At 43.4% G+C, this 126,409-nt stretch overlaps 8 protein-coding genes and 1 pseudogene across 14 annotated transcripts; 8 read left to right on the top strand and 1 right to left on the bottom strand.

Moving 5' to 3' along the window:
* Positions 1-7,906: 7,906 nt before the first annotated feature.
* Positions 7,907-32,166, top strand: LOC115171109 (zinc finger protein 385C; the record flags this gene model as incomplete). The annotated part of the gene is given in 7 exon segments (XM_029727618.1): positions 7,907-8,017; positions 13,748-13,979; positions 20,352-20,732; positions 22,647-22,840; positions 27,729-27,827; positions 28,511-28,600; positions 29,060-32,166. Coding segments are annotated over 7 exon segments (1,335 nt in total), but the record flags the coding sequence as incomplete, so codon positions are not given.
* Positions 32,167-37,349: 5,183 nt separating this feature from the next.
* Positions 37,350-41,378, bottom strand: LOC115171108 (NF-kappa-B inhibitor-interacting Ras-like protein 2). Of its 2 annotated transcripts, none has more exons than XM_029727617.1 (4): positions 41,254-41,378; positions 39,410-39,528; positions 39,052-39,293; positions 37,350-38,705 (listed from the first exon to the last, which is right to left on the bottom strand). In XM_029727617.1, exons 2-4 carry the CDS (start codon positions 39,501-39,503, stop codon positions 38,463-38,465), a joined length of 579 nt encoding a protein of 192 aa, XP_029583477.1. In that variant the 5' UTR covers positions 39,504-39,528; positions 41,254-41,378; the 3' UTR covers positions 37,350-38,462. The 2 variants fall into 2 exon arrangements, with proteins under 2 accessions (XP_029583477.1, XP_029583476.1); XM_029727616.1 differs by lacking the exon at positions 41,254-41,378 and adding an exon at positions 39,801-39,907.
* Positions 40,545-54,714, top strand: LOC115171106 (dnaJ homolog subfamily C member 7-like). Of its 2 annotated transcripts, none has more exons than XM_029727614.1 (14): positions 40,545-40,653; positions 48,355-48,443; positions 48,559-48,683; positions 48,907-49,020; positions 49,233-49,307; positions 49,428-49,546; positions 49,666-49,819; positions 50,034-50,198; positions 51,582-51,673; positions 51,802-51,875; positions 52,114-52,260; positions 52,426-52,578; positions 52,968-53,045; positions 53,170-54,714. In XM_029727614.1, the coding sequence occupies exons 1-14, from the start codon at positions 40,580-40,582 to the stop codon at positions 53,205-53,207; spliced, it is 1,497 nt and encodes a 498-aa protein (XP_029583474.1). In that variant the 5' UTR covers positions 40,545-40,579; the 3' UTR covers positions 53,208-54,714. The 2 variants fall into 2 exon arrangements, with proteins under 2 accessions (XP_029583474.1, XP_029583472.1); XM_029727612.1 differs by having other exon boundaries at positions 52,965-53,045.
* A 6,138-nt stretch (positions 54,715-60,852) lies between these two features.
* On the top strand, positions 60,853-64,302 carry LOC115171105 (heat shock 70 kDa protein-like). The gene is made up of 2 exons (XM_029727611.1): positions 60,853-61,067; positions 62,058-64,302. Exon 2 carries the CDS (start codon positions 62,081-62,083, stop codon positions 64,013-64,015), a length of 1,935 nt encoding a protein of 644 aa, XP_029583471.1. The 5' UTR covers positions 60,853-61,067; positions 62,058-62,080; the 3' UTR covers positions 64,016-64,302.
* Positions 64,303-65,206: 904 nt separating this feature from the next.
* Positions 65,207-86,147, top strand: odad4 (outer dynein arm docking complex subunit 4). The gene is made up of 13 exons (XM_029727615.1): positions 65,207-65,239; positions 65,629-65,706; positions 65,831-67,878; positions 81,799-81,930; positions 82,225-82,378; positions 82,492-82,553; positions 82,667-82,823; positions 83,076-83,300; positions 83,398-83,605; positions 84,404-84,490; positions 84,652-84,848; positions 85,506-85,606; positions 85,699-86,147. Exons 3-13 carry the CDS (start codon positions 67,762-67,764, stop codon positions 85,726-85,728), a joined length of 1,470 nt encoding a protein of 489 aa, XP_029583475.1. The 5' UTR covers positions 65,207-65,239; positions 65,629-65,706; positions 65,831-67,761; the 3' UTR covers positions 85,729-86,147.
* LOC115171104 (heat shock 70 kDa protein-like) lies at positions 73,277-76,857 on the top strand. Its single transcript, XM_029727610.1, has 2 exons — positions 73,277-73,622; positions 74,613-76,857. The coding sequence occupies exon 2, from the start codon at positions 74,636-74,638 to the stop codon at positions 76,568-76,570; it is 1,935 nt and encodes a 644-aa protein (XP_029583470.1). The 5' UTR covers positions 73,277-73,622; positions 74,613-74,635; the 3' UTR covers positions 76,571-76,857.
* Positions 86,148-87,017: 870 nt separating the features above from the next.
* Positions 87,018-92,894, top strand: LOC115171102 (2',3'-cyclic-nucleotide 3'-phosphodiesterase). Of its 4 annotated transcripts, XM_029727609.1 has the most exons (5): positions 87,018-87,224; positions 88,657-89,417; positions 89,460-90,330; positions 90,441-90,568; positions 91,373-92,894. In XM_029727609.1, exons 2-5 carry the CDS (start codon positions 88,677-88,679, stop codon positions 91,835-91,837), a joined length of 2,205 nt encoding a protein of 734 aa, XP_029583469.1. In that variant the 5' UTR covers positions 87,018-87,224; positions 88,657-88,676; the 3' UTR covers positions 91,838-92,894. The 4 variants fall into 4 exon arrangements, with proteins under 4 accessions (XP_029583469.1, XP_029583466.1, XP_029583467.1 ...); XM_029727606.1 differs by having other exon boundaries at positions 88,657-90,330; XM_029727607.1 differs by having other exon boundaries at positions 87,069-87,224; positions 88,644-90,330.
* Positions 92,895-96,667: 3,773 nt separating this feature from the next.
* LOC115171101 (ATP-citrate synthase) lies at positions 96,668-124,465 on the top strand. 2 transcript variants are annotated; one of them, XM_029727604.1, is made up of 28 exons: positions 96,668-96,971; positions 103,018-103,197; positions 107,192-107,314; positions 109,634-109,696; positions 110,088-110,278; positions 111,478-111,557; positions 112,397-112,527; positions 113,853-113,971; positions 114,556-114,754; positions 114,864-114,981; positions 115,153-115,307; positions 116,665-116,758; positions 117,255-117,284; positions 118,005-118,146; positions 118,343-118,511; positions 118,609-118,713; positions 118,821-119,017; positions 119,109-119,190; positions 119,426-119,536; positions 121,151-121,278; positions 121,410-121,503; positions 121,725-121,879; positions 122,027-122,177; positions 122,339-122,482; positions 122,568-122,681; positions 122,775-122,857; positions 123,013-123,089; positions 123,230-124,465. In XM_029727604.1, the coding sequence occupies exons 2-28, from the start codon at positions 103,039-103,041 to the stop codon at positions 123,322-123,324; spliced, it is 3,309 nt and encodes a 1,102-aa protein (XP_029583464.1). In that variant the 5' UTR covers positions 96,668-96,971; positions 103,018-103,038; the 3' UTR covers positions 123,325-124,465. The 2 variants fall into 2 exon arrangements, with proteins under 2 accessions (XP_029583464.1, XP_029583465.1); XM_029727605.1 differs by lacking the exon at positions 117,255-117,284.
* A 554-nt stretch (positions 124,466-125,019) lies between these two features.
* Positions 125,020-126,409, top strand: part of LOC115171097 (kelch-like protein 11) — a 5,247-nt pseudogene continuing 3,857 nt past the window's right edge.

Raw genomic sequence — 126,409 nt, 5'->3', positions numbered from 1 at the left:
GTAAAATATTCTGTTATTTTCATGAGCTTAAGATGTCTGAAAAAAATAGGCTACTCAAGGTGCCTGATGCCATTACCTTAAATTCCAATATATCTGTTAGTATTATAGAGCCACGCCCACCTACACTACCGTTCAAAAGTTTGGGGTCACTTAGAAATGTCCTTGTTTTTGAAAGAAAAGCACATTTTTTTTGTCCGATAAAATAACATCAAATTGATCAGAAATACAGTGTAGACATTGTTAATGTTGTAAATGACTATTGCAGCTGGAAACAGCAGATTTTTAATGGAATATCTACATAGGTGTAAAGAGGCCCATTATCAGCAACCACCACTCCTGTGTTCCAATGGCACATTGTGTTAGCTAATCCAAGTTATCATTTTAAAAGGCTAATTGATCATTAGAAAACCCTTTTGTAATTATGCTAGCACAGCTGAAAACTGATGTTCTGATTAAAGAGGCGACTCCGGGATGCTGGCCTTCTAGGCAGAGTTCCTCTGTCCAGTGTCTGTGTTCTTTTGTCTATCTTATTCTTTTATTTTTATTGGCCAGTCTGAGATGTCTTTTTCTTTGCAACTCTGCCTAGAAGGCCAGCATCCCGGGGTCGCCTCTTCACTGTTGACGTTGAGACTTGTGTTTTGTGGGTACTATTTAATGAAGCTGCCAGTTGAAGACTTGTGAGGTGTATGTTTCTCAAACTAGACACTCTAATGTACTTGTCCTCTTCCTCAGTTGTGCACCACGGCCTCCCACTCCTCTTTCTATTCTGGTTAGAGCCAGTTTGCGCTGTTCTGTGAAGGCAGTAGTACACAGCGTTGTACGAGAGCTGCAGTTTCTTGGCAATTTCTTGCATGGAATAGCCTTCATTTTTCAGAACAAAAATAGACTAACGAGTTTCAGAAGAAAGGTCTTTGTTTCTGGCCATTTTGAGCCTGTAATCGAACCCACAAACGCTGATGCTCCAGATACTCAACTAGTCTGAAGAAGGCCAGTTGTATTGCTTATTTAATCAGCTCAACAGTTTTCAGCTGTGCTAACATAATTGCAAAAGGGATTTCTAATAATCAATTAAAATGATAAACTTGGATTAGCTAACACAACGTGCCATTGGAACACAGGAGTGATGGTTGCTGATAATGGGCCTCTTTACACCTATGTACATATTCCATAGAAAATCAGCTGTCTCCAGCTACAATAGTCATTTACAACATTAACAATGTCTACACTGTATTTCTGATCAATTTGATGTTATTTTAATGGACAATTTCTTTTTGCTTTTCTTTCAAAAACAAGGACATTTCTAAGTGACCCCAAACTTTTGAATGGTAGTGAATGTGTGGACATTTTCAAAGGCTCCACCCACTAGATAGGTATGGAAACAAGGTGACCAGAAGAATTCAGTATCAGTTTCTTGAGGGATTTAAGAGAAGGGAAGTAAGAGTGAAATTGTTAAGAGATCTGTAAATGAAAATATAGTTCATGTATTTTAACTGTACTCTAAATTAAATGTACTCTAAATAGAAATAAGGACATATAATAATTTGAGAGGGTGGGAAGGGGAGTATGGAGGGGGTGGGAAAGGGATATATATATTGGCAATGTATGAAATTTAAATATGCTTGAATATCTACCATGGAAAAATTATACAAACAAATTGTGGAAAAAATTTCATTTAAAAATAACCGTAAAAAAAAGAGTAATTAGTTGAGTGGAATACAATGACATTATTTTCTTATTTGCATATTATTTGCATATTCTACTTTTGAAAGACCTCAACATCGCTGTTTTGTATATATGTTGTTGTTGTTGACTGTGTTGTTTTGAAAATGCTCATTACGGCCTGTAGTTGTCACGCTCGATATAAGAATTGTCGGACCAAAGTGCAGCGTGGTATGGTTCCATCATCTTTATTTTGAGAAGTGAAATACACAGAAAACAATAAAGCACCAAAAATCCGAAACGTGAAGCTACGTAGTGCTCGCAGGCAACTACACATAGATAGATCCCACAATCACAGGTGGGAAAAGGGCTGCCTAAGTAAGATCCCCAATCAGAGACAACGATAGACAGCTGCCTCTGATTGGGGACCATACCCGGCCAAACAAAGAAATAAGAAAACTAGATTGCCCACCCAAATCACACCCTGACCTGACCAAATAGAGAAATAGAAAGGCTCTCTATGGTCAGGGCGTGACAGTAGTAGTTGGAACTTTTCATTTGTCCTGGGCTTTGAGGTATAATCATTATTCCTAGAGTGTTTTCCCCCTCAGCATCATGGAATATTTAATACCAGCATCCCAGAGATAAGTCCACATATCTTTGTTGTCGAACACACCTATAAGCCACACAGCTTTACACACCTGCAGTCTGCTGGTTACATTGCTTCAGATGCTTCTGTATCTAGAATTAAGAAATTGTGAGTCTTTGATCCTTCTCTTACAGACAGTATGGCTCTGTCTCTCTCTCTCTCTCTCTCTCTGTGTGTGTGTGTGTGTGTGTGTGTGTGTGTGTGTGTGTGTGAGAGTATGTGGACATCTGCTTGTCATACATCTCATTCCAAAGTGTGTGTGTGAGAGAGAGAGTATGTGGACATCTGCTTGTCATACATCTCATTCCAAAGTCATGGGCATTAATATGGAGTTGGTCCCCCCTTTGCTGCTATAACAGCCTCCACTCTTCTGGGAAGGCTTTCCACAAGATGTTGGAACATTGCTTGCTTCCATTCAGCCACAAGAGCAGTAGTGAGGTCGGGCACTGATATTGGGTGATTAGACCTGGCTCGCAGTTGGTGTTCCAATTCATTTCAAAGGTGTTTGATGGGGTTGAGGTCAGGGCTCTGTGCAGTCAAGTTCTGTGCTAGTCTGTGCTAGTCAAGTTCTTTCACACCGATCTCTACAAATCATTTCTGTATGGACCTCGCTAGGTGACCCCAAACTTTTGAACGGTAGTGTATATAAATATAGGACAAACACACATCACAACAAGAGAGACAACACTACATAAAGAGAGACCTAAGACAACAACATAGCAAGGCAGCAACACATGACAACACAGCATGGTAGCAACAACATGACAACAACATGGTAGCAGCACAACATGGTAGCAGCACAAAACATGGTACAAACATTATTGGGCTTAGACAACAGTACAAAGGGCAAGAAGGTAGAGACAACAATACATCACTCAAAGCAGCCACATATGTCAGTAAGAGTGTCCATGATTGAGTATTTGAATGAAGAGATTGAGATAAAATTGTACAGTTTCAGTGTTTGTAGCAGCTCGTTCCAGTCGCTAGCTGCAGTGAACTGAAAAGAGGAGCGACACAGGGATGTGTGTGCTTTGGGGACCTTTAACAGAATGTGACTGGATGAGGGCTGCAGTAGATATCTCAGATAGGGGGGAGTGAGGCCTAAGAGGGTTTTATAAATAAGCATCAACCAGGGGGTCTTGCGACAGGTATACAGAGATGACCGTGCAGTGATGTGTCCTATAAGGAGCATTGGTGGCAAATCTGATGGCCGAATGGTAAAGAAAGGGTGACAGTGCCACATTGTAAGTCACTGAGCTCTTCAGTACAGGCCATTCTACTGCCAATGTTTGTCTATGTAGATTGTATGACTGTGTGCTCGATTTTATACCCCTGTCAGTAACGGGTGTGGCTGAAATAGCTAAATCCACTCATTTGAAGGGGTGTCCACATACTTTTGGCCATGTAGTGTATCTGACTGGCCATTCATACTGACAACGTACTGTCTACATCCATGCCCAATTAGCCTGTATAGTGTACAGTTGAAGTCGGAAGTTTACATACACCTTAGCCAAATACATTTAAACTCAGTTTTCACAATTCCTGACATTTAATCCTAGGAAAAATTCCCTGTCTTAAGTCAGTTAGGATCACCACTTTATTTTAAGAATGTGAAATGTCAGAATAATAGTAGAGAGAAGGATTTATTTCAGCTTTTATTTCTTTCATCACATTCCCAGTGGATCAGAAGTGTACATACACTCAATTAGTATTTGGTAGCATTGCCTTTAAATTGTTTAACTTGGGTCAAATGTTTCGGGTAGCCTTCCACAAGCTTCCCACAATATGTTGGGTGAAGTCTGGTCCATTCCTCCTGACAGAGCTGGTGTAACTGAGTCAGGTTTGTAGGCCTCCTTGCTCGCACACGCTTTTTCAGTTCTGCCCACACATTTTCTATAGGGTTGAGGTCAGGGCTTTGTGGCCACTCCAATACCTTGACTTTGTTGTCCTTAAGCCATTTTGCCACAACTTTGGAAGTATGCTTGGGGTCATTGTCTATTTGGAAGACACATTTGCGACCAAGCTTTAACTTCCTGACTGATGTCTTGAGATGTTGCTTTAATATATCCACATAATTTTCCTCCTCATGATGCCATCTATTTTGTGAAGTGCACCAGTCCCTCCTGCAGCAAAGCACCCCCCCAACATGATGCTGCCACCCCCGTGTTTCACGGTTGGGATGGTGTTCTTCAGCTTGCAAGGCTCCCCATTTTTCCTCTAAACATAATGATGTATCAGATGGTGGTCTGGGAGCGTGCACATGTCCTGTATCAGATGGTGGTCTGGGAGCGTGCACATGTCCTGTATCAGATGGTGGTCTGGGAGCGTGCACATGTCCTGTATCAGATGGTGGTCTGGGAGCGTGCACATGTCCTGTATCAGATGGTGGTCTGGGAGCGTGCACATGTCCTGTATCAGATGGTGGTCTGGGAGCGTGCACATGTCCTGTATCGGATGGTGGTCTAAGAGCGTGCATGTGTCCTGTATCAGATGGTGGTCTGGGAGCGTGCACATGTCCTGTATCGGATGGTGGTCTGGGAGCGTGCATGTGTCCTGTATCGGATGGTGGTCTGGGAGCGTGCACATGTCCTGTATCAGATGGTGGTCTGGGAGCGTGCACATGTCCTGTATCGGATGGTGGTCTGGGAGCGTGCACATGTCCTGTATCGGATGGTGGTCTGGGAGCGTGCACATGTCCTGTATCGGATGGTGGTCTGGGAGCGTGCACATGTCCTGTATCGGATGGTGGTCTGGGAGCGTGCACATGTCCTGTATCAGATGGTGGTATGGGAGCGTGCACATGTCTTGTATCGGATGGTGGTCTGGGTGCGTGCACATGTCCTGTATCGGATGGTGGTCTGGGAGCGTGCACATGTCCTGTATCGGATGGTGGTCTGGGAGCGTGCACGTGTCCTGTATCGGATGGTGGTCTGGGAGCGTGCACGTGTCCTGTATCGGATGGTGGTCTGGGAGCGTGCACATGTCCTGTATCGGATGGTGGTCTGGGAGCGTGCACGTGTCCTGTATCGGATGGTGGTCTGGGAGCGTGCACGTGTCCTGTATCAGATGGTGGTCTGGGAGCGTGCACGTGTCCTGTATCAGATGGTGGTCTGGGAGCGTGCACGTGTCCTGTATCGGATGGTGGTCTGGGAGCGTGCACGTGTCCTGTATCGGATGGTGGTCTGGGAGCGTGCACGTGTCCTGTATCGGATGGTGGTCTGGGAGCGCGCACTTGTCCTGTATCGGATGGTGGTCTGGGAGCGCGCACGTGTCCTGTATCGGATGGTGGTCTGGGAGCGTGCACATGTCCTGTATCGGATGGTGGTCTGGGAGCGTGCACGTGTCCTGTATCGGATGGTGGTCTGGGAGCGTGCACCTGTCCTGTATCGGATGGTGGTCTGGGAGCGTGCACGTGTCCTGTATCGGATGGTGGTCTGGGAGCGTGCATGTGTCCTGTATCGGATGGTGGTCTGGGAGCGTGCACGTGTCCTGTATCGGATGGTGGTCTGGGAGCGTGCACATGTCCTGTATCAGATGGTGGTCTGGGAGCGTGCACATGTCCTGTATCAGATGGTGGTCTGGGAGCGTGCACATGTCCTGTATCAGATGGTGGTCTGGGAGCGTGCACGTGTCCTGTATTGGATGGTGGTCTGGGAGCGTGCACATGTCCTGTATCAGATGGTGGTCTGGGAGCGTGCACGTGTCCTGTATCGGATGGTGGTCTGGGAGCGTGCACGTGTCCTGTATCGGATGGTGGTCTGGGAGCGTGCACGTGTCTAACCCTGCCTAGCCAATCACAAAGCCAGGGAGTAAACTAGCCAACCAGTCAGAGCAGTAGTTATTCATACAACCTGCCTTCCAGCACAGAGAAAAACACACCACAAGAAAACGACAGTATCACCAGACTATGAAGTCATCTGTGAACCACTACTTCTCTAGCATTCAGCTAGCAGATGTGCTACATAGCCTTTCGCTTGCCACCAACTCCCTAGAATTCAACCAGCCTTCAAGAGTTAATAACAGCAAATAACACCCACCTCAGACTTCTGGCACAGAATAATTAGCCTATAGCGGCTATGTGACCTAGCTAATATAACACACAGCAGACCAATACAGCTATGGCATTAATCACTAGGACCCTTCGCCCTCTTCCAGTCTCACCTTTCCTCTTTCCTAGGCTGTGTCCTAAATGGCACCCTATTCCCAGTTTAGTGCACTACCGGCCCTGGTCAAAAGTAGTGCACGACATAGTGAATAGGGTGGCATTTGGGACTCAGACCCAGTCTCAATGGTGACATTCATGTTCTCTGGGGCCCGTTGAGGCAGAGGCACACTTTGTTCGGGGCGTGTGCAGGGGGAAGATGAATGCACCTGTCTCACGAGCTAAATAGACCTCAGTCTCCCCCTGCACCTCCCCTGCACTTCAATCATCGTTTCAGCTGCGGCCCGCCGTGAGATAGCTCCTGTCTGCGGAGGGGGAGGGGGGAGAGAGGAAGAGGGCCGGACAATAGGTGCATTTATACCGGCATGTTCAGGATGGCTGCAGGCGAACAACGGCCACATTCTCTCAGCTCCCTAAAACAAATAGTTGTGTGCGGCGTACCCTGTGAAGGTGGCCAGAGGGCACAGTCTAGAGGAGCTCTGTTTCCATGACACAGTTTTGGCTTCGGAAGGGAAAGGTTAGTTACTCCCCGAGGTAGCAGCACTGCACCGCGTTGTTTAAGGAGCCAGAATAGAGGGGCGTAGGGTTACTCTTGAGGGAACAGCAGGCAGGCAGTGTTGCACAGGACGGGGTTTGGAAGACAGGTGTGTTTAAGGTTGTTTCTATTCCACACCCCACCACACCTGGCCTTTGAAAACAGATTACTTACAGTCAACACAGAAACAGAGCTTTTTTCTGTGTGTGTGTGTGTGTGTGTGTGTGTGCACGCACGCACGTGCGTGTGTGTATTGAGGGGCAGCCATTGTTTAGTGTTGTGTATCAGACAATAGCCAGTGCCATCCACACACTCAGTGATGCCAGGGAAGACATATGTCTGGTTACACTGAGTGTAACATGACTTGCCCAGCACATTGTTCCAACCCAGCCCTCCACAGCCACCCTCCACCTCCCTCTCTGTCTCTGAGGAGAGGGCAGTGCGGTTCGAGCCAGACGCCAGGCTGGGGAAGAATCCAGGGTGATGGTTATATTTGATACTGTGCTGATGAGGGCCACACTGAAATCAGCTGTCATCGTGCAATCCAGCCATTCTAATCAAGCCCTGTCTCTGGCCTCACACCCTCTATCAGCTGTGATGGGGAGAGAATATCTTCCCTTCCTCAGGAATCTCTGAAGCCTTTAGGCACGTAGACAGTAAAACTCATGTGACATATCGTATATATTGTCTGCCCAAAGTCCGTTTCTCTAACTACTTCCCACTATACTGCCCTGCATCAGAGCTCGCATGTCATTGTATCCTCAGGCTGATTTTAGTTGTATCTCCAATTCTCCATGCAGTTTTGTTGTAGTCAAACCCAGTGGATTTATAGGGGTTTCAGGGGTCAGAGGTCACGGATGGACTGATAGATTTAACCCCTGGTCTCCTGTCTGTCCTGCAGATGGACCCGGTGCAGAAGGCGGTGATCAACCACACGTTTGGCGTACCTCAGCCACTCAAGAAGAAACAGATCATCTCCTGCAACATCTGTCACCTGCGCTTCAACTCCACGGTAAGAGAGTGCTTTGTGTGTGTGTGTGTGTGTGTGTGTGTGTGTGCGTGTGTGCGTGTGTGCGTGCGTGCGTGCGCGCGTGCGTGCGTGTCTGCGAGAGGGAGAGAGAGAAAAGAGAGAGCAAGTAAGGGAGAAGGAAAGTGAGTTGCAGACTGTAGTTGGTAGATTTGACAGTTAGAATAAATACAGATTTATTTGTTCCTTCCTTCTATCTTCTTTAATGTTTTAAGAAAATAAAGCCGTTCCAAATTACCTGAGCTCTTATCATCCTCACTGACTCACAGCAGCTTATCTGTGGTGGCTGATAGGGAGTCCAGTCGGGCTCGGAGCGCGCATGCGTGTGTTTGTGTGTGTGTATCCACGCGCTCGTGAGTGTGTGCATGTGTGTTCCTCTGTGTGAAATGTTCTTATTATTAATCGTAAGGTATTCATCTGCTTTTCTGTATTTCTGGATATCTGGTGTGTGTGTGTGTGTGTGTGTGTGTGTGTGTGTGTGTACTGCGGTAGGTTGTTTTGGTGCGAGGGATTAGACAGCAGGGAAAGCTTCCATTTATCAGCAAAGAGCAGAAACAATCACGAGCCCAGGCAGGAGCCCACATTCTCATCTCCTCTTTTGATTTCTCCCATTCCTGCCACCTCAAACACACACACACACACACACACACAGTCACGACACACAGTCACATAAACAAACAACCAATAAAATGAAATGTCTTAGGAAACACACAAACACCTAAGAGTTGGGCAAAGGCTGATTTAAAATAAAATAAAAAACTCTGTCTTTCTCCCTGTCCCTCTCTCTCACACATACACACAGAGGAACACACAAACACTGTTTCACACACACATCCTCTTGAGGCTTGATCTTCAAAGAGGAGCAGAGACACAGAAGAGGGTGAGCTGAGGCTGAGGGGGAAAGGAAAGCAGAGCAGGCAGTGGCAGGCGTTCTCTCCAGGCTTCACACGGTAGAGCAAATCCCATTCCCATCCTCCCTCCGCACAGCGCCAGCTACAGTCGGAGAGAGGTGTCAGGTCTGGGGGTTTGAGGGGGGATGAGAAGACAGGGGACACTGAGCTTTAAACAGCCTATTAAAGGGAGGAGGAAAACTTCCTCAGCCAAACTGTAAATAAACTTCAAATGGGAAAATGAGGAGATCTCTATATAAGGATTTATTTACAGTATATTGTATACTGTTTATTATTAGATATTGTTTATTAGCTCCACACTCTGTCATGTTTATTTGAAATAGAAAGAATATTTGTTGTTAACGTACATTCGATGTAGCACATGGAATAGTCAGACGGTGATCTAGAAAGAGGCCTTATTTAGAGAACGTAATAAGAATTTAATCAACTTCTATAGCGCTTTTCATTACAGTCTCAAAGCCTGCATTCATGTCTGGTAGTGTGGCGTGACAGTCAGTGCCTTTAAAATGCTAAGTGCTCATGCTAATGTTCATTTCACACTCCCTGTGTCTCCCTGTCTCTCCGTGTGTCTCGTACTGTATGGCTCGGAGTTGGACTGGAGAACGGAGAACGGAGAACGTACGGAGGCTGAAAGAGAGCAGAGCTGATTTGTCACAGCACAATAATCTCATAAGCATTTTCACGACCGATCAGTCAGACGACATGGTGAAGTATTATAGTCCAAGTAGTGTTTATAGAAGTGTTGATGGTGGCTGGTGGTTTATTTATAGCCAGAGCTCCTGACACAGAACAGTAGGTACATCATTTGGTTTGTTAATAATGTACACAGTGGACATATTCAACTGCATATAGCCAAGGACCATGGTTCTGATGGATCTGATCTGCCTTGGTCTTTACTTTTACCCACATTGCTTTGTTGTCATATGAGACGTGCCTGCGTGCGTGTGTGTGTGGTGTGCGTGCCTGCGTGCGTGCGTGCCTGCGTGTGTGCCTGCGTGCGTGCGTGTCTGCCTGCGTGCCTGCATGCGTGCCTGCCTGCGTGCGTGTGTGTGGTGTGCCTGCGTGCATGCGTGCCTGCGTGCCTGCGTGCGTGTCTGCCTGCGTGCCTGCGTGCGTGCCTGCGTGAGTGCGTGCCTGCCTGCGTGCGTGTCTGCCTGCGTGCCTGCGTGCGTGCCTGCCTGCGTGAGTGCGTGCCTGCGTGAGTGCGTGCCTGCGTGCGTGCGTGCCTGCGTGCGGTACCATGGCTATTAAGGTTTTTATGGAGGCTGAGGCAGTTGAGAGAAGATACAAAACCAAAAGGAGCATCAGTGTGTTGTATTCATTCTAATGAGAAGCTCTCATTGTGTGAGAGAAGCCTAATTGAACAGGGTGAGTCACTTCCACACTTCTCTCTAACACTTAGGATTCCTTCATTGGCTTGCCCATCAAAGTAGAACCCACTCTTTCTCTTCTTTCTAATTTCTGCCCCACTATTTATTTCAGGTCTATTTGCGGCTTGGGTTATTTTCGGACTTATTTGCATTTATATGGCGAGATAGGAAATTCTTCGAATTCTGAAGAGGAGCTGGATAGAGAGACGACTGTGAGGTCATCATTATGAGATCATGACAGAACAGAACACACAGACAGCCAGAGTGAGGAATGCATTTACTTGATCAATTCTGAGCTAGCAAGGCTACTGCTGTTTGTGCAGTAGCCTTGATATTTCACAGTCACCATGGTTTCAGCCAATCAGCCTCCAGGAGCGAAAAGATTTTCTTTTTTTTTTTTTTGGTGCAATTTTCACAAGCATGTGGTGCAATTTTCACAAGTATATGGTTAATTTTCATAACTCTTAGAACAAAACTCAAAACAGATCATCAAACAGGCAGTTGTTTCAAACTCACATTTTCAACTGACTAAGTACAACACACCAAATCATACAGTCACTTTGTCACCAATCTTAATCAGTGTTTCATCTAAAAATACATGTTTCACATTTCAATACATCTATATGTAAAATAATTTCACAATGCTTTACTATCATATCATTACTTTTGATATGATTCTCTTCTGTTTTGTAAAAATATATTTTACTATTACTTAATCCGTTTGTTAAACCTATAGATTTTACATTTAAACTGGTTTGTCTACTACAGATTTAGAAAACTATCAATAAAATGTGTGTCTGTAAAGTAGAAACATAAAATGTATATACTCGAATGTACTGCTTTGATGATGACTATTACGTTTTCACTTCACAGTAAGTTGAAAAACAAAATCTGATCCTGTATTGACAAGATCAAGAGAAATACTGTTTGTAACGAATCAAATCAAAGTTTATTGGTCGCGTACACATATAAGCAGATGTTACAGCAGGTGCAGTGAAATGCTTGTGTTTCTAGGTCCTACAGTGCAGTAATCATTTTATCAATACAATACCAATAGGTAAATCATCCAGAAAGTCCAAAACAAGAAAGAAATGCATCCCCAGAATGAAGTTGCTCGGATCTTTTTGACACTGTCTGACACAGTTCTGTAATACCATAATATATACCATTTATCCAAAGTGACAAAAGTCCACTCATTTTGGTATGTGTCCCCAGTGGGAATCGAACCCACAACTCTGGTGTTGCTAGTGCCATGCTCTTACGAACTGAGCCATGTCCAGGAACACTACAATACATGTGTAAAATACAATACTGTAAAGTACAATACACGATTACAATACAGGTGGAAGATGTACGATTGCTATCTCCATAAACATACCACCCTCCTTCAGGGCATCGGTAAGGCATGAAATAACATCAACCCAGACCTATGTCAGGCTTGGATTCACCATACCAAAAGGTTTTTCCCCAGGTGCATGAATAATAAGGATATTTACTGTGATTTCGATGACAACCTATGGCCATATGCTCAAGACAGGCGTGATGCAAAATAGTGCCTGCTAAACATGATGCTTGTCATTTATTTAATTTGTTACATTGGGAAAGATGTCTTTAATGATCACACCTTTGATCACACATGGGATAGAAATTATGGAAATTTGATGTTCAGTCAATTTTAATGGGTAGTACAAGTGTATTGCCTAATGTGAAAACAGTGTAATGTACTGTAATTTACAGTACTGTAGCATCTACATTCAAATAGCAATTTCGAAACATTTATCTTACATTTGTGCTATTGCTAACGGGTTGTTAAAATAACTGCATTGAGAAGATATCATGATGTTGTGTTTTGGTGATTAAACTAATGTACTCATTACGTTCACAGTAAACTTCTATGTTGTATCAATGGTTGTGAGGTGAACGATGTCTCCAAACAAAATGAATGCACAATGAAAGGTTTTGAATGTAAGACTGGCTGTGTTACAAGTGTTACCAGTTGGGAGTTTTGTACCAAGAGTTTTGACAATTCACCACAAACTTGTGAAAATTGTACCAAACTGTATTCTTACAGTAATGAACATTAGTCTAGATGAAAGCTTGAACTACTGACACCACTCCACCCAGAACTAATGCAGTATGTCAAAACAAACATTTGATTTATGGTGAGGTTCTGTTTGAGAGAGAGAGAGAGAGAGAGAGAGAGAGAGAGAGAGAGAGAGAGAGAGAGAGAGAGAGAGAGAGAGAGAGAGAGAGAGAGAGAGAGAGAGAGAGAGAGAGAGAGAGAGAGAGAGAATAAATATATGTGACTGTCTGTGGGGGTATGTATGTATGTGTGTTTGTGGGGGCATGTAATGCCTTGTTAGTCATGTATCCTTCTTTGTAGTCATCCATCACTCCAACAATGCTGAGGTGGTATTAGTCCAATACAGGTCTCAGCTCAAAGCCTGTTTACATTTTAATGAGAGATCTCTTCATCGATTCATCTGCTATTTCTATTTGCTCTGATAGCGGGGGATTTTCTCATGGATTGAGCTGGGTCATGAGAATTATTAAAATGTGAAGGTAAAATGTGCTGCAGAGTGTGTGTATGTCCATTTTTGAGAATGTATGTGTGTGTTTTGAGTGTGTCTGAGAATGTGACAGAATGTGTGTGTTCTCTACTGGGTGTGTGTGCAGTTCATTTGTGTATGCACGTGTGTACAGTACGCTTGGTATGTAGTGTGGGGTGCGTGCGTGCGTGCGTGCGTGCGGTCTTGCAGGGTCTGTCTCAGCGTGCCTATTTAGTATTCTGATTTGGAGATAGAATCCTGTCTCTTTTTGCACATTCCACTTGCAATTATACCTCTGGCCTCCCACTGTGCCAGTGCTCTTATCAGGTAGGAACAGACTCTCTCCTCCACACAGGCAGCAGTGTGTGTTTGTGTGTGTGTGTGTGTGTGTGTGTCAGGCCATGGTTCAAATACGTATTTGAATATTTGTTATTTCAATAATTATTTTCTGTGTATTTGAACATTTTCAAATAATGTTTCCCTATTCAACTACTTCCATTTAAAAGTATTTTCAAATAATGTTCTATTAATACCCTATTACAAATGCCTGGGTTAAATGCATGGGAGTGGATTTGAGACAGTGTATTGGAGTATTTTCAAATACTTTCCAAGATATTTCCAAATACATTCCAATATTCAACTACTTGTCTTTTCAAATAAAAAATATCTAAATATTCACTTCCAAGTGTCTTTGAAAGTAATTGAAATGTCCTAAATAGTATTTGAACCCAGGTCTTGTGTGTAAAGATGAAAATGTCATCTCTATTTTTGCAGAGGTACTGTATATTTGAGGGTTTTAAAAGTGCATGTCTTACAGCAATTTATGGATGAGTGTTACTGCTAACCTTCCTGTGGTGTTTCTGCTCTCTGTGGGGTCCCTTCCAGAACCAGGCAGAAGCACACTATAAGGGGCATAAACATGCCCGGAAGCTGAAAGCCATGGAGACCCAGAAGAACCGTCAGCGTCGACTTGGGGAAGCCACGACCACAGGCAGGGAGAGAGACCGGGAACGAGACCGAGAACGGGACAGGGAGAGGGCTAAGACTGCTGCAACTATTACACTTCCCACTGAGACCCTCCCCGCACTCATGGACACAGGCCCGATGGAGGCAACGAGTAAGTTAAGTGATAGTGAGAGGGAGAAAAGGGAAGAACAGAAACCTATCTATATTCACTCTGTGTAGTTGATCGTTCTTTCAATTTTTCTCTCCTTTTTCTGTTGATGTTTTCTGCTTTTCCCCTTTGCTCACTTATCTTCCCTCATCCCTCTCTTTCCCCCTTTACTCTTCTCTATCCTACCTCTTATCCATCTGCTTTCTTTCCACCCCTAATCCCTCTTTCTTCCTTTCATCTGTCTCCTCTCCTCCCATTTCTCTCCGGTCCTCCCATCTTCCTCCTCCTCTATCCCTCTCCCTTCATCTCATCCCTTTCCCTCCATCACTTTCTCATCTCTTCCGGTACTTTGTCATTATTATTTCTTGATGCTATCATCTCTCTCCCTCTCTATCTCTCTCTCTCTCTCTCTCTCTCTCCATCTCTCTCTCTCTCCCGCTCCCTCTCTCTCTCTCTCTCTCTCCTCCCTCCTCCTCTCCCTCTCCCTCTCCCTCTCCCTCTCTCTCTCCCTCTCTCTCTCTCTCTCTCTCCTCTCTCTCTCTCCTCTCTCTCTCTCTCTCTCTCTCCCTCTCCTCTCTACTGTGTTATTTAATGTCTGCTGTTTAAAGTCTAACAACAGGAGGGCCTGTCCCACACATACACCATGATCAGGAACATGGGTATAAGAGGGTAGGACGGCGGTGCCTCCAAACAATCAATCGTAACCCCCAGTGGTCCCCAGGTCCCTCCCGGCTGGGCCTTATATCCAATCTGTCCCCTGTGGTGAATGGTGGCTCTGAGCCTGGGGGATTGTTTGCTTACCCCCAACTTTCTCAATTTACTTTCCCTGCACCCTTCCCCTCTGTTTGCCATGCTTGTAGAGAAAGGCCTGGTCCCTGTACAGGAGTTCCTAAAGAGTCCTGTGAAGTCAAGGAGGGATCTGACTGCAGCACACTTATATAAGCGGTGTCCCAAATGGCACCCTATTCTCTATGTAGTGCACTATTTTTGACTGGTCAAAAGTAGCACACCACATAGGGAATAGGGTGATATTTGGGACGCAGGCGTACTGTTTGTGACATGAGAGAAACCCCCCACAATGGACCTGACCAGACTGTGGATATATCTCCTGAGTCTGGGACCAATACAATGAAATGTAGCGGTAGTCTTTTGATGAAGTCAGTCGAGAGCATCCATTACATTACATGATTGATCTCATTTAGGTTCAGAAGCCCTGTTTATCCATCTGCAGCGATGGGACTCGAGGATCTGTCTTCTAGACTAGTGTCCTCCTGTATCCTGTATATCCTTCATCCCTCCCTCCCTCCATCTATCCCTCCACCACTCTGGCCTGAAAAATATTACTGTAAGACCTGAATTTCTAATTTATTTCTGATGCTAGAGGGAATATTAGTGAGGAGAGATAGGAAGGTATCAGGGTGAAGTGAGGTGTGTGTTGGGAGAGAGTCTACACTTTCCTTTCCCCCAGCGCTCACTGACTCACTCTCTCTCTCTCTCTGAGAGGAGAAACTGGACAAAGGACTGGGAGCAAGATAACGCTCTCTCTCATCAAATCTAATTTTAATATTCTGTCGTCGTAGAGCAAGGTCTGAAAGGGGGGATGCAGCGGCTGGGACGAAAAGAGTAGAAAATGAGAGATAAGATTAAATGAATGAAAGGTAGAGTGAGAGATGGGGTAGAGGAGAGGGGGAACAAGAGAGGCGGTGGAAAGAGAAAGTAGATAAGCTGTGCCTATTTTTTTATGTTGTAAATCATTTTACAGTTCTGGGGCAATTTTGCAAGGAGGTGCGCTCTTTAATAAGCCACATTGTGTGATTGGCCCGATGTGAAATTGAAATGCAGCAGAGCGAGCCATTGGCGGCGAGCGCTACAATGCCAAACTGTAATTGGAGAACACTCAAAATTAACACTGAAATTATCTCTGTCTGTCATCAAACTCAGCATGGCAGGTGCCAATCGGACCATAATGCCCATGTTGTCGCCCATTGAGAACCAATCAAGGGCTAGATTCCATCATATCCACACTAGTCGACTATTACAGACATTGCCATTGGATGCACTGAGTCGCATTAGTAGAAGTCCCATGCAGCTGTGTTACAAGTTAGAACACTGGCATGTGCCATGTAATCTACACCTCGATTAGGCTGATAAAAAGGATTATTATTATTTTATTGAATGATTTTCCATTTGAGAAGAGAGCGCGAGAGAGAGAGAGAGATCGGCATACTGGTGCCTAGAGACACTGGGCTGGTCGGCATCGTCAATGACAACCATCAATCACCTCAGCGTTTGATTGACTCTTTTGTTGAAGCTGTCTCCAAGGGGAACAGGACTCAGACGCCTCTGTAATTATGAAATATAGTGTGGATTTCCCTTGAGGAAGTTGTCCATTTTCTTTAAGAGTGTCACGGACTAGTGATTCTAGACAAGCTGGTGTGTGTGTGTGTGTGTGTGTATGTGTGTGTGTGTGTGTGTGTGTGTGTGTGTGTGTGTGTGTGGCTTACACACTGCTGGTTTAATGAACATGGTTGTGAGGGCTCACCACTACTCCGCTAGTGTGTGAGCTTGTTTAACAGTCTTCTAATCAGAACATTAATATAGCTACTAGCTCTATGACAACAGTCAGCTCTGTCATGTAGTCAATACTCTCTGACTCTACAGTTTACAGATACAGTATTCAGATACTGCACGGTTTACAGTCTGAGCCCTACACGCTGATTTAATTGGACTGTTCTGCCTTTCCATGGTCAAATAAGCGAATGACTCGCAACAAGGCATCGATCTGAACATCGATTCTTTGCAGGAGAGGGATTTGTAGCCCTCCACTCCTCAGACAGTGTGGGGCTCTTCACTGCCAATACACTGGCCTTAGAGCCAGCGTTGGGGTGACAGTCACGTCAGTCAGTCAGGGAACATTTGGAATGAGTGAGGAGGACACTGACTGACAGAAGGTGTTGCCCAAAGGGAGTCCTTGTGCTTACCCAAAGATGTATCTGTGTCGTGCTACTCTGCAACATCACTGCCATGGTCGTTTTTCTTTTTAAGACATTTAAGGTCTAGGAGGTAAGGGTATTATTTGATTTTGAGTTGTTGGACGTTTCAAAGTCAAGCTGTATCATGTTTTATATCCATTTGTATAATGTGCACCAATGTGGGAGGAATTTACCAGAAGTTCTTACAGAGTTAGTCCTTATACAGTATTTATAGAGCCCCTCAGTGGAGGTGTCGTTATACCCATAAAACGTAGTGGTCAAACAGGGAAATGGTTCCAATCGAAAAACTTAAAATAAGCGCTGTGTTTCGTGTTGGCTTACCCTTGCGTGACGTTTTTATAACCATGTAAATCTCTCACGGACAAGGGGACATATCGCCTTGTATTCAGGACATAAAGTTAATTTCTTTGCCACATGTTTTGCAGTTTTACTTTAGTGCCTTATTGCAAACAGGATGCATGTTTTGGAATATTTTTATTCTGTACAGGCTTCCTTTTTTTCACTCTTGTCACAGTTGTTATAAGGAGCGGACCAAGATGCAGCGTTTTTGTAGTTCCACATATTTATTAAATGTGAAACTGAATGCAACACACTGAAATACTAGAAAATGCAAAACAACAAACCGTGACGCAGAGAGTACAACACACTACTCAAAAGACACTAACCCACAAACAACATGCAGAAACACCCCTACTAAATATGACCTCCAATCAGAGGCAACGAGGACCAGCTGCCTCCAATTGAAGGTCAACCCAATAAACCCCAACCTAGAAATAGACAAACTAGAATTACAACATAGAACTAGAAAACATAGATCAGCCCAAAAACACCCCCTGTCACGCCCTGCCCTACTATAGAACATGACATCTTACTAGGGTCAGGACGTGACAACTCTGTCATTTAGTATTGTGGAGTAACTACAATTTTGTTGATCCATCCTCAGTTTTCTCCGATCACAGCCATTAAACTCTGTAACTGTTTTAATGTCACCACTGGATTCCTGGTGAAATCTCTGAGCCATTTCCTTCCTCTCCGGCAACTGAGTTAGGAAGGATGCCTGCATCTTTGTAGTGACTGGAATGGGACCTTACAGATAATTGTGGGGTACAGAGATGAGGTAGTCATTAAAAAATCATGTTAAAGACTATTATTGCACACAGAGTGAATCCATGCAATTTATTACGTGACTTGTTAAGCACATTTTTACTCCAGAGATTATTTAGGCTTACCATAACAAAGGGGTTGAATACTTATTGACTCAAGACATTTGAACTTTTCATTTTTTATTAATTTGTAAACATATTGAAAATAATTATTCAACTTAGAAACGATGGGGTGTTGTGACACAAAATCTCAATTTAATAAATTTACAATTCAGGCTGTAACACAACAAAATGTGGAAAAAGTCAAGGGGTGTGAATACTTTCTGAAGGCACTTTAAGTGAACACCGATACGATACCTTAAACATTCCTGCTCAGAATAAAACCCTTCATGAGTTTAAGGCATCTGAGGAGGGACTAATTCCCACAATCCTCTGTCCTCTCTGGGCCTCCTGCTAAATCCATTGATCGCTATCCCTCCCCTCCAGAGTCTTCTCAGGTGGCCCGATCTTTGTCTTTCACATAAGCCCAGGATCATACCAATCTCCTGCTGGAGGGGGGACCTGAATCTCCCAGGGGTCAGTCTCGCATCACATTACAGAGAGAAAGTATTGTCTAATCTCAGCCTTCTAGGGTTCCTTCTCCTCCGGAAGGAGAACGATAAGGAAGAGTCCTTATCTCCATGATGAATTTACTCTGGGACTTAGAAGAGAAAATCAATGGGGCCAGTAGGATTGTGGAGGGTGTTTGAGAGGGTGCTTCAGTTCGGCTGGCGCCTATCCGAATTCGGGTAGCCGATCCAAAAACGAGAAATAACGGCAATAGTACTGTTTTTCCATTTTGAGATGCCGTAGCCAGTATACACTTCCTCAAAATAGTCAGAATTAATCTAAGATGACTCAAGAAATCTGTCATTAATGTTGACGTTTTTTCCGAAGAGATCTTAGTCGCGCAATTTTACATCTAACTAAGATGTTGGTGCAGTATTTTTCAATGGAAAATTTGCATGAAAACGAGTCGTCTCTCGTTGAATGACAACAAAGACTTTATTAAAGGATCCCTACTGTTGAACAATCACAGATGAAGGGGCGTAGATTCCGGCTCCGAACTTTGGCTTGCCTCCAGAAAAAATGTTCTGTGCCTGAACAGCCGAAAAACCCCTCACCGAAGTCCAAAACGTCACAAAATGTCGTCATAATATGTGTGTGTGTGTGTGTGTGTGTGTGTGTGTGTGTGTGTGTGTGTGTGTGTGTGTGTGTGTGTGTGTGTGTGTGTGTGTGTGTGTGTGTGCGCGCGCATGCGTAATGGAGCTCCAGTGACTTATGGGCTGGGCCCGCCAGTCAATGCATTTGTTTAAATTGACTGAGCCCTAGGACCTTCAATTGATATTTAGAGAGAGAGAGAGAGAGAGAGAGAGAGAGAGAGAGAGAGAGAGAGAGAGAGAGAGAGAGAGAGAGAGAGAGAGAGAGAGAGAGAGAGAGAGAGAGAGAGAGAGAGAGAGAGAGAGAGAGAGAGAGAGGAGAGAGAGAGAGAGAGAGGAGAGAGAGAGAGAGAGAGAGAGAGAGAGAGAGAGAGAGAGAGAGAGAGAGAGAGAGGAGAGAGAGAGAGAGAGAGAGAGAGGAGAGAGAGAGAGAGAGAGAGAGAGAGAGAGAGAGAGAGAGAGAGAGAGAGAGAGAGAGAGAGAGAGAGGAGAGAGAGAGAGAGAGAGAGAGAGAGAGAGAGAGAGAGAGGAGAGAGAGAGAGAGAGAGAAAATCCACCCTGTGTTAGTCTAGTCTGTCCCTCGGGGTTAATAACAAAGGCTGATAGTATAGATAAAATGCCACAAAGCTAACACATGAAATGCATTGGTAAATGTTAATTCCAATGTTCTGCCTTCAAACTCTTCATGGTCATGTATAGATAAATGACTTAACAGAAATGGGCAAATTCTCCAAGTTAGCCTCAAATGAGAACAACCGTTATTTGATGTCACTTTTCACTCACAAATGTATTTCTTGCAATGCTGCTTTTACAATCTGTTTCCATAATCTATAAACATGTTCTGTAATATGAAGCGTTTGAAGGCAGTACATTGGAATGAGCATTTACCAATGCGTTTCATGTGTTAGCATTTCAGCTATACTATCAGCATTTGTTTTTAACCCCGAGGTACAGACTAGATTAACACAGCATCTGTAGACCTCGGTGGTTTTGTTCAGGCATTAAGCTCTTCACTCTTCCGTAACCACCCAGTGTGATGTTCAGTGACTGACCACTGACTCCTCTCCTTCCCCTCCCCAGATCTGCTGCCTGCTGACCTGGAGCGAGTGGTGAATTGTGAGGCTGTGAAGCTGGGCAAGAGCCCCGGCAGCAGCAGCTCTGTGATGCTGACCCCTGTATCTGAGGTGTCCTCCATGGAGCTGGCCACCCTGTCCCCCGGGCCCCAGGGAGAGGTGTCCCACTCCTCCCAGGCCTCAGAGAGCGGAGCCTCAGACACCAGTGGCCCTGAGCAAGGCCCAGAGGCCCCTGGAACAGCCCTGGAGTCAGGCAGCCAGCCGGACACCTCCAGCACAGAGGGGGGTGAGGATGACAAGGACCCCAAGAGGATCAAGCCACACCTCCACTGTCCCGTGTGCAAGGTCACGGTCAACTCTACATCCCAGCTGGAGGCACACAACAGTGGTACAAACACGACAGTCTCCGGCATAGCACACCCCGCAGCCCCTCAGATAGCATAAGAACACGTCATATACCATGACTTATTTATTTTTATTACAGGCTATTAGCTTTAAAACTGAGAAAAAATAAATCTACAGAAAATGTGTAGAATAGCAGGAAATTAGCTTTAAAATTGCAATTTTCTCTCTCTGCCCCAATGGCAAATATATATACAGTTGAAGTCAGATGTTTACATACACCTTAGCCAAATACATTCAAACTCAGTTTTTCACAATTCCTGACATTTAATCCTAGTAAAAATTCCCTGTCTTAGGTCAGTTAGGATCACCACTTTATTTTAAGAATATGAGATGTCAGAATAATAGTAGAGAGAATGATTTATTTCAGCTTTTATTTCTTTCATCACATTCCCAGTGGGTCAGAAGTTTACATTCACTCAATTAGTGTTAGAATTGTCTTTACATTGTTTAACTTGGGTCAAATGTTTCGGGTAGCCTTCCACAAGCTTCCCACAATAAGTTGGGTGAATTTTGGCCCATTTCTCCTGACAGAGCTGGTGTAACTGAGTCAGGTTTGTAGGCCTCCTTGCTCGCACACGCTTTTTCAGTTCTGCCCACAAATTATCTATGGGATTGAGGTCAGGACTTTTTGATGGCTACTCCAATACCTTGACTTTGTTGTCCTTAAGCCATTTTGCCACAACTTTGGAAGTATGCTTGGGGTCATTGTCCACTTGGAAGACCCATTTGCGACCAAGCTTTAACTTCCTAACTGATGTCTTGAGATGTTGCTTCAATATATCCACATAATTTCCCTTCCTCATGATGCCATCTATTTTGTGAAGTGCACCAGTCCCTCCTGCAGCAAAGCACCCCCACAACATGATGCTGCCACCCTCGTGCTTCATGGTTGGGATGGTGTTCTTCGGCTTGCAAGGCTCCCCATTTTTCCTCCAAACATAACGATGGTCATTATGGCCAAACAGTTCTATTTTTGTTTCATCAGACAAGAGGACATTTCTCCAAAAAGTACGATCTTTGTCCCCATGTGCAGTTTCAAACCGTAGTCTGGCTTTTTTATGGTGGTTTTGGAGCAGTGGCTTCTTCCTTGCTGAGCTGCCTTTCAGGTTATGTCGATATAGGACTCATTTTACTGTGGATATAGATACTTTTGTACTTGTTTCCTCCAGCATCTTCACAAGATCCTTTGCTGTTGTTCTGGGATTGATTTGCACTTTTTGCTCGAAAGTACATTCATCTCCAGGAGACAGAACGCGTCTCCTTCCTGAGCGGTATGACAGTTGTGTGGTTCCATGGTGTTTATACTTGCGTACTATTGTTTGTACAGATGAACGTGGTACCTTCAGGCGTTTGGAAATTGCTCCCAAGTATGAATCAGACTTGTGGAGGTCTACAATTTTTTTTCTGAGGTCTTGGCTGATTTCTTTTGATTTTCCCATTATGTCAAGCGAAGAGGGACTGAGTTTGAAGATAGGCCTTGAAATACATCCACATGTACACCTCCAATTGACACAAATTATGTCAATTAGCCGATCAGAAGCTTCTAAAGCCATGACATCATTTTCACAGTCAACTTAGTGTATGTAAACTTCTGACCCACTGGAATTGTGATACAGTGAATTATAAGTGAAATAATCTGTCTGTAAACAATTGTTGGAAAAATTACTTGCGTCATGCACAAAGTAGATGTCCTAACCGACTTGCCAAAACTATTGTTTGTTAACAAGAAATTTGTGGAGTGGTTGAAAAACGAGTTTTAATGACTCCAACCTAAGTGTATGTAAACTTCCGACTTCAACTGTATATATATATATATATATATATATATATATATATATATACTGTACCTGCTCCAGAGTGTATCTGACATTCTCTTCCTCCCAATCCACTCCTCCAGGTACGAAGCACAAACAAATGCTGGAGGGCCAGAGCATCCAGCCGCGGCGCCGGGGGAAGATGGCGGGGGCTGGGGGGCGCTCGGCCTGCAAGAGCAAGCGCCTGGGCACAAAGGGCAGCGTGGGGGTGCCCAGCAAGAACTTCCACTGCGAGGTGTGTGAGATCTACGTCAACTCGGAGACCCAGCTCAGCCAGGTGAGGAGGCTCGGGGTCGAGGGGAGGGTAGCAGGGGAGGGCTGGGGGTTGCACAGGGTGAGGAGGGTTCAGCAGTGGGGAGAAAAGTGAAACAGCTGAGGTATAATTTCGTATGTTGACTTCCTGAGTGGATCTGAGGTGATTGGACTGGACAATATCTGGTTTCATGTTCTCTCACAGTGAGGCCAGTGTGCCACTAGTCTATGTAGAGATCTGACACACTGGGTCTCTTTCCACCTCCAATAAACGTGTCCTGACAGTGTTCTGAATTGATGGAGCTCAAAATGACCCGAAATAAGCTGGAAAGAGTGGAAAATATTGTGAACGTAGCCATGGGGTATGGGAGATAGACAGGGAGAGATATGACCCTCTTGGCTACTCAGTACTCCTGGCGCTGTTTGCGTGACATGAAAGGTGAGAAGAGGAAAGAGAGGGGGTTTGTAGGTAATTTTGCACACCCTGAGAAGTGCTTGATAGAGAGTGCTAACCGAATAAGACTCTCATTCAAATGCCTCTGGTCCTGCAGTGTTTTGGCTCTGTGTGGGGTTATTAGTTATTTATCCTTTATTTAACCAGAGAAGGTCACATTGAGATTGAAATCTCTTTTTCAAGTGTATCCTGTGACATGACGAATACATTTTGATTTGACACACACAGACAGACAGATGATGTCACTCTACAGTAGATGTTGAAAGGACAGACTATAGAACTACCTCTTCAAACAAAATTAACAGTTGATTTCTTGGTTGGACTAATTATTTTCATGAACTTTTTCCACATTTTGTTACATTACAGCCTTATTTTAAAATTGATTAAATCGTTTTTTAGCAAATGTATAAAATAAAATAAACTGAAATATTACTTTTACGTACAGTTGAAGTCGGAAGTTTACATACACTTAGGTTGGAGTCATTAAAACTTGTTTTTCAACCACTCCACAAATTTATTGTTAAGAAACTATAGTTTTTGCAAGTCGGTTAGGACATCTACTTTGTGCATGACACAAGTAATTTTTACAATAATTGTTTACAGACAGATTATTTCACTTATAATTCACTGTATCACAATTCCAGTGGGTCATTAGTTTACATACACTAAGTTGACTGTGAAAATGATGTCATGGCTTTAGAAGCTTCTGATAGGCTCATTGACATCATTTGTGTCAATTGGAGGTGTACATATGGATGTATTTCAAGGTCTATCTTCAAACTCAGTGTCTCTTTGCTTGACATCATGAGAAAGTGAAAAGAAATCAGCCAAGACCTTGTAGACCTCCACAAGTCTGGTTCATCCTTGGGATCAATTTCCAAACACCTGAAGGTACCACGTTCATCTGTACAAACAATAGTACGCAAGTATAAACACCATGGGACCACGCAGCCGTCATACCGCTCAGGAAGGAGACGCGATCTGGCTCCTAGAGATAAACGTACGTTGGTGTGAAAAGTGCAAATCAATCCCAGAACAACAGCAAAGGACCTTGTGAAGATGCTGGAGGAAACAGGTACAAAAGTATCTATATCCACAGTAAAACGAGTCTTGTATCGACACAACCTGAAAGCCGCTCAGCAAGGAAGAAGCCACTGCTCCAAAACCACCATAAAAAAGCCAGACTACGGTTTGAAACTGCACATGTGGACAAAGATTGTACTTTTTGGAGAAATATCCTCTTGTCTGTTGAAACAAAAATAGAACTGTTTGGCCATAATGACCATTGTTATGTTTGGAGGGAAAAGGGGGAGGCTTGCAAGCCGAAGAACACCATCCCAACCGTGAAGCACGGGGGTGGCAGCATCATGTTGTGGGGCTGCTTTGCTGCAGGAAAGACTGGTGCACTTCACAAAATAGATGGCATCACGAGGAGGAAAATTATGTGGATATATTGAAGCAACATCTCAAGACATCAGTCAGGAAGTTAAAGCTTGGTCGCAAATGGGTCTTCCAAATGGACAATGACCCCAAGCATACTTCCAAAGTTGTGGCAAAATGGCTTAAGGACAACAAAGTCAAGGTGTTGTCACAAAGCCCTGACCTCAATCCTATAGAAAATGTGTGGGCAGAACTGAAAAAGCGTGTGTGAGCAAGGAGGCCTACAAACCTGACTCAGTTACCCCAGCTCTGTCAGAAGGAATGGGCCAAAATTCACCCAGCTTATTGTGGGCAGCTTGTGGAAGGCTACCCAAAACATTTGACCCAAGTTAAACAATTTAAAGGCAATGCTACCAAATACTAATTAAGTATATGTAAACTTCTGACCCACTGGGAATGTGATGAAAGAAATAAAAGCTGAATTAAATTGTTGATCCTAACTGACCTAAGACAGTGATTTTTTTCTAGGAATAAATGTCAGGAATTGTGAAAAACTGAGTTTAAATGTATTTGGCTAAGGTGTATGTAAACTTCTGACTTCAACTGTAAGTATTCAGACCTTTTACTCAATACTTTGTTGAAGCACCTTTAGCGGTGATTACAGTCTTGAGTCTTCTTGGGTATGACGCTACAAGCTTGGAACACCTGTATTTGGGGAGTTTCTCCCATTCTTCTCTGCAGATCCTCTCAAGCTCTGTCAGGTTGGATAGAGAGCGTCGATGCACAGCTATTTTCAGGTCTCTCCAGAGATGTTCGATCGGATTCAAGTCCGGGCTCTGGCTGGGTCACTCAAGGACATTGAGACTTGTTCCGAATCCACTCCTGTGTTTCATCAGACCAGAGAATCTTGTTTCTCATGGTCTGAGAGTCCTTTAGGTACCTTTGGGCAAACTCCAAGCGGGCTGTCATGTGCCTTTTACTGAGGAGTGGATTCCGTCTGGCCACTCTACCATAAAGGCCTGATTGGTGGAGTGCTGCAGAGATGGTTGTCCTTCTGGAAGGTTCTCCCATCTAGACAGAGGAACTCTGGAGCTCTGTCAAAGTGACCATCGGGTTCTTGATCACCTCCCTGACCAAGGCTCTTCTCCCCCATTGCTCAGTTTGGCCGGGTGGCCATATCTAGGAAGAATCTTGGTGGTTCCAAACTTCTTCCATTTAAGAATGATGGAGGCCAAACTGTTCTTGGGGACCTTCAATGTTGCAGACATTTTTTAGTACCCTTCCCCAGATCTGTGCCTCAACATAATCCTGTCGCGGAGCTCTACGGACAATTCCTTTGACCTCATGGCTTGGTTTTTGCTCTGACATGCACTGTCAACTGTGGGACGTCATATAGAAAGGTGTGTGCCTTTCCAAATAAGGTCCAATACGTTTAATTTACTACAGGTGGACTCCAATAAAGTTGTAGAAACATCTCAAGGATGATCAATGGAAACAGGATACACCTGAGCTCAATATGGAGTCTCATAGCAAAGGGTCTGAATACTTATGTAAATAGGGTATTTCTGTTTTTTATTTTTAATAAATTATCAAACATTTCTAAAAAACAGTTTTTGCTTTGTAATTATGTAGATTGATCAGGGGAAAAAAATATTTCATCCATTTTAGAATAAGGCTGTAGCATAACAAAATGTGGAAAGGGGGAAGGGGTCTGAATACTTTATGAATGCACTGTGCCTATGACATCACTACCTCAGCCCTCCCACTTTTAAAGGTAGCACAGGACCCATGATGTAATAACAAACTTATTAAAGACTCTTCACACATGTTACAGTAGAAGGTTTACTATTCCTGAGGTGATGCTAGTAGTGGAAATGTGCGTTTGAATTCACCTGGCACAGTGGCAGCGACAGCATTTTATTACAGTAAAGCCATTCTGAAAAAAGCATTCTCACACTTAGCAGATGTATATTAGATGGTATGGTGATTTACTCAGAACTGTCTATTTGTGCCTGTAAGAGCTGTTAGCAGTATGTTAATGCAGGATATTGACGTGTTTATGGTGTGGTAATCTAGGCATATGGTTTTATTGAACCACTTTTCTAGGCTGTTTCGGGTAATTGCTTCCCTGGTGATGTTTATTCAATCGTACATGTAATCGTATGATGGGATGGTTCTGGAAAGTTTTGCAGCTCTCTCAGACTAGCTGGTCATGGAAAAGATACAGTATATTTGGGCATGTGTAGCAACCTTGCCTACAACAAGCCTTAATAGTGTATTCCAATGGCACTGTTAAAACCTCCTCTGATGAACTAGGATTAGCCAGTTGGTAGTAGAACAGAGGACAGAGAAATAGACGTGCATACTGTAGATAGAGGGAAGTAGTAGTTGTAGGTTTTCTTTGTGGTTTTGTGTCCTCTAAATATTTTCTTCAGATAGTCAACCGTATTGTACACTCAATATACACTGAGTATACAAAACCTTAAGGACACCTGCTCTTTCCATGACGTAGATTGACCAGGTGAATCCAGGTGAAAGCTATGATCCCTTATTGATGTCACTTGTGAAATCCACTTTAATCAGTGTAGGTGAAGGGGAGGAGACAGGTTAAAGAAGGATTTTTAAGCCTTGAGACAGTTGAGACATTGACTGTGTATGTGTGCCATTCAGAGGGTGAATGGGCAAGACAAAATATTTAAGTGCCTTTGAACGGGGTATGGTAGTAGGTGCCAGGCGTACCGGTTTGAGTGTGTCAAGAACTGCAACACTGCTTTGTTTCTCACGCTCAACAGTTTCCTGTGTGTATCAAGAATGGTCCACCACCCAAAGGACATCTAGCCAACTTGACACAACTGTGGGAAGCATGGGCCAACATCCCTGTGGAACGCTTTCGACACCTTGTGAAGTCCATGCACTGACAAATTGAGTCTGTTCTGAGGGCAAAGGGGGGTGCAGCTTAATATTAGAATGGTGTTCCTAATGTTTTGTACACTCAGTGTAGATCAGGCATGGTCTACTAGATAAATCCAACATTATAAACTAGATTAGCAGACTAATGTTTCTCCTCTGATCTCCTCAGCACATGAACAGCAGGAGACACAAGGACCGTCTGGCAGGAAAGCCCCCCAAACCCAAGTTCAGTCCCCACAACAAGAGCCAGCCTACCTCCAGCTTATCGGTGAGAAACGGCACACACACACACACACACACACACACACACACACACACACACACACACACACACACACACACACACACACACACACACACACACACACACACACACACACACACACACACATCCATCACATGAATGTTCATGTAGACACACGCGCAGTCGCACGCCCGGTATGAGGTTAATTCAAGTTTAAGACCCATACATTTGGAAAATCCTCTAAGAAAATAATGGCCAATAATATTCAATCTCTGAATAAAATGTATATTTATCTCCTGAATTGACTGAACTTTAATGGAATTGTCCCCAACCCACACACACACACCTCATTGCTACTACCTAGGGGGATGTCTCTCCAGTGAAGCGGCATGCCTGCCTGTATGCCTGTGCTGTCAGAGAGGTTAAGGACACTGCTTTGTGGTAGTGAATGGGTCCCCTGTACCTGAGACATCAAAGGCTGAAATACCCCCAGCACTACCCCCAGCACTACCCCTACTGACAAAGCACGCAGCCTGAATCAGCACTCTGTATTAATCACTTTTGTGCTCCTGTCACGTGCGCACCTCCCCTCGAACCTCTCCTTGTCCCCACCTCCTCCGCTCCACCCCACCTCCACATCCCTATTTCTCCCTCCTCTGCATCTCCATCTCCTCCCCCTCTTCCCATCCTCCCCCTCCCCCCTGCAGAATGTGAGATGGGCTGGGTATGCAGGCGGGGCCGTGTCTGCCATGAAGAAAATGTTCAGCCAGTACAACCTCACCTCTCTCTCTACTCAGGTGAGTGGCAGGGCCCAGGGCAGGCAGGGACAGGGGAGAAGTGGGCTGTCAGGGCTACAGCAGGCTTAACCACTGGAACTGGCTAGGTGCAGGGGATTGAACAGCACCAGAAACAAATGCTCTGATGTAAACTTTGTAAAGGGTTTTGAGTTTAAGCATGTCTGTGTGTCTGTGGTTCAGTCTTTTGTTCTTTTGTCTTGACTGTGTGAGAGTGTTCATAAGGCAAGTCCACTAGAGGGACGGGTAGTTGTGGTGAGGGAATGGATATTAGTATTGAGAAATGTACGAGCATGTTTGGCCAAGGTAACGATGTGTGCTAAAAGAGCAATGTACCCTGGGAAACGTGTTTGCTGAGCAAATGTGTGCTCTACTTTCAGTAAATGTGTGCGCTTCAAGAAATGACATGCACTCTCCGTCTCTGCTCTCCTCTCTCCTTTGCTCTCTCCTCTTCTCCTTCAGACCAAACTGGCCTTCCAGAAGCAACTGACCAAGAGCCTGACCACTGGCTTCCTGCCCAGCCCCCTTACCCAACCCACCTTGTGCACCATGGCAACCAATCCTCTGGCTCTGCGCCACCCGGTGGGCACCACCTTCTTTCAGACGCCCTTCCTGAGCCCCACCCTGTTCCGGCCTGCCCCGGGGCCCCTGAGGGCCACACACCCCTCCATCATCTTCTCCCCTTATTAATGACACAGTACAGCCCCCCGTCCCTCTGTCCCCCTCTACCAACCCACTTGCCCTGCCTCCAGTACTGTGACCCACATGATGAGGGCCACGCCACGCAAAAACTATGCAGACCACAGGAACCAGGATGGAGAGAACAGAGAGAACGAGGCTAACAACTGCTCCTGTCATGGAGGACACACCCCCAAGGCCAAGGCCCCGCCTCCTCTCCACCACGCCCCATCTGTCTGCTCCTTCTCCTGTGGTTGGTGGCCTGAGGAACAGGACACACCTCCAGGGACAGACTGGTGCAGCCAGGAGGCCTCTCTCTTACACAGCCATTTCATGGGTCGATTTGGTTTGGATTCTTAATATTATTGTGTAATTTATTAGAGAACAAAAATAGATGTATCTGTTTAGTGTGGTTGCCACAAATAAGGTCCCTTTACGTCATGCTACTCCTCAGAACATTGTTTCTATTATTGGTTGGCTTGCTTTTTGTTGTTATGGGTCGATATAGGGGATGCTAGCAGGTGAGCCCAATGCTCTCTGAGCTTGTGACTTTCTTCAGCCATATGTGGAGCTGCAGATCTGCAGTCCTACGGACCCAAGTCTATGAGTGGAATCTGTCAGAACTATATGAACTCATATTTTACCACCAACACCCTTCCACCAAGCCCCTATCTCCCAAACCGTTACTGGGCTCTTGTCATTGGAAGCCAGAGCTCTCAATTGATGTGTAGAATAGATGATTAAGCCCTTTCTCTCTCTCCCTCTCTCTTTCTTTTTCTCTTTCTTTCTCTCCCTCTCTCGCCCTCCCTCTCTCTTTCTTTTTCTCTTTCTCTCTCTCTCTCTATGAGTCACAGCCCAACATGGCCTTTCATAATTCATTTTTTACCCTGCATCCCCAGAATTAAGCACTCATTAAGGTCCTGAAAAGGTCAGCTTGTCAACTTGATTTTGTCTCAAGTTGCAGATCTGCCTCATTAAATATCTTTGCTCCGTAGCAGTGCTGGTGCATTGGTTCTGACTGTCTCTATTTCTCCTGTTGCGGAACAGGCAGCACAAAATCATTTTTAAAAGCCTAGCTGTCTTATATTATAATCTGCCATGGTTCCCTGTATCCCAGTGATTTTATAGTGCTTGATCCCCCAATTGTACTCCCTGAGCCATAGTCCTTCATTTTCTCTTGAGCTATCTCAACAGGAGCTGATGGGTAGCAGTGAATGACAATTTCCCCTTGCTCAAAAAAACCACTAAGGGGTGGAAATTACTTGATGGGTTTACAATCTTCAATTAAAGGTTTCCACTGTGTAGAGAGATGTGTGGGTGATGGGGGGTGTGAGAACACATTTCCCAGATCACTGATTGGCTCATCAGGAATGGAGGGAAAGAAACAAAGCACAGTGCCATGGCAACCACATTAAAAGCACCTTAAACAGATTTACTTACGAAAGCAATGAAAATATGTTCTAGTTTTTTGTTGTTATTCCTGGTGTGATTTTTCATAAACTCATGCCAGTTTGATTTAGCATTTTTCAATCACACAAACAATCAACTTATAACGATTCAATTTTATTGTTGTTATTATCCATGAGACGGGTCTGAATCTAAATCTCAGATCTAGTTACATTTTTAAAGCAATACGTTCAATCAATGTGTCTATGTTTAGAACGGTTATACAGTAAGAGAATATAGGATGTGGGGAGATGGCTCTATCTGATTCTGAACAATGTATCTGTACCTCTACAGAGATGCTCTACGGCCTACCGTACTGTATTTGAAAGGCCAATTCCAAGTGGCCAGTGCTAAGAGTAATTTGAACTGATGGGCTGTTGTGATTCGTTTTTCCTCGATGGTCAATCTCATTGTCATGATGCTTCAGCCCTCTCTCTATGTTGACGTTGCTGGGCTTTCACCTTACAGAGGAGCAGGACACAGCTATTATATGGATTACACAGAACAGCCAGTGTTATTGATGTCGCAAGTGCAGTAGAACACATAATCATATTCCCATACCCCTCTCTCCTAAACAAGTAGACCCACCTTGAAACAAACACTCAATTGCCCCCACCAGACCAGACCCAATACTTGGGTCTCCTGATTTATCCCAACACCAACTCTCTTCGCTGGTTTATTACCAAACCCAACACTTACACCCAACCTGTCTACTTTAGCAACAGCAAAATGGGGGAAATCCTACACAGTTTTGTTGTTCCCTTCAGTTCAGTCAGTGCAATAGTATTTCCATGTGTGTGACGCAGCAGCTCCACCTGCAGTGAAGACCATGTTATTGCCCTTCTAGATCAAACCCAGCACTGTCTCTCCTCCATCTTTTTAAATCTCTTTGATTCTGTACATGTTTCTGAGGCCTTTGTCTTTGGGAATATTAAACCAAGCCATCAGGTCTCTTTGCCATACCAATGTGATTCTCTCCAGTCACAGTAAGTTACTCAGTGAACCAGCCAGCCTATTGATCTCCAGTGTCTGTCTTGTCTGTCTGTCTGTCTGTCTGTCTGTCTGTCTGTCTGTCTGTCTGTCTGTCTGTCTGTCTGTCTGTCTGTCTGTCTGTCTGTCTGTCTGTCTGTCATTACATGGGAACTCTATGGTATTCAGACATTTTAAGGACATTTTTATTAAATAAATACATCTAGAGAAGGCAAATTATCTATGTAGAAAATATAGAGTAAATATAGACATTTTATCAAAGTTGCTATTGTTATCTTTATCTTGCTGAAACGCTATCTTAGCTGAGGGTAGACTGTTGATGTATGCTACAGCAGACACACGCTGTACATGGAGAGGAGAAATACTTTGCTTGTTTTTTCTGTTTGTTTTATTTACATGGTTTTACTGTACTTGTTTTTTAACCTACAAAAGAGACAAATGTTGAATCGAAAAAATGGTCGAGTGATTTTTTTTCTTCTTGTTCAACGTTGAACTGAATTATGGAATTGAATTATTGGCGCCACAACACAATAGATGTGGGTTAAAACAAATGCCTTTCAGATGTAATTATCCAGTATATCCCAAGAGTGTCAACCACTGGTCAGTTTCTGGCCTTCTCTGGGCTTACAGTTTCAGCTACATTAATGCCATACAATCATCCACACAATCAGAGCCTCTCAAACTTCATCGCCGTAGAGATGGGTCATACACTGTAATTGTGGATGAAGTGAAATAATAGCCATACAGAACAGGACTGGAGAAGTTTGGATGTAAGATGTCCAGACACGGAATATGACGATCGTATAAGTGGACATTGTGGTGTGTCCGTGTCTCTCTTTTTCACTCCTCCGTCCCTGTGCACAGCCAAGGGAACCATGGACAGTAGACCAGCCCAGATACAGAGCTCAGTCCTGGGTATATTAAGGGATGTGTCCCATTTATTATAGAAAGAGACACCATGGATAAAACAAAGCATTGTGATCACATTCTCTTCAATTGCAGTGTGGTGAAATGTAAATTATCTATCAGTCTACCAGTGACCCATATCTTTCAGTAAAAGTACATGTGCTGTATGTAATGGCAGGCTATGAAACTACAAGGCAGCAATGTTGACTGAGGCTACTGCCTGTGAGGTGGGAGGAGCTGGCGTTTCTCAGAACTGAGTTTCCTGGTAAAGGATCTGCATATCACTGATTTCAAAGCACAGCTCTCATTTTCCCCTATTTTAGAAGTTAGTCTTCACAGCAGGCATTCAACACTGCAAAGATAAACACATGAAGGTGAATGCAGAAAGGTGTCGGTCCCCATCTGAGTCCTGCCTCATTAGCCCTGTTTATACCTGGTTCCAACCTGCTGCCTTTGTCCTGATATTGTTATCATTCTGATTGTGCCCACATTTTTAGAGAAGTGTAGACAATTAAAAGACGCATTGTGATCTGATTGTGATCAGATCTTATAAGTGTAAACAGACAAGATCAGGTCAAGATCAGGACAAGATCAGGATGAAGGTGGCATGTTAACAGCAGGTATAAACAGGGCTATTGTCACAGAAAGGAGTGGCATGCTGAGGAACAACGGTCTGGATGATAATCTGGATTATCTGCACAGTATTCACACCCAGATGGTTTCAGTGGGCAGAACATCATAACATCATACTCTGGAGCGGCTCCAGATAATGGAGAGAGATTAGGTTCTGAACAATATCATGGAACGGTACTGGATTCTGGACCACCACCACAGCTCAGCTCAGAGCTGTTCTTCACAGCTTTTCTCTGTCCTTCGTGTACAGAGCAGGTCCTGTGTCATGTGCTCTTGTCTGAACTGAAGCCAGAGTCAGTCTCTTGCCATAATGACGCCAATCATCAAAGCCGCATCTGTCTGGAGACTCTTCTGGACTGTAATGAACGGTAACAAGCATACCATAATGAATGGTGAATTTTGTTCAATCAGCTATTGATTTGTTGGCTTCCCATCCATGTCCTTGTTTATTGGAAGGGGAGCCCGTTCTCATAATGTAGTTGGACAGCAATGTTGTTCTCACTACCACTGTAAGGTCCTTATGCCAGCTCTCCCCGTGTGGAAACGTTAGGTAAGCACAAACACACCTCTCCCATTGCCAAAACAAGGGAAAGTCAAGTCAAGTGATCACACCCATGTCTGAAGCCAGTGATGACAGAAGAAGCTAGGAACCTTGCCAGACCTCTCCCCAAACCCCTGCAATGATATATTGATATCATATATGATATCTCTACCTGAATGCTTTGGAGTGACACCTGTTTCTTTTGCTGTGGTTGTCAGTCTGTCAGTCCCTGGGTCCTCCCTCTCTGTATCAACCCCACAGGGACACGGAGTCAGTTCAGTGTGTATGTCAAGTTATACAGTACATGTCAATATTAATTTTTTTAAATTTTTAAATTTTACCTTTATTTAACTAGGCAAGTCAGTAAAGAACAGATTCTTATTTTCAATGATGGCCTAGGAATAGTGGGTTAACTGCCTTGTTCAGGGGCAGAACGACAGATTTTTACCTTGCAACCAAAAGGTTGCAAGTCCAACGCTCTAACCACTAGGCTACCTGCCGCCCCAATATCTGCGACTGCTTAGCTGCATTTAGACAGGCGGCCCAAATCTGATATTCTTTTTCACTAATTGGTCTTTTGACCAATCAGATTAGCTCTGAAAACTTTCTGATGTAAAAATCTGATGTGATTGACCAAAAAAACAATTAATGGGAGAAAAAAAACAGAATTGGGCTGCCTGTGTAAATGCAGCCCTTGTGTTCCATTTAAAGCCAATGGTACATTACAAAACATTACAAAACATGTACTACGATATAGAAGATATTCTATGAGGGGACATGGCCAGTATTTATTGTAACACCTTTGTCACTATGTTCACAGTACATTTGATTACAATGATCTTTATGATGTACAATAGGAATTGTAAGGTGGAATAGAGAGTAAGATATTTTGATAAGCTATTGAGTCTTTGCTTTAAATTTGTTTTTTCCATCTGTATAGATAATGCCAGGTTGGATAGGAATGACAGAGAAATAAATGGGAGAGAGAGAAATAGACAGAGGGAGAAGTTGGATAGGGAAATAAATCGATTAGATCTTTCACTTCCTCAGCATCACTTTGTATTTTATTGACCTTTAAGTGTCCGGCTATTGACTGGAACCAGACGGCTTGTCAACATGTCCCGCTTTCTAATGTCAAAGGTGTTAGATCCTCCACACACACGCACACACACACACACAGCATGTTGCTTTGCAGCATGAGCAAATCATATTTAAAACATTGTTCATTGACATGTTGTGTGTTTACGTTCATTAGGTATTGTCCTACAGCAGATTATGTAAGCTCACCCTCTGTGTATTCAGGTGGAATGAGCTGCACCAACTGCTTTGGGGCCCGGTTAATGTTGATCTGTCACAGAGGATCAAAATCATTATTTCATAAGAACCATTTGACCTTTCTCTTGCCACCAAATCATGGCCATAAATTCATACCTCTCTTGTAAAGAGAAAGAAATCATCTCTTCTGTGACAGTTTTATCTTTGCAGCAGGCCACGGTAGCCGTAGCTTTCTGGAGGGATTTCATATCAAAAAGATCTGGCCTTATAACAGGGAACCTGTTTGGACATACTGACCTTGACTCTGGGTTGTATTGGTCCAGAGGCTGGGGTCAAACAGTTAGAATGGCCACATGGGGCACATCATCATGCCAAATCACGAGTCCATTGTTCAACCTGTGTGCAGGCCTCTCTCTATCCAAACCCTTAAATCACACACTACCTCTTGAAGACATAGTGCTGGGAGGGAAATGATGCGATTAGAAGGTCACTATAGCAACTGCCAGGGTTGAGATAAATAATCTCCATTGTAAAAAGAAAGGGGGAGAAATCCCATTGGTCCTGCATGTCCCTGGGGGAGCCTAGCTAGATGCTCAGCTGCAGCACTGAAGATGAATCTGTTGTTTCTTGCTATGACAGTAAAACAGTATTGGAGTAGAGATAAAAGGACATTGCCTTGGTATTTTTTGTCTTAGTGTCATCCTTGGGGAAATGGTTTTGGCGGTAGTCTAGTTGAAGAGGTGCGTTCATAAATCACAACGGGGACAAGTCACAAGTCTACTGCTCCTCTCGCTCCCGCCGCAGTATTCACAGTGTGTATTTCAAGCCGTGTGGTAAATGTCACATTTAAACAGGAGATCAATATAGAGAGTGAGATGTTTTATTGTTCATTGCCCTCTGTTAAACGTAGATAAGAAAATGTATGAGAGTGTGGCGAGTTATATAGGGTCATGAGGCTGTTTTGTGTTAAAGTTATTGTACCTTATGTACTGTGTAAGAAGACAATAAATGTGGATTGTAATACTATGGTAGTTTATAATGATCCATACATGTGACTCGGTAAATGCACAATTTCTTAGTAAAGAACATCATCAGCACACTGGCTCGTCATTAAAACAACCTGTTTGAAATGTAAAAACAACATTCTGCTTGTGCTCTGAAGGTGAGTATAGTATCAATTCAGAAACGTTCCACTTGAGGTTTTCTCATTAGCTTACATTAACCTTTCCAGTCAGCTGGTCCATGTGGAACTGTTGGCAGCTTCATTTGCTCTACATAAACATGTCTGACCTTGTCTCAGTGTATGTAGGGCAGAATTCTCATCACCACGGGGACCTATCTCTACTACAACACTGTTTCAACATAAAATGGCCACTTAAAATAGGTTTTTTTTGTGCTTGAAATATTTAGATGTATAGTTCCAACGGTATAGAATAGATGTTTCAGCAATCTATTCCACAGAACCAATGCCATTCATTACTGGGGAGAGGAATCATACCGAACCTGACTGTTGTCAAAGTCAGGTTAAATATAGACTACAAAGAATCTCACCTGAAGTATCTTACATCAAAGACAGAGATGAAGCCTTTATAATGGATTTGTACAGATGCACACAGCAATTACCACTAAAGAACAAAAGGCCAATTGCACACAAGGTCCAACCGATATTTGACTTCCGCTTTTAACCCAACCCCTCCAAAAGACACACATACAGGGTTGTTGGAGAGGTGTGGGGGGGCTGACACACTGAGCAACCAGGGAGCTGTTGATGTGGGGGGTTAAGGGTTTTGCTTATGGGCACAACAGAAGGAATCTAGGATTTGATACCAGAAACCCTCTAGTAGCCAGCTCATTTCCCGCCCGATTTTTCCCTGTTGGTCCCAGGATTTGAACTGGCATCCCTTCAGTTGCTGGCTCACCTCTCTAACCACTAGACTACCTGCCCGTCCCCCAGGGAGCTGCTACACAGCAGTGAGAGAAAAGAAGTTGAATCATTGGTCATCCAAGCTGCTTTAAAATGTTGCCCTTTGAAAATGATGAGTTATTCTGTGACACTACTCTGACTCCTCTCTCCTTCTCCAAATTTCTGACATGGAGGCAGAGTTTGGAGGGATTTGAGAAAAGTTTAGATATCCCAGTAGATATTTATCCTAGCTCACAGGGATGATCTGTGGCGATGGCACCGCAATCAGCAATGTAGGAATATTTTAAAAGACATTAAAATGTTTGTATTGTTTAATTACTTCATAAATCATGATAATCAAAGATATACACAGATTCAACTTAGATGCAGAGGGAATCTTTTAATTTGTTTACACAACATGCAAATGATTATCCAGTCTCCAGAACATTTTAAAAGATACATACTGTGCTTTATATTGCATCAGAGTATAAATGCCCCAATATTTATCATGAAAATAATATGCACTTCAATAATACAGACATAAAGACAGAGATGAACAATGTCAAAACATAACACAAATATAACGATCTGTGAATAGTCACAAAGCAAAAAACTACTCCAAACTAGGCCAAGGCATCTTTCTTGTTCAGTGACACACACATGAAATGTTGCACAATAACTATGGACCCTGACATGGCATTAAATGGCTTCAGTCAGTTAAATAATTTGAAAATGAAATACTTTTGCATTTCGTCTGACCAACATAGCTCAGTAACAAAGATCAAGGATACCCCATGGTTTTCAAGGACAGTAAAGAGTTTCTGATGAGGTACAGATAATTCAGCATGCTTAGGCTGTGGTCAAGAGCTCTTCAGGGCCTGTCCAGCAGGCAGGAAGCTCTTCAAACACCCTGTTCACCAAGAGACATCACATAAGACTGCTAGTCTGTCAGCCACAATTAAAATCTTTAGACAATAATGTCATTTTAAAATTCAAAGCGATCTCAAAAGGCAGTAACATTTCTGACATCGCTAAAAGAATAGAGGAATGTTTTTATAATTCTTCAAAATATGGATTTGTTTCATGTACTCTAACTTAAAATAAAATTCAGATCATCCATGCTAAAATAGTTGCCATATTTCATCTGAGTAGATGGCATGCCAGTAGTGTAACAAATCTCCTGATTAACTAACAGTAATATAATCCCTTATGTATCCTCCATGATACAAACAACCCTCTTGATTTTCCATTTGTGTTACTTTTGATGTCAACATTTACTTGTCGTCAAAGATCAGTCTAAATGGTCAAATATGAGTCGAAATATCAGTCGAAATATCCATGAAACCATTGGTTTCTGATTCAGTCAGTGTACATTCGTGCAGACATAAAATTGCCTGTATTTGTGATTGATTTTTAGCCTGTCTATTGCGTTTCTCCTCTCCTTCCCTCCCTTTCTCATTCTTCATCAAACCTCCCTCCCTCCCCCTTCTCCCTCAGCTATCGACATAGCCACTCCCCTTGTTCTTATTGCGGCTGAGGGGGAAGGATGATTTGCTCTGGGGCTGGGTCATCTTGCTGGCCAGGTGGACAAAAGGTTCGATGAGGGTCTTCCGGTCTGCCACAGACACCTCCCACAGACGCACCTTTTCTGTCTTGGCCCAGTGCTGGGCCACTTCCGAGTCCACTCTCCTCTGCTCCTGCATGTCCAGCTTGTTGCCCAGCACCACTATGTTCACCTGTGGACAGATCATCTCATCCGTTTAGCACAGCCTCACATCACCTGGATATCAGCAAGTGGAGTGTGGTGTGTAGATAAGAACTTTAGGACAAGACACACCATAACGAATGTCGCCACGCGTAGTACATAACCTGCTGGCTGTTGACGTGCAGTGGTGATTCAACACGTAGAACCATCAGGAAATTAACAAAAAATAAAGGTGGCTGACGGTCTGCAGTCGGCCGTTCATCAGGACGGCCGTTCATCAGCAGGATCTGTTTTGTCCTGAAGTCTGCGCTGTTATTTAACTAGCCTACACGACACTGTGCTTCACAACTACCATTGAAATTGATGAAAGTCCTTACCTCTTTCTTATCACGGTAGCGGTCAATGTCTTTCTTGAGGGCCTCCATGCGTTTGAAGGACTCCTTACTGTCGATGCTGTAGACCAGGACAAAACCGTCTGCAAAGGAGAAGTAGTGGCGAGGGAACTCCAGACCATCACGAAGACCCCGGGTGTCATAGAAGCGCACTTGCTCTCGAGTGCCACGGTCCGTTTCTATGGAGCCAATATAGATATCCTCCAGGGTCTCCATGGGCTCTGAGCCTAGGGGGGGAAATGAGGAGAGCACTTTGGGATATCAAATGGGACCAGAGGATCTGTGTAGACAAAACATCAACGTTGTCCTTGATCTAGCTAGGTCTTACAAATTAATTGCTTACCCGCAATATGATTGGCATACAGCAGTTGCTCCAGGACAGCAGTCTTGCCAACGGCAGCCAGACCACACACCACCACTTTACAACTCTTGCCCATGATGATGATCAGTCTCTTGGCAACTCTGTAATTGAATAACAAGTCAGATGGCAGATGTCTCTGCAGCTAGCAAAACACACACACGTTTTTCTTACAAGTCATAGAGGTAGGACGCTTTCCCTCACGTAGCAGAACATGATACCGTAGCTAGCTAGCTAACGTTTGCTAGCTAGCTACATGCTAACGTTTGGCATGCATTTAGTTAGCTAACTATTCTATTTAAGTGATATTGTCCGTTGTTATGTTCGTCCAGATAACAACTCAATGCAACATTTAATTTCCTTGCAATCTTTTTACCTTTAAAATGTAAATACAGCGCTCCCGTAAATTCCAGACACCAATACCCCAAAATACTTCCTGTTTACAATGCTTACGTAACGTCTTCCTCACTACTTTTAGTAACTGAGACCTCTAGCGTACGATGGTGGTAAAGACTTGTTTGAGCCACAGCCGCAGAGGATGGAAGACGTTAACATTTTCTATTTTAATAGAGCGAGCTAGTTCAATGTTACTCTATTTTTACTGACAAAATAGCCTGTCATGCATGGTTTTACCCTGGCTGGGGGTCTGTTTCTGCTTTCTTGCCAATGCCAACTCCTGGTGGGACAAAAACTATTGGGGAAAAACCCCTTTTAAAGTGAGACTTTACGGCCGATCTGCGTGCCTAAAAAAAGTGGTTAAATATGTGTGTACATTTTTTTAATAAAAAGTTGCCTGATCTTTCTTATATCTTAAGGGTAGACAATTAAAAACAAACTTAATTTTGGCCTATGTTTTTCCATGTATAAATCTGTTATCCAATGTGTTTCTATGGGCTAATAGCAGTAAGGCCAAATTCGAGGTGTTATCAATTGATATTTTTGATACCTAAATTGGTCCTAAAATTCCAAATCAATATCTAAATGATCCTTGGTATGACCATCTTAAAACAATTAAATATGTTAGCTTAGTAGATGCTGGTTGACCAAAAAGGTTTTGGGACTGCCAGGTTTCAGTTAAAAATACAGGACTAACTTTCAGTGATCGTCTTGTCTAGTTGTCAATCAACCCCCCCCCCTTCTCTCAGTCCCAGCGAAATGGCGACGGTTGATGACTGCGATGTGACCATGGATCCTGAAATGGAAATACTCAGCGACGAGGAATTGGAGAGGTACGTTGCGGAAAATGTACAATAAATGTTACACATTAGATTTGAGTGTTCTCGTGCCATTGTCATGTTATTATAATCTTGGTCTGGCTAGTATTGGTTGGCCTTTGCTTTGTGTCACACGGGAATTAGGCCTTGCTAACCGGTTAACCATTTCTTTTTTTGAAAAATCCATACCAACAAAGATAAAGTTGACTATCTGTTGTGTTAATGTTACCTAACCAACAAAGTTATTCACAGTTTTTGACAAAGTTTGCATCGTCGTGTGTTGTTATGGCTAGCTAACGTTAGCTTGCTATTGTACTAGCTAGTTGGCTAACGTTAGCTAAGTAGCCGTTACCTATGACGGTCGCAAAGCCTATGGTTAATGTTTTTGTTCTATATATTTTTTAACCAAATGTGTTAAGCTAATTAGTTACTTAGCTAGCTAACATAACTGTTAGTATTGCTATGTACCCACGCACGACCCAGAAAAGTCCCCAAAATATTGCCCCACTCTGCCCACTGATTGTCCTCGCTGAGTGACGTTCTTCCAGAACATTCTCAGGTCTTGATGACCTGAACGAGACAGCTATAAATTAGGCTTTGCGTGAGGTAACTTACTATTGACTGACATGGTCTTCTTGGTATGCCTGAAGGGTGATCAATTTTTGTTTTACTGTGATGTTATCCGAGGTTGTCAACTAGGCCTAGCCAGATCCATATATTAATGACGCTGGGCCTAGCTAATATATTCCCACCACTAGTAATTATGTCTCAACTTTCCTCTTGGCAACAGTGGGGGCCACAAGTTAAACAACCAACCAATGTGTTATGACCAGGTGATATAGGGGTAACTGTCCTGTTTCCTCAAGAACATTACAAGGAAAAGGCATTGTCTTGGAAAATTGCCTTTATTTTCAGTTTCGCTTCATTGTCAGCTTTCTTGCTCTGATTGTGATCTTAACTGAAGCATGGTGAAGATGTTGGGGCGGCAGGTAGCCTAGTGGTTAGTGTTGGGCCAGTAACCTAAAATTCGCTGGTTTGAATCCCTGAGCTGACAAGGTAAAAATCTGTCACTCTTGCAAATAAGAATGTGTTCTTAACTGCCTTGTTAAATAAAGATTCCAAGGAAATGGCAGTTGCCCTCTCCCTGGCTTGTCTTGCCATGTGCTCCCTTGTGATCTGCCACTGTATTTCCCACTGAGCTCAGATAGCTGCTCTGTTTGTGAGCTGTGGCCACTACCTCTAATTCCATTGGCTGAGACCCCTCACTGCCTGCTGGTATGGCTCTTTCTATGTTTAGATGATTTTGCGCAGCTCCTTACCCCCGCTCCCACCCGTACACCAAGGTTAACTCTTCCAGCATACATGTTTGGAAACAGTAGAATACACTGCGTGCACAATTATTAGGCAAATTGTGTTCCTCGGGATTAATTTTATTGTTGAACAAACAATGCTCTCAGTCAATCCAAAATGTTATTGAACCTCAAACCTGAATGTTTAACAAAGGAAAAGTGAGTTTTGTCTTTCTCAGGGAAATAAGTGTGCCCAATTATTAGGCAACTAAATTACAAAAATAATTTCTCTCAACTCGTTTATTCTCAATTTTTCAAGTAACACAAAATGACAATTATATAAAATTTTTGGCCTTTCAAAAATATTCAGTGACCAATATAGCCACCCTTATTTTCAATAACTGCCATGAGCCTTCCATCCATGGAGTCTGTCAGTTTCTTGATCTGTTCACGATCAATTTTCGCTGAAGCAGCAACCACAGCCTCCCAAATGCTGTTCAAAAAGGTGTAGTGTCTTCCATCACTGTAAATCTCACGTTTGAGAAGGGCCCACAAGTTCTCAATAGGATTTAAGTCAGGTGAGGAAGGGGGCCAGGTCATTATTCAGGCATCTTTGAGGCCCTTGCTGGCTAGCCAAGCAGTGGAGTACTTGGATGCATGTGATGGAGCATTGTCCTGCATAAAGATCATGGCCTTCTAGAATGCTGAGGACTTCTTCCTGTACCACTGTTTGATGAAAGAATCTTCCAGAAACTGGCAGTAGGTTTGGGAGTTGAGTTTCAGTCCATCTTAAACCCGAAAAGGTCCAACTACCTCATCCTGGCACCTGACTCAAAGTGGTGCCCTGTGTCCATTACTGATCCAGCCACGGGCCCATCCATTTGGTCCATCAAGAGTCACTTTCATTTCATCTGTCCATAAAACCTTTGAAAAATCTGTCTTTAGGTATTTCTTTGCCCAATCTTGACGCTTCAACTTGTGAATCTTATTCAGTGGTGGTCTTGTTTCAGTCTTCTTGACCTTGGCCATGTCTCTGAGCACTTGACACCTTGTACTTCAGAACACTCCAGGTAGGTTGCAGTTCTGGAATACGGTGGCACTGGAGGATAATGGGTTCCTGGTAGTTTGACGTTTAATTCTTCTCAAGTCTTTTGCAGTTAATTTGTGCCTTTCCTTCCCCATGCGTTTTTTGCGCCCCAGTTGACTATTCACAACAAATCGTTTGAATGTCCGGTGGTCACACCTCAATAGTTTAGCTATTTAAAGAGTGTCGCATCCGTCTGAAAGGCATTTTACATTTTTGGCTTTTCAGTGTCTGTTAAATTTGTTTTTTGGCCCATTTTACCTGAGGTAATGAGGCTGCCTAATAATTATGCACACCTTGATTATAAGGTGTTATTCACTTTTGCCACACCCTCCCTCATTACACAAATACATATCACCTGAAAATGATTAAATCCAATAAACATTCAAGTTTATGGTTTGGAGTTCAAAAATGTGAATAGAAACAATGATAAGATCAGAATACTCACTTGCCTAATAATTGTACACGCAGTGTAGTAGTGTTCAGGAAGCAATCTGATAGTCTATCATAAACCTAGATTAGCCCTGGTCTACAACCAGAGTGAATTATGATTTAAAGAACATCTTTCATCCTAGTATTGTCCCTTGTCTGTGTTTTGCTTGTCAGCAGTTACGTATAATATGCAGTATCATGTAATATCCTACCTCCTTGCAGTCTGCGATACGGGCTAGGATGAAGTCATTGATTACTTGCCAATGCACCTCGAGGTTTTCCTCTAAGTCCCTTTTCACATTTACTTGGTCTATTTTGTCTCTGTGGATGATACAGTACGACCTGTTAGGGATGGGCATTTGACCTTTTTTGACCGAGTACTCACATTATTATGTTTTTGAGTACGCTAATCCTAACTGCTAAATTTGATCATTTACTATTCAGTCAATAAAATAGTGGCATTTATGATTTATTTATTGAATCTGTAATACCAACTGGTTATGTTATATCATGGAACCCTATCGATCAAAAGGTAGTAACCTCAGCTGTGTGGCACTTGCATGTAGAAGCCTAAGGCTGTGCAATGGCATAGCCTTGTTGTGTTTAATTTAGAAGACATGACGCTATTATTTCCCAAGCCCTTATCACAGTCAAGACACCTATTTTATAGTTAAAAAAACAAAACAGGATGTAATATAACAGAATAATGCGAAGTGATTTGCATCTCGAGTCTGGAACTGTTATTCTGTGACAATTTGAAACAGGGCTCATTTTTGGCTAGTTGAGAAAATTATTAATGGTTAGAAACCAAAGTATGTGTACTTTTAGTTTATTATGCCTGTTCCTTGGAATTTTCTAAATGATGAACAATTCTACATTGAACACTGCATGTGGATGAATTATGGCCAGGGCATCTGTTTGGTGAGTAGGTGTAATGATTCTGATAAAAAAAATATGCTCTGTCTTAATCAAACTAATGTTTTGGCATATTTTTCAGTGTGGAACCTGTCTATCCACTTCTAATTGCAAAGTAGGGTCATCACTAACATTAGTTGCCACAAAGTCAAACCCTGCCAGTTTCCACAATTTTGCTCTGCAAAATCAGATTTTAAACCTAACCCTTAATCACAGTATTTTTAGGGAGTCGATCAGCTTTAATATGGCATAGATTGTAACTACCATGTAATTGTCTGCATCATTTCCAATCCCCCATATATTTTTGTAAGTATCTTTTTAAAATATGTTTTACTTTATTTTCTCCTAACCATACCACCCCTCCCCTAATTGTAGTAAACTAATGGATAACAACACACCGACTGCGTCGTTGAATTTTGGTACACCAGAATTGCATTAATTTCCAATGAAAAGCTGCGTTTGCCTTGCAGCATTGCGTTGCAGAGGCAGTTGCAGTGTGTTAGGTGTGGTGCATACCTTGGATTTATCTAATGTGGAACAAGCTCCCTCACGACGCCAGGACAGTGGAGTCAATCACCACCTTCTGGAGACACCTGAAACCCCACCTCTTTAAGGAATACCTGGGATAGGATTAAGTAATCCTTCTAACCCTCCCCCCTACCCTCCCCCCAAAAAAGATATAGATGTACTATTGTAAAGTGGTTGTTCCACTGGATATCATAAGGTGAATGCACCAATTTGTAAGTCGCTCTGGATAAGAGCGTCTTCTAAATCACGTTAATGTATGCGTCAAACTGTATGCATAGACAGTTTGACAGAAATGGTAGCAGAAGGTGAACGTTGAACTTTTGTTGCACACATATCCAGATGATGCTGCGTACTATTTAGCGTCTGACACTGTCGGTGTGTTTTTAAAGCGTTAGGCTTCTACTTCCAGCTTACACATACTATATACATTTTACGGACGTGTTATATTTTACAACCGTTATCTTTTGTTTGTTTTTAATCACTTCCTTCAGCTACCTTCAGCTACCCTCAACTCTATCTCTGAAGACCATCCATTGTTTTATTTCTATTTGCCATATATTTTTCAGCTGTGATGTTTCCCAGAAGTTCTGAACCTTTCTATTCTCAGTTTCTACAGATTGTAAGTAAAAAAAATATTAAAAAAAATGCTAAAAGTATTATTGATCGATTGACTGACTTAAGTCACCCGGTAGTGCTATTTGCAGTTACCTCCGGGTAAATGTTGAAATTCTTCAGCCATTCCTGGACCTGAAATTCTTCAGCCATTCCTGGACCTGTGACCAAAAACAATCTGTGTGGACAGTACCAAAACAAATTATCTAATGACTCTGTCTCGTCAACGCGAAATCTGCACAGCTGGGATGGTTGTAACCCCTATGTATGTATGTTGCAATACATTTTAATAAAACAATTCTAAGTTTTGAATCCAACATCTTTTTGTGTATCATTTCATACACCATGTGCCATGGAATCGATACATCAAATCTTTTCTCAACTATTTTGCAATCTTGGGCCAAAAGACAAGTATCTTACTTTCCCCATTCTACTTGCCTCTTCCATTTTTGCGGTAAGGCTGCAATTAGTTGGTTGTAATTTTAGGATGAGCAGACATTTCATTATTTTTGCTAGCTGCATGTGAGACCACTCCTATTTATGATATTATTTATATTTTAAACATTGTTTTGAATATATATATATATATATATATATATACTGCTCAAAAAAATAAAGGGAACACTTAAACAACACCCTAGATCTGAATGAAATAAATAATCTTATTAAATACTTTTTTCTTTACATAGTTGAATGTGCTGACAACAAAATCGCACACAAATAATCAATGGAAATCCAATTTATCAACCCATGGATGTCTGGATTTGGAGTCACACTCAAAATTAAAGTGGAAAACCACACTACAGGCTGATCCAACTTTGATGTAATGTCCTTAAAACAAGTCAAAATGAGGCTCAGTAGTGTGTGTGGCCTCCACGTGCCTGTATGACCTCCCTACAACGCCTGGGCATGCTCCTGATGAGGTGGCGGATGGTCTCCTGAGGGATCTCCTCCCAGACCTGGACTAAAGCATCCGCCAACTGCTGGACAGTCTGTGGTGCAACGTGGCATTGGTGGATGGAGCGAGACATGATGTCCCAGATGTGCTCAATTGGATTCAGGTCTGGGGAATGGGCGGGCCAGTCCATAGCATCAATGCCTTCCTTTTGCAGGAACTGCTGACACACTCCAGCCACATGAGGTCTAGCATTGTCTTGCATTAGGAGGAACCCAGGGCCAACCGCACCAGCATATGGTCTCACAAGGGGTCTGAGGATCTCATCACGGTACCTAATGGCAGTCAGGCTACCTCTGGCGAGCACATGGAGGGCTGTGCGGGCCCCCAAAGAAATGCCACCCCACACCATGACTGACCCACCGCCAAACCGGTCATGCTGGAGGATGTTGCAGGCAGCAGAACGTTCTCCACGGCGTCTCCAGACTCTGTCACGTGCTCAGTGTGAACCTGCTTTCATCTGTGAAGAGCACAGGGCGCCAGTGGCGAATTTGCCAATCTTGGTGTTCTCTGGCAAATGCCAAACGTCCTGCACGGTGTTGGGCTGTAAGCACAACCCCCACCTGTGGATGTCGGGCCCTCATACCACCCTCATGGAGTCTGTTTCTGACCGTTTGAGCAGACACATGCACATTTGTGGCCTGCTGGAGGTCATTTTGCAGGGCTCTGGCAGTGCTCCTCCTGCTCCTCCTTGCACAAAGGAGGAGGTAGCGGTCCTGCTGCTGGGTTGTTGCCCTCCTACGGCCTCCTCCACGTCTCCTGAAGTACTGGCCTGTCTCCTGGTAGCGCCTCCATGCTCTGGACACTACGCTGACAGACACAGCAAACCTTCTTGCCACAGCTCGCATTGATGTGCCATCCTGGATGAGCTGCACTACCTGAGCCACTTGTGTGGGTTGTAGACTCCGTCTCATGCTACCACTAGAGTGAAGGCACCGCCAGCATTCAAAAGTGACCAAAACATCAGCCAGGAAGCATAGGAACTGAGAAGTGGTCAGTGGTCACCACCTGCTGAACCACTCCTTTATTGGGTGTGTCTTGCTTATTGCCTATAATTTACACCTGTTGTCTATTCCATTTGCACAACAGCATGTGAAATTTATTGTCAATCAGTGTTGCTTCCTAAGTGGACAGTTTGATTTCACAGAAGTGTGACTGACTTGGAGTTACATTGTGTTGTTTAAGTGTTCCCTTTATTTTTTTGAGCAGTGTATATTTGAGTTTAACTGTATTTGTTCTGTCTTTTCTGGTGGATTAAACTGAAATTGCGAACAACCTAAGGATTGTTTTTAAAATGGCAATATTTTGGAGTTCATTTAATTTTCAAATAACCAAAAGTGAGAATAAAGGGGAAAAGGCCACACTGTTCACGGTATGCCTAACCTTTAAATTAAGACCAAATAGCTCATTTTTATTTATGAATTTTTACAATATAGCCAATTTTGACTGTGGCTGTAGTAACTTGTTACAACCACAAAGTATCCTAAGTGGAAAATTATGCAATTATTTCAAAACGCGTGTGTAGAGGGAGCGGTCCGAATGCAATTGAGTTAGACACGGAGGGGAAAGGGAATTTAGGGAGCAGAACTGTGTGATGCTTGGCTTGGTTTCTTTTTTGTTGTGTCCCGCAAATGCACGTGTACAAATGGAACACTAGAGTCAAAGCAAATTAATGTTGTCTTCAAGATAAAATTGACCAAATAGTTTTACAGTATTTGAAAAAAAATGTGATCTCTGGTTAAAGATGGAGTTTTGACATCAGTTTGAGTCCTCGATTAGTCATGCCCATCCCTACATCCTGTCATTATGCAGTTTTACTCAGAACTCTCTCTTGGGTAATGTCAACAAATGGCCTCATTCTCAAGCTCTTTCTGTCTTTTATTTCTCTGTGTGTCATCCAGGGAAGCGGAGAGCTTCAAGGAGCAAGGTAATGCCTACTACATCAAGAAGGATTACTCTGAAGCATTCAACTACTACACCAAGGCCATAGGTAAGAATTCTATCAGGGATATCAACTGCAAAGAATATCTTCTTTATAGAGAGGGGGAACATCTATTCTTGTTAATGACGGTGAGTGATAAAAAAAAAATCTGTGTTCTCAACAGACATGTGTCCTAAGAATGCCAGTTACTATGGAAACCGGGCGGCCACGCTGATGATGCTGAGCCGGCACAGAGAGGCGCTGGAGGACTCCCAGCAGGCAGTGCGGCTTGACGACACTTTCATGAAGGTAGGGTTCAAGGCTGCCTAGGAGCTAGCCTTGAATACCCAGCTAGCTCCTAGGCAGACATGTTAGTCAGACTTTCCAGTTTGTCTCATCTCATAATATGTTTGGCAGTTAGATGAGTACAACGGTTAAGGTAATGGAAAGATCTGAGTCATGGTTTGTGGGTGGGTCTCCTCCCTGCCTGTCAGTGTTCCTGCCTGTTAACTGTGAGTCAACTTTCCCACAGGGTCATCTACGGGAGGGGAAGTGCCACTTGTCCCTGGGCAACGCCATGGCAGCCAGCCGCTGTTTCCACAGGGTTCTAGAACTGGAGCCTGACAACAGCCAGGCACAGCAGGAGGTGGGTCAGACAGACAGTCTGTCTGGCAGACTAGGTCATAACAGCAATGCATTGTAAAGAGCTAATTGCTCTACAGTAATTGAAATCCTTTGTTAATTGTTAAAGATATTCCGTGAGTTTTGCTTAGATTGAGGAAAACATCAGGCAGCGTAGAGGATTCCTTATATAAAAGCGTGAGTTTGAATTCTTGTTAAGTTTGGATCTATTTTCAGGTAAAGAATGCAGATTCCGTCCTGGAGTATGAAAAGATGGCTGAAATAGGATTTGAAAAGCATGACTTCAGGATGGTAGGCTCTTGGCTGCATTTTGTCTTTTATCAAGCAAATTGTTAACTTTATTTGGGGGAATAGGCAGATTGGTGCTAGATTTGATAGGACAGTGTTTCTCTCTCTCGCTGGACTGTGCAGGTTGTGTTCTGTATGGACCGTGCCTTGGAGTCGGCCTCAGCCTGCCATCGGTTCAAGGTGCTGAAAGCAGAGTGTCTGGCAATGCTGGGGCGTTACCCAGAGGCCCAGTCGGTAGCCAGGTAAACAAGACATTGTTGGAACCTGGAAAACCATTAAATAAAGGCAATTTCCCTAGCTGATACACACCATTGCAAATGTGTGTTGTTATGTAAGACTTGTTTCTTTGTCGTCCTCTCAGTGATATCCTGCGGATGGACGCTACTAATGGCGATGCCCTGTACGTCCGTGGTCTCTGTCTGTACTATGAGGACTGTATTGACAAGGCCGTCCAGTTCTTTGTCCAGGCCCTGCGCATGGCCCCTGACCATGAGAAGGCTCGCCTGGCCTGCAGAGTGAGTCCTCCATCCACCTGCCACCAGGACTCTAGCCCTGCAATTAGGCTCAACTAACCTGCCTAATAATTATGCTAATGTGGACAAATTGCCTCCATCCTTACCTTTTGTAAGAGGTAGCCACAGAACACTATAACCAATTCTTTCTCCACTACTGGCTTGCTGACACATTAAGTTTGCAGAGGTTGCTAAGTGCTCTCTCTTTTCCACCCAGAATGCCAAAGCACTCAAAGCCAAGAAGGAGGATGGGAACAAGGCCTTCAAGGATGGGAACTATGATGCGGCCTACGAGCTGTACTCTGAGGCCCTGACTATAGACCCCAACAACATCAAAACCAATGCTAAGCTTTTCTGTAACAGGGGCACCGTGGGATCTAAGGTGAGGCTCAAACACACAGCACCAGGAGGAGAACCCCTCTCATCTGCCATACCATGTTGTCTTGTCTTATGCCATACCATGTTGTCTTGTCTTATGCAGCCATGGTGTTTCTGCAATTTTGGTCCCCAGTTCACTTCGGCCTATTATTATTATTATTATTATTTTAGTCTTCATTGAAAGGCTCTCCGTTCGCTTGCAAAGGAGGTATTGCTGTTTTATATTACACCGTGGTTGTTTTGCCTTTTCAGCCAGGCAGCTGATATTTGATACATTTAGGTCCCTATAAAATGTGTGCATTTTTTGTTGTTGCCTGATTCCGTTTAGTGTTTTCCCAAATTCAGTTTTGTTTTTCCAGGGTTTGTTTTTGTTCTTCAGGTTTTCGCTCTCTAAATCACACTTTTTATATAACATCCAAATGTATTTATTATTGTCCACAACCATGCTTAAACCACATCAGGAGACCACTTTTGAGGTCTGTGAAAATCTATGAAATTTTGATTTTTGGGTATACTTACCCTTTAATTCAACTGTGCACAAGCTTGGGACCTCTTTGGTTACAATGTTTCTGTAGCGCTCATGTGATTGCAGAGTTTGTAAAACAAATGGCCGCTGGATTGATAATCCATGATATCGTTCTGCCAGGTAGGCAGGCATAGGCTACTTTGTGTGTTTAATATTTTAATTGTATGTTTTTGGGAAAGCCTTTCCATATACCAGAAGATGGTTGTCATGACATTAGCATCATCACTAACGGCTACACAAAGTTGTAGGCACGCACGCGCACACACACAGGGGCATTCCTGAGCCATTGCCTCTTCAGAAAGTTAAAGGAAAATATGAATCACTGATGCATGTCTTGTAATAATCTTGGACAAATTTAATGCATTTTATAATAAGTTCAATACATTTAGTTGATTTCCTACTAAGTAAAATACATTGAGTTGTTGAATTCTGTTTTAATATCTGGATTCCGTGATTCCATCCGAATTCTTTGCAAAACAGATTTTAAAGGGCCTTATACCTGTATAACTCTGCTCAAAATTTCTCCTGGCAGCATGTGTAGCTTGTTAGATTGTAAATCCTCCAGGAAGTCACTCATATGGACCATTGTAGCACTACAGTACTGGCTGTGAGGTGGGCACCTGCATACTCACTCTCTCGCTCACACGTGGGCACACACTTACATATACGTGCCACAAACCCTCACATACCTCTCATACAGTGAGGCCCCTCTTACTGTGTGTATTTTTAGCGGTGCTCTGCACTTTGCCTCATTTTCTTTATCTAGAACTAGGCCAGCATCTTTTTTCTTCTGCCGCACGCTTCTTTGCACATTTCCCAGTCCTCTTACTCTCTTTTATTTCCGTTTTTTTTTTTCCAAAGCTGAAAAAAATTGACCAGGCCATTGAAGACTGCACAAAGGCAGTTAAGCTGGATGAGACCTACATCAAGGCCTATTTACGGAGAGCACAGTGGTACGTCAATCTACCTTAGTTTCCTAGCAATATGTCCGTAGTGCTTATTATTAGAGTGCATGCAAGAATATGGATATTCATTTGATATGGTTATGATCCCTCAAGCTTGTTTCTATATCTGTGTTCAGTTACATGGACAAGGAGGAGTACGATGAGGCTGTGAGGGATTATGAGAAGGTCTACCAGACAGAGAAAACAAAAGGTATGTCTGTGTCTCATTGGTGTGACTCAACCACCCCTCTCTCCATCCCAGCCACCACGCTACCTCTCTGTCTGGGTCCTGTTGCTTCACACTCCTGTTTCCCCCCACACACCCTGTTATGACGCAATGTCTCTGAGGGGTGGAATTACTGTATAGCTCCTCCTGCTGTTACGGTGCTCTAACTGCTCTTGGTTATTAATACTATCTTTGTCATCTCACTCTTAACTCCTTTCCTTAGAACACAAGCACCTCCTGAAGAATGCACAGTTGGAGCTGAAGAAGAGCAAGCGAAAAGATTACTACAAGGTGCTAGGAGTGGACAAGGACGCCACAGAGGACGAGATCAAGAAGGCTTACCGTAAACGGGCCCTCATGCACCATCCAGGTAGCTAAGAGAGCCCATTTCTCAGTTCAACTATCCAGTCTATTTTACTAATATAAAAAAAGCAATGTGTCAGACATATTTCAATGGAAAGGGGAAATAAAACATTGAACTTATTACCTTCTCTCATTTCCCCTGACTGACGGCCCTGGTTTGTCTCTCTCTCAGACCGTCACAGCTCGGCCAGTGCTGAGATTCAGAAGGAAGAGGAGAAGAAGTTTAAGGAGGTGGGCGAGGCGTTCACTGTGTTGTCTGACCCTAAGAAGAAATCCCGCTACGACAGTGGTCACGATCTGGAGGACGACACAGGCAACATGGGAGGTGAGGGCTGGAGATCAGCAGGGGGGAAAGGGCTGAAACTGCTGTGTCTGTTTGTGAAATTACCCCCAGACATCATTTCACACCTTAGAATAGAATGCACTTTTTTTTTTTTTCTACGGTGCTGGCTGCTCCTCTGCTCTGTTTCGTTAACAAAAACAATAACAAAGGCGCTGGGGTGAAAAGTGGCACTTTCCCCCCCTTTTATGTATTTCAGCTTTAATAGGGACTAAATTACTTGATTTAAACCCCAACTGGGTTCAGCCATTTGTATTTCAGAGCTGTAAACATTTGTTTACCACATTAATTTTACATGGTTAGTTTTGTGAATTTGTGGTGAGATTGTACTGGCTGTGATGTTGATCCTCATAATGTGTTTCTGTCCCCAGCAGATTTTGATGCCAACAACATTTTCAAGGCATTCTTTGGTGGTGGAGGTGGCCAGGGCTATAGTTTCGAAGCTAATCAATGTATGTATACAAACAGCTGTAGGAAACAACAGTACTTTTTTTAATGATTTAACAAATAATAAATTCACAATTCGGCCTATTTCAGATTCTGTTGAATAATTTACACTTTTGTTTTGTGTTGTAGCATCCGGACCAGGAAATTTTTTCTTCCAGTTTGGTTAATTGGAGGATCCTAGTACTTATACAGTAGCTCAATCATGGACTCTATTCAAATGGATTCACCCCCCAACTCCACCCTCAATTTTAATTTGTCTGGCTGTTCCTCAGTTGGACTCTGTCATTACCTGAACGAATAATGCTGTCAAATCACATCATGCAACAAACGAATGACGCAAGGATCCATTGAAGACTAATACTATTTTGATATTTGGTTTAATTTTGTCAAACAATAAAAACATTGAAATTCAAATTTGTATAAAAAGAATGTTGGCCCAAAAAAGTATGAATCATAATGGAACTATTAAACGGGACTGTGCAGATATCTGGCCTTCTGAAGGCTCAGGCCAAGATGTGACTTCAAGATGGGGAAATCTGAGAAGAACCTGGGGACCTACAATCCTCCTACATTTGACCTACTGTCCAAGCAGTATTCAAAGCATGCATATCTTGCCCAGTATTTAATGGTGAAAAATTCCATGGGAAACTGAACAACTTGCATGTTGTGTGGGCAGCTTACTTTATACCCAACAACCAAAAGATGACTTAGCAGCGGTGGATGATTGCTTAATGAAAGAAGTCTCCATTTCATCATGTTATATGAACAGTTAATTATTTTCCATAACAGCCTGGGGTAAATAGAGTTAAATCCATAAACTACTGCTTAAGTACAGTCAGAAGATGGCTGTGCTGGTGTACTATGCCAGGCCTGTTGCCATCTTGTGGTCAGCTTCCTCACCACAGGTTTTATGTTTGATGTTGCCATTCACCGGTTGCTACATTGTACATTTTACTGGAATGTAAAGTGTTTATTTGTGTTGATAGTTTGACTGTTTTCTTATATTTTTTTTAATGTATATTTATTGTAAATTGGCTGTCTCAGAGCCACTACCAGGGGATGAGGATGCTCCTCTATTATGGAAAAGACTGAAAAAGGGCACCAACGAACAACATCCTTTTGGCACAAACTCAGGAAATGAATTTGGTTGTGCTTGCCATTTTATAAGATACTGTGTAGACATCTATATATTTAACTGGCTGTGTACCCTAGAATGCTGAACTTGAGCAACCACTCAGTCAACTAGTACAGTAAGTACCATCTCACTCACAGCACACATAATGCATACAGTCTATGATTGGGGTTATCTAGAACGTGTCTAGGCAAACTGTCAAATGAGTTAACATCTTATTTTGCCCATGCTGTTAAAAGTATACCCTGGTATAATGTATAGGTTGTCTATGGGCTATGACCCTAGCAGTATTTAACTATTCAGGCCTGAGTTCCACTGCCCTGTGTAAATTATGCAGCTAATATAAAAAAGAGCTTATCATACAATTGCTATGACATTATGGATGGTAGAGGTTTTGATCTTATTTTTAAGATCTCGGTGCACTTTTAAGAGGAAGGCATCACCATCCTGGACTTGCTGTCATGAAGCCCTCAACAGTCTTGACTATGGAGTCTTTATCAAACAGCCATGTAAATAAAGTAGGCCTCTTGTTCCCCCCTTCACCCTTCAAATGTCCCTTTTGTCAATGTTTGTATTGCGATTTTATTTTCGAGGTGTACCCAAGCTCAAAGAAAGTGCTAAAAACGTAATATTTTGGGTTGCAAGACACTTTTTTTGTGGCGTTTTGGAGAGATGGCAGGTGGTGAATGAGTATAAAATCCTATGCATATTTAACTGTTCAAGGTTAGGGTTAGACAAAAGATTAACAGTGTGGTTAAGGTTAGGTTTAAAATCACGTTTTAAGAAGATGCATTGTAGAAATAGGCTGGGTTTATGCCTTTGTGGATGTGGTAACTAGTGACGACATAGAATGACCCATCGAGAGACTTGTTAGGCTGGTTGCTAGGATACCACTGGGACTTTGTTGCAAACATGTCTGACAATGAAGGAGACCAAGGACCTAAAAGCACATTTTCTACTTACATGGCCGAGGGGGACCAGTTGTACCACAAAGGAGAGTATGTCAAAGCCATTGAAAGCTACTCTACGGTACGGCTTTAACTTTACTCTGTGTGTTAACTAGCAGCTACAGTACTGTAGCTAGTAAAGTTAGCTAGCTAACGTTAGTGGGAGAGAGGATTGGCAGAAGTAGGAAGAGGGTGGAAGCAGGAATAGGTGCAGGGAGGACTATTGTATTGCTTCGTTCGTAACCAAGTGCTAAATGGGAATTTACCACATACGACTAGAAAAAAATCACTTGAACACCCCTCCAACTGGTAGCTAACAATTATACTAGTGGGAAACTCGTCAATCAGCCTGCCCTCGGCTCTCACGTTACCTATTAAGGAAATATTCGGCGGTTAAATGCTACAACAAGTTATTATTTATAAAATACATGTATTAATATGGTTGTTAAACCATATCATGTTTTTACAAGCATGATCGCTGTACTTTTAGTATGTGGTTTATGCAGGTTGTTGGTCATTAGCCAATCAGCGTTTCTCAACGAGTTCATAGCACGTGATCGCATCCAATGGTATTTACAACTTCGCCATAGAGGACTGCAAACATTAGCCTGGTCTCATAGACTAGACGTAACATAGTAAACGTAAATCCGTGTCACTCAAATTTGATTTTAGGTTCGGTAAGGTTACTTAAGGGAGGGTGGATAGGCTTATAACGCGAACGTCTAGGAACCCGCTGGTTGCATGTTCAAACCTCATCACAGACAACTTGAGCATTTGAGCTAATTATGAACTTCAACTATTCACTACTTTTTAGCTACTTTTTCATCCAGAAGACGAGGTCAGTACAGGTGCATCAAAGCTGGGACCGAGAGACTGAAAAACAGCTTCTATCTCAAGGCCATCAGACTGCTAAACAGCAATCACTAGCACATTAGAGGCTGCAGCCCTATATACATAGACTTGAAATCATTGGCCACTTTAATAATGTAACACTAGTCACTTTAATAATGTTTACATATTTTTCATTACTCATCTCGTGTATATACTGCATTCTATTCTACTGTATCTTAGTCTATGCCGCTCTGACATTTATATATTCTTAATTCCATTCCTTTACTTTAGATTTGTGTGTATTGTGTATATTGTTGTGAAATTGTTAGATGTTACTTGTTAGATATTACTGCACTGTTGGAGCTAGAAACACAAGCATTTTGCTACACCCTCAATAACAGCTGCTAAACACGTGTATGTGTTCAATAAAATTAGATTTGATTTCAACATATATGTTTTGCCAATTCGTAACATATCATACCAAGTCGATGATGGACATCCACAAATTAATACATACCATAAGAAAACGTAACATATCATGAAGTGAAGACCATGAATTGTCTTGGATTTACACCCCCCCATCGGTTCCTGAATGGACATCCCTCCCCTGCTTTACTAGCTGTAGACAGTGTCCTTCGCCCCCAGCAGGCGGGAGCAACATCATGTGCTAGCTAGCTTGCTAGTTAGCTAGCACACGGTGTGGCCCCTGTCTGCCGTGTACTGGAGAAAACCATTCCAGACAGGCGGGGGCCAAAGACACTGTCTACCAGTAGCCCCGCCTCCCACTAGCACAGCTAGCTTGCTAGTTAGGTACACCACATGCTAGCTAGATAGCACACGGTGTCGCCCCCACCTCCCACCTGCTGTGTACGGGACTAGCTTGCTAAAATAACACACAGTGACCTTCGCTCCAGCCTGCCAAACACCTGTCCTCACCGTTGTTAACAGAACTGCGAGAAAACATTGCCCTACAGGCAGTGACGAAGGACACTATCTACTGGTGTATGGCCAGCTAGCCACCGTTGCCGCCCCTTCTTCTGTGGGGTTTATCGGCAGCTGGCATCCAACGGTATTGTGCGTTAACGCAACCTACTGTACTGGTGCACCACCCACCTTCCGTCTCCTAGCTTAAAAGTTGACCAATATAATTATAAAGAGGGGTTTCTGCAGATATAGGAATGTCCACATGCAGGAACGCCCCGAATTGCAGGCCGCAATTATCTTGGTCCCAACAGAGATTGTCTCGCGGAAAACATTTTTTTCATGTAAAAAATTAGCTGCTTCAACTTCAGTGGCCTTCCTCTCCTAGTCGGGCATGCGAGTCCAAGTGCGCCTAGTATATGTGTGGTCTCATTGAAATAGAGTAGGCTGCCTATGCATGGTTTGAAAATCACGTGGCAGTTATCTTTCCAAGGAAATGTACTTAAATTGGATTAGACTATAATTTAATACAGTGTGTGTAAATAAATATTGATAATGGAAAAAAGTGGAGGGCGCTCAACCAATGTGAGTCCAGGTGCAATCAAAATGTTTTATCATCATTGAAAAGCGCATAGGCTACCATGGTGAGTGAGAGTTGTTCTTTCATTTTCAATAAATATTGATTACTGATTTATTTGTCTCTGCCTGCAGATCGTCCTCCTGAAAGGTAGGCTATATCCTATAAGCAAAACGTAGTACAAGAGAAAGTGCAAGTGTCCGCTGTTGTCATTCTTGCTGCTTCAAGTTCAGTAGCCATACATCAGGTGCTCATGTGGTCTCAATTAAACAGAGTAGGCTTTAGCTGCATGGGCAGAGAAGCACAGGGCAGTTATCTATCCAAGGAAATCTACTTCCTAAATGATTAGGTTATAGTTTACTACATTGTCTAGAAATAAATATTGATCACCCATATTAGTCTCCATCAAATTATTATTTTTTTTAATCGTCCCACTCTTAAAAGGTAGGCTATAAAAATAGCTCAAGAGAAAGTGCAAGTCTCTCCAACTCTGCTCTCTTCAAACTACACTGAATAAAAATATAAACGCAACATGTAAAGTGTTGGTCCCATGTTTCATGAGCTGAAATAAAAAATCTCTGAAATGTTCCATACTCACAAAAGCTTATTTATTTCATGTCAACAAGCTGATTAAACAGCATGATCATAACACAGGTGCACCTTGTGCTGGGGACAATAAAAGGCCACTTTAAAATGTGCAGTTTTGTCACACAACACAATGCAACAGATGTATTCAAGTTTTGAGGGAGCGTGCAATTGGCTTGCTGACTGCAGGAATGTCCACCAGAGCTTTTGCCTGAGAATTTAATGTTAATTTCTCTACCATAAGCTGCCTCCAACGTCGATTTAGAGAATTTGGCAGTACGTCCAACCGGCCTCACAACCGCAAACCACATGTAACCACACCAGCCTAGGACCTCCACATCCAGCTAATTCACCTGTAAGATCGCCTGAGGGGGTGTGGGGAGGGTGCTAAGGAGTATTTCTGTCTGTAATAAAGCCCTTTTATGGGGAAAAACTCATTCTGATTGGCTGGACCTGGCTCACCAGTGGGTGGGCCTGGCTGCCAAGTGTGTGGGCCTATGCCCACCCATGGCTGCACCCCTTCCCAGTCATGTAAAATCCATAGATTAGGGTCTAATTTATTTATTTCAATTGACTGATTTCCTTATATGAACTGTAACTCAGTAAAATCTTAAAAATTGTTGCGATAGCGAGTCAGACAGAAAGCCAGCGGGTGCGGGTAGGTGCTGTATGACTCTACTTCATAATTGGTCAATTCCCATCTCCCTCTTGGTTATGAACGCAGCATATATTTGCATCATGTTTCCATGATAGACGGAGGGCTACAAAATATTTTTGAAAGGTTGCAATCACCACCGTCTGAATTTTGTGAGCAGTAAATACGTCTCATACTGATGTATTTATCAATACAACTAGCTACTGCTACATGGGAATTATGTTTACAATACAGTGCATTCGGAAAGTATTCAGACCCCTTGACTTTTTCCACATTTTGTTACGTTACAGCCTTATTCTAAAATTGATTCAATTGTTTTTTCCCCGCATTAATCTACACACAGTACCCCATAATGACAAAGCAAAAAAAAATAATTATTTAAGCAAATTTATAAAGCTCTGTCAGGTTGGATGGGGAGCGTCGCTGCAAAGCTATTTTCAGGTCTCTCCAGAAATGTTCGACCGGGCTCTGACTGGGCCACTCAAGGACATTCAGAGACTTGTCCCGAAGCCACTCCTGCGCTGTCTTGCCTGTGTACTTAGGGTCGTTGTCCTGTTGGAAAGTGAACCGTCACCCCAGTCTGAGGTCCTGAGCGCTCTGGAGCAGGTTTTCATTTAATCTCTGTACTTTGCTCCGTTCGTCTTTCCCTCGATCCTGACTAGTCTCCCATTCCCTGCCGCTGAAAAACATCCCCACAGCATGATGCTGCCACCACCATGCTTCACCGTAGGGATGGTGCCAGGTTTCCTCCAGACGAGACGCTTGGCATTCAGGCAAAATAGTTAAATCTTGGTTTCATCAGACCAGAGAATCTTGTTTCTCATGGTCTGAGAGTCCCTTAGGTGCCTTTTGGCAAACTCCAAGCAGGCTGTAATGTGCCTTTTACAGAGGAGTGGCTTCCATCTGGCCACTACCATAAAGGCCTGATTGGTGGAATGCTGCAGAAATTGTTGTCCTTCTGGAAGGTTCTCCCATTGCCACAGAGGAACTCTGGAGCTCTGTCAGAGTGACCATCAGTTCTTGTCACCTCCTTGACCAAGGCTCTTCCGATTGCTAAGGACAATTCCTTCGACCTCTTGGCTTGGTTTTTGCTCTGTGGGACCTTATAGAGAAAGGTGTGTGCCTTTCCAAACCATGTCTAAACGATTGAGTTTACCACAGGTGGACTCCAAGTTGTAGAAACATCTCAAGGATGATCAATGGAGACAGGATGACCTTGACCTCAATTTCAAAGTCTGATAAGTATGTGGGTCTGAATTGTTCTGTAAATAAGGTATTTCTGTTTTTTATTTTTAATAAATATGTATCAATTTCTAAAAAACGGTTTTCACTGTGTCATTATGAGGTATTGTGTGTTGATTGATTAAAAAATACAATTTTATCAATTTTAGAATAAGGCTGTAACGTAACAAAATGTGGAAAAAGTCAAAGGGTCTGAATACTTTCCAAATGTACTGTGTGTATTAGCAAATACTTTAGCTACCATTTGTGTTTTTTGTAATTAAAATTCACAGGAGAATGTCACAAGCAGTTCACATTTGCTTAGCATAAGCAAGATATCCCAATAATGGGGATATCATGGGGATATCATGTTTGTGGTAAGCAAATGTAAACTGATGGGCCATCAGTACGGAATAGGCTAGACTAGAATGGTATAGAACAGAATAACATTGAATAGAATAGAGAAGGATTAGCCGGTATGTTCATCATTTGTCTTTCATTTAAAAATGAATACTGGATATTTTATATACTCTGGCTTTAATACAAAAAAAGGATCTTCCCTGGAGGCACATTAACTTGTGGTGAGTTGCTTGTATACCACTTGTCCAGTAGGCACTCAACGGTCTTACAATACATATCTATTATTCATTAGTGAGACAAAATTATAGACTGACATCTCGTGAACTGTTGAGCAACTGCAGTGTAGCCGATAGACTGAAATGTCGACTGAATAAGGTTAACCCGCATGCTGTTTCATTTGTGTTGAAATTTGAATCATTAACTGTTTTTTATTATTTTAATCAAGACAAATAATGGTTTCACTATTTGTGTGCTGTGTGTGTGCGTTCTAGACAGGTCTCCGCGCCTCTCGAACACTCTGGAAAGACGAGAACTTTCTTTTCCTGCGCGTGCAATGCATGCGCCTCGCAGGTGCGTCATTACGCAGGAATGCTGCGCTCTCATTGGGCAATGTAGTCAGAGCGTTCGAGAAATGTCTAGAAATCATAAGTAAAAATTTTTAGGCAATGGGGATGGTATATATTCTGGTGAAGTAACGTTACATTCAGATTCAAACATCGACTCAACGAGAATACTAAAGGGAAAAGAAAGCAAGAAAAGAGAAGAACCACGTTCGAAAGACCTCTGCATTCATAAACTGTAAGTAAAGGGAAATTAATTCAATACCCTATTTTCATAATGGCTGTGATAGTTATAAACTTGATAGAAATAGAAAATGAAGCTATGTTGGTTGTGTCGACATAGCCGATTTAGCTATAACATTATGCCAGAATATTTGATTAACTAATAAAGAAATAATATTATAAAGATATAATGGTCATCCATTTATTATGTTATTTCATTGTTCAGACTATGCCTAAATTCTTTTTTGTTGTTGTAGCATATTATAATGAGTTATTTCTTCGTTTTTAAGAACATCTGCTCTAATTCTGTGAAGATAATACAATATTATTCAGGAGTGTTCATGGATAAAAATGTAGGCCTGTTGTGAAAAGAGTTTCTCTGTAGTAGATTAGCAGAAATGATTGTGTCTGCCATTGTCTTTGTTAAACCCCACTGAATATGTGCCTGGCCAGTATTAGTGTATAACACTAATATATAACACAAACATTGACAACAGTGTTGTTATCAGACCTGGGTTCAAATGCATATTATTGTTTTTTAAGGACTTTCAAATACCAGTACATTTTGAAATATAAATAGTTGAATATTGGAATGTGTTTGGAAATACATTTAGAAAGTATTGGCATGTATTTGAAAATACTCAAATACACAGACAAGTGTATTTTAAAATATAAATATTTAAATATTTCATGCATTTGAACCCAGAATTGTTTGTTCCTAGGTGTATTTGAAATGTATTTGAAAATAGTTTCAAATAGTATTTATATGAAATTATTAGAAAATACTTTCAAATACTTTAAATAGAAGTGGCCACATTATCTGAAAATATTCAAATACACAGAAAATAAGAATTACAAATACTTAAGTACGCATGTATTTGAACCCAGGTCTGGTTGTTATTCAAGTATATTTAGGATAACATCTCTGTTGGTGGAGATTGACATTAATTGCATCTAGATTTGAATAGAATAATATCAATTTCTAAAATATTTCATTATTTTGTAGGCAACTAACTCCAAACCATCAAGATGTCATCAGCTAAAGGCCCGTCTATCGGCATTGACCTGGGCACCACCTACTCCTGTGTGGGGGTGTTCCAGCATGGCAAAGTGGAGATCATCGCCAACGACCAGGGCAACAGGACCACGCCCAGCTATGTGGCCTTCACAGACACTGAGAGACTCATCGGAGATGCAGCAAAGAACCAGGTGGCCATGAACCCCAACAACACAGTTTTCGACGCCAAACGCCTGATTGGCCGAAAGTTCAACGATCAGGTCGTGCAAGCTGACATGAAGCACTGGCCCTTCAAGGTGGTCAGCGACGGAGGAAAGCCTAAAGTTCAGGTAGATTACAAAGGTGAGAACAAATCCTTCAACCCTGAAGAGATCTCCTCCATGGTCCTGGTGAAGATGAGGGAGATCGCTGAGGCTTACCTGGGCCAGAAGGTGTCCAATGCAGTCATCACAGTCCCTGCCTACTTCAACGATTCACAGAGACAGGCCACTAAGGACGCTGGAGTGATCGCTGGGCTGAATGTGCTGAGGATCATCAACGAGCCCACGGCGGCAGCAATTGCTTACGGTATGGACAAAGGCAAGTCCAAGGAACGCAACGTCCTGATTTTTGACCTGGGTGGGGGCACCTTCGACGTGTCCATCCTGACCATCGATGATGGGATCTTTGAGGTGAAGGCCACGGCTGGAGACACTCACCTGGGCGGGGAGGACTTTGACAACCGCCTGGTCAGTCACTTTGTAGAGGAGTTCAAGAGGAAACACAAGAAGGACATCAGCCAGAACAAGCGGGCTCTGAGGAGACTGAGGACAGCCTGCGAGAGGGCCAAGAGAACGCTGTCCTCCAGCTCCCAGGCTAGCATTGAGATTGACTCCCTCTTTGAGGGCATCGACTTCTACACCTCCATCACCAGGGCTCGTTTTGAGGAGATGTGTTCTGACCTCTTCAGGGGAACACTGGAGCCTGTGGAGAAAGCCCTCAGGGATGCCAAGATGGACAAGGCCCAAATCCACGATGTCGTCCTGGTCGGAGGCTCCACACGGATCCCCAAGGTCCAGAAGCTCCTGCAGGACTTTTTCAACGGCCGAGAGCTAAACAAGAGCATCAACCCAGACGAGGCGGTGGCCTACGGCGCTGCCATCCAGGCTGCCATCTTATCTGGCGACAAGTCTGAGAACGTCCAGGACCTGCTGCTGCTGGATGTGGCTCCCCTGTCCCTGGGCATCGAAACCGCCGGAGGTGTCATGACCGCCCTGATCAAACGCAACACCACCATCCCATCCAAACAGACCCAGACCTTCACCACTTACTCCGACAACCAGCCCGGGGTCATGATCCAGGTCTACGAGGGAGAGAGAGCCATGACCAAGGACAACAACCTCCTGGGGAAGTTTGAGCTCTCTGGGATCCCCCCTTCCCCACGAGGAGTCCCTCAGATCGAGGTGACCTTTGACATCGACGCCAACGGTATTCTGAACGTATCAGCGGTGGACAAGAGCACGGGCAAAGAGAACAAGATCACCATCACCAACGACAAGGGCCGGCTCAGCAAAGAGGATATTGAGAGGATGGTGCAGGACGCTGACAAATACAAAGCTGAGGATGACGCACAGAGGGAGAAGATGGCAGCCAAGAACTCCCTGGAGTCATACGCCTTCAATATGAAGAGCAGCGTGGAGGACGACAACATGAAAGGCAAGATCAGCGAGGAGGACAAAAAGAAAGTAGTGGACAGGTGCGACCAGACCATTTCCTGGTTGGAGAGCAACCAGCTAGGCGACAAAGAGGAGTATGAGCATCAGTTAAAGGAGCTGGAGAAAGTATGCCAGCCTATCATTACCAAGCTGTACCAGCAGGGAGGGATGCCCACAGGTTGCTGTGGAGATCAGGCACGGACCAGCTCTGGTGTCAGCTCCCAAGGCCCAACCATTGAAGAGATTGACTAAAGTGAGGGACTTGTATAAAGGACTTTTCAAAATGTATAAGTATCACTGCATACAATTTGCTATTCAGGAAATACTTTGTACTTATACTTATTTCTACTGGTTAAAATGTTAATGCATTTTTATGGCTCAGTGCTATTTAGGAAGTGCTTTATATATTAATTGGTTGTACTGTAAAGATGACAATATATAAACATACTGAAAGATTTTTAAAAAACACACTGATGTAAATCTGTTGTTTCATACCATATTTCATTGCTGGACATTGCAAATAAAATGTATTGAAATAAGTTTCTAGGTCTGTTGGCTGTTTCCTTGAATTCCTTCTCATCATAACACATTCAGTATTCACATTTATATAATATTTCTTTCACAATATCATGAAATATTGTAAACAAAACTTTGATAGATGGCTAAACCACCAGAGATAGGAGAACAGGTGAAGACACTTTATTCTCTGATAACATCTGATACAATCACTACGGTTCTTCTTGGAAAAAGAGGCACAAATACATTTCTGGCACACATTTTAAAAAACTATTACAGGTCACAATTTTCTTTACTTTGTGCTTATTGGTGTTAAGCAAAGAGAACCAAATACTGTATAGTTAATTGATTTTGAAGTATTTAAAGTGGAACTGACAGCATTTTAACTACTTTGCAGATATGAAACAAATGGACAATCATAATATTAGTAAAACATCAAATTCCCAGTTTATGCTTCATAACCAACTTTATAAGAGGTTTTAAAAATATGTTCTATTTGTCTCAAAATTCCATGAAGTAAAGTAAGGCATTGTTGGGAGAATAGATGGATGCAGTTCAATGCATGATTAATATAATTCACCAATACATTTCTTGGTAGTCCAAATAATATTGCTATCAGGTTGTAAATTACAGCTGGCCTGGTACATTGTTTGCTGCTACCATTCATTCGGGATGCACTGTTTCAGTTTCAATAACTTAATATTTTGAACAAAAACATACGACTTTAACTGGGAATGTCAATGCAATGAAACTATAAGGTGTTCACCCATAAAATGTATGTTTCATTCAATGAAAAACATGTTTTAAGTTTAAATTTGTTATGTGGCGTGTGTGTTTCTATACAATCATTCAAATTCGTTTCCAGCACCAATTAGCTGTTATGAGCGTTTTGGCTAGCTATTGTCCAATTTAATTTCTCATCAAGGTGTGATCTGGAGGACGACACAGGCAACATGGGAGGTGAGGGCTGGAGATCAGCAGGGGGGAAAGTCCTGAAACTGCTGTGTCTGTTTGTGAAATTACCCCCAGACATCATTTCACACCTTAGAATAGAATGCAAAAATTTTTTTTTACTACGGTGCTGGCTGCTCCTCTGCTCTGTTTCGTTAACAAAAACAATAACAAAGGCGCTGGGGTGAAAAGTGGCACTTTCCCCCCCTTTTATGTATTTCAGCTTTAATAGGGACTAAATTACTTGATTTAAACCCCAACTGGGTTCAGCCATTTGTATTTCAGAGCTGTAAACATTTGTTTACCACATTAATTTTACATGGTTAGTTTTGTGAATTTGTGGTGAGATTGTACTGGCTGTGATGTTGATCCTCATAATGTGTTTCTGTCCCCAGCAGATTTTGATGCCAACAACATTTTCAAGGCATTCTTTGGTGGTGGAGGTGGCCAGGGCTATAGTTTCGAAGCTAATCAATGTATGTATACAAACAGCTGTAGGAAACAACAGTACTTTTTTTAATGATTTAACAAATAATAAATTCACAATTCGGCCTATTTCAGATTCTGTTGAATAATTTACACTTTTGTTTTGTGTTGTAGCATCCGGACCAGGAAATTTTTTCTTCCAGTTTGGTTAATTGGAGGATCCTAGTACTTATACAGTAGCTCAATCATGGACTCTATTCAAATGGATTCACCCCCCAACTCCACCCTCATTTTTAATTTGTCTGGCTGTTCCTCAGTTGGACTCTGTCATTACCTGAACGAATAATGCTGTCAAATCACATCATGCAACAAACGAATGACGCAAGGATCCATTGAAGACTAATACTATTTTGATATTTGGTTTAATTTTGTCAAACAATAAAAACATTGAAATTCAAATTTGTATAAAAAGAATGTTGGCCCAAAAAAGTATGAATCATAATGGAACTATTAAACGGGACTGTGCAGATATCTGGCCTTCTGAAGGCTCAGGCCAAGATGTGACTTCAAGATGGGGAAATCTGAGAAGAACCTGGGGACCTACAAACCTCCTACATTTGACCTACTGTCCAAGCAGTATTCAAAGCATGCATATCTTGCCCAGTATTTAATGGTGAAAAATTCCATGGGAAACTGAACAACTTGCATGTTGTGTGGGCAGCTTACTTTATACCCAACAACCAAAAGATGACTTAGCAGCGGTGGATGATTGCTTAATGAAAGAAGTCTCCATTTCATCATGTTATATGAACAGTTAATTATTTTCCATAACAGCCTGGGGTAAATAGAGTTAAATCCATAAACTACTGCTTAAGTACAGTCAGAAGATGGCTGTGCTGGTGTACTATGCCAGGCCTGTTGCCATCTTGTGGTCAGCTTCCTCACCACAGGTTTTATGTTTGATGTTGCCATTCACCGGTTGCTACATTGTACATTTTACTGGAATGTAAAGTGTTTATTTGTGTTGATAGTTTGACTGTTTTCTTATATTTTTTTTAATGTATATTTATTGTAAATTGGCTGTCTCAGAGCCACTACCAAGGGATGAGGATGCTCCTCTATTATGGAAAAGACTGAAAAAGGGCACCAACGAACAACATCCTTTTGGCACAAACTCAGGAAATGAATTTGGTTGTGCTTGCCATTTTATAAGATACTGTGTAGACATCTATATATTTAACTGGCTGTGTACCCTAGAATGCTGAACTTGAGCAACCACTCAGTCAACTAGTACAGTAAGTACCATCTCACTCACAGCACACATAATGCATACAGTCTATGATTGGGGTTATCTAGAACGTGTCTAGGCAAACTGTCAAATGAGTTAACATCTTATTTTGCCCATTCTGTTAAAAGTATACCCTGGTATAATGTATAGGTTGTCTATGGGCTATGACCCTAGCAGTATTTAACTATTCAGGCCTGAGTTCCACTGCCCTGTGTAAATTATGCAGCTAATATAAAAAAAGAGCTTATCATACAATTGCTATGACATTATGGATGGTAGAGGTTTTGATCTTATTTTTAAGATCTCGGTGCACTTTTAAGAGGAAGGCATCACCATCCTGGACTTGCTCTCATGAAGCCCTCAACAGTCTTGACTATGGAGTCTTTATCAAACAGCCATGTAAATAAAGTAGGCCTCTTGTTCCCCCCTTCACCCTTCAAATGTCCCTTTTGTCAATGTTTGTATTGCGTTTTTATTTTATTTTCGAGGTGTAGCCCAAGCTCAAAGAAAGTGCTAAAAACGTAATATTTTGGGTTGCAAGACACTTTTTTTGTGGCGTTTTGGAGAGATGGCAGGTGGTGAATGAGTATAAAATCCTATGCATATTTAACTGTTCAAGGTTAGGGTTAGACAAAAGATTAACAGTGTGGTTAAGGTTAGGTTTAAAATCACGTTTTAAGAAGATGCATTGTAGAAATAGGCTGGGTTTATGCCTTTGTGGATGTGGTAACTAGTGACGACATAGAATGACCCATCGAGAGACTTGTTAGGCTGGTTGCTAGGATACCACTGGGACTTTGTTGCAAAAATTGCAAACATGTCTGACAATGAAGGAGACCAAGGACCTAAAAGCACATTTTCTACTTACATGGCCGAGGGGGACCAGTTGTACCACAAAGGAGAGTATGTCAAAGCCATTGAAAGCTACTCTACGGTACGGCTTTAACTTTACTCTGTGTGTTAACTAGCAGCTACAGTACTGTAGCTAGTAAAGTTAGCTAGCTAACGTTAGTGGGAGAGAGGATTGGCAGAAGTAGGAAGAGGGTGGAAGCAGGAATAGGTGCAGGGAGGACTATTGTATTGCTTCGTTCGTAACCAAGTGCTAAATGGGAATTTACCACATACGACTAGAAAAAAATCACTTGAACACCCCTCCAACTGGTAGCTAACAATTATACTAGTGGGAAACTCGTCAATCAGCCTGCCCTCGGCTCTCACGTTACCTATTAAGGAAATATTCGGCGGTTAAATGCTACAACAAGTTATTATTTATAAAATACATGTATTAATATGGTTGTTAAACCATATCATGTTTTTACAAGCATGATCGCTGTACTTTTAGTATGTGGTTTATGCAGGTTGTTGGTCATTAGCCAATCAGCGTTTCTCAACGAGTTCATAGCACGTGATCGCATCCAATGGTATTTACAACTTCGCCATAGAGGACTGCAAACATTAGCCTGGTCTCATAGACTAGACGTAACATAGTAAACGTAAATCCGTGTCACTCAAATTTGATTTTAGGTTCGGTAAGGTTACTTAAGGGAGGGTGGATAGGCTTATAACGCGAACGTCTAGGAACCCGCTGGTTGCATGTTCAAACCTCATCACAGACAACTTGAGCATTTGAGCTAATTATGAACTTCAACTATTCACTACTTTTTAGCTACTTTTTCATCCAGAAGACGAGGTCAGTACAGGTGCATCAAAGCTGGGACCGAGAGACTGAAAAACAGCTTCTATCTCAAGGCCATCAGACTGCTAAACAGCAATCACTAGCACATTAGAGGCTGCAGCCCTATATACATAGACTTGAAATCATTGGCCACTTTAATAATGTAACACTAGTCACTTTAATAATGTTTACATATTTTTCATTACTCATCTCGTGTATATACTGCATTCTATTCTACTGTATCTTAGTCTATGCCGCTCTGACATTTATATATTCTTAATTCCATTCCTTTACTTTAGATTTGTGTGTATTGTGTATATTGTTGTGAAATTGTTAGATGTTACTTGTTAGATATTACTGCACTGTTGGAGCTAGAAACACAAGCATTTTGCTACACCCTCAATAACAGCTGCTAAACACGTGTATGTGTTCAATAAAATTAGATTTGATTTCAACATATATGTTTTGCCAATTCGTAACATATCATACCAAGTCGATGATGGACATCCACAAATTAATACATACCATAAGAAAACGTAACATATCATGAAGTGAAGACCATGAATTGTCTTGGATTTACACCCCCCCATCGGTTCCTGAATGGACATCCCTCCCCTGCTTTACTAGCTGTAGACAGTGTCCTTCGCCCCCAGCAGGCGGGAGCAACATCATGTGCTAGCTAGCTTGCTAGTTAGCTAGCACACGGTGTGGCCCCTGTCTGCCGTGTACTGGAGAAAACCATTCCAGACAGGCGGGGGCCAAAGACACTGTCTACCAGTAGCCCCGCCTCCCACTAGCACAGCTAGCTTGCTAGTTAGGTACACCACATGCTAGCTAGATAGCACACGGTGTCGCCCCCACCTCCCACCTGCTGTGTACGGGACTAGCTTGCTAAAATAACACACAGTGACCTTCGCTCCAGCCTGCCAAACACCTGTCCTCACCGTTGTTAACAGAACTGCGAGAAAACATTGCCCTACAGGCAGTGACGAAGGACACTATCTACTGGTGTATGGCCAGCTAGCCACCGTTGCCGCCCCTTCTTCTGTGGGGTTTATCGGCAGCTGGCATCCAACGGTATTGTGCGTTAACGCAACCTACTGTACTGGTGCACCACCCACCTTCCGTCTCCTAGCTTAAAAGGTTTCTGCAGATATAGGAATGTCCACATGCAGGAACGCCCCGAATTGCAGGCCGCAGTTATCTTGGTCCCAACAGAGATTGTCTCGCGGAAAACATTTTTTTCATGTAAAAAATTAGCTGCTTCAACTTCAGTGGCCTTCCTCTCCTAGTCGGGCAGGCGAGTCCAAGTGCGCCTAGTATATGTGTGGTCTCATTGAAATAGAGTAGGCTGCCTATGCATGGTTTGAAAATCACGTGGCAGTTATCTTTCCAAGGAAATGTACTTAAATTGGATTAGACTATAATTTAATACAGTGTGTGTAAATAAATATTGATAATGGAAAAAAGTGGAGGGCGCTCAACCAATGTGAGTCCAGGTGCAATCAAAATGTTTTATCATCATTGAAAAGCGCATAGGCTACCATGGTGAGTGAGAGTTGTTCTTTCATTTTCAATAAATATTGATTACTGATTTATTTGTCTCTGCCTGCAGATCGTCCTCCTGAAAGGTAGGCTATATCCTATAAGCAAAACGTAGTACAAGAGAAAGTGCAAGTGTCCGCTGTTGTCATTCTTGCTGCTTCAAGTTCAGTAGCCATACATCAGGTGCTCATGTGGTCTCAATTAAACAGAGTAGGCTTTAGCTGCATGGGCAGAGAAGCACAGGGCAGTTATCTATCCAAGGAAATCTACTTCCTAAATGATTAGGTTATAGTTTACTACATTGTCTAGAAGTAAATATTGATCACCCATATTAGTCTCCATCAAATTATTTAAAAAAAAAATTGTCCCACTCTTAAAAGGTAGGCTATAAAAATAGCTCAAGAGAAAGTGCAAGTCTCTCCAACTCTGCTCTCTTCAAACTACACTGAATAAAAATATAAACGCAACATGTAAAGTGTTGGTCCCATGTTTCATGAGCTGAAATAAAAAATCTCTGAAATGTTCCATACTCACAAAAGCTTATTTATTTCATATCAACAAGCTGATTAAACAGCATGATCATAACACAGGTGCACCTTGTGCTGGGGACAATAAAAGGCCACTTTAAAATGTGCAGTTTTGTCACACAACACAATGCCACAGATGTATTCAAGTTTTGAGGGAGCGTGCAATTGGCTTGCTGACTGCAGGAATGTCCACCAGAGCTTTTGCCTGAGAATTTAATGTTAATTTCTCTACCATAAGCTGCCTCCAACGTCGATTTAGAGAATTTGGCAGTACGTCCAACCGGCCTCACAACCGCAAACCACATGTAACCACACCAGCCTAGGACCTCCACATCCAGCTAATTCACCTGTAAGATCGCCTGAGGGGGTGTGGGGAGGGTGCTAAGGAGTATTTCTGTCTGTAATAAAGCCCTTTTATGGGGAAAAACTCATTCTGATTGGCTGGACCTGGCTCACCAGTGGGTGGGCCTGGCTGCCAAGTGTGTGGGCCTATGCCCACCCATGGCTGCACCCCTTCCCAGTCATGTAAAATCCATAGATTAGGGTCTAATTTATTTATTTCAATTGACTGATTTCCTTATATGAACTGTAACTCAGTAAAATCTTAAAAATTGTTGCGATAGCGAGTCAGACAGAAAGCCAGCGGGTGCGGGTAGGTGCTGTATTACTCTACTTCATAATTGGTCAATTCCCATCTCCCACTTGGTTATGAACGCAGCATATATTTGCATCATGTTTCCATGATAGACGGAGGGCTACAAAATATTTTTGAAAGGTTGCAATCACCACCGTCTGAATTTTGTGAGCAGTAAATACGTCTCATACTGATGTATTTATCAATACAACTAGCTACTGCTACATGGGAATTATGTTTACAATACAGTGCATTCGGAAAGTATTCAGACCCCTTGACTTTTTCCACATTTTGTTACGTTACAGCCTTATTCTAAAATTGATTCAATTGTTTTTTCCCCTCATTAATCTACACACAGTACCCCATAATGACAAAGCAAAAAAAAAAAATGATTTAAGCAAATTTATAAAGCTCTGTCAGGTTGGATGGGGAGCGTCGCTGCAAAGCTATTTTCAGGTCTCTCCAGAAATGTTCGACCGGGCTCTGACTGGGCCACTCAAGGACATTCAGAGACTTGTCCCGAAGCCACACCTGCGCTGTCTTGCCTGTGTACTTAGGGTCGTTGTCCTGTTGGAAAGTGAACTGTCACCCCAGTCTGAGGTCCTGAGCGCTCTGGAGCAGGTTTTCATTTAATCTCTGTACTTTGCTCCGTTCGTCTTTCCCTCGATCCTGACTAGTCTCCCATTCCCTGCCGCTGAAAAACATGTCCACAGCATGATGCTTCCACCACCATGCTTCACCGTAGGGATGGTGCCAGGTTTCCTCCAGACGAGACGCTTGGCATTCAGGCAAAATAGTTAAATCTTGGTTTCATCAGACCAGAGAATCTTGTTTCTCATGGTCTGAGAGTCCCTTAGGTGCCTTTTGGCAAATTCCAAGCAGGCTGTAATGTGCCTTTTACAGAGGAGTGGCTTCCATCTGGCCACTACCATAAAGGCCTGATTGGTGGAATGCTGCAGAAATTGTTGTCCTTCTGGAAGGTTCTCCCATTGCCACAGAGGAACTCTGGAGCTCTGTCAGAGTGACCATCAGTTCTTGTCACCTCCTTGACCAAGGCTCTTCCGATTGCTAAGGACAATTCCTTCGACCTCTTGGCTTGGTTTTTGCTCTGTGGGACCTTATAGAGAAAGGTGTGTGCCTTTCCAAACCATGTCTAAACGATTGAGTTTACCACAGGTGGACTCCAAGTTGTAGAAACATCTCAAGGATGATCAATGGAAACAGGATGAACTTGAGCTCAATTTCAAAGTCTGATAAGTATGCGGGTCTGAATTGTTCTGTAAATAAGGTATTTTATCAATTTTAGAATAAGGCTGTAAACCGTAACAAAATGTGGAAAAAGTCAAAGGGTCTGAATACTTTCCAAATGTACTGTGTGTATTAGCAAATACTTTAGCTACCATTTGTGTTTTTTGTAATTAAAATTCACAGGAGAATGTCACAAGCAGTTCACATTTGCTTAGCATAAGCAAGATATCCCAATAATGGGGATATCATGGGGATATCATGTTTGTGGTAAGCAAATGTAAACTGATGGGCCATCAGTACGGAATAGGCTAGACTAGAATGGTATAGAACAGAATAACATTGAATAGAATAGAGAAGGATTAGCCGGTATGTTCATCATTTGTCTTTCATTTAAAAATGAATACTGGATATTTTATATACTCTGGCTTTAATACAAAAAAAGGATCTTCCCTGGAGGCACATTAACTTGTGGTGAGTTGCTTGTATACCACTTGTCCAGTAGGCACTCAACGGTCTTACAATACATATCTATTATTCATTAGTGAGACAAAATTATAGACTGACATCTCGTGAACTGTTGAGCAACTGCAGTGTAGCCGATAGACTGAAATGTCGACTGAATAAGGTTAACCCGCATGCTGTTTCATTTGTGTTGAAATTTGAATCATTAACTGTTTTTTATTATTTTAATCAAGACAAATAATGGTTTCACTATTTGTGTGCTGTGTGTGTGCGTTCTAGACAGGTCTCCGCGCCTCTCGAACACTCTGGAAAGACGAGAACTTTCTTTTCCTGCGCGTGCAGTGCATGCGCCTCGCAGGTGCGTCATTACGCAGGAATGCTGCGCTCTCATTGGGCAATGTAGTCAGAGCGTTCGAGAAATGTCTAGAAATCATAAGTAAAAATTTTTTAGGCAATGGGGATGGTATATATTCTGGTGAAGTAACGTTACATTCAGATTCAAACATCGACTCAACGAGAATACTAAAGGGAAAAGAAAGCAAGAAAAGAGAAGAACCACGTTCGAAAGACCTCTGCATTCATAAACTGTAAGTAAAGGGAAATTAATTCAATACCCTATTTTCATAATGGCTGTGATAGTTATAAACTTGATAGAAATAGAAAATGAAGCTATGTTGGTTGTGTCGACATAGCCGATTTAGCTATAACATTATGCCAGAATATTTGATTAACTAATAAAGAAATAATATTATAAAGATATAATGGTCATCCATTTATTATGTTATTTCATTGTTCAGACTATGCCTAAATTCTTTTTTGTTGTTGTAGCATATTATAATGAGTTATTTCTTCGTTTTTAAGAACATCTGCTCTAATTCTGTGAAGATAATACAATATTATTCAGGAGTGTTCATGGATAAAAATGTAGGCCTGTTGTGAAAAGAGTTTCTCTGTAGTAGATTAGCAGAAATGATTGTGTCTGCCATTGTCTTTGTTAAACCCCACTGAATATGTGCCTGGCCAGTATTAGTGTATAACACTAATATATAACACAAACATTGACAACAGTGTTGTTATCAGACCTGGGTTCAAATGCATATTATTGTTTTTTAAGGACTTTCAAATACCAGTACATTTTGAAATATAAATAGTTGAATATTGGAATGTGTTTGGAAATACATTTGGAAAGTATTGGCATGTATTTGAAAATACTCAAATACACAGACAAGTGTATTTTAAAATATAAATATTTAAATATTTCATGCATTTGAACCCAGAATTGTTTGTTCCTAGGTGTATTTGAAATGTATTTGAAAATAGTTTCAAATAGTATTTATATGAAATTATTAGAAAATACTTTCAAATACTTTAAATAGAAGTGGCCACATTATCTGAAAATATTCAAATACACAGAAAATAAGAATTACAAATACTTAAGTACGCATGTATTTGAACCCAGGTCTGGTTGTTATTCAAGTATATTTAGGATAACATCTCTGTTGGTGGAGATTGACATTACTTGCATCTAGATTTTAATAGAATAATATCAATTTCTAAAATATTTCATTATTTTGTAGGCAACTAACTCCAAACCATCAAGATGTCATCAGCTAAAGGCCCGTCTATCGGCATTGACCTGGGCACCACCTACTCCTGTGTGGGGGTGTTCCAGCATGGCAAAGTGGAGATCATCGCCAACGACCAGGGCAACAGGACCACGCCCAGCTATGTGGCCTTCACAGACACTGAGAGACTCATCGGAGATGCAGCAAAGAACCAGGTGGCCATGAACCCCAACAACACAGTTTTCGACGCCAAACGCCTGATTGGCCGAAAGTTCAACGATCAGGTCGTGCAAGCTGACATGAAGCACTGGCCCTTCAAGGTGGTCAGCGACGGAGGAAAGCCTAAAGTTCAGGTAGATTACAAAGGTGAGAACAAATCCTTCAACCCTGAAGAGATCTCCTCCATGGTCCTGGTGAAGATGAGGGAGATCGCTGAGGCTTACCTGGGCCAGAAGGTGTCCAATGCAGTCATCACAGTCCCTGCCTACTTCAACGATTCACAGAGACAGGCCACTAAGGACGCTGGAGTGATCGCTGGGCTGAATGTGCTGAGGATCATCAACGAGCCCACGGCGGCAGCAATTGCTTACGGTATGGACAAAGGCAAGTCCAAGGAACGCAACGTCCTGATTTTTGACCTGGGTGGGGGCACCTTCGACGTGTCCATCCTGACCATCGATGATGGGATCTTTGAGGTGAAGGCCACGGCTGGAGACACTCACCTGGGCGGGGAGGACTTTGACAACCGCCTGGTCAGTCACTTTGTAGAGGAGTTCAAGAGGAAACACAAGAAGGACATCAGCCAGAACAAGCGGGCTCTGAGGAGACTGAGGACAGCCTGCGAGAGGGCCAAGAGAACGCTGTCCTCCAGCTCCCAGGCTAGCATTGAGATTGACTCCCTCTTTGAGGGCATCGACTTCTACACCTCCATCACCAGGGCTCGTTTTGAGGAGATGTGTTCTGACCTCTTCAGGGGAACACTGGAGCCTGTGGAGAAAGCCCTCAGGGATGCCAAGATGGACAAGGCCCAAATCCACGATGTCGTCCTGGTCGGAGGCTCCACACGGATCCCCAAGGTCCAGAAGCTCCTGCAGGACTTTTTCAACGGCCGAGAGCTAAACAAGAGCATCAACCCAGACGAGGCGGTGGCCTACGGCGCTGCCATCCAGGCTGCCATCTTATCTGGCGACAAGTCTGAGAACGTCCAGGACCTGCTGCTGCTGGATGTGGCTCCCCTGTCTCTGGGCATCGAAACCGCCGGAGGTGTCATGACCGCCCTGATCAAACGCAACACCACCATCCCATCCAAACAGACCCAGACCTTCACCACTTACTCCGACAACCAGCCCGGGGTCATGATCCAGGTCTACGAGGGAGAGAGAGCCATGACCAAGGACAACAACCTCCTGGGGAAGTTTGAGCTCTCTGGGATCCCCCCTTCCCCACGAGGAGTCCCTCAGATCGAGGTGACCTTTGACATCGACGCCAACGGTATTCTGAACGTATCAGCGGTGGACAAGAGCACGGGCAAAGAGAACAAGATCACCATCACCAACGACAAGGGCCGGCTCAGCAAAGAGGATATTGAGAGGATGGTGCAGGACGCTGACAAATACAAAGCTGAGGATGACGCACAGAGGGAGAAGATGGCAGCCAAGAACTCCCTGGAGTCATACGCCTTCAATATGAAGAGCAGCGTGGAGGACGACAACATGAAAGGCAAGATCAGCGAGGAGGACAAAAAGAAAGTAGTGGACAGGTGCGACCAGACCATTTCCTGGTTGGAGAGCAACCAGCTAGGCGACAAAGAGGAGTATGAGCATCAGTTAAAGGAGCTGGAGAAAGTATGCCAGCCTATCATTACCAAGCTGTACCAGCAGGGAGGGATGCCCACAGGTTGCTGTGGAGATCAGGCACGGACCAGCTCTGGTGTCAGCTCCCAAGGCCCAACCATTGAAGAGATTGACTAAAGTGAGGGACTTGTATAAAGGACTTTTCAAAATGTATAAGTATCACTGCATACAATTTGCTATTCAGGAAATACTTTGTACTTATACTTATTTCTACTGGTTAAAATGTTAATGCATTTTTATGGCTCAGTGCTATTTAGGAAGGGCTTTATATATTTATTGGTTGTACTGTAAAGATGACAATATATAAACATACTGAAAGATTTTTAAAAAACACACTGATGTAAATCTGTTGTTTCATACCATATTTCATTGCTGGACATTGCAAATAAAATGTATTGAAATAAGTTTCTAGGTCTGTTGGCTGTTTCCTTGAATTCCTTCTCATCATAACACATTCAGTATTCACATTTATATAATATTTCTTTCACAATATCATGAAATATTGTAAACAAAACTTTGATAGATGGCTAAACCACCAGAGATAGGAGAACAGGTGAAGACACTCTTTATTCTCTGATAACATCTGATACAATCACTACGGTTCTTCTTGGAAAAAGAGGCACAAATACATTTCTGGCACACATTTTAAAAAACTATTACAGGTCACAATTTTCTTTACTTTGTGCTTATTGGTGTTAAGCAAAGAGAACCAAATACTGTATAGTTAATTGATTTTGAAGTATTTAAAGTGGAACTGACAGCATTTTAACTACTTTGCAGATATGAAACAAATGGACAATCATAATATTAGTAAAACATCAAATTCCCAGTTTATGCTTCATAACCAACTTTATAAGAGGTTTTAAAAATATGTTCTATTTGTCTCAAAATTCCATGAAGTAAAGTAAGGCATTGTTGGGAGAATAGATGGATGCAGTTCAATGCATGATTAATATAATTCACCAATACATTTCTTGGTAGTCCAAAGAATATTGCTATCAGGTTGTAAATTACAGCTGGCCTGGTACATTGTTTGCTGCTACCATTCATTCGGGATGCACTGTTTCAGTTTCAATAACTTAATATTTTGAACAAAAACATACGACTTTAACTGGGAATGTCAATGCAATGAAACTATAAGGTGTTCACCCATAAAATGTATGTTTCATTCAATGAAAAACATGTTTTAAGTTTAAATTTGTTATGTGGCGTGTGTGTTTCTATACAATCATTCAAATTCGTTTCCAGCACCAATTAGCTGTTATGAGCGTTTTGGCTAGCTATTGTCCAATTTAATTTCTCATCAAGGTGTGAACTGCAACCCACGTCCATTACTACTTTAAGCCCAGTATTCTAAAAATGAAAACACAGCATCTACAGTACTTTTTCATCAACATCTTTGGGTTTTTTTAATAAAATATATTATAATTATATTTTAAAAAGACTTTCAAAATGTATATGTTTATTAGGTTACTGTACAGCAGCTGTTACCAAACTAGGGGTCGGGGCCAAAGCTCCCACTGGATATCTGACACCTAACTTGACATTGTCTGGTAAAGACTCTGCATCAAAACTCAGCAGAACAGACAGTATCTTCTCTGTTTCACCACACTCTCCACCGGGTCTGCGTCACGCCAAGCGGCAGGTGTCACAGACACCGGGAATCTTCCATTTCAATTGGTTCTCAACATTTAACACCACCCCAGTTACCACTCCTTTCAACAGCGCTCAGCTCCGGAGAGCATAGCAAATCAAAGTTCTTGTCCCAAGACGCGGGATGCGTGGAATCTTGAATTTTCCCGCCATGTGGCGTCGACTTAAGAAACTCTTAACAGTCGCCATTACACTTCACCTTCTTCGATATGATGATGGTCCGCAAACAAACGTCTAAAGTGTACCTACTGTGCTGGAATGTACGATCAATCACGATCTGTCCCTATTCTGTACGACCATGAACATAAAATTCAAAACCAAATAAATCCCTAACTTCTACCACACCCTCCACCCTACCCCAAAAAACCTCTCCCCAACCCCATTAAACTTTATCTATATCCTGTTGAAACACTCCACCTTTAGGATTGTTCAGCATGTCAACAACCATTTCAACAGTAACATCTGTTACCTCCAATATCTCTTTTGCCATCTCCACAATAACCTTCAACCTGGCATTTCTGCTTTCCACAACCCGAGTTGTATTGTTAACCTCACCAATAAAAGCTATGAAGTCAACTAAATTCAGTAGGTAGGTCCACTTATGTAGGTCCATAGTAGGTCCACTTAGGTAGTTCCACAGTAGGTCCACTTAACTACAGGTACATCCATGTGAGGTCTATCAGTCCTCACTGTAGTTCTACCAATCTGTTTTACGGCCTCTGCATATGATACATCATGACTGATCCTATATCTCTGAGCCACTCTAGCCTCTCTCTGTACCTGGCATCCACCAAATGCTGCGCTGTGTTCACCCCCACAATTACAGCACTTAACCTTCACATTGCTTCCACATTCACCGTAATCATGTGCCCCTCCACACTTGGCACATCTTTTCTTTCCTTTACACTGAGCAGCTACATGTCCTATTATTTGGCATTTAAAACACCACAGTGCATATGGGACAAATTCTCTAAGATTGAAACTATCTGTACTTTTCCCAGCAAGACTTTGTCAAACCTCAGCATCACTGATAAGCCTCTTTCCTACTGATCAACCTTAAGGCCTAAATCACTCTGCCTCCCTTTGCATTTTCTTTACTTTCATCTGTTGACGTAGATATTGGGACCCCAGTGGTGACTCCCCTCAATCTAGTATAATCACCAGGGACATGGCTTTTAATCTTCTTCCCATTAAGCTTTTTTATTTTCAGAATCTTCTCTTGCTGAGCCTGGCTACCACACAATATTAACAATATACAATTTCCGATGAACCAAGCTAATTTCACTTCAGCTACCTCTTTCTCTACGGCATTAGTTAGTCGGATAGGGTGTAAGTGAGGCCCTGTGGTCTCATCAAACAGTATCACCACTTTCCACTCCAACACATCATTAATCTTGCTTCCTTGGCCCTCTTTATGCTTTTCGTGATCTCTCTTCTTCCTATGTTTTTCCACTAAAGGCCATTCCCATCCTTGACTCTCATCCTCCCACTCCATACCGCCAGAACTGACACCCATATTGTTTGCATTCCAGCACAGCTGTTGCTTCACCAACTTTTTCTCAATTTCCTCCATTTCGTCCACACTACTCGCTGCCATTTCCGACCTCTCGTCCCTTCGTCCAAAATCTTTGCCATGCTTTGCCTGCCCCACCGCCATTACACCTCGCGGCCATCCTCCCCCATTTACATGTTTTATTTGGATGGGCAAGGAGTTATGGTAGGGCGGCCAGGCCCCCTAAGGCCCGCCCATAATGCTGACCCTGGTTTAAAGTTGAGAGATATCATTCACGCAAGGTAATGAGACAGGGTGTGTAAGTATCCCTCCAGGATAATATGCTAAAGTTGGCCTCATGTAAAAAAGACCAAGGACATCCAAAATCCATCAGATTAACTGTTTTTAATGAAGCCAGCAATGCAAATAATTCATCTCAGTGATAGACAGTATACAGGTATTATTGCATGTTGACCTACCAATCGTAGTGAAATTAAATCTACTCATGATCAGTTTCATATATTTCATAGTATATTGTCTTGATAGCGGCATTGACGTTGTTGGTTGGCTAGCAAGCAAAATGTGACGTTAATTTACACACTGTTCCCATTTGGGAAAACTGGTCCACCCACTTGGTAGCTAGCAGCGGAGGCTGGTGGGAGGAGCTATAGGAGGACAGGCTCTGTGTAATGGCTGGATTGGAATAAGTGGAATAGAGTCAAACGTGGTTTCCATATGTTTGATGTGTTTGATACCGTTTCATTTATTCCATTCCAGCCATTACAATGAGCCCATCCTCCTATAGCTCCTCCCACCAGCCTCCACTGGTAGCTAGCTATCGTTAGATCAAATACAGCAAAATGATGTACTGATATGAAAGTGCAATTGTAAACCCAAGGGTTGCACATTTTGTTGTTTGCCCTAGCGCTACATAGCTGATTCAAATAATGAAAGCTTGATGATGAGTTGATTATTTGAATCAGCTGTGTAGTGCTAGGGCAAAAACCAATATGTGCACCCCTTGGGTCCCGAGGGTCGAGTCTGGCTGAAATGTATGAAAGAGGTCCCAGGTGGAGGGTTCTCGGTTGAACGTGGACGCTCATCAGACAGTCTTTGCACTTTGAAACCCACGCCCACCATGATGTATAGCACCGCCCACTGGGAGAAATGGCGTGAAAAGAGTGGGCGTGTTTGAGTGGTAAGGCTAAAGCAACAGACTGGGGAGGTATATCTCACACAGCCAAAAGTCGGACACTAATGTGGTTTTCCAACAGCAAGGCTCAGATCAACATGGCAGTGTTGCCATTGTTTATAAAATGTTTTCATTATAATCTTGAAAAAAAACATGTCTCCTAACCACAAACGGAAATCATACGTGTGTACATTGTACAATCAATTAGTGAGAGAGTGCCTCAAACATCACATTCACATCACGGCACAGTTGGTTCCCGTTTCAGTCATGTCTTTGGTCACGTAAAAAAAACAAATGATTGGTTGGCAATAGAGCCTCCCACAATGCAAGAGATGGATGCAGGATGAAGTTATGAAAAGAAACTTGCAGTTGACTGCAGTCAAAATGTCATGACCTTAGATCACATGATTTTTGTAATGCTGTTGACATGTAGGCGCAAGTCGGACAATTACTATCCCCATAATGCAACACACTTTGAAAAGCTGACAAAAGTTATCCGCTCGAACTTGCCCAGTGTTGCCCCTCTTGGGGACTTTTTACATTTCTCCCAGTGGACTGAACAGCACAGGTTAACAATGCAGTGTGTGCATGCTCGGTTGCTCGTTTATTGACTGAGTGGCGTGACGAAAGTTGCATTACCGCCCCCTGCTGTGGAGTTTGTGTAATGGGTGATCTGATTAAATCTTGGGTGTCCAGGAAGGGACTAGTAGGAAAGATGATATCTGTGGGGTAGCTCTAATGATAGCTAAACAATAAACATTTAATCACTTACAGCTAGCTATTTAGCTATGACCATATAATCAATTTGCTGTGGTTGAATGCATGTATGTGCATTTAGACAATTTCTTCTGTTACTCAGCTGTCAATCGAAAACGTATGTACTGGTTGCCAAGTCGTTTGGGCTGTCTCCTCAGTCAGTGGCTGGTGGCTTTTTTGCTACTCAAGTCTACACTACATGTATGTCAAGTTTGTATTTGTAGCTAATGACAGTTCATACATTTCTTTCAGGCATTGATTCTTCAGCCAGATGACAAAAATTGTCTGGTTGCCAGATCCAAATGTTATGTAAAGATGGGAGATTCTGATAATGCATTGAGGGACGCAGAGGCCTCGCTCAAGGAGGACAAAGAATTCTTCAAGGTGTAACTTAAACATTTGGCATCATTATATAGCCCTGTTCTATTTTCAGCCTTTGGCTTTATTGTGTAGCAGTCATTGTATTATCTCTCAGCCAGTCTATGCCATTATTGAGGGAAGCTTTGTATTGTCTGTTTTGTTTGGAACGGAACAGATGTATCCCCCTGTTGGCCAGCTACTGTACTGAAATTCAAAGCTTTTTTATTTTCAATGACCACTAGGGCTCCCTGTTGTTTCTGATTTGTCATCATTTCCCAAGCAAAATCCATTGATTTATTTGTATTCCTCATTTTCCAGGGTTTGTATCAGAAAGCGGAAGCTTTATACACCATGGGAGACTTTGAGTTTGCCCTGGTGTTTTACCACAGGGGGCACAAACTGCGGCCAGAGCTGCAGGAATTTAGACTGGGAATCCAGAAGGCCCAGGAGGCTATCGACAACTCTGTGGGCAGTAAGTACTGGGTCCAAATATTTTTGTAAAACATCAACAGATTGTTCTCATAATGCAGTTTTTGTAAGTTTTGCATATGGTTTTCTAAATCTCTTATCTTTCCACCACCTCAGGCCCCTCATCTGTGAAACTGGAAAACAAGGGGGACCTGTCCTTCTTCCACAAGGCAGATGAGGTGAGTCAATGGTAAAGCCTTGAGACGATGAGCTGCATCTTTTTCAGAATTCCTCCCACCTCTGCATGCATGTCATCCTCATGATGAGTTCTGTGTGTGGGATTGATTGGCAGGTGAAGAAGGGACGGCCGAAGGGGCTGATTCACCCCCTGAGAAGGGAAATGAGGCAGCAGAACAAGAAGACGCCTAAGAGTGAGAAGACAGCCAAGCAGCTTCTGGGAGAGCTCTACAGCGATAAGGAGTACCTAGAGAAGCTACTGAAAGATGAAGGTAGCGCAGCCAAAAATCTTTTACTTAGCATGTTCCTGTATTTTCACTCTTTCGTTTGAGTTTCAGTACACAATCAATACACTGTGACACTTGGGAAGATGCTCTTTTATCACATACCCAATCTGGAGAATTGGCCACTATGTGTCCTTTGATTTCCCTTACACAATCATTATTATCAGCATGAATTACAGAGCCCACTGTGTGGTAAAGGGCAAATATTCCATTAAAGTCAAAGTCATAAATGGCCTCCAGACTTGGTGAAAGGTAAGATGCGGGGTGGGGAGAGACTGCAGGACCTCATCCTCAACTGCATCACCTATCTGGACACTCGCACTGAGTTCTGGCGCCAGCAGAAGCCCATCTACGCGCGGGAGAGAGACCGCAAGCTCATGCAGCAGAAGTGGAACAAGACCCGGCAGAACCCTCCCTCTGATCCCACCCGTTTTGTACTCAAGAGCCTGGAAGAGATTGATGCAGGTAAGACAGAACAGACCCAAGGATGAATATGGTAGTTTGATGCTTATCAATACATCCTGGTCAATGGTAAACAATTCCCCCCCCCCCCCCCTCTAAGCTTTGACTGCAGGCAATGCAGAGAGCAGCCTGAAGAAAGCTCGGGAGGTCCTGAAGTCAGTTCAATGCTGGTCAGAGGAGGTGGTTCCCAATAAGAAAGAGGTGCTGGGGAACCTTCACAGCTGCATTGGAAATGCCCTGATTGACCTGGGGAAAATGGACAGAGCATTAGACAACCATCAGAAGGACTTGGACCTGGCCAGACAATGGTGAGTGCTGTGGAGTGGACACTTAATTTCAGTCTGAAAGGTACACTCAACTGCGCATTTATTTTGATAGTGAGGCTAAAACGTTTAATTTGGCTCTATACGCCAGGATTTTGGAGATCGAATGCTAACTTCCCCTCTTATTGGTAATGTTGAGAGGTTAGCATGTATTGGGGGCATGATCTTTGTACATCTTTCTCACTCATCTTTATACATGATTATCCTTAATCATGATAGCATCCACATTAATGTAGAAGTGTTCAGAAACGTTGTTCTTATTTACAATCAAAGTGATTCCAAAATGACACAATACATTATTTACCATTCATTTATTTTGCGCACAACATAATCCAAAACACAATCAAAACAAACAGCAAATGCATCCAGCAAGTTTGTAGAGTCACAAACTTGATGTTGTCATTGCGTGCTAGGAATATGGGACCAAATACTAAACTTTTGACTCCATTTAATACACTAAGTGAATTTGTCCAAATACTTGACACCTTCAAATGAAGGGACTAGATACATAAAGTGCATTCATATCTAAAAGGTAAAACAGATATGTATGAAAATAACCTCAAATAAAAGGAGACATTCTGTCTCCTCATATAAAACATTTGATCTCAAGTCCAAAATGCTGGAGTATAGAGCCAAATGAAGAGTTTTAGCTTCACTATCCAAATAAATACATAGGGGAGAGTATATGATTTTCTAATGACCCGCATTTCAAATCAAGTGCTTTTCACACACTGCATCTTATTGTTTTAACAGTGTTGTTTCACTTTCTTTGTTGTCCAACAGCAAACTCCCAGAGGCAAAGTCAAGGGCACTTGATAATGTTGGCCGAGTGTACGCCAGAATAGGAAAGTTCCCACAGGCTATCGATGCGTAAGTTGAAACTCAAAGTATATGGCATCACAGCTGTGTTTTTACATGTTTTGATTGTGTGATGAAGCAAATAGTTTTCTTGAATACAAAGGACTCCTAATGTATGGATTCACTGTGTCATTCTATTCACTGTGTTTGTGTATTTGCTTCTCCATTCTCAGCTGGGAGGAAAAGATCCCCCTGGCCTGTGGCGGTCTGGAGAGGACCTGGCTGTTCCATGAGATAGGCCGCTGCTACCTGGAGCTGAAGCGTCACACCGAGGCCCGGGACTATGGCGTTCGCTCACTCGCTGTAGCCGATGAAATCGCTGATGAGAAGTGGCAACTGAATGCCTGTGTGTTGGTGGCACAGTCAGAGAGTAAGTGCAGGTAGAAGTGTGGAGAAACCCTTCCCTTGTTTGTGATGTGTACAGCAATAGCAATGGCCCCCTTGTCTGTATTTTAAGTTCATCTTTACAGACTCTTAAAGAAAACGCCATTATCTCATGTCTGAGCTTGATCTAATTAATAAAATGTATTTTTTATGTACTGTGGTTCCATTGAGGGGCGGCAGGTAGCCAAGAGGTTAGAGCGTTGGTACAGTGTTGTTCGAATCCCCGAACCGGCATGGTGAAAAAAGTCTGCCATTCTGCCCTTGAGCAAGGCAGTAAACCCCCACAACTGCTCCCCGGGCGTCGATGCCATGGACGTCGATTAAGGCAGCCCCCCCGCACCTCTCTGATTCAGAGCTGGGTTAAATGCGGAAGACACATTTCGGTTGAATGCTTTCAGTTGTGCAACTGACTAGGTATCCGCTTTCCCTTGACGTTTATGGGATTGAATGGGAAATTGTCCGTGCAACTCTGATCAATGCTGATTCTTTTGAATTACAACCTGGGGACACAAGCGTTTATTTCATAGAAACTTTGGACACAAGTGTTGATTTCATGGAAACTGTGATTAGTCTTGGTCTACTTAATCTTGGTCATAGCATTAAACTGGTCCTAACAGTCCTTTCCTTATGTGTCCCCTCCCAGTGAAGCTTGGCAACTTTAAATCCGGTGTTGCCCACTTTGAAAGAGCTTTGGACAGGGCTAAGGTTCTCCAGGATGACCCTGCAAGGGATGCCATCCAGAAGGTTACCTGAAGATCCTTATCAATTCAAGTCACTTCTTTCCTATTGTCAAATCACAATGGCTCACTGATACAATATTTTATGCCCTTATTTAGGCTCTCCGTGAGGCAAGGCAACGTTTATGAGCGCTCATCAGAAGATGACTGAAGAGGAGCCACAGACAGATGTTCAAAGACAATGCAATAACAGTCTTTTAAACATGCTTCTCTGACCTCCACTTGAGTTTTTTGCATTCTTTTATTTTAGTTTTTGATTTACGTATTTAGAAATAGAAAAATTGCACACATACCCCTTACAGAATAAACTTAGGAGATACAGCTGAGGAAAGGGCTTCACTCGGGTGGGAACAAAATTGAATTATCCTATGATGTATTACTTTGAAAATCTATTATTCATCTACACAGGAATTCAATCATTACAGCTATGTAGTATAATTTGATGTCTTCCTTTTCATTTATGTGTTTTCTGTAGTATTGCAATAAATGCATGTTTCCAGTGTAATGTTTTGTAGTGTCTCATTAATAAAGCATTTTGTTAAGCCTTGCCTAGTGTTTTGGAGTCATGTTTGTTTGCAGTGTAACGTGCCACCGACTAATGATCCAGAAAGCAATTACTGTGTGTTGAGTCGTTGGCACTTGGCACACATGGTATTGTTAATCTAATTAAAACTATCTGAGAGACAGAGAGAATGACCCAGAAGCTTTATACAAGGAAATATAGGTTAGAAAGATGGTTAAGAGGTGTTTGGATTGCATTATGAAACTCATGAACTTTTGCTGATCTGGCACATTTTTCAGCAGAGCCTGTTAGCAGGTGTTGGGTAACTTGGGTTTAATTGCCTGTGCCAATGTACATGTAAGCAGGCCATTGGAGACGAAAACAACAGACATGTACTGACTGGCACAATGCACCCAGTCAAAAATAATCGTATTGTTCTTTAGAACTGTGTACACGTTTCCCTGTAGTGTGTTTCTGTCTGATTACAAGGCTAGTTCCCTTTACTTCTGCACTCTGATATCATTGTTTCAGACTGGCATGCTGACAATGCTGTTATTCACTAGGTAGCTGATTCCCTTTATATGGGTATTAAGAAATCCTGCCATGTTATCAGATCAAAAATGGATTAGACTCATCTGATCTCATTAAGTCCCCAAACTGCAAATTTCCATTACAGAACATGCATTTCTGGAAACATTTTTATACAGAGCTTTATTTTTCAAGGAGTTTGTGTTGTGGAAGAGGACCTAAAATCATTAACTGCCAAAATATAAAATTACTCATTGTTGTCACTTATGCCATGAATTATCAGACTTTCTGGCATTATTGCCATGGCTTATGGAATTTCAATTCAACAAAAGTCATATTTAATTTTCTTCTCCAGGTCTACATTGTCATTGCTGGGCCGTTCGCGTTGATAAGAGCGGGGGCGCGCAAACGATAGGAAGCACCCCACCCTCAAGAGCACTAAGCCTTGCGCGTGCTCAAGAGACAGTAGTTTCCGTTTTGTTTCCTGCGTGTTGTGGGCAGATTTCTGCGCGGAGCGCCGACTGTCCACTGCTTGCCAGCTTTGAAAACGCCTAAATTGCAGAGTCAGCGGCATACTCCTGACACAACAGTCACGGTAAGAAACCTCCGTCGGTAATCTCGTCCCATTCATAGCAATATGGTAGTTAGCCTAAATCGCCCGATTAAAAGCTGCTGTCATATAGTACGATTTTATAACTTGACTGAAGTGATCAGAATTTTCAGACATACTCGCATTTCAGACAAGTCTATTTCAAAGCTAAAGAAAGGGTATCGTTATTGTTCAAACGTGGCATCTAAATCTGGACATGACATTGCCACGCTGATTTTTGTTGTATCTGTAGCGTGGTGATTGCATTGCAGCCACTCCCCGTTTCACCATTTCATTGTTACATGGCAGTAGCCGCGTTTACACTGTCGCACTTAAAACATTATTCTCATCTGACCGCCTTTTCCTGAATATTCACTTCCTAGAAATATTGGCCTTTGCGCTGTTTCGAATGTCGTTTGTTTCTTGGGCAACTTTTCTAGCCTGTAACGGGATGACCATGATTTTTTTTTGTCATCTAATTTCACGACTCAATAGGCCATTGTGCTGCTGACCCTCTGCTACTCAAAAATTATAATTTCTACGTACTTTTCTTGGTGTTACTTGCGATTTTTATTCAAGTGCGTTTTAAAGAGGATATACGAGCCCTTGTCCACACAAAAGGTTGGTATAATCAGTCGCAGGTGTTCATTTCTCACCCCGGCCTAGTCGTCGGAGGCTGAGTACGCCTCTACTTTTTATTCGGCAATTTTGCGTAGCCTATATCTGAATCTTTTCCATTAGTCGATCTAATTCAGTACCAAATTGGTTATGCCTATTTTATCGGTTTTATGGATGAATGTTCATGCATTCTAATTGACGTTTTGTTTCTTCCCAAGTTACGTTTTTCCCACCTAACGTTACACGTATAATGCCGACTGGCAGTCGTTCAAGCCGATTATGTGGATGTTTAGCAAATTGAGCCATGAAGGCATACATTACACACATCCTCGTCTCACACACCACTCCAAATATGCCATCTGTGCTTAAACCATTTAGTAATCAGGTCGATAGAGCCAAGCCAACCACCCAATGCCTTTGTCAACCCGGCAGAGGCCTTGCCCACGATGAGCTCTGGGTCCGCAGGACTCCAGAGGGGCGACAGAGAAACCGCTGCAGTACAGTAATTAAATAAGGATTCTGCTCCTCCCTATAACGCTTATTAGAAATACCACTAATATCAGTTGACTCCCTCACTCAGATAAGTGTGGTATCCCAAATATTTGCACAAAAGGGAAGAGTTGTCCAATTTTGTACCTTTTTTTTTTTTTTTTTTTACAGCTTGAAGTTTAAATGAATTCCAGCGCCATTGCATTGTTTGTATGCTGTACAGTTTTATTTTGATCAAGTTCCTGTTTTCCCTAAGTATTGAATTTGTATCATATCATTGCATGTACTTTCATGTTGAAAATCTTTTGTCTAAACCAGTGTTTATCATTAGGTCCATTAAGGAACCCAGATATGGATGCTGAGCAGAACCAGGTGTTGGACACCGTGTCAGAGACTGGAGAGCAACAGGAGACTGGATCGGGAGACTGCCCCCAGCCACAACTCGACTCTCCAATAGAGCCTGCAGAATCACCAGTGACTAGGCAAGAAATGGAGCATTTGCAAGATGTGGTAACAGAATCAGGAAGGTCAGAAGAAATGCAAGAGACGGCGCCTAAAGCAGAAAAATCACCAAAGAAATTGGTTGCATCTCCTGAGAAGGTTCCAGAGACCTCTACAGAAGTTGTGACTAAAGCAGCGACGTACCCAGAAAAACAACCAGAACTAGAGAGCTCAACAGTCTCTGAGCCAGCTACAGCAATGTACGTAGAACGTGAAAACATCCAGACCGCAGAGCCCAAAAAGCAGCCAATGCCAGAGAAAACACCAGAGCCTCTAGCAGAGAATAACATTGAAACTGCGCCAGAGAAAATGGCAGAACCCGTCCCAGAGGCTGTTAAACTGTCTGAGCAGGCAGCACCCAAGCCTGTCACACAGCCAGAATCTGAGGACGTGAAACTGCTCGAACCAGAACAGAAAGAGCCTGAGCAATCTGAGAAGCAGGCAGAATCTTGTATTGTGTTGGAGGTGGCGCCAGAGATGCCAGCGAAGCCTGAAACTGTAAAGGAAGTGGAGGCAGACAAACAGACCGAAGCTGAAATTGTACCGGAACCAGAGCCAAAGAAACCAGTAGCAGCTGAGACTGTGAAGAAAGTGGAAGCAGAGAAACCAGTAGCAGCTGAGACTGTGAAGAAAGTGGAAGCAGAGAAACCAGTAGCAGCTGAGACTGTGAAGAAAGTGGAAGCAGAGAAACCAGTAGCAGCTGAGACTGTGAAGAAAGTGGAAGCAGAGAAACCAGTAGCAGCTGAGACTGTGAAGAAAGTGGAAGCAGAGAAACCAGTAGCAGCTGAGACGGTGAAGAAAGAGAAACTGGTAGAAGCTGAAATGGTAAAAGAAGTAGAGTCAGAGAAACAGGCAGAAGGTGATGCAGTGGAGCGGCAGAAGGCAGAAGTTGATGAGCAGGTCCCTGCTCCTGGCACACTGTCTTTCGCTTTCCTGGAGCATGAGCAGACCAAAGCCACCCTTCGCACCTCTCGCACTCTAATCATCCTCAGAGGTCTTCCTGGCAGCGGCAAGAGCCTCTTGGCACGTGCCATTGCAGATAGCTACCAGGGTCTCTGCACTGTCTGCTGTGCTGATGACCATGGTGTGAAACCGGAGAGTCCAGAAGCATCGGCAGATGGGTACAAGGCTTTTGACGATGCTGTGGTAGCCTGCTGCAGTGTAGGAACATCTGCTCAAGTGATAGTGGTGGATGACACCAACCATACCCATGATCGGCTGGCCCGTCTGGGGGAGGTGGCAGAGCAGCACCGGCTCGTGGCCATGTTTCTGGAGCCCCGCACTGAGTGGAGCAGAGACTTGCCACAGTTGGCCAAGAGAACTCAGCGGGGGCTAGAGGAAGCCCAGATCCAGGCCATGAAAGTTCCACTTGAGGAGACGTCCCTGCCCCTTTTCTTTGGCTGGTTCCTTCTCCCTGGCATCCAGGACAAGGTCAGGTGCACGTCCATGGATTTCCTGAAGACATTGGACACGCTTGAGGCCTTCAAGAAGCACTTGCCTGACTGTGAGTTCAGCACAACTGTCTTGTGATAAACAGAATTATTGTTTAGATCTAAATCAGATTTTAGTCTCTTGAGCTTGACTGTGACAACTGAGCTTGCTTTGTTTTTTCAGTCACTGTTGAGGCTGAGAAAGAGGTGGACCTGGAGCAGTATTTCCAAGCCAATGGAGCTCTTCATTGCACTACCAAATTCTGTGACTATGGCAAGGCTGAGGGATCCAAGGAATATGCAGACAAATCAGTAAGTCTGAAAGAATATTGAACAAAAAATATAAACGCAACAATTTCAACGATGTTACTGAGTTACAGTTCATATAAAGAAATCACTCGATTTAAAAATATTAATTTAAGCCCTAATCTATGGATTTCACATGACTGGGCAGCGGTGGGCCACCCACTTGGGAGCCGGGCCCAGCCAATCAGAATGTTTTCCCCCATAAAAGGGTTTTGTTACAGACAAATACTAATCCGTTTCATCAGCTGTCCAGGTGGCTGGTCTCATACAATCTTGCAGGTGAAGAAGCCGGATGTGGAGGTCCTGGGCTACCCTAGTTACATGTGATCAGCGGTTGTGAGGCCAGTTGGACGTACTGCCAAATTCTCTAAAATGATGTTGGAGGCGGCTTATGCTAGAGAAATTAACATTAAATTCTCTGGCAACAGCTCTGGTGGACATTCCTGTAGTCAACATGCCAATTGCACGCTCCCTCAACTTCTGTGGCATTGTTGTGACACAACTGCAAATTAGTGGCCTTTTGTCTCCAGCACAAGGTGCACCTCTGTAATGATCATGCTGTTTAATCAGCTTCTTGATATGCCACACCTGTCAGATGGATGGATTATCTTGGCAAAGGAGACATGCTCACTAATGGGGATATAATATAAACAAATGTGTGCACAAAAATGCAAAATAAGCCTTTTGTGCGTATGGTTAATTTCTTGATCTCTTTCAACTCATCTCAATCTGATGACCAGTGCATTGTTTAAATGTATTTTCACTTTTCAGGGGACCGTTTTGAAATAACATTTTCTTTTCCCACTCTAGGCTGTTAAAGAGTTGTATGGCTCTGCGTTCGAGCTGTCTCTCAGTGCCCTCTTCGTCACACCTCGCACTGTTGGTGCCCGGGTTTCACTCTCTGAGGATCAGTTAACCCTGTGGCCTGCCGACGCTGAGAAGGAGGCAGTCCCTCTAGTCCCGGCTGCCGCCACCCTGCCCGTTGGCAGCCGTGCCCACATCACCCTGGGCTGTGCGGAGGGCGTTGAGCCACAGCAGACGGGCTTCGACCTGCTGGAGATCCTAGCGCTGCAGCAAGAGGGTCAGGAGGGAGAGCTGGTGGAGGAGATGGAGCTCGGCTCCCTGGCCTACTACGGCAAGGGGAGGTGGCTGCTCAGTCTGAGGGAGCCCGTCTCCGCCCAGGCCTGTTTCTCCAGCCTCTACGGGCCCAAGAAGGCCGACACGACCAAGAAAGACGGGGACAAGAAAAAGAAGCAAAAGTGCACCATACTGTAAAGGAGAGGGGGAAGGTGGTGGTAGTGGATGGCTCGGGATGAGTGGCGTACTAGTGTTCTGATTTGTCTGTGGGGAGGTTTGTGTGTTTGTGCTACTTTTGGGGTTTGGGAGGCGTCGTTGATATCCACCCCAAATCCACAAGCTGTGTGCCTTTCTCTATTGCTTTGCTGCACAACCCAAGAGGCCTTTAAACCACAGTTTAGGTCAAGCTTAGCATCTTGTTCAGTGTCTTGTCATGAGTTTTAGTGCCATAGTTGCAATTGGATAGATTTCTGTAGACAAGGCCTGATTTCATGGCTCAGATGTAGTACTGCTTCACCTAGTACCGCTTCTCCCCCCGTTTGTGACCACTATTTTTTTTCCCTACTCAATTAATGTCTAACACTATATACCCCTTCCACATATGTTAAACATTTAGATGTGTTTTCATGTTTGGTGTGAGTGGCTCAAGTAGTATTTTCATTGCATGCCAGATTTAGCAGATGTAGATCTAGTCATGATTAGCTTGTTTGCAAAAGAAGTTGCACATCTCTTTCAGTGATTTCTCGTGACACTGGTAATTTCCTGTGATTAGTCAGTCAGCCCTGTCATGTGTTTGTGCATTTGTGTGTTTGGTACGAAGGAAAGAGCTGGGTAATTTCATAAGTAGCTCATGGGCCAAAAAGGGTGTCTGTGTGCTTGATCTGATGAACTGTGAATGTCATTCATAGAGGCCATTCCTAATTAACTCTTTTTGCACGATGCAGCAGAAATCAAAGGGAGAGTGCTGATGAATGTGCAGTTTGTTTCATTAGCTGGCACTTACGTGGTACTTATCAAATGCTGTGAAACCAAGGCCACAATTTGCAATATTCTGTAGTATAGGAGACTGCAGCCTGGGATCATCCCTCTTTCTGTTAACCAGTTTTTGCATGTCAACTTGTATGTATCCACTGTCTGTTCATGACTGATGTGTAGGTCTCTTAAGGGCAAAGCCATGCTTGTGTAGTTCTTCCAATGAGTCACTATTTTTGCACATGTTTTGTACACTTAATAAAGGAATTTGTTTTGCGCCAAATATTGTCTAATGCAATTTGTACTGTTACACCCTGTTCAAGACTGTTTCCTTGTCTCTACACCAGTGGTGAATTAAGCATGTAAATCTTGCTGAGGCAAAAATAAGTGGGATGCCAGCAAAGCCACAACACTATACAATACATTAATTGCACTATACCACTCCTACACCTGGCTATCAGCGGAGCCTTGTCTGGCAGCGACACAGTTCATTCGGCCTCATTTACTGCCTTTAATTATTTTTTTCAACAGCTCATATGGCTGACTTGCTTAAGCAAATGTGGTTTCTACTGATAATTGAGATGTACAAACTGGCATAAGGGGACAAGCAGATTATAGGCAATCTGTAATTTCAATTAACACATAAGCAACCTAGGATGGACGTAGTCAAAATAGCTTTGTAAAGCACTTTTGAAATGTACAGTGAACATGGGTTTTTCTTACTGTGGTCTCCCTTGTACCCCAAGTCAGAACAGTAGGATAAATAAAGGTGGCATATAAGCAGACAATGAAAGCTCTTACAATATTTGATTACATTTCTCAAAAACTGGTTATGGGCTACATGTACACCAAGTCAGACACAGTAGGTGAAAATAGACCAAATTAGGGTGAGGCACACGGGCTACTAACATCTTACTACACAACATACACTTAGTATTACTTTCTTAGCTACAGTATACATATCTCCCTGGCATATTACATTTATGCAGAGGCATACAAGACATTTTTGGAATCACCTTGCACTGTGCTCACTTGAAAACGAAGGTAGCACGGCGGTCCTTCTTGGGCAAATTTTGTCATTAAAGTCTGGCATTCTCTGGATTTATGGTGCTTTCAAGCCAACTGGGAACTCCGGGGGGGGGGGGGGGGTTGTATCATGATGACGTCATAGAAAGAGGCCCGAGTTCCCAATTTACAATTCCAAGTTGGATGAAAATTTAAACCGTATTTTCCCAGTCGTAGCTCGTTTTTCCAGAGTTCCCAATATCTTGAACTCACTAAAGTCAGATTTTGCAGTTTTGAGTGCGGCACAAATCATGCTTCATTGACAGCATGGCCAATATTGAATGTTTATCATTTTAAACTGGAAAAGAGACCCATAATCTTAGACTTGGGACCACACAGCCACAGCCACTCCACTGAATAGCAGTCTAAAGATTGCTTTGCAATGCTTGCAGTTAGCCACTGATTCCTTCCAAACCACTCATTGTTGAATTTGCGATTTCCAACTTGTTGTGTAATGTTTATGTCCAATGGCCGATGAGCACCGATACGTTGTATCTATAATTTTTATTCGTTATTTCTCTTCGTATGACAAGGATTAAAAAGGATTTGCCACTAGATTGTTGACTTGATTCACGATGATGACGGCTAGCTAATATTTTGAAAGTATGATGTTGAAATTATCAGTCCAATCAAAGCTACTGTAGATATAACGTGATGTGACATAATTGTATCTGTGGCCAATGAGCTTGAGCCTTCTTGGATGGGCACTTCTAATGTAACTCTATGGCAGCACCCAAGGGGCTAGAATTTTAGAGCTCTACCATTAGACTTGGTGGTGACGTACAGTCCCCATGAGTGACAGAACACTGAGGCAATCATGGCGCAACGCTCCGTATTTTCTGCTGGCACAGAAAGCACTGAGCTAGGCTGAAACAACTGCATTTTGGAGCTGCCTTACTCAAGAAAACAAAAAAGAGACCATGTTTGTATGCAGCTTTATTAACTCAATGAGATATATATTTTTTACATTGTTTGCAAACTGATATGTGACACGTATTAATGCCTAAATAACATGCAAAACAGGCAAGCCCCCCCCCCCAAAAAAAAATCTATATATTTTGGTGCTAAAAATGTGGGGCTGCCCTGAATGACGGGTCGCCACTGCTGCGCACCCATTTGAACAGTTAGGAAGCTATTGACTCTTGACACTGTACAGTGAGACTCAGGCATTTTGTTTGTAGATGGAGAGGTTGACCAGCAGATGGCACTAAGCCTCTGGATACTATAAGTACAATGTATGAAGAGAACATAATCTAAAGTATATTTCTCATCAGGCCAGTCAATGTTTGAATCTACCAAAACTGAAGTGACATTGTTTCATCCACTTTTGAGGAAGTGTATCCTAGGCCACAGGCTCTCGAACACCCACAATCCTACCTTCGTTACATTTTATTCTGGAGAGGCTCTGAGGTGAATGACCCAATTGTCAGACTGTCTAGTGGTGTGCCATCACCTCCCATTGCACCATATTTCGCCACAACTGTGCAAGTTTTGATATTAATCATTTACACACCGGTGTGTATGAGAGAAAGAATTGCAACTCTTACCAAGGTCTGTATTGCCAGCTGCACTAGACTGATGATTACACACACTGACTGTACAGGGCACTTGGCTCATCTGACTAATATGATGCAAAAGAGTCTTGCTCCTACCAAATGAAATTGCTCCACCTTGAAATGGTCTGATTTTATTACACATTTTAATGTATTACCCTGGTTCTGTTCGTCATACCGTAATGAACTATCTATACTAGAAAAAAATATAGCATTGGTTAGACAGCAGGTGTTGACATAATTTTTTGTTAGCGTTATTTTATTTGAAATGTGTTGATTTGTGCACAAGGCAATACAAAACAATGTGATGAAAGGCAAGGCAAGCGATAACTGCATGTGCAGGATAGGTAAAAAATGATTACGATCTGGGATCCTTCAGACTTTCCTACCCTAAACCCTAACCTTAACCCCTTACCCTAACCCTTACCTAACCTTAACCCTTAACCATTTTCAAATTAAACTAAAATCGGGTTTATGTATATACTAGATGATTGATAGGGGCGTTGTGTTGAAGCCACCTTGCCTCCATCTTGGCACTCCCCCACCTTTGTAAAATATATTTTGGAAGCTATAAAATGAATTTATTAATGTCTACACTCGTTTTGCCACATTTATTCTATTAAAGACACCTTAATGCATACTTTTAAATTATATTATATGAGCTAAACATACAAATAAAAAAACATATAAAAACATTTCCTCAAAGTATAATTTTTTTAGATGACTAATGTTACTGTCCCCACTACAACTAAAAAAGTACTTAAATACATGCTATGCTCTTCCTTGAAACATTTAATTGAAATAGAATTCAATGTATTCTTATGGAGTACTGCTCCTACTGGTGAGTGCCAAAATGGCCGACCGGCGGCTTCAAAGCCTTCTCAATAACCAAAGACAGAGCATCAGCAAACCATGGTTTGGTTTAAATGCATCACTGGACGTCTCAATGATCTCAGATTGCACGGAGCCCCAAAAAACCCTGAGGCGCATAAGGCACCTCCCCTTTCAAATATTACTAGAATAAAATAAAATAAAAAACGGTATCCTGTTTAATCAAACAAAGAAACAAATAGTTTGGGAATAAAAATACCAGGGGTAAAAAAGCACAATACTGCAGTTTGTACAATTTACTTCAAGGCCACTAAATGAAAATGCCTTTGGTGAATCATTGGCTACATGTTTATGTATTTATCTATATATGGTCAAGGCCAAGAGCAACGGGAAAATATAAATAGCCTTAATGTAGATCGACTTCAGTTCACTGGTGCCAGAATGTACTCAGATTATTAACTATTAGTATAATTGAAAAAGGGAGACAATTTTACTATCTTTTATACATGATCATGTGATTCCATTCTGATTGGCTACAATACTAAACAGACAATGCCAGCCAATCAGTGTCCTACAGTTGAATAGCGTAGTCGTTTCTTTCAACGAGAGATGGGTGTGAGCGTTATGAAGCAACAGCCATGGGGTGGTGTGACCCAATCGGAGAGCAGGAATATATCAGCCAAGTCTATCGTCAGATAGGAAGAGGAGAGAAAACTGAGGAAAACCCAGAAGTGTAGTCAGTGGTCCACGCCGACAGCCAAACCACAGATAGAAGGAGCAGTTAGCAGTATCTTTGGCCAAACTGTTTCTTTCCTAGAATTGCCGGCTGAAATCGTTTCACATCCGAAACGATCCAAATCTTCTCAACGCAAAACCTGGGAGATCTTTTCCACAACTGTCAAGATATAAAGGTGAGATACATCTATATCTAGATGTATTTCGTTGTTTACAGATTGCAAGGAGTAATTCAAAGCTGACTTGAAAGTTACATAAAGTAGTGTAACATGCGCAGTAAAAAAAAAAATCTAACACACAGAGAGAGAGAGAGAGAGTGTGTGTGTGTGTGTGTGTGTGTGTGTGTGTGTGTGTGTGTGTGTGTGTGTGTGTGTTTACTGAGTAAGGGAAAGAAAGAGACAGGACGAGTTGAACTGGTCAATCAACAGTACCAGTCTTGAATTCATAAAGAATGAAGACATGAAATAATTATTGTGTCCACGGCATAGCTTACTATAGTTTATTGTAAAATGTGTCCCCTCATGGGCTGTGGCTGGTCTAATGCCATAAAAGCATGTTTATTTGTTTAGAAAATGTCCGTATTACCCTTAATGTAGTTATTTATTGCCATTTAATCATTTTCACCTATTTCATTCTGGTAAAATGTAAATCATAATGAATTAATAATTTATTTATATTTAACCTTTATTTAACTAGGCAAGTCTTAAATGTAATGTAAATGTAAGTCATGTCTATGGCATGTCTTTGACTAAATCAAATCAAATTGTATTGGTCACGTACACTTTGTCAGCAGATGTTATTGCGAGTGTAGTTAAATGTTTGTGCTTCTAGTTCCAACAGTGCAGTAATATCTAACAAGTAATTAAACAGTTCCACAACAACTACCTAATACACACAAATCTAAGTAAAGGAATGGAATAAGAATATATATATGGATGAGCAATGACCAAGTGGCATAGGCAAGATGCAATAGATGGTATAAAATACAGTATGTACATATGAGATGAGTAATGCAAGATATGTAAACATGATTAAAGTCCCATTATTAAAGTGACTAGTGATACATTTTATTAAAGTGGCAAAGGATTTCAAGTTTGTATGTAGGCAGCAGCCTCACTGTGTTAGTGATGGCTGATTAACAGTCTGATGGCCTTGCAATACAAGCTATTTTTCAGTCTCTCAGTCCCAGCTTTGATGGACCTGTACTGACCTCGCCTTCTGGACGGTAGCGGGGTGAACAGGCAGTGGCTCGAGTGGTTGTTGTCCTTGATGATCTTTTTGGCCTTCCTGTGACAATTTGGTGCTGTAGGTGTCCTAGAGGGCAGGTAGTTTGCCCCCGGTGATGCGTTGTGCAGACCGCACCACCCTCTAGAGAGCCCTGCGGTTATGGGCGGTGCAGTTGCCGTACCAGGCGGTGATGCAGCCTGACCGGATGCTCTCAATTGTGCATCTGTAAAAGTTTGTGAGGGTTTTAGGTGACACACCACATTTCTTCAGCCTCCTGAAGTTGAAGAGGCGCTGTTGCACCTTCTTCACCACGCCGCTCAAACAGATCCACAGATGATGCAATCTCTATTGCACTCCACACTGCCCTTTCCCACCTGGACAAAAGGAACACTTATGTGAGAATGCTATTCATTGACTACAGCTCAGCGTTCAACACCATAGTACCCTCAAATCTCATCACTAAGCTAAGGATCCTGGGACTAAACACCTCCCTCTGCAACTGGATCCTGGACTTCCTGACGGGCCGCCCCCAGATGGTGAGGGTAGGTAGCAACACATCTGCCACGCTAATCCTCAACACTGGAGCCCCCCATTGGTGCGTGCTCAGTCCCCTCCTGTACTCCCTGTTCACCCACGACTGCATGACCAGGCACTACTCCAACACCATCATTAAGTTTGCAGACGACACAACAGTGGTAGGCCTGATCACCGACAACGACGAGACAGCCTATAGGGAGGAGGTCAGAGACCTGGCCGGGTGGTGCCAGAATAACAACCTATCCCACAACGTAACCAAGACTAAGGAGATGATTGTGGGCTACAGGAAAAGGCGGAACGAGTACGCCCCCATTCTCATCAACAGGGCTGTAGTGGAGCAGGTTGAGAGCTTCAAATTCCTTGGTGTCCACATCACCAACAAACTAGAATGGTCCAAACACACCAAGACAGTTGTGAAGAGGGCACAACAAAGCCTATTCCCCCTCAGGAAACTAAAAAGATTTGGCATGGGTCCTGAGATCCTCAAAAGGTTCTACAGCTGCAACATCGAGAGCATCCTGACTGGTTGCATCATTGCCTGGTACGGCAATTGCTCAGCCTCCAACTGCAAGGCACTACAGAGGGTAGTGCGTACACCCCAGTACATCACTGGGGCCAAGCTTCCTGCCATCCAGGACCTCTACACCAGGCGGTGTCAGAGGAAGGCCCTAAAAATTGTCAGACCCCAGTCATAGACTGTTCTCTCTACTACCGCATGGCAAGTGGTACCGGAGTGCCAAGTCTAGGACAAAAAGGCGTCTCAACAGTTTTTACCCCCAAGCCGTAAGACTCCTGAACAGGTAATCAAATGGCTACCCGGACTATTTGCATTGTGTGACACCCCCCCCCCCCCAACCCCTCTTTTACGCTGCTGCTACTCTCTGTTTATCATATATGCACAGTCACTTTAACTATACATTCATGTACATACTACCTCAATTGGCCCGACCAACCAGTACTCCCGCACATTTGCTAACTGGGCTATCTGCATTGTGTCCCACCATCCACCACCCGCCAACCCCTCTTTACACTACTGCTACTCTCTCTTTATCATATATGCATAGTCACTTTAACCATACCTACATGAAGATACTACCTCAATCAGCCTGACTAACCGGTGTCTGTATGTAGCCTCGCTACTGTTTTTCACTGTCTTTTTACTGTTGTTTTATTTCTTTACTTACCTGTTGTTCACCTAATACCTTTTTTGCACTATTGGTTAGAGCCTGTAAGTAAGCATTTCACTGTAAGGTCTACACCTGTTGTATTCGGCGCACGTGACAAACTTTTATTTGATTTGTCATGTCTGTGGATAGGGGGGTGCTCCCTCTGTTTCCTGAAGTTCATGATCATCTCCTTTTGTTTTGTTGATGTTGAGTGAGAGGTTGTTGTCCTGACACCACACTCCGAGTGCCCTCACCTCCTCCCTATAGGCTGTCTTGTCATTGTTGGTAATCAAGCCTACTACTGTTGTGTCGTCTGCAAACTTGATGATTGAGTTGGAGTCGTGCATGGCCACTCAGTCGTGGGTGAACAGGGAGTACAGGAGGGGGCTGAGAACGTACCCTTGTGGGGCCCCAGTGTTGAGGATCAGTGAAGTGGAGATGTTGTTTCCTACCTTCACTACCTGGGGGCGGCCCGTCAGGAAGTCCAGGACCCAATTGCACAGGGCGGGGTTCAGACCCAGGGCCTCAAGCTTAATGATGAGCTTGGAGGCTACTATGTGTTGAATGCTGAACTGTAGTCAATGAACAGCATTCTTACATAGGTATTCCTCTTGTCCAGGTGGGATAGGGCAGTGTGATGGCGATTGCATCATCTGTGGACCTATTTGGGCGGTACTCAAATTGAAGTGGGTCTAGGGTGACAGGTAGGGTGTAGGTGATATGATCCTTGACTAGTCTCTCTAAGCACTTCATGATGACAGAAGTGAGTGATACGGGGCGGTAGTCATTTAGTTCAGTTACCTTTGCCTTAGGTTTTCTTTTTAAATCAGAATGTTCAAGTGATCATGCATTTTAATAAACTTGAAATAAGATTATTTGAGAATCTTAATTGACACAAATCATGCATTATTAGTCCACTCTCAAAACACAGCTCTTGCTTTTTTGAAACCACTTCCTTGCTTTTCCCAAGTTCATTGTCCAGACAGATATCTTCTCTAGCAGGCAGACAGATGCTGCTTGACATTTTTGAAGCACTGAGGTATTTTTGTAATTTCTACCTGTCGGACCCAGGTGCAGATGTGTTGTTGTAGTATAAGGGAAGGTCATCTGGTGGTGTAGGGGACCAGGCCAGGTTAAGGTTAATTGCATTCTGACTTCAGTGCTGTGAAAGACAAATTCTGTTTCTGTGAAAAGCACTATCAGATTTTCTGATGAGAAGAAGCCTGTCTTTCCGCTGTAGGTGTCTGTGGTTTTGATAAGTGTGTGTGATATGCATATTTTCTGGTGTGTGTGCCTTCATTCGTGTGCGTTTGTTTGCCTCATGTAGCAGTCTACAAGCGTTGCGCCTCAACCACTCTTGGTCAATGTTATCCGTGCTGGATATTTCATAGCGCTGACAAGCCGCTAGCAGAGGGGTAATAGACAGATATACTGTAGTGAGTCTGTCTCCTCCCCTCCTGTGTTATATTGGCCTCGGACCAGAGCTATAGTGACCAAGGGAGAAGAGGGCTCAATACTGAAGATGCTCCAACACCACCTCCATTCATTTATCGTATCAAGGGCTAGCAGGGCAGCAGCCCAGAGCAAAGCCTTCTCTGGTAGATACCAGGGCTTTTTATCTAAAAAACACTGTGATGCAGTGCATTACGCCACTGCACCACTCGAGAGGCCACAGGGCTCTTTATCTGATGAAGGACACCGAGAGCAAGTTGACTGGGTGCTCCATCACTGCAAGAATACTTAAGAGCATCTTGTTGTTTTATTGTCAATTTCTTAGTAGTGATATTACAGAGACTAGTGACTGAGTGGGTTTGTATCAGCACAGTAATAGGACACATTTCTCATCATTGATATCCATCTGGTCTGTGGTAAAAGAAATGAAAACGCTCTAAGTGAGTGTAGCAGGAAACCAAGGCCAGATCAATAACAAAAGAATTGCAACATTGTGCTGGCAGAAGGAGAGGGAGGGGGGCTGGGGGATAAAGGGGGCAGGTGGTGTGGTGGAGGCTGGTCACGTTTGGTTCTGTGAGTCTGGACATCCAAGTACCACATTCTTCTGTATAATATCCAGAATGATCTCTTCATGATTAATGAACATTTAATTTTCAAATCCAAATATATTGAATGTTCTGTTGCAGAGGCAACATAGTGAGTGATTAAAGGCCTTTCTAGGTTGACTGACTGGGTTGACTGACTGGGTTGACTGACTGACGTGGTCCCGGTAGACTAGTCATTCGAAACTTGAGTTTGTTCCATTTAGCATATGGCTTCATTTAAGCCAGCAGGAGGATGCCAGGAAGGGTCACAACCCTTGTCTTTGCCATGAAAGGAAAACAAAATTCCATTTACACATCCTGTTGGGTTTTGGTGTTTCTGCTTAAATTCAATGTGCAAATTTCCCCCTCATTTATGATTTGTATACATGTGTGCTGACAGACAGCTGCCTTTGATAGTCTCTTGGGAATATCCCTAGTATGGATTTCCGGGTCACGACATCATACCAGGACGAACCTTCACCCATTACAGGGTTTAGACACGTGACCATGACATCATAGCAGTCTGACAATCGGGCCATCAGGCTTATCTTGTTTGTGTATGAGACTGCACGTCTGACACTGGCACGTCTCATAATGAGCAGTTCATAGTGGAGAGTCCTCTCCTTCAGGAGTGATGTCCTTTACCAACTGTTTATTCCTAGCTCTACAAACACTGACTACACCCTTTATTCAGTAGCAGTAGGTTCAAGGTGTGTCTATGTGTGGGTGATTGTTTCTCAGTGTTTGTTTGAGACAGCAATGCATCAGCCTCTCTGAAGGTTGTTTAGTCGTGTGTGTGTGTGTGTCTGTCCTCTACACTAACTCCAGGCCCCCTCTCTGTGCTGTCGGGTGATTTAAAGCTCTGTGTCTGTCTCAGGGTTCACCTGATTTAGTTTGAGAGGCAGCCAGATGAGGGTCCATTATTCCATTAGAGTGCAGATCCTAGACCTGGGCTAATCAACTTAGCCTCAGCATCACTGGCTGCCTGGACAAGGGAGATGACTGGGCAGATACTACAACGTAGATAGAGACCTCTGATCAGCAGTTTGTGTGTAAATGAATAGCTCAGTATATACCATTATCATGTAAGAGGTGGCTGTTGTTAAAGGTAGGCCTATCTTCTCTGATGTGTCATATTTGGGAACATAACTAGAATATCTTATATACTTAAGCTAGTCACCCTGTACTGGTATGCACTTGTGGTTATAAACGGGTTTACCTAATCTCTTTCGACCTGTCTCTCTCTCTCCTCTCAGACCACTGTTCTCTGATCTACCATGTCGGCCAAAGCCATCTCAGAGCAGACCGGGAAGGAGTTCCTCTATAAGTACATCTGTACGTCTGCAGCTGTCCAGAACAGGTTCCGCTATGCCAACGTGACGACTGAGACCGACTTTGACCGGCTGGCGCAGGACCACCCCTGGCTGCTCACTGAGGTAAGGAATAACTGACCAATCGAAGGCACATTTTTAGAACCAAATAACGATCTAGTACCTATATATTAACAGCTGCTCTTATGTCATTCAATCACCAATCACCAATGGCACGACTGTCTTTTGAGACATCAGCGATTTCTTCATAATGATGACTGATCCACGCAAGGTTAAATGTTTGCTCAAAACAAGGATTACATTACATCGCAGTCAGTAGATTCAGTTTGGCCACATCATAGTCATAAATCTGACTCCATAACTATCACAATAGCCACCTTCCCTGACTGCAGCCTGCGTGAAATGCTAACATATTTTTTGCGGACACAATCACTTAGCAGGCCCATCTTCACTCCAGCCACTCTTCTGGCTGTAAAACGTAAACGAAGCAAAGTCAATGTAGAGGAGAATGAACGTCCGCATCGTCATCGGAATGTATCGTGAGGAATAAAAAGTGACATCCACAATGGGAAGAGACACACTCTCTTTAAGAGCAGTCATAATTACCTCAGACCCCTCTTTCTCCCAGACTCCTAATATAATTACAGTATGACTCATCTCCCAGGGTAAAATCTCACTCACTCACTCACTCACTCACTCACTCACTCACTCACTCACTCACTCACTCACTCACTCACCTGGAAGGCTGTTTTAGTGCTTTATCAAGTTGGATGCAGTGAGGTATGGAAGGGAGGAGAAGGATAGAGGAAGGCAGGTGTAGGCCCAGATACATGTGACAGGATTGATTAGGAAATTCCATTAACTTTCACCCTGGGCCCTCTCTGCCTGGTTTTACTGGCAGCATCCAGATGATAATGGCTCGAGTCTCATAAGTCACTTCTCTCTCCATTTCTGATTGATCCAAGAGAGGTAGCAGCCAGGGGGAGGGGGGAGGACGGAGGAATGGAAGGAGGGACCGAGAGACTGATAAACAGCGTCTATCTCCAGGCCAACAGACTGTTGAACAGTCACCACTACCTTAGACACTGTTACCAGCTGGCTACCACCCGGTACTCTACCCTGCACCTTAGTGGCTGCTGCCATATGTACATAGATTGATTGAACTCTGGTCACTTTAATAATGTTTACATATTGTTTTACCCACTTCATATGTATATACTGTATTCTAGTCAAGGCTCATCCTATATAACTACTGCTGTATACACCTTTTCGATTCATATACTGTCTATATAGTGGGCTCCCGAGTGGCGCAGCGGTCTAAGGCACTGCATCTCAATGCTAGAGGAGTCACTACAGACCCTGATTCGATTCCAGGCTGTGTCACAACAGGCCGTGATTGGGAGTCCCATAGGGAGGCACACAATTGGCCCAACGTTGTCCAGGTTAGGGTTTGGCTGGGGTAGGCCGTCATTGTAAATAAGAATTAGTTCTTAACTGATTTGCCTAGTTAAATAAAATAAATATATATACAGTACCAGTCAAAAGTTTGGACACCTATTCATTCCACGGTTTTTCTTTATTTTTACTATTTTCTACATAGTAGAATAATAGTGAAGACATCAAACTATGAAATAACACATGGATTAATGTAGTAACCAAAAAAAAGTGTTAAACAAATCAAAATATATTTTATATGTGAGATTCTTCAAAGTAGCCACCCTTTGCCTTGATGACAGCTTGTACACTCTTGGCTGCTTTCAAAAATCTCAAATATGTTAAATATATTTTGATTTGTTTAACACTTTTTTTTTGTTGGGGTTACTCCATGATTCCATATGTGATATTTCATAGTTTTGATGTCTTCACTATTATTCTACAATATAGTAAAAAATAAAGAAAAACCCTGGGATGAGTAGGTGTGTCCAAACATTTAACTGGTACTGTATAATATCTATACATACATACATACATACATACATACATACATACATACATACATACATACATACATACATACAGTGCATTCGTAAAGTATTCAGACCGCTTGACTTTTTCCATATTTTGTTACTTTAGTCTTATTCTAAAATGGTTTACAATTATTTATTTTTTTAAATACTCATCAATCTACACACAACACCCCATAATGACAAAGTGAAAACAGGTTTTTGGAAATGTTTGCAAATGTATTAAAAATAAAAAAACATATCACATTTCACAAGTATTCAGACCTTTTACTCAGTACTTTGTTGAAGCACCTTTGGCAGTGATTACAAACTCAAATCTTAGGTATGACGCTACAAGCTTGGCACACCTGTATTTGGGGAGTTTCTCCCATTCTTCTCTGCAGATCCTCTCAAGCTCTGCCAGGTTGGTCGGGGAGCGTCGCTGCAAAGCTATTTTCAGGTCTCTCCAGAGATGTTCATTCGGGTTCAGGCTCTGGCTGGGCCACTCAAGGACATTCAGAGACTTGTCCTGAAGCCACTCCTGCGTTGTCTTGGCTGTGTGCTTAGGGTCGTTGTCCTGTTGGAAGGTGAACCTTCACCCCAGTCCTGAGTGCTCTGGAGCAGGTTTTCATCAAGGATCTCTCTGTACTTTGCTCTGTTCATCTTTCTCTCGATCCTGACTAGTCTCCCAGTCCCTGCCGCTGAAAAACATCCCCACAGCATGATGCTGCCACCACCATGCTTTACCGTAGGGATGGTGCCAGGTTTCCTCCAGACGTGACGCTTGGCATTCAGACTAAAAAGTTCAATCTTGGTGTCATCAGACCAAAGAATCTTGTTTCTCATGGTCTGAGAGTCCTTTAGGTGCCTTTTGGTAAACTAGAAGCGGGCTGTCATGTGCCTTTTACTGAGGACTGGCTTCCCTCTGGCCACTCTACCATAAAGACCTGATTGGTGGAGTGCTGTAGAGATGGTTGTCCTTCTGGAAGGTTCTCCCATCTCCACAGAGGAACTCTGGAGCTCTGTCAGAGTGACCATCGGGTTCTTGGTCACCTGCCTTACCAAGGCTCTTCTCCCCCGATTGCTCAGTTTGGCCGGGTGGCCATATCTAGGAAGAATCTTGGTGGTTCCAAACTTCTTCCATTTAAGAATGATGGAGGCCAAAATGTTCTTGGGGACCTTCAATGTTGTAGACATTTTTTAGTACCCTTCCCCAGATCTGTGCCTCGACACAATCCATGTCTCGGAGCTCTACAGACAATTCCTTCAACCGCATGGCTTGGTTTTTTTGTCTGAAATGCACTGTCAACTGTTGGACCTTTTTATATAAACCAATGTGTGCCTTTCCAAATCATGTCCAGTCAATGGAATTCACCACAGATGCACTCCAATCAAGCTTTAGAAACATCTCAAGGATGATCAATGGAAACAGGATGCACCTGAGCAAAATTTTGAGTCTCATAGCAAAGGGTCAGAATACTTATGTAAATAAGGTATTTCTGTTTTTTTTTTTTTATACATTTGGAAAAATGTCAAAATGCCTGTGTTCACTTTCATTATGGGGTATTGTGTGTAGACTGAGGAAATGTTTTTATTTAATCATTTTTAGAATAAGGCTGTAATGTAACAAAATGCGGAAAAAGTCAAGGGTCTCAATACTTTCCGAATGCCCTAATTATTTATATATATATATATATATATATATATATAATATTCCAGACTCGTTCTGATATGCCTTTTTTACGTTTTTGCATTGTGTGTGTTACTGCACTGCTGGAGCTAGAAACACAAGCTTTTTCGCTGCACCATTTCGAATCTGTGTACCCTACCAACAAACTTTGATTTGAGGGACGACCCAGAAACCTATCTCCTGATCTACAGATATATCTCTCATCAAGATGGGCTTCAAATGCTGACGATTTGAAATGTGTAATGGTACCTGAAGTGAACTCGCCCGTTTGTGCCACACCTAAATGTCATCGTCGGCATTTAGCCTGCTATCATAAACAACAAATTAGCAATGTGTTAATGTGAGGCTAACTACGTTATCCTGTCATGGGTAGTCTAGTCTAAGGATGATCACTAAATCACAGTCACCTATGTCATTATCCTGGTGTTGTGATGCTAACAGTTCGACCGTGTTGTCTGTTCCCTAGCGGCTGGTAGTGAAGCCAGATCAGCTGATCAAGCGGCGGGGGAAGCTGGGATTGGTAGGTGTCAACCTGGACCTGAAAGGTGTCCAAGAGTGGCTGAAGACCCGCCTTATGAGAGAGACCATGGTAAGTAATGGCGTAACACCCACACACACACACACCAAGTCATCCTGAAGTGGATCCTCCTAAATACAGTACCTACAGCTAGGTTCAGGCCCATTCCTGCTAGGCTCTTCAGTCTGCACTGTAGTGAACTCTTTCACTCTGCTCACGGTTCACTCTGTCTCCTGCAGAACATTTGGTTCCACTCAGCCCTCTCTCTTCTCTTATTTCTCTCTTCATCCCCTCTTTCCCATGCCCACTAGTACTACCCATCCAAGTTAAGTGTGTTTTTGTTTGGATGTATGTTTAACTCTGCCTCCAGAGCTGTACAGATTGCTAATCAGCTCTCGGTCAGGTGCTTGTCAATCAGGCCAGTCAGCCGAAACAGAGAGTCCTGCCTGTGAGTAAACAGGTTTCAGTGTAAGCCGAGCACGCTACAGTAGGTCCATCACTCTGTGTGCCACTTAGATGTTTGTGTGCTTCATAAACCATGGGCTAAGAGAGGGAGCGTGTGTGTGTTGGATAGATCACTGGCCAGACATTTTAGACGAAAACGTCAGTCGCTGCTGGAGACAATAAATAAGAAATAAATGAATTCGCAGGTTTTAAGATGGTGTCTATCTGGACGAATCATTTTATTCTGACTGGCTTGAACAGCTTTTGCTGTTCATTTAGAATCTGGATAACTTGTTACAGTTATAGAACATGTTTCACAATATGTTATGTGTTTTCATTGCTTAGATGTGTTTATGGGTAGCTGTATATGGGATAGTTAGTGTATTTGTATTTATTATGGGACCCCCTTAGCAGGAGCTACACTTCCTGGGGTCCAGCAAAATGAAGGCAGTTTACAAAATGAAGGCAGTTTACCATTTAAAAAAAACATTACAATACATTCACAACAGATTTCACAACGCATTAGGTGTGTTCCCTCAGGCCCCTACTCTACTACCACATATCTACAACACACAATCCATGTGTACGTGTGTTTGTATAGTGCGTATATTATTGTGTCTGTGGGAAGGGTGTTACTGGGTTTTATACTACAGATTGAGGGCTACAGTATGTGTTAGTTATTTATGTAAGTGAATGACATTCTGTAGTGTGTGTGTGTGTGTGTGTGTGTGTGTGTGTGTGTGTGTGTGTGTGTGTGTCTGAGAGAGACTGGTTTTGTCCAGACTAGAGAGAAGAGGTAGGGTAGATTTCAGTCACTGTGAACAATTTAGTCTGTCAGCTCGACCTTTTTGTTCTCGCTCTCCTCTCCCAACCCATCACTCTTTCTCCTCAGCTTACCAAATCACTAATCCCAGAGGTTGAGATGACTCCCTGCCTGGCAATTTCCCCGTCTTTGACGCCATAGCTTCCCTCAGTGATAGGGTGTGACCAGGATAGTTCATGTGTTTCCAGGCAAATGGGTGTGAAAATGTCAGTGGTTGTTATGCATCATATCAGTTGAATTGACCCCTTTTTGGTCACGACTTTTAAAGTTTGTGTAAAACCTCAATCATGTTTCACCTTCCTACTTTTTGTTGTTGTTGAGCTTCTTAATCAATATATTCCTCCAACCTTTTTGTCCATCTCTTCCGCTGTCTCCTCCCTCGTTCTCTAGAGAGCAATGAGAGAACAGTATGGAGATCATTTCAATCTAAATTGGCCTCAGCCCGTCTTTAATCAGATGGCCTCTTTTCTCCCTTCGTCGTCCGTCTTTTTTTCCCATCTCTCGGAAATGTCAACCTTCTCTTTTTCTCCTTTCTTTCTGTCGGCTGACTGCTCTCCCGGGCAGTCCCTGGTTGTTTTATGCCTGGGGACCTTTTAACACAGGCAGTGTGACAGCCAGCTAAATGAGCTCTCATTTCCATGTTGAATTCACCTAGGACTGTACTAGACTGTTGCTCTGTGTGGACGTCATCCTCTGTCAGTTTGGGCCTCCTTTCTTCAGGCTTTATTCAACGACACTTTCTTGTCCCGTGGCCTGATTATTTAGTTTGTGTCTGCTCTGTGGCCACTTTGTGTTCACTTTGGGGCCTCGGTGTGTTCATTCATACTGCTTTTTATAGCCCCCCCTCTCTTGTTTTCTCTCTCTCTTGTTTTCTCCCTCTTAGTCCTGAGGGTGTACCTGTAAACAAGTTCATTGTTGCGTTATGAAGGATCCTCCAGACTCGCTACAGCTGGCTCACTTCAACTGCTCAGAGGAATAGTCATTATAGCATTGTAGTCTCCTCTGGGAAATCATGACGGTTTTGCCAAATTAAATGCAGCCTTTTTGCGTCATAAGTTCTCTATTTCTCCTCAACACAATGTCTGTTTGTGAGCTTCTAAATAAGTCCTGTATGTGTTTCTCAGGTGGGAAAAGCAAAGGGGATCCTGAAGAACTTCCTCATCGAGCCGTTCGTAGCCCACAAGCAGGTAAACTATCTACGTGATGCGGTTTCTCTAGTCTGGCTTCCTCTGAGGACTGCAGCCGAACAGGTTTTCCAACTTACTTTCAATTTATTCATGAGTAGTGTAAGGTACTGCAACTTCACTAAACAGTATGTCAAATCTCAAGGAATGGCTTTAAAGGGATAGTTCACCAAAAAAATGATACTTAAGTATTTTGTTCCTTAGTCCATTGTTAATGCCATCCCAAACAGTGATGCATGTCAGCAGTAAAGTTTTCAAGATTGAGTACTTTTAAGTACAGAACAAAAACTCTGAAGATAGTTTGAGTGAATTATCCCCTGAACAAAATGGCTTCTATGACGTACACGTCTCTGGTTGTCTAGAACTGACCTGCGTGTGTCTCCCTATCCCTCAGGAAGAGGAGTTCTACGTGTGTATCTACGCCACACGGGAGGGAGACTACGTGTTGTTCCACCATGAAGGAGGGGTAGACGTGGGGGATGTGGACGCCAAGGCCAGTAAGCTTCTGGTAGGTGTGGACGAGAAGCTGACCGAAGACGCGGTGAAGAAACAGCTCCTGACCCATGTCGCTGCGGACATAAAAGAGTGAGTGGCGCGAGACAGTGCTTTCATTTAAAAACGGAATTCTACTTTGTAAGCGAGAGACTTTGCACACTGAAATAACAGGATAGTAGATTAATGGAAGGTATATTTCTGGGAGAGAACCTCATTCTTTCTGAGGTAGAGAAGTGGAGGGTTAGAGAAAGAACCTGTTGTTGCGTAAAACTAAAGCTGGCTGGCAACACCCACTACAAAACAGAGAGAGGAAAGCGATGGCGAGGTACTCTAATAATGCTGGAGGGGGAAGGAGGAGGTGGGTGAGTTCCATTAGAGAAATGACATACTCCCTCGGCTACGAGCTCGCCTTTCTTCGATCACCCCCTCCTTTCTGCTTAGCCTTATTCTGAGCACGTTCCTGGAGCCTGACATTTATTTTGATGGGTGTGATACAGTGACCAACCCACCCCCCCCCCCCCCCCCTGCTCGAAACAGCTCTCTGTGAAGGCAGGCAGGGCCTGGTTGGGCTCCCCACGGTCTTGGCTGACATTGAGGAAGATGGCTCTGCACTGTTCACCCCCCCACCCTCTTCTCTTGGATCCAGGACCGGAGCGGTGGCCCTAGCCCCATCAGAACCTGTCAGTAGGAGAGGAGCTTAGTCACTGTGGGTGTGATGTGTCGGGCCTGACACCCCCCCCACCCCCCCACTCCTTGAGGCCAGTGTTCTCCTGGCAGCTAGAGTAGCCCTCCTGACAGACAGGAGACTGATGTGGTCACAAGGCCACAGAGCTGCCTGCACAGCTGACAGACAGGCAGGCACGGAGAGAGGAGGAAATACTGCCCTCACCAAAGCCCTTCACCCACCTGTTTTGACAGGAGGGTGTAATGTAGATGTTTCCTTCGTTGTAGCGAGGCTTACCAGCTAATTTACAGGTGCATTGGAAGAGAGCCGCTTCCTCCTCCAACACTGCCTCCACCCCTCCCTCTTTCCCTCACTTCTTCCTTATTAGTGTTGGCTCTTGTTTTTATGGATTTAGTGCTATGTAAAGGGTGGAAAGTGCCATCACTAAGGGAAATTAATTAGAATGAATAGTCAGTTAGTTGTCAGATCTGCCACTGAACCATATTTATTTCTCTGCACATAATAAGGAAGAGAAAGAGGCTGTCTGTATTTTAGGGAAAGTTAAACGATTTAAGGTGTGGCTATAAAACAGTTTAACTTGTTGGCTGGTTATTTCCTCCTGCAGGGTCCTGGCCAGCTTCGTCGTTGGACTGTTCAACCTGTATCAAGACCTATACTTCACCTACCTTGAGATCAACCCACTGGGTAGGTCCTGTCATACAATCCTACCACATCCAACACTCCTACCAACCTCCTACCACAGCCTAAACATGATGCTCTGAACAACTCCCTCATCCAGACATACACTCACAGCCTCGTCATTTTGTCATAGAATTAACAAGTTTGAGGGGGGAAAATGTAAAGATCTGACGGAATCTAAAAACATCTCCTTGTAGGAAAACGTATAGAGGAGCAGAAGTTCATTACAACATTCTAATTCTGAGGGGGAATAGTTGAATAATTCATGTTCCTGCTGTTTGACTGCAGTGTGTTTATCAGGGTGTAATTGGTCATCAGTACCAGGTTATATGCCCCGTGGCAGCTGTTCCTGTGGAGGGGAGAGGACTGGGGCTGCTGAGACCTCCCCTCCTGCTTTGATGTCTCCCCCACACCCCCTGCCTCTCCAATCTCCCCTTCCCGCAGAGTGAGTAGGGACTAGGGAGGTTAGGACGCCCCCTGGGGGTGGACATGGTCCTCTCTCATTTCCCCTGTGTTCTATTTTAGAGATCACCACACAGTGGCACCGCTGGAGACGAGCAGGTTTCTTTGGAAACTAAACAAACACAGTGTCAGTGTTTATCTAAACAAAACCGTGCCGTTTCCAACCATAGCTGACCCCAGAACAAATCCACTTAGGTAGGATGGAAGCGGTGAGGTACAGATGGAGAGCAGTACTCTGATTCAATCACAGTGGAAGAAGCCAAGTGAATATCACTAAGAGGATGTGGTTGTTTGCCTTCTGTATTTAACCCTACAATGCCCTGGGCTAACATGCTACTATGTGCCTTCCATGTCGTGTCTCTCTCTCCGTTTCCTTCTCCCAGTGGTCACGAAGGATGGCGTGTTTGTGCTGGACATGGCGGCTAAGATCGATGCCACGGCTGACTACCTCTGCAAGGCCAAGTGGGGCGACGTGGAGTTCCCTCCACCCTTTGGCAGGGAGGCCTACCCTGAGGTGAGGACAATCACCTGACTGCTAGCCAGAGGCTGCTATGTCCATGTTGTTACTTAGAAGGAACTAGAAGGATAAGGGCAGTTCCAAGGAAGTCCTAAAATATTATACAATCGCTTTACAAGTAATTGTGTATCATGTAAAGGCCAGGGTTGGGGTCGATTCGGAAAGTAAATCCAATTCAACATTTTCCTCATTGAAAATCATGGCAGAGAATTTGAATTTCAGTGTACTTCCGGAATTGAAATGGAATTGACCCCAACCCTGATAGACTTTACATATATTTTCAAATAAGCCTCTAAGTTAATCTGCATAAAAATCCCAGATGTACATACTATATCTGGTTCCTCATTAGTTCGTTTTTTGCTGACTAGATGCACACCCATACAGTGATAAAGGTTTCAGTTCCTTCCTGTTTATTGATGACACATGACTATTTTATGTGTCCTCTGGCTGTCCCAGCTATGGAGAGAGATGTTGATCAGGGAAGGGACTAGGGGAGTGACTCTGAGCCTTGACTCATACTGAGTTAGTACCATATCTCCGTGGCGATATCATAACACACCCCAGTAGCGACGGTCGTCGGGGTGTAGGGCTACTTGGACAACAGGGATGTTGTGACCTCATTAGATGTTATTATTCTACGCTTAGATATTCTGTCATCTGTCTCCCATTTCTATGGCCCAGTCTAGATTTAAAATGTTTGACCAGTGTTTTTGTCTTTTATTGTTGATTTAATTGGCTTGTGTTTTGATAGTTGTTTTTGGCATTATGGTTAATGGTTCTGTGTGTGTGTGTGACTCTGGCTGGTCTGAGCTGCTTTGAGACAGAGAGTCCGTCTGGGCGCTGTTGGCACCAGACGGGCCCGTTTTAATTGGGCTGCTGTCAGTCTGGGGTGGAGCCATGGGACCAGCGGGGGCCTTTGATTGGGTGTGTCTCCAGCTGTGTCCCTCGCTGTCACAAACAACCAGCTCTGATTGGCAGCAGGCTGTTTTTACTGCCTGGACATTCTGTCTTTTCCCAATAGTATCAGAAATAAGTGTTTCACCACACAGGAACATCCACATGAACTGGTGCACATACTAAAAAAAGAATCTGAGGAGAAATACTGATATTTGAAAGTGTGGACCTGGGCTACCAGAGATGTTTATCCTCTGGCGTTGAACCAGGATAAAATGAGTTTGAAAAGGAAACAACATGAGTGGATTATTACAGCCTAATGAAGTGGTGCTCAAACTGATGTCTGGCCTGATTACTGCTGCCCTCAGGAAACCCTGCACTCCCAATACCACTGGACCTTCAGCTAACCTTCCCTTTGGCTCTTGCAGGAGGCCTATATTGCAGACCTGGATGCCAAGAGTGGTGCCAGTCTCAAACTCACCCTGCTCAACCCCCGTGGAAGAATCTGGACCATGGTGGCAGGAGGAGGGGCTTCCGTCGTCTACAGGTAGAGTCACCAATCACAATGTCTCAATCTCAGCCATGCGTCTTCACCTCAGCATGCCAAACGATGTTACTAATAACATGTTCTTTCATTGTGGTGTTGCTGATGGCCCTGTTAGCTTAGTTTCTGGCTGTCTCCTAGGCTACGCTACCTCGGTTGGAATTGGGTTTAGCATTAGGAGAGTGCGCCGGCTGGTGATGGAACAATCAGATTGATGGCGCAGCCGAGGTCAGACGCTGCTGCTTGTTCAGCAGAGAGCTAAATGAGATCATTTTAATGATGCGATCTTAACGAGAGTCTGGAGGAATGAGGAGACTTCCGTCTGTCAGGGGCATGAGGCGTAACATACACAGACACACCTACTGTGACTGAATGCTTCTGTGGATTGGAGTAGTGTCTGTATAGATTGTTTTAACAGTGTTTACAGACTTGGCGAGAGAGACTTGGTTGATTATAATTAAACTTTCACAATGCACTACTATACTGAATGTACAGTATACTGTAGATGTTTTCTTCAGGTGATTGTGTGTATTGTCCCTGCACCCCTGTGTTTGTGTGTTTTATCCAATGGGATCCCTTCTACACAGTGACACCATCTGTGACCTGGGTGGGGTTGACGAGCTGGCCAATTACGGGGAGTATTCAGGAGCGCCCAGCGAACAGCAGACGTATGACTACGCCAAGACCATCCTGTCTCTGATGACCCGCGAGAAACACCCCGACGGAAAAGTCCTGATCATCGGAGGAAGCATCGCAAACTTCACTAATGTTGCAGCCACATTTAAGGTAGATATAAAAATGCATCCACAGAGTTGAACACAATATCTGAAGCAATTGTGATTTAGATTCCCCTAGGGTTAGGCTTCTCTGAGATCCTCTCTTGTCTCTGTTCCAGGGCATTGTCAGGGCCATCAGGGACTACCAGGGCCCCATAAAGGAGCATGAGATCACCATATTTGTCCGCCGGGGGGGCCCCAACTACCAGGAAGGCCTCAGGGTCATGGGCGAAGTGGGTGAGTAGCTCCACAATAGATATAAGTTCCTTTTGCAAGAGATGTTCAAGGTCTTGTACTTCTCCTAATTTCCTCTGTGATAAAAGGTCAGGCCAATGCTATTTTTAGCTTTGATTGACACACTCGACCTTCTGAAGACATTCAGTGTGTGTGTGTGCCATGTTTCCACAGGTAAGACTACTGGCATCCCCATCCATGTCTTCGGCACAGAGACTCACATGACTGCCATTGTCGGCATGGCGCTGGGCCACCGACCAATACCCAAAGAGCCTCCCGTCGCCGCCCACACCGCCAACTTCCTGCTCAACTCCAGTGCCAATTCATCGGTAGGTTACACTGGGCCTATAATTAGTTACAGGGCAATTCTACCACTTTTCAATGCAGTCAAAAATGTGATGTTGCTGTTTTTTTATGATATTTCCACACTGAGCTCAAAATAGCATGATGATAATACCTTTTTAATGTAAGAGATTTTGGAGAGAAAAAAATGCCTGGAATTTCAGCCTGTTCAGGTGGGATAATGGGATTATTCTGATCAATGACCAGTCACCATTTATTTGCATATGTATCCTCCTACTTTGAAGGGGTAAGCAGGGTGGGCTCTAGAGTCTAGATGATCCTATCTACTAATTAGTGTATGTAAATATATTAACATTTGTATCAGCCCGCCCGCACTATCAGACAGAGCATTTCAATGGCAAAAGGAGGCTCAGGGAAATAAATCATTTCAAATGATAGTTATTTTCATGAAATATAAACACATTTACATTTACATTTAAGTCATTTAGCAGACGCTCTTATCCAGAGCGACTTACAAATTAGTGATTTATTAGACCTACAGTGATGATAGAAAAATAAGACTGCATGGGGGCTTTAATAAGTTATACCCGATGACATCATCAAAAATGTAAACATTTTAAAAACAGTGATTTTTTTCAAACACTGACATTCGCGGTGACGTGTTTCCCGTGCTGGCACGGTGAGGTCATCTGAGGTGCGTCTTTGTGTGTAGAGCATTGCCTGGCTTTGTATGCTGCTGTGGTTTTAAATAGCAGCCAGGAGACAGTACACTAGGCCTGTGCTGTAGCCTGCAGGGCTCCATTAGTAATGTGCTGCACCAGGGCTTTCAGAGAGATGCGTCCGTGGTCATGCGTGTGTTATGGGAAGGGGGCCTATATCCATTTGATGTCTGGGCAAAAGGGCAAAAATATGAAAGCAGCAAATACACATGCACAGGTTCGCAAAGTGCCGATTGGGCTCCCTGGGGAATGCACCCATCTCACTCTAAACACAGCTCAACTCAATGTCGTTTTAATGAATTTGAATGAATTTAAACTGTGGGGGCAGCATGTAGATTGTTTTTAAAGCAAGTTCATCACGTGAGTCCGCTGTGCCATAGACATAGTTTGTACATAGGGCCCTACTGTGCAGCTGGCATCACTGCAGGTTCATCACACAAGGCTTCATTGTAAAGCTTGCACTGTGCTATTCTCTCTCTATGCAGGTAATGTGGCACTGTCACAAATAAAACATGACTGTTTTTTAGGCAAGTCATTCAAATCAAGGCTGTTCTAGGAAGGCATGTGTGCATCAGGGCTGGTGTTAACCTGATTAGCTCTTCAACAGAATGTAACACTTCTTCTCCTGTCTCCCCTCCTCTTTTCTCTCCTCTGTTGTCTCCAGACCCCAGCCTCCAGCAGGACAGCCTCCTTCTCTGAGAACAAGGCTGGCCCCGGGGCCTCTGCTGCCAAGAAGGCCAAGTCAGGGGCCCCTCCAGGTGAGCTCCTCGATGAGACCACACACACACACACACACACACACACACACACGGGAAACGTAAGAATGATGCTTCTCAGGTATTTATGTAAAAGTAATGGAATGCAGTTTTACAAGCCGGGTTGGGGTCAATTCCATTTAAATTCCAGTCAATTCAGGAAGTACACTGATATTTAAATTCTCTAAAAATGCTTTTTAATTAGGAAAATTCCAATTCCAAATTTTTATTTTCTGAATTGACTAGAATTTAAATGGAATTGACCCCAACCCTGGTTGCAAGAGGCTTCCTTGAGAGCTGCTGCTCTCATAAAATGTGAGTTTGTCTCCCAGCTCCCCCTGGTGGCCATTTGGGGTCTCACAGCCCACATCAGCCCAGGATCTGTTGTGAAAAACCTTCCCTTTTAGAGGGCGTTATCTACGCACGTTCTGAATGTAATAACATTGATTATAATGTTTCTGATTTTGTTTTTATTTGTTTTATTGTTGTGGCACCACAGAGCGACAGGCGTCGTCAGACAGTCCAGGAGGTAGGACACTCCCCTGTCAGACAGACTGACTTGGGTGGGCCTGGGACATGGCTCTCCCCCTAGCCCCCCTGTGAAGCCCTCGAGCTGGGTCATGTGCTCCTGTCCTCTCCTCTCTCATGTGTCTGTGCTAGAAGTGGCTTTTATTTCTATGGTGTTCTAATGGTTCATCCATGGGAACAACTAGGACAATGTTGACGTATAGGCGACTACATTTCTGATCACGTTTGTAGTCCTTCGAGGGGAATTTCTGACATCCAGAAACATAACATGGTAACATAATAACATGTTTTGTATGGTTGCGGGTTCAGCTTCTGTCTCACTGACCCCTGTAGTTTCCTGTCGGTTGTGATGTCTCAGTCAGCGGCTGGCTGTCACTGTTTGGTTCCTTCACTGTCTAATAACTGTTTGCCCTTCCATGTGTCTTCTGTTGATGTTGTGTGCCCTGCTCTATCACACCTCTTAGCAGAGCAGGATATGACTTCTTTAAAGCTCGTACCTCTCTGTAGTGAGTTAAAAGCCCTTTTCTCTCCTGGTGCGGTAATAAGGAGATCAAGCTTTTTTTCTCCCTCTGAGTAAGTGTGTGTGCATGCCAAACCTCTGTTCATTGTTTGAGTGACTTTGCATTTTGTAGTTAACCTTCCCCTCCATCTCTCTCCCTCCATCTTTCCTCCTCTCCCTCCCTCTCCCTCCCTTGTCCCCTGTGTGTTCCTGTCCCTGCAGTCAAGGCGTCAACCCTCTTCAGCAAGCAGACCAAGTCCATCGTGTGGGGCATGCAGACTCGGGCCGTGCAGGGCATGCTGGACTTTGACTACACCTGCTCCAGGGATGAGCCCTCTGTGTCTGCCATGGTCTACCCATTCACGTAGGTGTCTCTTTCTTTACTTCCTGTCTCTCTACTTACTGTTTCCTCTATACCACTTTAACTGTCGTGCCCCGAGACCACAGAGAGGTGTTGAAAATAACGTGTGTGTGTGTGTGCTTGTGCATTCACACGTGCTTATCTTATTTGCCTGGTTCATCATTCGAGACTCAACGTTGTGACTGTCTGTGTGTTCCAGTGGGGACCACAAGCAGAAGTTCTACTGGGGCCATAAGGAGATCCTGTTGCCCGTCTATAAGAACATGGACGACGCCATGAGGAAACACCCGGAGGTGGACGTGCTCATCAGCTTCGCCTCGCTCCGCTCTGCCTTCGACAGCACCATGGAGACCATGCAGTACCCGCAGGTTGGTAGTGCCTCCATGCCACCCAGAGGGTGTCATCTAATGGTGAGCGAGCCGTAGATCTGAGCGACTGTAATACTTCATATCCCCACCCCTTCAGATCCACACTATCGCCATCATAGCCGAGGGCATCCCTGAAGCCCAGACCAGGAAGATCATTAAGAAGGCGGACGAGAAGGGTATCACTATCATCGGCCCGGCAACGGTAGGGCCCTCCTACTCTACACCACTCACTTACAGTATGTGAGGCCTGCTTTTTTAAGGTGTAGAGAAGAGTATCATATCTAACTCTGTGTGTGCGTGCTTGGCCAGGTTGGAGGGATCAAGCCTGGCTGTTTTAAGATCGGGAACACAGGGGGAATGCTGGATAACATCCTGGCCTCTAAGCTGTACCGTCCAGGCAGTGTGGCCTACGTATCCCGCTCTGGAGGCATGTCCAACGAGCTCAACAACATCATCTCCCGCACCACCGACGGCGTCTACGAGGGAGTGGCCATTGGAGGAGACCGGTAAGAGAGAGTGTGTATGTGTGTGTGAATGGGGTGGATAAGATTACTGATGTGTGTGTGTGTGTATAATGAATGCTTATTTCTTCATTAGATACCCAGGCTCAATCTACACAGACCATGTGCTGAGGTACCAGGACACCCCAGGGGTAGAGATGATCGTAATGCTGGGAGAGGTGAGGTTTTGAAAGACACACACGTCCACATCATTGCTGCTAATGAGCCCCCTCCACTGAGTAAACTAACCATAGACAAATAAACCTTATCCTTTTAACGCAATCAATTTATTTTCATCAAGCGTAGCTAATTAACATTGACATTTATGACCAGACTAATTCCATGATTGGATACTCACCTCTGCGTGTGTGTGTGTGGACTTCCATTTAAAAGCACTGTTGGTCTCCCTTCTAGATTGGCGGCACAGAGGAGTATACGATCTGCCAGGGCATCAAGTCAGGCAGGATCACCAAGCCTGTGGTGAGCTGGTGCATCGGGACCTGTGCCACCATGTTCTCCTCAGAGGTGAGTGTGATGGGAAGAGTTTGGGGGGGAGGGGTTAAAGTCATTGGATTGATATCAGAGACTTGCAGGGCAGGCGTACTGGAAGAAGGTTTAGAGGTCGACCGATTATGATTTTTCAACCCCGATACCGATTAATCGGCCGTTTTTTAAACGTTTTTATATATATTATTTGTAATAATGACAGTTACAACAATACTGAATGAACACTTATTTTTAACTTAATATAATACATCAATAAAATCTATTTAGTCTCAAATAAATAATGAAACATGTTCAATTTGGTTTAAATAATGCAAAACAAAGTGTTGGAGAAGAAAGTAAAAGTGCAATATTTGCCATGTAAAAAAGCTAACGTTTAAGTTCCTTGCTCAGAACATGAGAACATATGAAAGCTGGTGGTTCCTTTTTAACATGAGTCTTCAATATTCCCAGGTAAGAAGTTTTAGGTTATAGTTATTATAGGACTATTTATCTCTATACCATTTGTATTTCATATACCTTTGACTATTGGATGTTCTTATAGGCACTATAGTATTGCCAGCCTAATCTCAGGAGTTGATAGGCTTGAAGTCATAAACAGCGCTGTGCTTGAAGCACAGCGAAGAGCTGCTGGCAAATGCAGGAAAGTGCTGTTTGAATGAATGCTTACGAGCCTGCTGCTGCCTACCACCGCTCAGTCAGACTGCTCTATCAAATATCACATCATAGACTTAATTATAATATAATAACACACACAAATATGAGCCTTAGGTCATTAATATGGTCAAATCCGGAAACTATAATTTCGAAAACAAAACATTTTATTCTTTCAGTGAAATACGGAACCGTTCCGTATTTTATCTAACGGATGGCATCCCTAAGTCTAAATATTGCTGTTACATTGCTATGTCATAATTATGTACAATTCTGACAAATTAATTACGGTCTTTGTTAGGAAGAAATGGTCTTCACACAGTTCGCAACGAGCCAGGCAGCCCAAACTTCTGCATGTACCCTGACTCTGCTTGCACAGAACGCAAGAGAAGTGACACAATTTCCCTAGTTAAAAGAAATTCATGTTAGCAGTCAATATTAACCAAATATGCAGGTTTAAAAATATATACTTGTGTATTGATTTTAAGAAAGGCATTGATGTTTATGGTTAGGTACATTGGTGCAACGACAGTGCTTTTTTTTCGCGAATGCGCTTGTTAAATCATCACCTGTTTGGCGAAGTAGGCTGTGATTCGATGATAAATTAACAGGCACCGCATCGATTATATGCGTCGCAGGAGAAGCTAGATAAACTAGTAATATCATCAACCATGTGTAGTTAACTAGTGATTATGTTAAGATTGATTGTTTTTTATAAGATAAGTTTAATGCTAGCTTGCAACTTACCTTGGCTCCTTGCTGCACTCGCATAACAGGTAGTCAGCCTGCCACACAGTCTCCTCGTGGAGTGCAATGTAATCGACCGTAATCGGTGTCCAAAAATGCCGATTACCGATTGTTATGAAAACTTGAAATCGGCCCTAATTAATCGGCCATTCCCATTAATCGGTTGACCTCTAGTCTGGTTATGGGGTTGGTGACTGTCTCCTATGATATGCTGACCCGGTCTGTCACCTGTAGGTCCAGTTTGGTCATGCTGGAGCATGTGCCAACCAGGCCTCAGAGACAGCCGTGGCCAAGAACCTGGCTCTGAAGGAGGCCGGAGCCTTTGTACCCAAGAGCTTTGACGAGCTGGGAGATGTCATCAAGTCAGTGCAGAAAATCACACACTGATATGATTTAGAAAAACATACATCCAAGCCACAACATAAGATTGACAGTTTTAATTAATGTACAAAAGCACTGTTGTGAAATTGAAGTTACCCATCCTCATGTACAGATCAGTGTATGACGACCTCGTTGGCAAAGGAGTCATCGTTCCAGCTATGGAGGTGCCCCCTCCCACGGTGCCCATGGACTACTCCTGGGCCCGGGTGAGTAATGACGACCAGTCAGTGCCACGCTAGCTCATGTCCCCTGTGAGTTAGCGGTGAATCAGGATCTCTTATTGGCTCTGGACAATGTTATTGACTTCCATATAAGGCAAACTTCACAGAACCGTATCAGACTGTGTTAAACTGAAACAGATGGAGAGCAATGAGAGGGTGTGGTGACTCCCTCCCTCTCCCCCTCTCTCTATCCCTCTGTGCTGTAGGAGCTGGGTCTGATCCGTAAGCCAGCCTCCTTTATGACCAGTATCTGTGATGAGAGGGGCCAGGAGCTCATCTACGCTGGAATGCCCATCACTGAGGTGTTCAAGTCAGAGATGGGCCTGGGAGGAACCCTGGGACTGCTCTGGTTCCAGAGGAGGTACAGTTCTGTCCCCCAAAACATGAAACCGTGAAACAGTCAATAATAATACTGCCATTGTTCACATAAAACATTAAACATACACTATCATAATTCAATTTGAATACAATTCTATGTCTCTGTGTCCTCCCTCCTCCTTGCCCCAAGGCTGCCCAGTTATGCTGCCAAGTTCATTGAGATGTGTCTGATGGTGACTGCTGACCATGGTCCTGCCGTCTCCGGTGCCCACAACACCATCGTCTGTGCCCGTGCTGGCAAAGACCTCATCTCTAGCCTCACCTCTGGCCTGCTCACCATCGTAAGAACATAGTCATGTCAACCTCGACATACTTAGGCCCACTCAAACCAACAGAGTAGCCTCTTCTGAAGATAATGCCTCTGTTTTAATTAATTAATTGAGCTTTGGTAGTCGACGTGTGTCTCTATTTGAGTGTTTCTTTCTGTGTGTGTGATTTCCAGGGGGACCGGTTCGGAGGGGCCCTGGACGCTGCAGCCAAGCAGTTCAGCAAGGCATTTGACAGCGGCATGTTGCCCATGGAGTTTGTCAATAAGATGAAGAAGGAGGGCAACCTGATTATGGGCATCGGACACAGGGTCAAGTCGGTGAGCACCGTCCCTGTGTCTCTGTTTGGATGCCATGCGTCTTTCATATTTTTTTACTGTGTGTGTGTGTGTGTGTGTGCTTCAGATCAACAACCCAGACATGCGGGTGCAGATCCTGAAGGACTTTGTGAAGAAGACCTTCCCCTCCACCCAGCTGTTGGACTACGCCATGGATGTGGAGAAGATCACCACCGCCAAGGTACTAACCCTGTCGTCCTCTCCTGCACCCTGGATCACCCCACTGAGATCATCTGTTCTAAACCATGTCTTCTCCTCTCTGCTGCGGTTTCAGAAACCCAACCTGATCCTGAATGTGGACGGTTTCATCGGAGTAGCCTTTGTGGACCTGCTCAGGAACTGTGGTGGATTTACACGGTAAATCCTATGCTATTTAACTCCAGTCAATTACATTCTGTACAATGCAACTATACTACTGTCTGGGTCATCCGGCTGTCCTTTTGTTGGCCTTAGCCTACATTCAGTGTTACATCAACTCACCATTGCCCCCTGGTGTTTGTCTTCCCCCTCAGGGACGAGGCTGATGAGTTTGTGGAGATCGGAGCGCTGAATGGAATCTTTGTCCTGGGGCGGAGCATGGGCTTCATCGGTGAGTTGGGGGTCATGACCCTGATGAGTTTGACCCCTAGAAATGGTAATGGGAAAGGGGCTGTGATGTAAGGAGCGGAGGATACGCAATATGATATTGCTAAAATTGGAACCTTACCTACGCTTCTACTTCTTCCTCAGGACACTACCTGGATCAGAAGAGGCTGAAACAGGGTCTGTACCGTCACCCTTGGGACGACATCTCCTACGTTCTCCCCGAACACATGTCCATGTAACCACAGAAACCAGGCCATGGACCCCCCCCCCCAGTTACCGCACCCTAACCGCCACCCTCACCTTTACTATGTTCTGTCAGCCCTAAGTGGTGGGAGAACAACAATGAAGACTGATATTATTATAGATGTGTCTTTACAGCAGAAATAAGGACAACCATTTTTTTTTATTAATACAGTTTCAGTTTTTTTAAATCAGTAAGCTGATCAAACATGCTGCAACCCCGTTAATAATAGCAAGGCCTGCAAAACTGTGAATACGCACTCAGATGTGTCTGAGTCTGCTAGAGAGAGATCAAGCAAGCTGCAGAGACTGAGAAAAGAGGCTCATTCATTAGTTGACCCTTAACCCTATAGTGTGTGAGTGCAGTTAAAGCAATTCTCTTCCCAAGGTTACCAGTAGGGATACAGATGATTCTCTTCCTATTTACTGCAAATACTACTGCTATTACTACTACTACTAGTAGTAGTACTACTACAACAGCTTCTATACTACACCTATGCCTACAGTGAAGTACGTTGATGAGACTGTATCTCCCACTATCATCTCTCTCCGTAAACCAAGCATGTGTCTGTGTATCACAGACTTCCTGTGTGTCGCTGTGCAGTTCTCTTTCTTGGAGTGTGTTGGTGCCATATTAAAATCATTCGCTTTTTATCTGGGGTGAGCCGTAGTGCAATAATACTTGCTACTGTTTTACAGTTATAGATTCTAACTTTATTTATGTATAGATGTTTTAACAGCCGAGTAAATAAATGTAATAGAAAGTATTAGCATTTTTGATGTACTGTAAATGCCCATGAAACGGTTGCGTTTTAAACCGTAAGATATCTCCCTGACCAATCACATTGGGCTGTAAATACAGTGAAAGCTCATCCTCTGTCCCAAACAGGACGGTGCCCAGAATGGTAAAGGTACCATTGAATGCAGCATTATTTATCTGAACGTTACTAGCTAGACCAGCTCTATTGTGACCGGCTATTTCTTGTAAGCTGTATCTGTCCGTACTATTTGTGTTGTCATGTCAACACAATTTGTTTGACCTAATGCGATGTGAACTGAACGTGCCTCTGTAGAGATGTGTCGTGATATATTTTCAGAACGGTGTGACTGAGTATATTAAAGATGACCCCTTGGAACACAGCTCTGTCTGGTTCTTCCATAAAATACATGTGGTATATAATCATAATTTTAATTGTTTCACTGTGTCGTACTCCATCCATCAGTTTATCAAACCATTGGTTTTAAAACCGACACGTTAATGATATCATATCCAATAACAACAGAGGACGTAGTGGCCTATTGGGAGCTGTCTTCGTTTTCTCAAACAGCCAGTGCATATGAGGGTCTACTAGACGGCTATAGAGCTTATTCTTCAGACCTCTCCTGTTTTATGTGCTCTGGGGGTGTCATTTCTGTTCATTCATGGCAAAGTGATTCTACTCACTTATGTAACAGAGTGGGACTATGTATTGGCCTGGCCCTTTTATATGAAAGAACATCCATCACATTAAATGAATGGAAACATCCATGTGTAGCTTCCATTCAGGTCATTCAAAGACACCCACTCAGAGAAGGTGAATTGATGATACCCTGCTTCGGCAGAGAAAGCTGAGGTTGAAGAAGCACAAAAGCTTCTCCTGTCCGCCACAAATGAGTGGGATGGGCTTTACCGCACACGCCTTGCATCCACTGCGCATGTCAGTAATTCCGCCTGTGTTTTGAGTTGATGTATGTGTGTCTGCGTGTGTGTTCTTTCCCACACGAGTTTACTGGAATTCCGAATGCTCACAACCACCGCCAGAATGGCAGCTGCACCCCCGAACTCAGACGACTCTAGCCGGGGTAGTAGCGGTAGCAGCACGCCCAGCGCCCTTGTCGGGGACGGGGACACGGAAGAGGCCGAGGATTTCACATCCTCCTCCCACTGCACAGAGCTGTCTCGGCGGCAGAATGAACAGAGGAAGCAGGGATTGTTCTGCGACGTGACGCTGGCCTTCAGCAGTGGGGCGGCAACCGGGAATGTTCAGAGCTGTGAGTTTTCCGCTCACCGTTCTGTACTGGCCGCGGCTACGGACTATTTCACGCCGTTGCTGGGAGGGCAGTTCTCCGAGTCGCTGTCGGGTCGGGTTGAGTTGAAGGAATGGAGCGCTGGTCCCGGAGACGGTGGAGAGTGTCATTCAGTACATGTACATCGGAGAAATACGTGTGAGCACCTGCAATGTGCATGAAGTGTTAGAGCTTGCTGACAGGTTTGTTTGCAATTTACATTAGTGTTCCTTTTAATGTGCATAATCCATTTAATCGCCACTTGCTAGTACTTGATTATTTGTATGTAGTTCAGTGACAATGTTGTTTTGGCTTACTGGAGGTGTCACTGAAGCATATTGGTTAGGGTTTAGGGTCGGGACGTCCCATGGGTCCCGGATAGCACTGACCATCCTGTAACCTGTCAACCCTGAATTTGAGTGTGGTGAGTTTATGGGTGTCATAATTGGCCTTGCCAATGTTTGTTTCTCATGTTCTGTTATTGATTGTGTGTGTTGGCTGCAGGTTCCTGCTGCTGCATCTTAAGGAGTTCTGTGGGGAGTTTTTGAAGAAGAAGCTGAGCCTGGCCAACTGTGTGGCGGTGCACAGCCTGGCCCACATGTACACCCTGGACCAGCTGGCTCTGCGGGCCGCAGGCATGATCCGACGCAATTTCCACAAGGTCATCCAGGACGAGGAGTTCTACACCCTGCCCTTCCACCTGGTGAGGGACTGGCTGTCTGACGCGGAGATCACCGTGGACGAGGAAGAGGTGCTGTTTGAGGCTGTGGTGAAGTGGGTCCAGAGGAACACAGAGCAGCGGGGGAGGTACTTTGAGGAGTTGTTCCGGCTCCTCCGGCTACCCCAGATTAAGCCCACCTGTCTGACGCGCGTGGTGAAGAACGAGGCACTGGTGGCTGCCAACGAGGCCTGTCTCCGCCTGGTGTCCGATGCCGTGGAGGGCCACGCCATCCGCTGTGAGAACCTCAAGTCAGCTGACCTGGAGTTCTGGTCGTCCTACATGGCCTCCTTCCAGCCGCGCTTCGGCCAGAACATGGA

Source organism: Salmo trutta, chromosome 32 (genome assembly GCF_901001165.1).
Source record: "Salmo trutta chromosome 32, fSalTru1.1, whole genome shotgun sequence".
NCBI classification, from domain to species: Eukaryota; Metazoa; Chordata; class Actinopteri; order Salmoniformes; family Salmonidae; genus Salmo; species Salmo trutta.
The sequence above is the reverse complement of the archived record's forward strand: the minus strand, read 5'-3'. Positions and strand labels throughout refer to the sequence as shown.

Bases quoted from the DNA above. Each gene is read 5' to 3' on its own strand.
- LOC115171106 (XM_029727612.1), top strand. From the start codon at position 40,580: ATGGCGACGGTTGATGACTGCGATGTGACCATGGATCCTGAAATGGAA. The intron at 40,654-48,354 runs GTACGTTGCGGA...TGTGTCATCCAG, and splicing joins AGCGACGAGGAATTGGAGAG to GGAAGCGGAGAGCTTCAAGG. The intron at 49,547-49,665 runs GTAAACAAGACA...TCGTCCTCTCAG, and splicing joins GAGGCCCAGTCGGTAGCCAG to TGATATCCTGCGGATGGACG.
- LOC115171108 (XM_029727617.1), bottom strand. From the start codon at position 39,503: ATGGGCAAGAGTTGTAAAGTGGTGGTGTGTGGTCTGGCTGCCGTTGGC. The intron at 39,294-39,409 runs GTAAGCAATTAA...TTCCCCCCCTAG, and splicing joins GTATGCCAATCATATTGCGG to GCTCAGAGCCCATGGAGACC. The intron at 38,706-39,051 runs GTAAGGACTTTC...ATCTGTCCACAG, and splicing joins GCTACCGTGATAAGAAAGAG to GTGAACATAGTGGTGCTGGG.
- LOC115171105 (XM_029727611.1), top strand. From the start codon at position 62,081: ATGTCATCAGCTAAAGGCCCGTCTATCGGCATTGACCTGGGCACCACC.
- LOC115171104 (XM_029727610.1), top strand. From the start codon at position 74,636: ATGTCATCAGCTAAAGGCCCGTCTATCGGCATTGACCTGGGCACCACC.
- LOC115171102 (XM_029727606.1), top strand. From the start codon at position 88,677: ATGGATGCTGAGCAGAACCAGGTGTTGGACACCGTGTCAGAGACTGGA. The intron at 90,331-90,440 runs GTGAGTTCAGCA...TTGTTTTTTCAG, and splicing joins CAAGAAGCACTTGCCTGACT to TCACTGTTGAGGCTGAGAAA. The intron at 90,569-91,372 runs GTAAGTCTGAAA...TTCCCACTCTAG, and splicing joins AGGAATATGCAGACAAATCA to GCTGTTAAAGAGTTGTATGG.
- LOC115171101 (XM_029727604.1), top strand. From the start codon at position 103,039: ATGTCGGCCAAAGCCATCTCAGAGCAGACCGGGAAGGAGTTCCTCTAT. The intron at 103,198-107,191 runs GTAAGGAATAAC...TCTGTTCCCTAG, and splicing joins ACCCCTGGCTGCTCACTGAG to CGGCTGGTAGTGAAGCCAGA. The intron at 122,483-122,567 runs GTGAGCACCGTC...TGTGTGCTTCAG, and splicing joins TCGGACACAGGGTCAAGTCG to ATCAACAACCCAGACATGCG.
- odad4 (XM_029727615.1), top strand. From the start codon at position 67,762: ATGTCTGACAATGAAGGAGACCAAGGACCTAAAAGCACATTTTCTACT. The intron at 67,879-81,798 runs GTACGGCTTTAA...CATTTCTTTCAG, and splicing joins CCATTGAAAGCTACTCTACG to GCATTGATTCTTCAGCCAGA. The intron at 85,607-85,698 runs GTTACCTGAAGA...GCCCTTATTTAG, and splicing joins CAAGGGATGCCATCCAGAAG to GCTCTCCGTGAGGCAAGGCA.